This window comes from Lichenostomus cassidix, chromosome 6 (assembly GCF_008360975.1).
Source record: "Lichenostomus cassidix isolate B80296 chromosome 6, HeHo_3.0, whole genome shotgun sequence".
Lineage (NCBI taxonomy): Eukaryota > Metazoa > Chordata > Aves > Passeriformes > Meliphagidae > Lichenostomus > Lichenostomus cassidix.
The window spans coordinates 7,973,358-8,085,467 of record NC_139487.1 but is presented as its reverse complement, the minus strand read 5'-3'; the positions used below and the strand labels follow the sequence as shown (position 1 = coordinate 8,085,467).

General features: G+C 38.8%; 4 protein-coding genes and 1 long non-coding RNA gene across 11 annotated transcripts; 3 read left to right on the top strand and 2 right to left on the bottom strand.

Moving 5' to 3' along the window:
* Positions 1-3,545: 3,545 nt before the first annotated feature.
* Positions 3,546-5,502, bottom strand: LOC146435150 (uncharacterized). The gene is made up of 2 exons (XR_014853156.1): positions 5,281-5,502; positions 3,546-4,289 (listed from the first exon to the last, which is right to left on the bottom strand). It is a non-coding gene; the product is annotated as an uncharacterized LOC146435150 (long non-coding RNA).
* CASP7 (caspase 7) lies at positions 4,893-26,098 on the top strand. The gene is made up of 7 exons (XM_085064829.1): positions 4,893-5,026; positions 6,268-6,374; positions 20,719-20,867; positions 21,733-21,861; positions 22,340-22,515; positions 23,871-24,009; positions 24,505-26,098. The coding sequence occupies exons 2-7, from the start codon at positions 6,268-6,270 to the stop codon at positions 24,726-24,728; spliced, it is 924 nt and encodes a 307-aa protein (XP_084920955.1). The 5' UTR covers positions 4,893-5,026; the 3' UTR covers positions 24,729-26,098.
* Positions 26,099-26,900: 802 nt separating this feature from the next.
* PLEKHS1 (pleckstrin homology domain containing S1) lies at positions 26,901-43,908 on the top strand. Of its 3 annotated transcripts, none has more exons than XM_085064828.1 (15): positions 26,901-27,526; positions 29,080-29,221; positions 29,675-29,736; positions 29,827-29,933; positions 30,781-30,915; positions 32,117-32,192; positions 32,854-32,961; positions 33,621-33,716; positions 36,757-36,870; positions 37,855-37,970; positions 39,260-39,469; positions 39,692-39,793; positions 40,171-40,306; positions 40,970-41,059; positions 42,703-43,908. In XM_085064828.1, exons 2-14 carry the CDS (start codon positions 29,191-29,193, stop codon positions 41,036-41,038), a joined length of 1,362 nt encoding a protein of 453 aa, XP_084920954.1. In that variant the 5' UTR covers positions 26,901-27,526; positions 29,080-29,190; the 3' UTR covers positions 41,039-41,059; positions 42,703-43,908. The 3 variants fall into 3 exon arrangements, with proteins under 3 accessions (XP_084920954.1, XP_084920953.1, XP_084920952.1); XM_085064827.1 differs by having other exon boundaries at positions 26,902-27,526; positions 29,645-29,736; positions 36,760-36,870; XM_085064826.1 differs by having other exon boundaries at positions 26,903-27,526; positions 29,645-29,736.
* Positions 34,411-66,906, bottom strand: DCLRE1A (DNA cross-link repair 1A). 5 transcript variants are annotated; one of them, XR_014853155.1, is made up of 11 exons: positions 65,731-66,906; positions 62,700-64,196; positions 61,242-61,375; positions 59,997-60,115; positions 58,287-58,430; positions 57,288-57,433; positions 56,127-56,281; positions 52,305-52,446; positions 51,505-51,701; positions 38,235-46,662; positions 34,411-36,972 (listed from the first exon to the last, which is right to left on the bottom strand). XR_014853155.1 is itself a non-coding variant. In XM_085064818.1 (10 exons), the coding sequence occupies exons 1-9, from the start codon at positions 66,143-66,145 to the stop codon at positions 51,535-51,537; spliced, it is 2,919 nt and encodes a 972-aa protein (XP_084920944.1). In that variant the 5' UTR covers positions 66,146-66,906; the 3' UTR covers positions 34,411-46,662; positions 51,505-51,534. The 5 variants fall into 5 exon arrangements, 4 of the variants coding, with proteins under 4 accessions (XP_084920944.1, XP_084920945.1, XP_084920943.1 ...); XM_085064818.1 differs by having other exon boundaries at positions 34,411-46,662; XM_085064819.1 differs by lacking the exons at positions 34,411-36,972; positions 38,235-46,662 and adding an exon at positions 46,678-47,425.
* Positions 66,907-67,100: 194 nt separating this feature from the next.
* NHLRC2 (NHL repeat containing 2) lies at positions 67,101-99,676 on the top strand. Its single transcript, XM_085064821.1, has 11 exons — positions 67,101-67,486; positions 69,456-69,608; positions 73,267-73,722; positions 76,042-76,163; positions 77,337-77,466; positions 87,345-87,444; positions 87,877-88,108; positions 88,562-88,684; positions 89,754-89,963; positions 91,034-91,259; positions 92,014-99,676. Exons 1-11 carry the CDS (start codon positions 67,324-67,326, stop codon positions 92,277-92,279), a joined length of 2,181 nt encoding a protein of 726 aa, XP_084920947.1. The 5' UTR covers positions 67,101-67,323; the 3' UTR covers positions 92,280-99,676.
* The last annotated feature ends 12,434 nt before the right edge of the window (positions 99,677-112,110 follow it).

The following is a 112,110-nucleotide window of genomic DNA, read 5'->3' as shown; positions in this document are numbered from 1 at the left end:
AAATTCTACCAGCTACAAATGGTCAGGATTTAAGATTTCCACCTCACCTAATCATAGTACCTCTAGCTGCAGGGTTCCATAACCTCGGGATACAGCTAAGAGTTAGCTCAATCTGAGTAAAAGTCTACTTAGTCATCTGTGCATCTTCATCATCCTGTGCCTGCAGCAGTCCTGGGATATTACTAAGCACTTTCCCTTTCTATAAATTACAAACAATTCCATCAAAATTATTTCTGTCTAAACCTTCTGGGTATGCTTAGAGATCCTCCTATTCATCTCTCTATTGAGATATGCAGTTCTGCTTAACTTATTATTGCTACTTTTACTGAATGCTGACAATGTACTGGCACAATGTACTGTCAGCAACTGGTGTGCTGAAAATAGAGTCTCTAATCTTAAGAGCAGTGGCACAAAGTCCTGAAAACACTCAAGACCTTTCAAAGTAACTAATATCAGTATATAAACAGATGCGTTTTCATTTTTAAAAAATGTCCCAGAACACAATTTCTTGTATTACAATAACTGGTGAGTTACCTCATATTATTCTTTTGGGATCAAGAGAGATTTATGTTGACCAAGTTACATCACAATAATATTTATCCTGCTCACACCTGTGAACCAAATTAGTTTGGAAAGCTTCCAGTTCCCTTCTCACACAGCCTTGCATCTTGTCCCAGATTGCCATTCTGTTTATGCAAGTGACCTGTATTAGGGTCACAGTGGCCAGGCTGTCCCCTCCTTATTTAGCACTTGGCACACTACCAGTTGCTGCCTCTTTGTGTTCACCTTCTGCAAGAGTCACCATATTGTATATTTTCTAGACAGTCCTAATTATCTCCATGCTGTCTGAAGCCATGCTAGAGCTCTTATCTCACACTTTAGCAAGAATAAAGGTGCATGACCTGTTCCTGTCCCTGCACAGAGGGTACATTGTTTAAGACCCCCCTGAAATGAGTTTGCAGAGGTGCTGAAAGCAGGACATCCCTGAGCCACACAAAACCATAAAGACTTGGCAATTACAGACAAATAACTTATCCAGGAGTCACCTGAACACTGATCATCTGGAGAGGACTCCAGCACAGATCATCATGCAGCCCACATGCACTGTGCACCCCTAGAGCATACAGAGCTCCCTCAAAGGAATGAGACCATGTGTTCCTTCCAAGAGGCCTCTCAGACAGACAAAGCCCTTTATTTCACAGATAAATCCTACTTCATTTCAAGATATACAAAGCCTGCTTTTCTCTTTTCACAGTGACAGGTACTACCAGCTGGGCTGGAAGTCAGCAAATGCATTTTCCAAGTTGTCCTGTTTCTCCCAAGTTACAGCATGTTCAAGAGGAGAACTACTGTAAGCCACAACATCCTCTACAGCTTCTCTCTTTCCCAGCCATGCTACTTCACTCACATCCATTGTGCACAAATTCTTCTGGAGTCTCTTAAAGATTTCCCTATTTCTGAAGCCCCCCAAAACTGTCCTGTTGCATGGCCTATTCTTCACCACCCTGGATTAAAGCTGAGTTGCTAGCAGAAAAGGGAGTTTATTGCAAAATAAACATTGGAAGGTCTCATTACAAAGTACATGCTGCATTTTGATCATGCAAGGAATTAAATCACAAAACCAGTGTAAGTTTGTTATCTTGATAAATCTTAGCAAGACATTTTCTCTTCAGTTAAAAGCTCATTGTGGCTTTTTTCCTCCTTCAGTAAGGCCTCATAAAGGCTTTTTGATATCAATGAAAATCTTAAAAGGCTTTACTTAACAGTTGAACCTTAATCAATGTGGTTTAAAAGTACTGTGGTTACACGTGAAGTACAAGGAGACAGTACCTTGAAAGTGCAAATTAGTAGGAAGAAACATTGTTACCTCTCCAGCCTCCTCAAATTCATTGAATTAAATATGCATAAAACTTGGAGCACATCTGCATCCTCCATCTGACTGTAAAAAAAAATCACTATTAGTTACACAAAGTAACCTCTTAAGAGGCATTCAAGTTAAGGTCACCTCCTCTGTCACTCCTGAACTGTGGCTGTGCCCTTCCAACCACATGGAGAGCAGGAAGTCAGACACCATAAATTACAGCAACCCTATCTTCCCTCTGTTTGTAAAAAAAACCCCAGAGGTGCTGGTTCACTACACAAACTGGAAGTGTTATCCACTGTTAAAAGCTGCCTGTAAAATTTCAGGCACTAGACCAGCCTCATTATAACCTTATCTGAACCCTGTGGTTAATTAGTTACCTGAGCTCAGGGCCTTTTGCCTCATACAGTCTCTCCATGCTAATCAAATTTAGCAGAGTAGCAAATCCAGCTTACAAAAATATTGAAAGAAAGCTGGAGATGATTTATCAACACCAAAATCTCCCAAGACTTGAATAAAAATCTCTAAGGAACCGCCTTCCAAACTTGTACAGTGGCTTTTTACATTTTTGCTGTTTTGGAAACCAACCAACAACTGTTTGCATTTCATAACTGAAAGGATTTATGCTTGCACTTTCCCCTTGTTGCCACTCTCAGGAAAACCTGAGAGTGTAGCGATTTTGCAAATGCTTCTAACAGAGCAAGATAAAGTAAGAGAGAAACTGAAAAAAGAACCAAGAGGGTAAGAAGATATCACTGTTACAGAGGAGAGAAAGAAGTGGTGAGGATGTGCTACAATTTAAGCTAAAAGCTTGAATAAAAGTGTGAAAAGCATGCACAGCATAGCCCACGTGACCACCAGTGTCCAAATATGCCCATTTGTTGTGTATCATAACATAAATAGGACCCAAGTTTAAAGCTCATAACATATGGCATGTGCAACAGATCATCTCTGCCTGATTACAGAGAAATCCCACCAAAACACATGCACCAACCAGACTGAGATGCTTTATTCTGAAATTCCATAAAATTGTGGTGTGCCAAATCACACTGCACTGTCCCCACTGCGTATCAGAACCATTCATCCTTTCTTGCAAAATATATAAAAATCTAACAATGTCATTAAGGAGAGAACACCTTGTGAGTCACTCAAATCATCCATCCTAAAAGTACCCCCACACCAGCCTCACAGGTCTCACGAAACCCCATCCTTGTTTTCATAGGTGTTGTGCAGAACAGAGCACACAGTTATTATTCCAGACAGATGCAATTCAATTGCCTCAAGCCCTCTAGTTTGTACCTGCCATCTACCTTCCAATTTCCCAAAGGCACACCCCATTGTCATCCTGCAGCTGCTTACAGAGGTTAAACACTTATTTTCCCCAATGCAAATATCTAGTCAAATGCCTCATTTTTAATGTTTTTAAGGACTAGTGTGAGTCTCCATGGCAAAGGAAAGGAATGGTAATGCTATAGGTATCACATTGCTGGCTCTTCCCCCTGCCCAGTAATGCATACAGCCAGCTGTGTCATATTCTATGAGATTATTTTTCCTTCCTGACCCTTCCCTAAGTAGCAATCACTCCATGCCCTGAAACAAGATACTTCCTTCTAGTATCTTTCTAATTGTTACTTTACTCCATACTGAAAAAAGCAAGGTTTTCTGGAAAAAAAAGTCTAGCACCTTATATTGCAATAAAATTAAAATGTATTTAAGAAAGGTATTGCAGTACACTGAGAAATCAAACTTTCGCTTTGTGAATGCCAGCAACCAATGTGCAAAAAAAACAGAAATAGAAGTTTCTTCAACAGTTTGAGTCAAAAATTCCCCATAACCAATTCCAGGAGTAAACTGTTGAAAATTGGCAAGCATTATCAGACCACTTTTTTGATAGCAATACAATGACCCTTAGAACAAAGCCATTTCTAGATCTTCTAATTTGGCTGTGGGGGCCAGATAGTAATGGATAAACATTTTCATCAAGATACAGAAGCAAGTAATTTCTGGATTTTCTGGGTAACATACATGCACGTCATCAGAAAAGCATATTTGGATGTTCTGAATTTCAGGTGCCACTGCCAGTCATTTCTGGTGATTACAGTGTCTCCTCTCCTCTCCTCTCCTCTCCTCTCCTCTCCTCTCCTCTCCTCTCCTCACATCCACTACAATCTATACATTTCCAGTGTCTCTGCTGTCCATGGTGCTCCATTATGGATTTGGAAGACTTGCTGTCTTCTTGAAAAGAAGCGGCTAACAGATGGCACGAGAGGAACCATGGGATCCTGTCAGTTTGATTTCCAGGAGAAAACTTTGGCTATGCATCCAACCAGGAGCTACAGGCACAATCCCAGGAAGCAGGCAGGGGTCCCAGCAGCAGCGCGCAGACACACGGCAAGAGCTCCTCCATCACATCGAGCCGCTGACCTGCCTGGAAGCAAAAGGCTGTTTGTTACCATGCCTGTGTTTTGCGCCAATTATGAGGCAGTTACACTGAAAAATGTCCCTTTGATGTGAATCTCTTCAGGTAGTGAATGTTAAACACCACGCACCGCTGGGTAGGTGTGTGATTTTGCAGGATCGGAGCCTGCATCCAGGAGTAATTAGCAAGACTGCGCCAATCTTCAGTCCGTGTGCTGGACTGCTGGGCCTGATGCTACGGCTACACAGTGGGGTATCGTAATTAGCAGAGATGCAACACGCGGAATAATTGGGAGGATAAGGAAATGCCACTGAAGTTTATATAAGGGGAAAAATTTCCTTAGATCTAGACAATCTCGTGCCACCATGAAACTTTAGGCTCTTCTTTGGCGGGGGTGTGACGGAGCGCAGCTATTAAAAAGTGGTAATTTCGGTTTGGCTGTGATGTGGCCGTCATTACCCGGGGAGCGGGGAGGGCCGGGGGGCTGCAGCCGAGACCCTATGGCTGGGAGGCGAACGGGGACAGAGATGGGGACGGGGACAGGGACAAGGGTCAGGGCTGGGGATGGGGATGGGGATGGGGCTGGGCATGGGCACGGGGATGGCGTTGGTGATGAGGATGGGGACGCGCCAGGGGAGCCCGCCTCGGCCCGGCCCCGCCCCGGGGCACCGCCCGCCGCTTTCGCGTTAAGTTTCGCTTTAAGTTAAGTTTCGCTTTGGCTCCCGCCCCGCCGGACCAGCTCCAAGGCAAGCCCCGGGCCCTTCCCAGCCCTTCTCCTGCTGCTTGCCCCCCTCTCCCGTTCCCGTTCCCGTTCCCGGCCCCGCTTCCCGCCCCTCAGGATGCGCATTCCCCGCCGCGATCGCTTCCCCGGCTGCCCCGCGCTGTCCAGGCCCTGCCGGCCCGCGGCCTGCGAGCTCTGCTTCCTGCTTGCTGCTTGTTTGCCAAAGCCGAGGCTGGACCCAGCTTTGGAGCTGTTGCTGTTCTCAGGGAGTTCCCAAACCTCAACCAGAGCCCGTTTCCCCGGCCAGGTGGTGCAGCCATGGAGCCACTGGTGGCTCCTGAGCTGCTGCTGCCAGGTCTCCGGGGTGGTTTTCGATGTAAACGCGTGCTCTTGCGGGTAAATGGATGATAAGAGCAAATTTAATCGGCCTGTCCATGGGGAAGGGGCGGGAGTCACTGCTGATTTCCTGATGGAAATCTGGAGCCGGGGACAAGATGTTTTATTGCAGTGGAGGTCCTGCATTTGCCCTGCGCTTCTCCCCCGTGCTGAGCCATGCAGATCGCTGTGCTATCAGACTCCTTTCTTGTAGTTCCCCGACGGCTCAATGATCTAGATTAAATTAAAACCACCCAGAGAAGATACACAGGGCTTTTTCGCTTACACACATTTGACTGTGTATATGAAAATGAAAACACAGGAACTCTCCAGGTGTTTTAGTACTAGGTAGGATTGCAGATACATATAGTTGCCTTTGCTTTCATCCCAATATGCTTCTTTCAGGACCATGAAAAATTTTCTGGGAATTACTCATGGGATGTGGCAACACACTCAGGCACATGGTGTGATTCTCAGGACTACCCTGAGCAGGGCCAGGAGTTGGACTTTGATTATCCTAGTGGGTCCCTCCCAACTCAGAATAGTCTTTGATTCAGTTTTATGATTCTATTCTGTAATTCTGTGATCATTAACCGTAAAATTATTTTTCGTTTTACTCTAGTCTGGATTTTTGAGAGTGGTATGAGACAATTTCCTTTGGGTAACTGCCACAAGATAATAGAGATGACTGAACTTGTGTAATGCCATGTCAATTCAGGACCAGAAATCTGTAGCCACTCTTTCTTGAGGAACTATTATGCAATAAAACTGACTAAAAACTTCACATATGTCTTCTATAAACCACACCATAAACAGTCTGGTTTATAGAATTATTTCTAAACTGTGAGCTGTCACTGAGGAAAGCTTACATTCTTGTGCTTTTATTGGTAGATGTCGGAGGATCAGCATCTTTCTGCTGGAGAGGGAAGTGATGAAGATGGCTGTGATGCAGTGGATGCAAGGCCAGACAGAAGGAGCAGGTTCTCACTTTTTAGGACGTAAGTTACTACTTGCACTCCTGTTCTTCTTCTTGTATCAGCTGCCATGCTACTCTTTTAAGCATAGAATCATAAAAAGGCTTGATTTGATGTTCAGTTTACTATGTCTACAATGTTACAGATTGTCTGGATAGAAAGGTGGTTTATGCTGTACGAATTTAATGTATCTGCTCTGTACCTTAAAGCATTTCTTTATAGTATCTTCCTACAGGGGAACCTATAATATCTCCCATAAGTTTTATTTGGCAGCTAAGAGACCACAAAGTTCATTTAGCATCAATTACAGTCCCACATCTTAAACACTGACCTTTGGTGGATATGGGAATTGACTATGCCATTAATTATCTATTTTACTGCACTCAGCTCAGCTAATCTCCAGCATCACTGGAATCCCCTGCTGACTATCTTAAGTTAGTTTAAAGCCTGGATGTGCCATCTAGGTTGTAGCACAAAGAAGCCTCACCAAGTCTAGAGACGTAACCCCTTACAGAATACATTAAAAGCCTTTCATTTTAATGCATAGTAGTCTCACTGAAGCATAAGCTTACTGTCATTACATCAGTAGGAAGCCAGAACTATTTACTGCTTGTCTGTACTCCTGAAAACACTGGATAAATGTGACTGGAAATGCAAAAGATGAAAAATGAACATGCAAAGTTATAAATACTGTTGAGAATCAGCAAGTGGATACTTCACATTGGATTTATGGAGCTTTTGTAAGAGGTATTTAATACAAAGGCTAATGCATTTACAGAGAGGTTTTGGGGTTTTTTTACTATTGGACATTCACATTGAAGTGAACAGTGCAATTCAGAGAAAGTACATGGCTAATATACTTTTAATTTTTGCTGTTTAGTCTATGAGTTTAATAGGGGTAACAAATTTGCAAGGGAAGGGAAGATACTTTAGTCTTAGAAGATTTTTGATGTGTTGTTAAGCAAATTACTGTACTTTCTCTGTCTCATTTTATCATTCCTCAAATACGTTTAATGATGTGAATGTGTATTATTAATTTTAACAAATAGACAAATGTAACATTTGTCTCTAAATCTTGTCAAATATTTTTCAAAGGTGTCTTTTCAACTTTATAAAATGTGTGTTTTCATATTTGATTTGGTCTTCTTTATAGGAGGTGATGTGCTAATACTGTTATTAAGTTATGCAACTCAAAGTTAATAATTTCTGAAGAAAAGGCAATAATCAGCATTTCTATGACTTTTTTCTATAAGAAATTTTTCAAATAATTTGTCTATTCATCACTTTGAGGCATTCATCTTTTGGGAACTCCTTGAAGATGCAATTTGCAAGATTTTTCTTCAGAAGTAAAAAATTACTCAGATTAAATATGAGGTAATTGAGAAAATTCAACTTCAGTTTTGTAGAAAAAAAACATATTTGAGAAATCTAAAAGAGTTTCTTGAAGAAAATGGCGATTGCTTAAAGAGGAATAAGGTGCTTGGCAATTAAGGTCTTAAAAAAACAAGCATGGAGACAAGGTCTTTGTCTTAAAGAAACTAAGTCTTTGGCCTGAAGGAAGATGGGAGACAAATGTGAGAGGATAAAGGAGGATGGGATATGGTCAAAAATTATGATTGTAATGACAGAGAAAGTGAAATGATCATTCTTTGTGCCTCAAAGAAAATCTAGGAGACGTCCAATGAAAAGTTCCTGCAGTAGGTTTAAAACAAGTGTTAAGATGTAATTTTAACATAGCGCAGAATGTCACTGTGGAGCTTAAAGCCAGGGGACATGAGGATGTCAAGATTTTACATAAGTTAAGAAGAGTATTTAGATGTACGTGTGAAAGAAAGGTCCAGTGGGAATATTGATGTTAAGAACTTCGGTGCAGTTGTTCCTAAGTCAGGTCTCTGTGAGAATATATTCTGTATCCACTTTATTTTCTTCAGACTCAGTTCTGGTCAGTACCAGATACCAGGTTAGATGTACTTTTACTTGAACCACCATGACTCTGTTTCCTGTTTGCCAAAGTTTCATTTTGGCAATCCGAACTAATATCTCTGAAAGAAGAAGCCTAAAGCTTTAGAGTGACTACAGTTCTATTGTCCCTGTTTTTTTGGTTATATCAACCCAGTCTTTACCATCGATGGAGTACTTGTAGTGAAGTTCTTCTCTGTTGCTTAAATATGTAAGTTCAATAGGAAAACAAGTAACTCGTGATGTTAAATAAGCACATTAATTCTAATTTGAGAGAACAGAGCGGTGAAAAGCTAAATCCAAAGCTGTGCAGAAAGATCAGCTGTTTCCAGTAGGGTTCCATTTGCCACTCTCTGGCTGTGACTGGAGATTTATCTTGTAAGAGCATAACTAGAAGTAAATCAAAGTCTTACTCACTCCAGTATATTTCTCTCTGAGAAGTCTGTAAGGCTGCTTTGCCAAGGTTGCCACAAGGCTCAGAACAAACCAGGATGGGCAGATTCTTCTGAGGGCTCAGCAGTTGTGGGGAATTATCTTCTATGTATTTTCTTCTCTTTGGAAAAGTGCTAATGCTTAGTTAATGTTGGTGAGGAAAAACGGTAGGGTGGGAAAAAGAGTTGGAAGAAGTTTTGGATTAAATCTGCCAGCAGTGTTTGGCTCCGGGTTTTTCTAAGCCACTAGATGGCAGGAGGGTATTAATTTTGTGTACTGCAAAAAGGACAAAAACCGGGTCGTGTTGCAGTTGAGCAAAAAGTTATGTTTCAGAAAGCAAAAAGACCAGGATACAGTCGGGCAATGCAGTGCATAACGAAAGTTTAAAACATAGTTAAAGGAAGATTAAACTAAATATTTCAATTGTGTATTTTTTTTTTAATACTTGGCCACTAATAAAATTTTTCCCATATAAATTTTTCTTTTCTATGCTGTGTGTGCTCCTTTTACACTTTCAAGGCTTTAAATATAGCCTTGCTTCTCCACAGGATGATTTAATATCTTCATTTGGTATCTTTTGTATTTTATTGTGAACCTCCATTAGGGAGATTGATAGCAGCAAACACATTTTAGCTTCCAGGAAAGCTAATGTGACATGAAATGGAATAAAATTGCAGTTCCACTGTGTTAAATAGAGCTAAGATTTCTCTAAATCCTAATTAAAGTTGTTTGTTTGTTTTTTAAAGCTGCATACAAAAATTCCTAAGGCTTGCACTTGCACTGTCAAAAATCCTGACTGCTCATGGGCTTCAGTGAAGAAACATAATGCAGAAGAGGGTGATTGTTAGTAGTATCTAGGTACCAGTTTTATCCTAATTTAATTGTATGGAACCATTTGTCTTCTGGTTACTTTTATCTGCTCCAGCCCTACTGTCTAGTTTTACTGTCAATATTCCCCTTCTCTCTGGAAACAGAAAGCACAGTTTAAATATATGTTTAACAATTCTTACAAATACTTAGTTACAGTTGAAGGTATGTGATTCTCTAGTGCTCTTAAGACAGGCACATGAAATAAATTTTAAGAAAATTCCACTGAGGAATTTGAGGCTTTGTGGGGTACACAAGCATATAGTAACCAAGAGTATTTCAGCTAAGACTGCAAAACCAAAATATCTGTAAGATATTTATTTCTGTCAAGTCAAACCACTATAAAGTTTGAGATTTTCAATTAATTTGAAGGTTTCCTGGAAATGCCAGTGTGCATCTCACCTTCTGTAGTTCAATGGTTGTGATAGTTACATTGTTAATATACCTACCAGGTTTGTAAATTAGTATTTAGATGAAAAAGATTCATGGATCTATACCTTTCCTTATCATGTGTATAGTGTTTATTTGGGTTACAGGACATCAAAGTGGGGAAGTACAGATGTTACCAAAAGTTGTCTATTTCAGCTTCATGACCCTTGTCTCAGTATGGCCATATTCCTCAAAATAAATATCCTTCTCCTTCAAAGAATAAATGTTCATTTCTGAGATTCATCCTCAGCTGAACCTCAAGTTTGGAGTTGCAACAGGTGTGGAAAGTTGTCTTTGTTTCAGCTCTGTTTTTCTGTTGTTCCTCTGTCTTTTGGGGAGAGGTGGAATTTTCCACCACTTTTTCATCCACTTTTCACAGCATCACATTCATTCTGAGTTGGAAGGGACCCACAAGGATCATCGAGTTCAGCTCATAACTAGCCTGTATGGGGATTACCAACAGCTTATTTTTATATTGATTTGTGAAAGAAGCTGATTTTCAGGTAGAACTTTTTATTAATAATAGCTTCACAGTGATGCAGATGCATATGTTTTCCAGAGTTGTCCATTCTGTTACTGGTTTTTCAGTATCAGAATATTACAGGCCTTTCAAAGTAAATATTGCTAAGAAAAGTATCTCTTTTATCCCTATCTAGACTAAAAATAGCAAGCTACTTTAAAGCAAATAACAGCTGATGAATCATTATCTGAAGTTATGCTCTGGTCTGCAACTCACATGTCTGAGCTGACCTCTTGTTTCAGCTTCATGTTTCCTTTATGTCTCTAAGGAAGTCACTGTGTGCCTTAGTCTGTCCTGTAAATGGGTGATGATCTTTCCTTTTACTGTCACAGCTCCAAAATCTATCACAATATAATTTTAATTTTGTTTGGAGTTTGTTTGTTCTGCGTAGCACAAGGTAAATATCAATTGTTTATGTTCGCACCAAAGTGCCAAACAAAATTTCAGAAGTAATCTATAGTCTGGTAAAGTTCCTACAAAGTCAATAAATAGATTGCAACATGGAACAAAAGGGATATTTCATTTTTGTTACTCTTTTTGAAGTCAGAGGGGAGGATTTTGGGGTTTTTTTGTGTTTTTGTTAAAGCAATTTTTGTTAGATCTGGAACTCAACTTCTGGAGAACACTGCAGGAGTATTTAACAATGAGTGGAAACTGTCAGTGTTTGTACTTTCCCTTGGATGCTTACTGGATTTACCACGTAGGAAAAGCCCAAGTATCTTGAAATAGTGTCTAGTCTGTATTACAAGAACTCCTTAATTCACAGTCAATATTTGTTTCCAGTCTCCTTAGAGACTTTATATTATAAAGCACAGCAAACACTGGGTTATTTGCAGCAATCACAGTCAAGCATCCTAATTACTTTTTAGTGTAGTAGTTTATTTCCTTCATTACTGCAAACTCTGGGCTGTATCATACAGAATTTGGAGCACAGCTATTATGTATTGTCATGCTTAAGCTTTCAAAGCAATCCAAACAAATTTAAGCCGAATTTAGAGTAAACCAAAACTGTTTGAGATTAAATATCTAGGAAATAGTTCTGTTAATTAAAATACAGAGAGGTTTTGTAAACTCTGCATGCTAATTTGCATTATTTTGCTAGAAGCATTCATTGTGTAAATAATGGTGATAATGGTGGATCAGGTTTTGACAAGGAGGAAGGACGTATCACAAAGGGAAGTCTGCTGTCCCACCTCCATCTCAAAATCCATTTTCCTGTACTCTTCTATAGGAGCAGGGACAGAATGGGAGCGTGTTTTCCCTGTGTCAGCAAAGGTAGATCAGGCCTGCATGACCTCAGCTCGCAGGGTGATGGCTCTGGGGGTTTGAATAGCCCCAGAGAAAAGTCCAGCGTGACCCACTGCTGACACAGGCGAACACTGGGGCCTGAACACACAGAGCCTCCTGTTTCTCTCTGCAATGTAACCCTGAGCATGGTGGGCTCCTAGCTTTAGCACAGAAGATCAGACTTGCTCCTGAGGACAAGCTGAAGCTGTTTTCAGATGCAGTGTGGAGTACCATTTGATGATGAGCCAAGGTACTGTAGAATGTTATTCACCTCCTTCATTCTCTGCCACCTGTTTGGAAAAATCATGAGTTTATACTCTAAAACAGTTTACTTTCAATGGTTCTTGCAAGCTAATTGTGGCTCCACTGGCATTTTGCAATTGCTAATCCTTGCCAGAGTGTTCTCTGAGAATTAGTGTTTGGAGGGCTTGCTGTATTTTGAGTCGTTTTCCAAGCAATCCATATGTACCTGTTAATTTATCTTAGTACCTATAAAAGGTAAGAGAAACTTCATCTTTTTTTTGCATATAATTGTCTGTTGCCTATGTACATTATACTACCTAGGGTATGATAATGCAAGATTTCAGTTTCCAGAGCCCCCATGGAAGGTATGGATGTACAGGTTTTCTAGAAATGAGCAGAAAGCCTTTCAGCAAGCAAAATTGTTTATTTGTAAAAATTTACCTTTTGAATGTTATTTGGCTATTATGTTGCATACAATATTGTGAGGCCTGCATGGCAGATATCATGCAGCTGATTGGAAAGCTGAATCTCAAAGTGATGATTGAGAGTTTAGAACTCTGTTTTGCAGGCATTACACCACAAAATTGTCATGTGGGTTGTAAGTGATCCTTAAAATATTAAGTGTACAAAGGCTAGAACACTGCTACCTGTTTCTTTTTTGTTTGGTTGTTTGTTGTTTGTTTGGGTTTTTTGTTTTGGTTTGGTTTGGTTTTTTTGCTTCTGTGGGTTTTTAACTGTTGTGAAACATGGACAGTATTAGGCATAAGTCTGTTTTGAAATTTTTTATCATAAGGGCTTAGTCTTAATGCACTTGGTCTGCTTCATTTGTATATAATAAATTAAATCACAGTCATGGTTTTGACTTGAATTAGTTAAGGCCATCACTAACACATCATTGAAAGGAAAACATATTTAGGTGTAACTATCTGAACTCCGAAAGACATTTACAAAGTATGCCAGAAGTTGTAGTCTGAGGCTTGTTTTTCCAAACAGCTCAACTCCTTCATTACACAGTGAGTTTTCAGTTGTCTTGGATGGAGTTTCTAATTTTTCCAGGTTCATAGAGAAGATTCTCTCTCCTAATTGGAGATGGATCTGAAACTGAAATGGAAGATAAAAGCTACAAGAGTAGCTCAGGTTCTGAAAGATGTCTTATGATGTAGTCTTTAAAATGTATTTAGTTTAAATTGACATTAAATAGTTATATACAGGCATTAGTAGTTTTTTCTCTTCTGGGAAGCTAATGTGCAGTAATCAAAGATAGGAATTTGTTTCTGGACTGAGATCCATTGTAAACCTCCCAAGTGGACAGTAAGGATTCCTTTGTTTCGTGCATTTTCTTTCCAGGAGACATCTGTCAGTAAGCTAACCCACACACTCTGGACATAAGCATTGCACAGATGTACAAAATAGCGAATTTTAAAATTATTCTCTACTTTTGTGGACAGAGTCACAGAATCATGGAGTGGGTCATGTTGGAAGGGACCACAGTGGCTCATCTGGTCCAACCTCCCTGCTCCAGCAGGGTCATCACAGAGCACATGGCACAGGATTGCCACGGAGATTGGCTCAGTTGGTTAGAGGATGGGGCATCAGTTTCTGCACTACCATGCCCCTGGAAAGAAGCCATATGATCTGCAATTACTTTATGAAATAAGTTTGTTTAGGCTTTATTTTGTAATGGAAAAACTACAGCCAAGAGATACGGAGTAACTCCACCAAAGTTATTCAACAGCAGAAGCAAAATTCATTTTGGTTTGTTTAATACCTTTCATCAAGTTAATTGGGCAAAGCATAGCTAGCATATGGTCTTAATAAATATATTTTTTCTGTGTTGTACTCTTGGATGTGATATTAGAAAACTTAGGGAAATGCCAGGATTTCTTTAAATAAATTGAAGAGTTTTATTTTGCAGATTTTCTGTGAAATCTGTATCAGCACTGCTACATATATCATAACAAGAACAAAAGTATGATTTTCGTATGATACTGGTTTTTTGGGTGAATGAACTCAGTCCTATCTTGGAAAGAATTTTTTAATGATAGGCTTAGGTCCTTCCCACCTCTAGTATAATCTTGATAAGTTCAAGGAAATAAGCTCACTGTTTACCTAACTCCTTTCTTTCGAGACTGCTTCAGCAATATTTTCTGTTCAAAATTACTGTTTACAATTATTTGAAGGGCCTGGGACAGGGGTTTCCAAAGGAACAAGAGGTACTGTCACGGTAGCTTCCTAATTTCAGGTTCATTCAAGGAAAAGGCTTTGCCTCTGTTGACTTTTAAACTGTCTCTGTTTAGTCAGCTGATAGTCTGATTCCAAAAAACCCTCAAGAACTAACTGGCAGTTCAAAAAGAAACTGAAGGCTAATTAATTCTGTGGCCCTGTAATTGAGAACATTTGGAGTCATTATTTTACTGCCTGAGCAGTCCTGTTGCTCCCAGGAGGAAAGGGGAGTGTGTTCATCAGGGGCTGTGGTGTTCCAGGAAGTACATTGGCCGTTTCCCTTTATTCCACCCATTCCCAAAAAATTACTTTTAAAGTTTAGGCATTTCAGCAGACCAATATATAAATATTCAAGGGCAGAACTGACTTTACATGTCATTGACAAGTATGCACTTCAGACTTCAGTATTATCAGTGTGGCACATTTCACTGTCATTTTAAATTTCTTCAATAGATGAACAAGGATCATGAGAGGGAACAGAAATCTAGGACCCCTGGGTTTTGTGTGTGTGATATTGTGTTGTTTATGTTTGCTATTCTAAATTGCAGCTGTCGGTTTTCACGCCTTTTGTGTAAGGCATCTGCTTGCCGTGGTAAGCAATATAAGTTAAATAATGTTTAGATGCTTTTTGGGGAACTTTTAAGTGCAGTTTTGTAGGACCACTTTTCTTCTCTCTGCTAAATGAAGACTTTCTATTATTGTTGGAAAATATCCTGGCTTTAACATTAGACTTTTTTGCAGTTTTCTTTTGACATCTAGGTGGAATATGTTTTAAAATAATCTACGGACTGCTTATTTTGTTGGTGCTCATCTATCAAAGTCAGCAGTTGTTTGCTAATATTTGCTAATAGGGAAATTGAAAGTATGCAATGCTTACTTGAACTTCCTCCTATGCAATTAGTATTGCCTCTTTTTTCTCAGGAGACTTCTGTTTCAACTGTTAAAGTTTTTTTTAGTTTCTCTATTGGCACATAATTTGCAAGCCTGAGTATGCACCTTCAAATGCACTGTAATGCAGTTTTAATATTTGGTCTAGACCTTGTGGTTAAGTCTTCATCCCATATAATTTATGCTTTCTGATTTTTAACAGTAAGGGAATATTCATTTTTATAAAAGACAATTCAAGTAGCGACATATTCTTCCTGTCCAGGAGTGTTGCTGCTCTGCCAACCTGATGCAATATTAATGGAAAAAAGGCAACAGGATTATCAATTATTTGCATGAAGCTCTAAATCTGTGTGACACTACTGAAACAGATCTGACAAAAAACAAAGAGTCTGGCTTGGAGAACTTCAGATCTAAAAAGCTCTAGTCAGGTTTAACAAATGTCTTTTGCTTGTTATTGCCAATAGGTTTCAAGATTAAAAAAATTCCAAAGTGGGGAGAGTATACAGTAATTAGAGGTGTACTAAATGCACTGAAATTAGACTGGATAAAAGTATTAAAGCTGGATAAAAATATTAAAAATATTAAAGCTGGTAGTTTGAAGAAAAGGTTGTGCAGAAGTAAGAGGTATTAATGCATAATCATCAGAAAGCATCAGACACAAGAATTACGGAGACCACATCAAAGCACTAATTATTGAGGCTAAGATAGAAACATAGAAAAAAAAAATTGAACATTGTTTTGTCTAATTTATAAATTCAGTTTCCTGTTCAATTTTTTTGGAAGAATAACTCTGAATTGGTCTCCAGCACACTCATTTTTACTACGCATAGCTTTGTGATGCCTTGTGAATTCAATCACAGTCTTTGCATTTTCATTGTGTTCTGTCGATCCTTTTGCTATCTTTTTAAATAAATAAGTCAACTCCAGGATTTTTCCCCAGGAGAGCAAACAGCACTTGTGATGTGCAGTAGTCACAAACAATTTATACTGTGCATGCAACAAGGGAAGGAGTGGGGTTTTTTAGACAGAAAGAGCAACACAGAGCCACAGAAACTGCATAAAAATAAATCAGTGATGTGGGCTACGTAAGTTTCTTTAGAAGCCTTAGAACTAATGCATTGTCCCATGCACTTACTCCACAATATTGTAACTAAATGGGGAACTTATTCAAATGAAGCCTGTAAAGAGGTCCTCAAATGTAAAAGTCCCAAGGGAAACATCTCAGTTGTTTGTAATAGAATAAAGAGCATTGCAGTTTTAAGACTCCTTGCATCCCACAGCAATTAAGTGCATGAAAATTCTGATGAGTATTGATAGATTACCTGAGAATATTTGTGCTGTGGACTTGCTTGCTCCCTTAAATTGAATGGTATCAGAATTGTAAAATTCTTTTTTAATCTGCTTACATTTTTCAGTACAGCAACAAAAGGCCCTACCTTTCCTGGGAGAAAAGGGGACTATAGCTTGTTTTTAAAACCTGGATATCTCTCTGTAATGCCATTTTTAGACTTCATTTTTAACAACTCTCCCTGGAAAAGAACAGTCACTTAAATAGCCAGGCAAAGGATTAGATTAATTTTAGATGAATAAAGACAACACTTAAGGAAGCCTTAGTCCTGCACATGGATTCTTAATATGTTGGTATGCCATACAAATATATGGTAGCAAAAGGAATTGAGGAAGGTGCCAGTAGGAAGGAAGGCAAAGGAGAGAAAATCTCAGCTGCTGAGAGCCACTGCTTTATTTTTTCTAAATAATCTTTAGGTATAGTTAAATGTTGCCAGTGATATTTTTATCCTTCAATCTTGAATCATATTGAAGCAATAATTTACTCAAAGTATAAAAGAAGATTTATTGTGATAAGTAGCAGTCCTTCAGATGATCAAGTTCACAACTCATGCAAGTGATCTATCTCCATTGAATCTGACAGAATTTTAGCCACTCATGCTGATGAAAAAATGTACTATTACTATTTAAAAGTTCAGTAACAAAATGATAAATGGCATGGATAGCTTTAGTTTTTAATTTGAAAAGTGAGAAGTTGATAATAATTTCCACAGGGTTGATACAGACTGAGTCTAGACATGATGAAATCACATTCCCAAATATGCTGTTGTCAAGCCTGAGGTCTGGATTTAGAGATACAATGAGGGTGAAAATGTGCAAAGTATATGAGAGTGCCAGAGTGGAGTTTCGGTTTTGCTCAACTCTTGGCCAAATGGAGAGAACATGAAATATGTGACAGCACTACTGGGAAGAATATTTCTGTGTAAGGGAAGGATCAGTGACCACTAATGGAGTGAGGAGTAATGGCACAGTTGTAATTAAGACTTGAAGAATGAGTAAACAGTCATGTAATTCAACTTTCTATTTAGTCCAAGCAAGTCTGAATTCCAGAAGAGGGAAATTAAAGACCCTAGATGTCAGAGAAGCAGAGTGAAATAAAGCAGAGGGCACATAGTTCAAAATATTTTATAACAGCATATAACTAACCTGTAGAAACCCTTCTGGAAAGTAGAGTGATTAGAAAGCTTAGTAAGATCAGCAGTAAACATTTATATTAACAGGTATTTAGTTCAAGGTTTAGAAAACAAAGATTTAGGCTTTCAACCATAAGCCAGCCTGACACTGATAGGGCGTTTCCATTAAAGACTGATTATTACATATTTATAACTTTATTAGTTATCATTACAAGGTCTGATTTAGCTTGTTGAAGCTGCAGAGTTGGACATTATGCTGTCAGTTTAGTCCAGTCAGGCAATTCCCATATTGTGCTATGTTGGCACAGGAACCAGAATCTTCAAAAAAGAATTTCTGTCCGGACTGCAGGCCCAGGCTAAGTATAATCCACAACCTTTGCTTCCTTATTCATTCAATTTGGACTGATGCCAACAGATTTCTGGAACTTTTTATTGTCTGCCAGTAAAGAAGTGATAGGCGTAACTATGCTGTGTTTTTTTAGTGTCTCATTAAACCTGTTCAGCTTGGGAGGAATCATTAGAATAAAACCATTGTATCCTCTGTAAAGGAATGGGGAAATGTGCTGCCAAGGCTCATCTGTGATATTTGCCATTGACTGGCATAGAGCTGCTTTTGAGAATTCCAGTGGCAGGAATTACATCCCTTAAACTCACGAGTCTTTCTGCATGAATGAGTGCAAACTGTTGAACTTGGGAATGAAGTGGTTTCAGAGAAGTCTCATGGCCATGTTGTTGTGCCACTTAACCCCTGCTGCTATTTTCAGTGAGGCTTTTTGTGGGGAAATGTGGCTGCCTGATTTCTGGGCTAGAGTTAAATCACTGCCAGCATTTTAGGAGAGCAGACAGTGCAAACATGATATTGCTCAAATGGGTCATCCTGAGTGTTCACAGCTGTTCATGGGTTGGACATAAGCAGAAATGTGTGCACAAACCCCTTGAAAATATCCTATTGTCTGTTGGTAATATAGCTGTTTCAGGAAATCACTGAAGCCAGATAAATCTGTAGAAACTTGAATCTGTGGGCTGAGGAAATGCCTCTTCATGGACCTGAGTGGTTCTTTGTTGTTCTGAAATTTCTTTTTCTCTCTTTGGCAAAGAGCTTTCTGGTGATGGAGGACCAGTGGGGATTTTAGGTTTTAAACAAGGATCCAAGATCTCTTTGAAAGTCAAATGTAATATTAACATCACACAGCTCTGAATAATTCTGAATAAAAATGGCTAAAATATTTTCTAGAGGCAAAGCATATTTAATTATTGCTTCCAGAGCCCTCAAGAAGCATATGCAAGAAGAATACCAATACTTGCAATTTGTCAGAAAAAAAAAACCAACTGTGTTTCCAGAGTATCAGACAAAATCCTCGAGTAGATGTGATTCAATATCTTGTTTTTCTGGTCTCTAGGGAAGTCTAAAAGAGGGCATGGTATTCAGGTGGTCACATGTAAAAAGAGTATCATGAAAGCCTGCCAGGTGCAGCTGTTTACTTTGGCCCTTTATAATAGAGCATGAAAACTCTCAAAGATAAGAAGAAGCTGTTTTAAAATTGAATTGCAGTAGCATTTATACATGATGACTCATTTAAAGAAGGTTTATTATAATTTCCAATTACTCTTGTCCTTTAGTAATAAAAAAGAGGACACTTAAAGCTAAAAGACAACCATTGTTAAATCAGGCAGGTAAGAAAATAGATTTCCTAAACAACATTTAATCAATTCATAGCAATCTCATGTCTGAAGGCTATTATTGAAGCAAATAGCTAAATAATTCTTTAGGAAGATGTCAGAATGAGAATAGTGAAAGTACTTAAATTAATTGAGATAATAGGCAAAACCTAATTTTGTTATAACCAAAGTGTATTATACAGTTCTTTGTGATGTGAAGGTAGCTTATGTTTTCCTCTCACACATCAGCAATAAATACCATTGGAAGGTGGAGGCTGGAACAAATAAGAGAGGTGTGAGTAGCTTCTTCTGCCCTTTCCTGATTATTGCTTCCAGCTGGGCTGCCTCCAAAGCTTGTTCATAATTCTGAGATTGAATGAGACTCTATAGGCTCTCCCTGGCTTCAGTTCTGCTTCAGAAAATTCTTACCAACACCTGAAGCCACCTGCTTGGACCAAAAGTCCACCTGTAAAAGCAAGTGCTGCTGAGTTCCTCATGCTTACACATCAGGTGTGCATGCTGACTGTAACTGATTTGGTGTTAATACTTCATTTAGATTAAATCTGTGAGTTATGTCTGTGATATCTCTTTGCATTTCTTTCTAATCCAGTCGGCAACTCCTGCACATAGTAAAAAGATGAGTACACAGTCATATAACCAGAGAATATTTATTAATGTAAATGTTAATAAAATTTTATTAGCATTATGATGATTAAAATAATTATCATTAATATAATGGTTTGGGTTGTTTTTTCTTAGGTTTTATTTGAAGTGAAGTTCAGGTATGAATGATTACATTTAAATGTGCTTAGGCTTTTGCATAGGATCAGACTGCTGTTTGACTGACCAAATTAACATGACTTGTTCACAACTATAACCTTTATCAGTAGAAACTAGCTACTGCTTAGTCTAAATCTTCCCAGAATTTAGGGATAATGGTGATTCAGGAAACAAATCTCATCACACAATTGGGTAAACTTCATATCTCATGTTCCTGGAATAGTTATTAAGGGAAATCTGTCTGTTCTTTCATTAATTACTTACAGTAAAAGTGAAATACGTCCAGAATCAGTTTGCAAAAGGTTACTGCCAGCCTGACTTCATTTAGGCCATTTGTTTTATCTCTGGGTCAGGATCTGTGTGTCCTACTGTTGGCTGCAGTTCACTCCACAGTTATTTTACCTCATCAGAATCCAACCGCACTCAATAATCACTTCATGGAAATCACAAGATCTTTATGCCTCAATCCAAAATGTGAAGGAAGAAAACAAACATGAGAGAAGGAAAAACGTTGGGCAGGGCTACACGGATGGTTGGAATCGCGATAAATAGGCCGTGCATGTGACTGGTCACTAACAATAATTTCATTTGGTTCACCTAGAAAAAAGAAGAATGGAGAAGAAGAACAGCCAAAGCCCTCTCTCAGTAATCAATACCGAATTGTTACACCCACATTCCAGTATAATATGGATTACAAGAAAGTTGGCAAATGTATTATTATAAACAACAAAAATTTTGAAGACAAAACAGGTAATGTTCTTCCTTTGATGATACACATTACAGACCATAGAATTTTTATACTTTCTTTAATGAATACGCATTTTATTTTTAGGAATGGAATTTTAATGAATGTTCTCATGCTTTTTGATAAATAGTTGTTCCTAAAACTTTTCCTGTTCTCTAGTACTTAAGTTAGAACGGCTCTTTTCCACATCTTTTCAGTATGTGTGTCAAAGACCATGTCTCCTTGCTGTACCAACTTCAAACTAAACCTTTGTTCCTGAGTTTAAAACCACGTTGTTAAAATTTGAACTTTGGCATCTGCAACCCATGTTATAAATTCTCTGTCCCTGAGCCACAGCTATGAGCTACAAAAGCTAATAGCTGTAGCTGTGCTCAGTTCACACTCCTGCATTTGACTTTTCAGACCACATACAGTTTCAAAGCAGACACATACTTGTGTTATAATCAACTTTTTAGGATTTTTTCCCATACACTTGGCAAACACATTAAGTTGTTTTCCCCAAAGATTGTGTATCAGTTCCTTTTACTGGGTATAATAGGGACACTTTTCAACAGGTTTGCCATAGGGTGCTTTGTGCCTGTTTGCACTGCACAACCAAAAGGAGATGAATCATCCTTAGAGGTCCTATGTTGAAAGGTGCTGGAGGCATGCCAGCATTTTTCAGGGTAAGATCCGTGTTAACACTGAACATTGCATTATTTTTAAAATCTCAGAATTTGTTCTCAGTGCTGCTAGAGGATTGTTTTAAAAACATGCCTCCGAGACATTGTTCAAGTTTATCAATTACAACTTTCAAAATTTACCTTTGAACACGTGAATCATTTTGAGTTGTGTAATGTGCAGTCAGCCACGTTCTTTGTTTCCTGGCAGGAATGGGCACACGCAATGGCACCGATAAAGATGCTGGAGATCTCGCCAAGAGTTTTAAAAACTTAGGGTTTGAGGTTCATACATACAATGACCGAAGCCGTGATGATATGGAGAAATTACTGAAGCAAGGTAAAAGTTTGGAATCATACAATAATTTAGAATGGAACAGACCTCTGGAAGTCACTGAATTTGCTCTCTGCTCAAATCAGGTTAAAGTAGAGCAGATTGCTTAGGCCCTACACATACAGTTTTCTGTATGGAAGGATTTGGTTTCTGAATGGACTGGGCTTAATTCCCCACCTCATCCCCCAGCCTCAATTCAGAAATGCTCAGTGTTCTTGTGAAGCACTTTTCCTCTGTATTAGGTGGAGAGCCTGTCATATTAGATAAGGAGTTCAGCCTGTTGATTCCAGTGGGCTGAACTCAGGGTCAAGTGAAGGATTCATCCACATACTCAAGGTACTCATCACATTGTAAAAAGTGATCTACTCCTCCTTATGCCTGGCAGTAGAGGCCCAGTGTATATGTAGCCTCAGAAAAATGTGTTTGCTAAATATAATTTCCATTTTAAATGTTACTTCCTTCTGACTAAGTATTTCCCTTGTAGCTGCCGAGGAGAACCACAGTGATGCAGCTTGTTTTGCCTGCATTCTCCTGAGCCACGGGGAAGAAGGACTCATCTATGGCACAGATGGACCCATGGCTATCAAGAGTCTGACTGCACTGTTCAGAGGAGACAAGTGTAAAAGCCTTATAGGCAAACCCAAACTGTTTTTCATTCAGGTAATAGCCCTAAGGTAAATACAGTATCCTACTGCTGCAGTGGGGAAAACATGCTCTGTTGGTTGTCTGCTCTAGAGAAAATGTGTAGTTTGACTTACTGAATGTTGCTGGAGGTTTACTGAAAAACTGCATTGAGAGAATTTGTCTAAAGGTAAAATATTTGTTTTTAAAAGATAATTTATATACAAGATTCACAGATGTTAAGAATATTATAACTAATTTTGTCCATGGATTCTTTGGTAATATATGAACTTCAGAGCTAAAGATAAACTCCCTTTTGTGCAGACAGAGCCAAGGACAGTACATGATTTTCAGTAGGAATAATATTATCCAGGTCTCTTTGAATTAAGGCTGCCTCTACAAATTATTGCATCCTGCTAAAACAAACATTTTCCTTTTCCTCAGTAGCCCAAAAATTCATATTGCATTTTTAAATTAGCATATAATTAATTGCATATTAGTTAAACTTTTAAAGACAGCTGATACAAATGGTATTAACTGTCATACCATGGTTCTGAATTCTCTTTTGTACATAATACATAGTATTATTTACATATGAGCGTTGCAGCAGATGTGGTTTTCCCTAGGCTGTCCCATCAATTAATCCTCATCCTCAAAGTGAAAAACTCTGTCTGTTTTAGACTTCAAACTACTAAAGTGATGCTTCTTCTAATTATACTTTTGAAATGGCTACTTCATAGACTTTAAAATTTTCTTAATAAAGACAACCAGCCCTGTTATATAAGCCAGTCAGACTTGTTCTTTTGCAAGAGCTGTCAGTCAAAGCTACTGATCAAGGGCTGAAAATTACCCACCCAGATTGTTGTCCCAGTGTGCCCTTTAGCTACACCCATGATTGAAAGAAAATTAAGAATCAAAGAGATACATGGAAAAATATTAAAAATGCAATATACTTTTAATAGGTGGTCAAACACTAGAACAGGTTGCCCACACTGTAGAGTCTCTACCTGTGGAGTCCACTGTAAAGAAATTGTCCAGAAGTCACGCTGCACAAAGCTTTATGGAATAATTGAGGGTTGAGAATGACTCTAGACTAATAAAATTAAGCATGGTTAGAATAAACTAACTCTGATATGGCACCTGTTGACAAAAAACTGAGATGCACAACCTCAATACCTTTACCTCTCTTTACTTACAGGATGTATATTTTAAAAAGGGTAAGCTAGTAACTTTACCACTGAACAATTAGATATCCCCCAGAATTGCATCTCTGCTTCTAATGCATGCAAATTACTGGTTAGAATTGATCCATTAAAAATGTTGGTGAATACTGATTGTTATAGTACTTCGTTTTTCCTTACTGGACAAATTCTATTTATCTTCTCTGCTTTCAGGCCTGCAGAGGCTCTGAATTTGATGAAGGTATACAAACTGACTCTGGACCTGCCAATGACTCTCTGGAAACAGATGCCAACCCGAGATACAAAATCCCAGTAGAAGCAGATTTTCTGTTTGCATATTCCACAGTGCCAGGTAAAGAAAAGGAGATCGGGGTGGGGCTAGAAGCCTGAAAACTCACCGTCCATATTGACTGGACTGTAGTTGGACCTTCATGGATGATATATTGTACATTGGGTATCCACACATTCTACACTGGCTGTTAAGGAAAATGGAGATTACAGACAGCAAAGGCAGTAGTATTTTTTGGGAATCCTGCCCTTCCATGTCTCAGGATACTGAGTATGTGATGAAGGCAGGAAGAGGAACACTTACAGCACAAAATTTACGCTCAGAGGTGAAACTGGTGAAATATTACTTCTTGCAGTTTCCCAAATGCCAAAATGTAGAATAGTACTTGAATAATGTGCAGTGTGGAGAGTTAATACACATTATTCTCAACCCTAATGAGGTAGGATGTGACTTAAGAGTTAAGCCTTCTGTGTGTGCACTGTTAATCTTTGCCCAGAATCTTTCACACAAAAGAGCAAAATTAACCCCACATACTTTCTTCCTTGTCTCTCCTGTCAGGTTATTACTCCTGGAGAAATCCTGGAAGAGGCTCCTGGTTTGTGCAGTCCTTGTGCTCTGTGCTAAATGAGCATGGAAAGCAGCTGGAAATCATGCAGATCCTCACAAGAGTCAACTATGTGGTGGCAACCAATTTCGAGTCCCAGTCTGACGATCCGCGCTTCAGCGAGAAGAAGCAGATTCCCTGTGTGGTCTCCATGCTCACTAAGGAACTTTACTTCTGAAAGTGTAATGCAGCCAGTGGTGAGAGGTCAGGCTATGGTTTTGGGTGGAGATGTGATTAGAAACAGGAGTAACATATTTTTAACAACAGAAATGTGATAACACTTGATTTTTATATTGTATAAGCTGGGGTATCTGATGGATGGACAATACCCAATGTTTTAAGGAAGTAAATGCTGTGGGCCAGCCTGACAGCTATTACTAATTATTGTATCTTGGTTTCCTTTAGTGTGGCTGTCATGATTTATGGCTACTGAAGGTGTTATGAGTCAGCTACCTGACCCGTAAAGGTTTTTTCACAGAAAGCAGATTGTAAATGAAGAATAAAACCAAAAAATCTTGAAACTCCTTCTCTTTTACTGCTAGCTCATGGAACCATAACCTCCTTGGAAGTTTACAAAAACCATCATATTATGGCTATGTCCTGTGATAAAACAGTTTGTAGCTATTTGAAAGGGTGTTTCTCAGTCTGATATATTCATTTCCTTTTAATGAGCATTATTAATGAAGGCTAATGGTTGCTCTGTGCTTAGTCTGAAAGTCAGTTTACTTAATCATCATTCTAGCATAAGATGAATGTATAAAAAAATCAGTATTTTTAGATTATTTACCTGAACAGTATGGAAATGTAACAAATAGGACAATCAAAATTAAAATCTTTGTAAAAGATTGGCAAATTTTACTTGGATGATACCATATTAAAGTGCTATTATAAAGGTATTTTGCGTTGCAAATGACAATTGACGGATAGAACAACCTGAAACAGTGGTATTCCAGTTCTTTTGCTTGCAGAAATAAAAATGTGTGCTTGTTGATTCAGAACTTTTGAACCATCAGAAAATTAATGACAAGGCCTTATTATAAAACAATAAAATTTCATGTTGGAAAGATAGAATTACATGTTCCAGTAACAAATGTATGTTTAGATTTAACTTCTATTTATGAGGAATTTTGCCAAAACTGGAAATGCTTACTTGAATCAGAAACCAGAAGTGCCTTCTTAGTTACTGTATAGTCTTGATTTTGTGTTTTAGAGTTATGTTGGTGATGTTTATATTTCTACTTTTTATATTCACTTTAGTTGTAGCTAGCTCAATAAAGGGAGTTTAATGATTTGGTTAAACTGATGAAGGATTAGTTGTTCACCCTTTTCCCAGTTAATGTATTCCATACTCTTTTGCAATCTTCTAAGAAAATAAGAGAATGCTATGAAAGCCAAGTTACCAAATTGTTAAGTTTATTTTCTTACAAATACTGTGACATAGTGAAACATATATTTTTTTCATAAGTCAAATTTACAGTTGTTTGAATTAAATAAATGGTTGTTTTATGGACATATTGAACATGACATCAATAAAGACCTTTTTTTTTTAAATTTCCTTTGTATATCTGCATGGTTGTCACTCCATCTGGTGAAGTAAAAACCAACCAAAATATATCCCTTTCTATTTAAAGAATGCAGTTGGTCTCTGGTATGTTTTCAAGAGCAGATTTACAGTGTCTGTGGAAAGGTAGATTAGAAAAGTAATTTGGCATTGGGTGACTTGGGTTGGACGGGCCATGTCCTCTCTTGGAGTAAACCAAAGTTAATGGAAGTATTTGATTGGAAATATCCTTCTCTACCAGTGCTTAATCTTGCCCTTTATACAGTAAATTGTACAGTGGTCTAGCAGTGCATATGGAAGTGTTCTTCCTATTGCTTCTGCCAAAATAGCTCCATCTTAAATTGTTTTCTGGCATTAAGGATATTCCTGGTTTACCATAAGAAATGTATCCAGTCAACATTTCAGTATTTGTTACTTCTCTGGAAGCTTTTTCATGTCTTTTTTAGTTCATTAGTGTTTATTATAGTGTCTCCACTAGATGAGCATTACTTTAGATCGTGTCCAAAGAACATTAATATTATTTAAGAAGAAAATTTCATACTGACAAACATCACCCCTGACTGGTGATACTTGCATGGCTGAGAGCTGTGCCAGCCCATGAGCCTGAAGGAGCCCACTCAGAATGAGACCCTTGCCCTTGAGCAGAGCCAGGCTGCTGAGTAGTGATTTGAAAGCTGCAGGGTGTTTTAGCTCTTTCCCCTGATCAAATTTATTGCTATTTTCTATCAGAAAGCAATTCTCGTACCATTTGCAGGATTAGCCAGCTGGTTTAGTGTGTAGAACCACTGTCATTAATGATACATTGTGTGTTTCTGGAGAGAAGCCCAAAAATTCACTTATAGCCAAGACAGACCCTGAAATTACCTTGTCATGACATAGGCAGCTTAGGAAATCCTGCTTCACCAATTTTACTGGTGAAATTTTACTGAAAACAGTTTTACTGTTTAAATCTGAAATTGGCTTCACTTTATGGTACTTGTATGATTTTTTAGGGTTCTTTATGTTGCTTTTTCTTCCAGTCATGGGTGGATATTATGCCTTAAAAACAGCTTGGGAGATGAAGGGACTGTTGAAAAAGTTAAACCAACAAAAGCACACAGTCTCCAGGCTTTTTCTCTGTATAGGAGACATTTATCACTGTCTCAAATGTGCATATTTTTCATTGCTTCTAAGTGAATATTAATCTTCTGGATTTCCCCTTTCCAGAGCAGTCTTCAGTTTTCTTCCCATACAGAAATAGGCATTTCCTTGTGGGTCATATTTCAGGGTGTTTGTTTTTATCTGTGGACTATAAGAAGGCAGTCATTGCAGGGCAGGGCACATCATGTTTTGCTGCAGGAGGCAATACAGGGAATCTGGATTTACTTGAAGGTGTATTTCTCTGAAACCTTCTTCACCATGAAGACATTTTGCTGGTAAGTATTAACATAGTTTGTTTTCCTTATCTTGGAAATTTTTTATAATAGCTTACATCTTAATAATTTGGGGCATTTTATTTGCATTTTGACTGAAGTGTCTCATTGCATTTCAAAATGTTTGAAGCAATCAAATCCCTTAATGCCAGGCATGTGAAAATCTGAGGGGCTATAATCATGGAATTGACATTGTTTTGAATTAGACATAACCTATTTATAATGTTGCTTTCTGTTGAAAAGACAATTAAATGTAACAATTAAAAACTTCTTCTCAAAAGGCAGAGTGAGATAGCACAACTAATCTCACAGGTATTTGTCTTCTCACGTGGAAATCTTGACTTTTACTGACATCCAGAAGAGACTTTTATCCTGTCATAGGCTCTTGGAACATTGTTTTGTATTAATTGCATTGTTTGCCAGCTGAGGTGACTCTGTCAGTCACATTGAACAGAATAATGCATTGCCTTTCATTGCAACCCCAGGCATGTGCCCCTACTATTGACTTCGTGTGCAGTCATTTTTAGTTTTGGAAATTGCTTTTTTGTCCTTTTATTTTTCTGGTAGGCAACAGATGAAAACTCCAGAAGCAAATTTTATAACAGTATTTGTGTAACAAGTCTTTATCCCCAAAAGGCAAAAATTGCAAAGGTTTCCCTAAAAAAACCCTCCCAAAAATACAGACAGAAATGTTGTGCAGAGACCTCCAATGGACCTAAGTTTGCAGTGGGTCTTTCCCATTTATGGCCTGGAACAGGAGGAATGAAAGTCTTCAGCTTTAGTTGTGTCTCAGGGATAAAATTCCATATGTAACCCACCCCATTCCTGACCACCTCACTCCTGGCTTTACCACGTTTACTTTTGGCACCATGGAGTAAATCACTGAAGAAACAGAAACATAGGAAAGTCCTTAAATTTCCTATTCTAGCCAGGGTGCTCAGCAAAGAACCAGAGAACAGCACTTGTAATCCTTCAGATTTTCCCTTTCAGGAGAGGCTCTGTGGCTTCAGGTGGCACAAGTGGGTCTGTGTAACCTCCTTGTAGATAACAAACAACTTCCAGCGAAGATGTGGCAATGAGAGTTTTGAGGTAAGGGAAAGGGAAACTTCAGAAAAGGCATTGTATTAAGAATACTACAGACTTGTAAGTTATTTAAACTGCCATAGTATTATAACTGTATTTTTTATATATATTTTGTACTGTTTAGGCCAAGCTGTTCCTATTTTATACAGGACTGATCATGCTGGCAAAGCAATGTCAGAAACATATATGGATGCAGTATTCCTAGGTTACAGGTGTTGTGATTAGTGCAGAAGAAAAGGCAAAATGAAGTTCTCTTGGCAGCTCTCACCACTTCTCAGCAAATCATCTTTTTGGCCACAAAAATTTATAATATCTGTTAGTTTTATGATTGTATTATAACATGTTAAATATAGCATATAATGTATAATAATTATTTATAAATATATTTAAATTATTACTAACTGTGGTAATTTTATGTAGTTTAATCCTCAGTATGAGAATTAAGACTTGTAAGATTTTTGTTGTTTTCTCAGCACCAACTGTGTGTGCAGTGAAATGCTGCTCAGCTGCAGGCAGAGTGAAAGGAATTAACTTCAAAGTTGATTTTTGCTCTCCTTGCCCTCTGGGTGGAAGAAACAATCAGGATGGCTTCTACAAGTAAAAGAAATTCTGCAGGTAGAAAATTTCTTTTACCAACATTTGTCAGCAGTAAAGTTGTAAGATGACCTATCCTTAGATGATTGAATGCCGCCTACGAATTTCATTAGAGGTGCATTTCAGATCACTAATTATGAAGATAAATAAGACCAGATCCCAAAAGTTAAATAAGAACGGTTAAATAAGACAGCAGCTCTTGATATCTTCTGAGCCCCTACATTTTCACTACCATTAGTTTACAGTTGGGGCCAGTTGTCAGCATTACCATCAGGGAAGCAGTGCCTGGCTCAGTATTTTATAGCCTTGATTTGTGTTTGTTTTATGGCCATTTAAGCACAGAAACACAGTTCTCAGCAACAATTTCCAGTTCAAGCAGGTCTTTTTTAAGCAATTAATTGGCAGCAAGTTAAGTAACGGAGCTGTTCATTTCTCTTTGATTAGAGAGAATTCAAAATACATTTTGCCCTGAAGGTGGAGTCTGCAAGCATGGGTTCCTCATCAAATCACCACCTCTTCAACTTTTCAGCTCCCAGGTAACTAGCACAGATTAATCATATTTCAGCAATCCCTCATATCTGCTATCCTGAATTTTAATGAGAGACAAATTGCTTTCTCTTTGGCAGAATTCCTGGAAAAGGCGTCTTTTTGTCCTGTCCAAATCCAGCAAGGGGAATTACATCCTGAAGTACCTAAAAGGCCAACATGTGAAAGGCTCCATAGCTGTTGATCAGTATGTAACTCAAATGCATCATCTTTTTTGTTTCAAGTCATATATCAGCCCTCTTCAATGGCCACTGATTGCACAGGTAGTTGATCCTGATTGAGGTTCTTGATTCAAACCCAGCAAAGTCCAGAAAAGGGTCCCTTTGGCTTTTGTAGGCTTTGGGTGCAGCTGTGATATTTGTAGAAGTGAAATCCTGAATTTTACTGAATCCAGGCATGGAGATCACTCACCCCATTGCTGTTGTCCTTCTTCCATTAAAAGCATTTGCATTGTGAATCTTTCAAAATTATTGCAGCTTGCTCTGTGGTATGTGGTTATATTATTACCATAATTATTGTTGTTATTATTTTTATTAATTTAGCTTCTTGGAAGTTAATGGGTGTAGTGCTTCAAGTGCTTCAAGTATCCATTAAGAGTACTTCTGTTCCTCTTCCCCTCCATTAAAACACTATTAATATACAATTAGTTTCAAATCAAATCTATTGTTTTATAATGGTTAAAAAACTTCTGCAAGAAATTTTTCTTACTATCATTTCTTGTCAAGATCCTGTATTAAACCAACAGCCTCTTTTTCCAGAAATGAGCATCCATAGTCAGGACATTTTGTAAATATTAATTTTAATTTTTTGCCTGGTGGTTATCTTCATTGAAAGACCATCTCTTTTGAATGCCTGCATTTATTTTCTTGGGCACTTTTTTCTGTGGAAAAATGTTTAACTTTTCCCTTGCAGATCTCACCATATTGTGTTGTGCTTAGAGTAAAATATGGCCATACACACATATATGTGTGTTTGTGTATTTGTATGTAACTGTGTAGAGTTCTATATGATGTTTCATATGGTTATCTCCACAGAATCATAAGTATTGAAGTTGGCATAAGTAATGCTGAAATTATGGAAACGGTGAGGAAGATGTTTAAATGCCTTCCCGAGCAGGTGATGTCCATCAGCACTGGGAACAGATGTTATTACCTCATTGGGAGCAGCAGGTAGGCACAGCTAGATGTGCAAAAGCAGTGTGAGAGCAGTGTGAATGTAGCACCAAATTCCTGCCCCAAGGCACTGTCCTGCTCCTTCACAGCCACTCTCTGCCCTTCTGAGCCTCAGCTACTGATGGCACAGCTCTGGGATGAGGTGATTCATGGCTGATCCAATAACAAATAGTTATTTTCTATGTCATTTCCTGTCCCCCCTCATGGCTGGTTAATTTTTTGCTGGCTCAGGCAGGTGAGCTCACCTTCCCTGCAGCCACACTGTCACAGCATCCAACATGGGAAAGCAATGGGAGCACAGGGCTGGGAGTGGGGATGGCAGTGGCAGCACCTCAGCATGGCAGTGCCATTCCAAACTGTGCTGGTTGGGGGACAAGGAAGAGCAGAGACCTAGCCTTCTCACCCAGCACCTCCTGGGAGTTAGAAAAGCTTCTGCTCCTTCTGGATAAACCACAGGGAACAATATTGCCTGAAAAGTAGGTTATTAATCAAGGGAAGCAGATTGAAGGCGAAAGTTCTCCTGAAGGAAAACAGATCCCAGAAGGACTGACTGGGGCCCTCGTTGCAGCAGGGTGGTGTGGTCCCTGCTTTTGCAGGATGCAGCTGAGTCCTCAGCAGAGGCAGAAACTATTTCTGTAGAGGTGATCAGCCCAAGCTCAGTCAGGTGAGGGAGGATGTTTGTCACAGTGCTCTGTGCTGCTGGTTCCCAGCATCTCCTGTTTGGTTTCCCAGCCACGAGCTTGTCAGAGGATTTTTGGCCCTTTTGCAGAAGAGCAGCTGATGTGTGAAATTCTGATAAGCACCGAAGAAAAACACATACCTGAGTGTTACTTGAGCGTGCCACCCAACGCCTTCCCCAGGGCGCGGCTCTCAGACCTCACTCAGTGGGAAACATTCCAAAATTAATCCAGCTAAATCCACAGCAAGCATGAAAAACAGATTCAACCATCCTTTCACGGCATGTTTCTCATCCTGATGGCCCAAATGCATTCCCAAGCCTTGTTTTCTCTCTAAAGTCAAACTCTGCCATCTGGCTATGACCTACCGAGCACTCCTTCCTGAAAGGAATGTGCAGAGTTTTCCTGTTGATCTCAGGAATTGTTATTTTGGGGCCCATAAGAAGAACTGGATAGGCAAATGGGTTGCCCTTGTGTGTTACCTGTCAGTAATTTTTTGTTCCTGGTGTTCCAACCTACAGGCAGGAAACAGAGGACTGGGTCACTGTGATATCTTCGGTCTGCAGGGAGGACAAAAGAGGAGGATGCTGCCCTCAGGTGACATGTTACTATACTTGATTTCAGAAAAAAAAGATGTTTCTATTTTCCTTAGAAAACTGTGCAAAGAAATTTTCCCAATTTTTGCCTTGCAAGTTGACTCTGACCTTGGTTATTCAGAAATTCATTTTCATATAAATCCTGTAGCCTGGCTTTATGCATTAAGCAGCCATTGCAGTCTGTCTGCACTGAGATTGATTTTACACTGAAGGAATCTCTTTGAAGAGTAAACCATATGGAAATGAGGAGATGATTGATATTATGCTGCAGTGAACTACACCTTTGATGCATCAGAATGAAAACTAATGTGTGATACTTAGCGGGTGCATTTTGGTTATATTTCCTTGTTGTTTTACATCAATCTGTCAATGTTATGAACCAGCTGGAAGCCCTGGCAGCTCAAGCTCAGGCTCAAGTTTCTGCACCTTGTCAGCCAGCCAGGCCCACCAGTTTAGACTCAGCACTAAGTTCTCACATCCCTGCAGCTTCCAGTTAGCTCAAAGTGCAAGCAGGGCAAACTTATATCTGCCTGAAAAACGCCATGTAGACAATGCCTCTGAGCCATTAGAAGTAAAATTTGCTCTAGTGGGATGTGTTGGTATATTTTAGCCCACGCCCAACAGGTGCCTTTTTTCTTAGACTGCTCTTCCCTTATTTCCAGAACCAAGATCTTCCAAATCCAGAAGTCAGAAGCCGCCCTTCCTCTTTGCCACTGTTCTTGAATCCTGTAGATATGACCAGTTCTACAGAAAGGCAAAGCTACCAGAAGGTAAATAGATTAACCATCCCTAATAACAAGTCTGTGCTTAGGCATGACTGTGAAATTTGCATAGTTGCTTTCTTCCATCAAAAGTTGTTCAGAACTTCTGCAGTGGGTACCTGGGTGGTCTATTCTGGTGGGGTTCTTGAGTGGGATCTGGATGGTAACATCACAGAGTTCTCACAAGGGAAATACTTTTGAGGAAAGCCTGCATGTGAGTAAAGGCAGTGAGACAATATTCACTGGTTGTCTCAACTGACTGGCAAATGTTAGTGGACATCAAGTTAACTCCCAAAGATTTGCTTTGACATGCCTTGGCATAGGCATGTGATGATTGTTTTGGCAGCTGCTAGCCACATTCCTCCTGATTTGTGATTGTGCTTTTCTTTATCTCTCTCTTTTGAGGCTGTAAAGCTTAGAGAGGAGTTCAGGTCCAATTCCTCTGTGCAGACTTTACCCTCAATATTTAAATAGAAAGGAGGGAAAGCATTGCAGCTGTCCCACAGCAATTGCAATCTAGCTATCAGGGTGAAATAGCAGCCAAGGAATTGCTGTGTTTCTGTAGTCACAAAGCTGTGTACAAATGGCCCAGTGTATGCAGCTGAGTGTGGGTGAAGCACCTCCAGTGTATCTTTATGAGGAGTCAACTTTTTTCCCTTTATACACAGGAGAATGGTTCCTCAGAAGACAAGAACAGGCCTTATTCAGACCCTGGCCCTCCTCAGGCTCAGTGTGACTCACCAAGAGGAGTTTTTCCAAGCCTGGTGAGCAGAACCAATCAAACAGCTCTTGCCTTGTTCTGTCTGCAGAAGTGACTACTGGCTTTTATCTCACCTGGGTATCTGTCATCTGTAGATTATCTAGCATTATTCCCAGCACACTGAGCTGCTTTCCACTATGAAAGTTTCCTAAATATTTAGTCTGTTTTCTTGTTTACCACTGAAAATAATCTTCTAAAAGCTTGCTTGAAATACTTGTGTTTGTTTGGGATTTTTGGAGTCAGATCCTCAGAGTTTTTGTGCAGCAACTGCAAGCTATGGCAGCTCTCACACCCCTGTGAAGAAAACTCTGCAGTTGCACTGATTGAGAATTTTTCCCTCCCAGCACATTTCTCAGCTCTGCCACAGTTGTTCCTAAATGGTTTATTTCTTCAGCCTTTGCCAGTAGCAATCGAGTCAATGTGACTGAATTACAGAACAAGGGCTTGTTAAATTGAGGCAGATCTCAGAACTGACCTTCTGTCAGTATTAATATGTCTTCAAGTAATTTCACTTCCATATCTAGCAGGAGTGATTTGGAAAGATAAAAAGATGAATGTTATCATGTATTACTGGTTAAGTGTTCTGACCTGTGTTCCCTGAACCAGTGCCTGCAGCAGTTTTCCTCTGCTGTGGATTTCTGCCTTTGCAGCAGAGTCAAGAGGACAGAAGGCACAACCAAGGCTCTACCACACCACTCTGCAGCTTAAACCCATTTTTATTGACAGTTTATGCACTGAACTACGGCCTGGAGTGTCTGAGACACAGGGCAAAGGGTCTGTTCTGCTATCACAGCTAACAGGGTGGTAAATCATATGCTGCAATCACCATCCTTGTATATAGACTGGCAGCAAGTATGAGATAATACAGCTAAATTTAGTGGAAAGAAGTGAACAGTTGAAACTACATTGCAATGCCATGGGCAGTCAGCATAGCTCAGCTGATGCACAGTACTTTATTCAGTTGTGAGTCTGAGCTCTGAAATGCACTGAGTTAACCCTTGGTCTGATTTTAACCAGTCGTGCTCTGGGTGTATGTCAAGAATCTCTTTGTGTCTCTTCCTTATGCATACCTCTTCTGTCTTACTCATTAATTCTTCTCATACTTATGATGCCTCAGAGAGCAGGTATTATATGCAGCTGTTCAAGCTAGGACAGACTGACCATTACAGTTAAAAGATAAGGGGTTTGGATTTTAGCTTTTTAGCCTGAAGCAGAGAGAATAGCACAAAGCTCATATTTCTGTTATGGCGTGTGTGAAAATAAATAACCTTGCTGTATGGAGAACAAGAAACAACATTGTTTGTTCATTCGATAAAAATACTTCTCTTGCCTCATAAGTTTAACATCTGCTAACATCTCCAGACCTATTCTCTGCTCAGTGACATCTAGAAAACTGACTTCCTCATTAATCCTTTGTATTTACTTCCTTTTAGCAGTGTGACTCCCCATTTCAAGTGTCTGATGTGTTTTTCTTTTTATCAGTGGTTCCCTCATCCAAGCCCAGATCTTGAAAACTCTTAGCTGAGTAGTTATCAGTCATGTAAACAGGATTCTCCATGTCAGTGAGTCTAGTCATGCTGGTAGGGACCCTGGAGAGATCTGGGGACCTGGCTCCTTTTCAACCCACATTTTGGAGCTGCCAAAACTCATCTGACTCAGCAATTCAGTATCAGCTGTTTTTATACACAGCTTTCAATATCTGAAATACATCAGAACGAGGAGCCCTGACTTGCCTCACCCTGTGCTGTGCATTGCTGTACTGCAGGCACCAAGGCAGCCTTGTTGGGATCTGTTGCACACCTGATTTTTGAAAGAGAGGTTCCCCTCTCTAAGGGCAACACATAACTTGCCTTAATGAGCTTCTAAGTATCAATGACTCAGTTGTTCTCCAGGTATCATTTCTATCTTGTGCTACAGCCAATTTTCTCTGCAGTCCACTTTCTCTCCAGTGTAAATCCCTATTATGGTTCAACAGAGACTTGAGGTTTGTCCTGACTCCCATTGCAAGAGTTGATTTTAATGCCATTTATACCAACAAGAAAAAAACCACATTGGTAATCCTTAATTCATATTCATTGCCAGTTTCTTCTTGTTACATGTAAGAAAGTAATTAGTTTAATTTACTTTACCTTGAAAAGAGTAATATATTCATGGCATATTTAGCAATTATTAAAATGATCACCATGGAAACCAAGGATGTAAGTGTAGAGATAAAAAACAGTTGCATCACAAACATGGCACAGAGAATTGAACTAGGAGGCAGCTAAATACTAATTACCATACTCTTCACTGTAGTGAAGTCAACAAGGAGACATAAAAATAAACAATTTGTCTTTGCAACTTGAAAAGGTAAACTTGGTGGAGGGATTAATTTCTCCTTGACTTGCCAAATTGCCTCAGACTTGATGTTTCAGGTATTTATGAAGGCAGAATATCACTTAGGACATGAAGGTTTCTATGTCAGATCTCCAGTCTTCTGGAGTATCTTTTTGTTTACAGAGAAGTAGGAGATAATAAATTTGTCATTAGTCAGGGAAATCCCAAATTCATTCTTTACTTGATAGCAGTTAAAAGCTGCTTGAAAAAGACAAATATATCCCAACTCGCTCCTAGATTTCCTGTAAATTTTCTTCCTAATGTAAGGACTTCAGAACAAAATGCAAATAGAAAATCTTTTCCACGCAAGTGACCCTAAATTCATGCTGATTCATGCACAAAATGTTTAAAACACGTTATTTTTAAACAAAATAACAGGGTGTGATCATGCAACAGCCTGGTTACCACTAATCCATCTATGAGAAGTACCAATACCAGTGGCTGGTTTTGTCTGTGTACATTGAATTCCAAAAATACAGGCAGGAGCACAGATATAGAAATCTTGTTTCTAAAATAGGCTGGCTCTGACTATATCTCACTTCAAGGAGAAACATATCTTCCCATGTTTTTTGTGAATATTTTCTGTTTCTGTTACTTCTCCCTGTAAATGGAAAAATACATGTTAATCTGTATAACTGAGCCTGTTAAATACAAACCCATTCTTTCAGCAGGATAAAATTCTGGGAAGAAGTAAGGAAAATCTGCTGTCATCAGATACAGAGGAAAACATCAAAGAGGATGAAGAAGATTATTACCAAACTCCCAGCAGTGTTTTAGCAAAGGTACTTTATCAGTTGTGAGTTCTGCTGGTCTGTTAAGAGCTCCAAGGACACAGGAGACATTTAATGAGCCAAAGAGGAACTGGTAGGAGGAACCACTTGTACCTTGCAAAAGGAATGCATAGATAAAGCAATAGGGAATAGAGCTTTCATTTATACAAGAAAAAAATACACTAGACTCATTCAAATGAACTTTCTGGTGCAAAGTGGCATTTTGACAAAAACATTGCTGATTTTGTTGAAATTCCCCAAATTGACTGTTTCATTGTAAATGGCTTTTGCCTATTGTGTAATAGGATAGGGTTGGGGGTTTTTTTCTGAAAGTGAAAACTTCATTTAGAGAATGTAACAGTACATTAGTTTTATATATTTTGAAATGTAATTCTGTTGAAGCACCAGTAAGCTGCATAAAAGCAGAACTTTTAAAACACTGCAGTGCATTTTGATATCTGCATTTCACTGTGAAATAAGGAAGTAGGGGAAATTATACTGGTAATTTTGTATAAATTTTGACACCTAATTTGGGAGGCTAATTTCTCTATGCTTCCCATGAAATTAGTGGTCAGGAGAGGATAAGTGGTCAGTTTTCTGCAGAAATCACAAACTGTACATCTTACTGAATAACATTAACAGTGTGAATTGGTCATATAATCTAAGTGCTCTAAGTTAAGCACACCCAAAGAACAAGTCTCCCTTTTCAGCCTGCTTAAATTAAAAGGCAACAATTTTTTTGTAGTAGTACTTTAGAATATAGCTGTTCATGTCCTGGTCTGACAGTGCCAGTAATTCCAGCATTAACTTGCATGTTTCAAGCATCTTTCTAGCTCTCAGTTTCTGGGAATTGACTGATTTGAGGAAAGCCAGGCTATATTAGCCAATGTGTTTAAACAGCATGAGCACTGAACAAAACAATGAAATTAAAGGAAGGTTTCTTCTTTGGGCAGAGCAATGACATTAATGTCTGGTATTGCCATGTATTTCTGACAGTGCACAACTGAAGTATCAGAGCCTGACCCTACAGCTGAGCCTGATGTCCCTGTGCAAGAGAAGCCAGTGCAGAACAACCCAGTAAAGGAGAACATTTATATGTCAATGAAATCACTGTAAGTAACAACTTCTTTAAGGTTTTGCAAATTAGAAGTGACATAGCAATAGCGATAGAGCTGACATCTCTGGTATTTGCATAACAAGATCTAGAGGCTTCATCTTGTTTCAATGAGTCCTTGCTGGGTCTTGGTTCACAAAGTTCAGCACTCATAGGAACACTGGAGTCAAATGCAAACTCATCAACATGAAATTTAAGCTCACATTACAGACTCCTGCACTTAGGCTCTGACTGTAGGATGTAGCATTTTTTGTTGACTCACACTTTCTCCAGGTTTTCGTGACACAAGAGCTCACCACTTCACTGAGTCACTGCAGCCAAACTCCAGCAACCTTTCAGACAGGTGTTCTCCAAAGCAGGCAGCATTATCTAGAGGTTAAAAGAGGAACACAGAGATGGGGCATTAGCTCCCAACTTTTTCATTAAGAAGTTGTGTGAGTTAGGTCATGTCTTGCCTTTCATTTTCCCATCTAAAGAATGGCTCTGTTGCTGTGAATTTTGAAGGTACAGTGTTTGCCACATCACAAAGAGAGACCCAAACTTTGTGTCACTGTTGTAGGACCACAAGGAAGGTTTACAACCTCCACAATATAGCACTGAATACTGAAGGGAATTGTGCCTGCAGGGTAAAGCTCCTCCTGAGCCACAGGAGTGCTCAGGAGCTGTTGGCTGTGGCCTGACACCTACAGACAGTCAGATTTTAGGCAACTGGAAATGCAGACCCACTATCCAGTCTATCCCAATAAATTAATTCAAGCTCGTCTGTGCCTTTGGGACCCCCTGGAGGGAATTACTGTAAAAACCTCACAGGGTTATGCCATCTGAGTTAAAATATACCAAGAGCAGCTTTTGCTACTACCCCCAGTCTTGTTTGGGGCATGATGGGGAGTCAGCTTCAGGCATTGTAAGGCTTATCAAATAAAACTAAAATGAGTTCAAGTGCTTCTGAGTTATCACATCTCCCAGGGGACAGCTTTACATCCTTGCAGAACCCAGTACAGCCAAAGCCAACAATCTGTACTCAGTTTCTTTGTCAAGGCATGCTGTTAGCTGGAATGTTTTCAGGCTTAATAAATAGTTTTTACGTACTGAAAATATTTATTTTGAGATTTATGATCCATTTTTAGAAGGGCTGTTTATTTTACTTAGCTTTTATTTTGTCCACTGGATATTCTACAAGAACTTGTTATTCTTTGCTTTACTGATGGCTGCTTGATTCAGCTTCAAACACAGCAAGAGTGCCTGGAATTGTCAAACCCTTAATTTTTTATCATCATTCCTCTTCAGTAAGCTGCTGGATGAGAGGTGCCAGCTCACGTGCAGACATGCTGGGCTCCCATCTCCTCCCAAATGCCAGAACAACAGTGCATGTCCAAGAGACTTGGAAGCAAACAGAGATATAAAATTCCCAGAAAGCAGCACCAGCCTGCAGCCAACCTTCCAGAGAAGGCAAGACTCATTACCCCTCTCAGTGGTTCAGTTGTCTATACTGCTCAGGTAAGTGTCCTCTCCATTTGGTTGCAAAGACAGATGTGTTCATGAGTTTCAGCTTGCCAAGCCTGGCAGCATTCCAGAGGCATTTGGATGGTGCTTTTAGTCACAACATTTAGTTTTAGGGAGTCTGCAATGAGCAGGGAGTTGGACTCGATAATCTTTATGGGTCCCTTCCAATTTGAACTGTTCTGTGATTCTGTGGTTTCCGATATTTTTCTCTCACAGTCAAGTTACAGATGAGATGCAGCTGCAGAAACTGGATATTTTCATACCCCTGGCTGATATTAAAAATTACCTAAAACTTACTGAAGCAGCAGGACGAATATGGTAAGTCTGGACATCTTGTGGCAGTGCCTGTGGGATGGGAATAAGCAGCAGACAGAGAAGTGTACAACTGTAGACACCCATGTGCAGTTTTGGCAGCGAGAACAGGGCAGGGGCAGTGCATGTTGGTTCTTCAGTGATTCCTTCTGCTCTCTCCAATTCTTTGTGTACTTGAGTTTCTATTTCAACTGCTGTTGTAAAGGGCTCTACAGAATCCAGCATGGTTTGTAATAATTAGCAAAGGTTTCAGCCAGAATCAGATAAAGTCATTGGAGGTGTGTGTCATTTCCAGAGGGCAGCCCATAAATGCAATCCTGTCCAGGCACTGCAGTGACTGGATATCCTGCATGTTTCCTTTATTGTCTGCCCTCCCCACACAGTGTTTCACAGTGGACTGGTCCTCACAGACTGGGCTGTTTGTTTCACCACGGAGACCATGTGGTGGCTGTGAATGATCTGCAGCCCCAGGGCGTGGAGGAGGCTTACCTCTTCATCAGCAGGTCTGCAAGAAAGGAGGTAAGCTTGACTAACCTGAAGGTGGAAGTCAAATGAGAAAGCAATTTCCTTTTTGCATTTCAAGAGGCTCAATTCAAACCATTTCACTCTGGTCTAAGTTTGGCATGAATAACTCCAGCACCAAACAGCTCCTCAGCATCATTCTGATGTGGCATCTTGTATTGTTGGGCCATGTGGGGAATGCAAGGTCAGCACTGCATATGAGTAGCGAATTTTGGGAAATAAACAATTGCCTCTGGTAGATGTCTTGTTGCTTGTAGTGGCTTTGGGTATTGAGGGCAGAGCCCTGGACTTCTACCTCCTACTGCTTATCAAGTGCTATGCATCTCCTTGTGTGCTCCTGTGTTTTTTTAAGAAAGTAGGACATTTCTAAGATGTTCTTTAACCCCACTGTGATCTACCACATGTGTTTCTGAACTCATATTTCAGTATCCAGGTTCATGACCCATATCCAAGCACATTCATACTTGAATTTTGCAGAGAAGGTTGAGGTCATGAGATGCTGTTGCCATCTAAAGAAAGAAAAGCCAGTCTCAGCAAGGAAAAAAATACTCTTCTCCCTTAATGGGGAATTTTTATTTAGCTGGTTCAAATGCGAGTCAGATAGTTGCACAAATGTTGATCAGATATAACAAGCTATAAAAATGTCCTTTTCTTTTTAAGGTGAAACTTACTGTATGTAGGATTCCACATTCAGATATCTTCCATGCTAAAGGCTGCTCATGTTCCTGAAAAAAAGACCTCAATGATTAAGTAAGTGCCAAAACTCAAGGGAAAAAATCAGGGGAGAGAAGGTGATATATGGTGTATAGAGATAATCATCTTGTTGAGCTGCCAGACATCTTTTGTTGCTGAAGTACAAAGAATGGAGAATGTGGATTTCATTTAATGTCCTAATAACTTATTTTGTGGCATGAATGGCATGTATTTGGCTTATATTTCATGTTGGCATGTATTTCTGTTACACGGAAAAAAATGAGGGTCAGATAATTTATGTGACCTTCACGCTGTGTATACTTTGCATTTCAGCAGAAAAACTGGTTCATGCCTCTGCTCACCCCTTTACACTGAGTTACACTGATTTATCCTGAACTCCTAATCAGTTAGGGGTGTGCAAACAAGCAGCATTAGGAATAAAGCCATGTTTTCCCTGGATTCCCCTTAGCTACAGAAAGGCACGAGAGAGCTGAGAGCTGCAGTGTTGGAGGGAAGGCTGGTAGATAAAATGTGTAGTAACTCAGTGGGGCCTCCTTTTGTATTATGCCCCTCTTATGTTACAGCCACAAAAATACATCCAAGGGATGACAGGGAGAATAGCTGCTTGGAGAAATGGAATGTGTCTGGAGCACCTCTGGCTTCACTGACATCCAAAATAAGCTCTAAGTGAAAAAGGAATTAATGGATTTAGGGGAGAGAAGGGCTGGCCTGCTCTGTGAAAGTGTTCCTGCTAAAGACAGCTGGGAAAACAACAGAGAGAAATGATGTATCTGAAGGCATGTGCTCTCATCCCAGTGCAGACAGAATTCACTGTTTCTCACAGAGAACATTTTGATGTTACCAGGGATATCACTGGTGCAGCAGCATTTCCAGAGCAAGTCTTATTTGTTTCCCAAACAAAGATATTTCCTGTAAATATTTATTTGTAGATATGCCTTCTTTCCATTGCTACCATAGAAACATGACGAATTTTCAGCTAACATCACACCAAAAGAAAATTGATATGGGGCTGCCTTCAGTGGATGCCAAAAGGCAGTTTTGTCCTGTCCTAGAGTGACCTCTGTTGCTTACAGAACCTTGGTGTGACATGGCAGAACACAACCTGTGCTCTGTGTGAACATGAACAATTTGTGTGGGGATTTTTTACACACACATATTGCTGTAAAGTAGATAATGTCAATATACAATGACACAGCAACAAACAGAATCACAGGGTTTGAGTACTGTTAATTTAATCTTGCCAAATACAACCAAAATAACTACTGGGTTTAGCAGGCACAGGATTATTGATATTAAGAGATTTGTATAAGCTTTGATTAAGGTGGATTTGGCTCAAAGGAGATATTTGTCCAGCTTCCAAATGAGTTAGACCAAGTCAGCTACTATGGTAAGGAACTACACTCACTTACTCGAGTAGTAAATTTAACAAATGTGCTGAACTTTAAAAAAAAATTATTATAAAATTTTATTCAGCTGAAGATGAAAACAGCATCAAGTAACTCAAAACACGCAAACATAAATATGTATATAATCTATTCAGACTCAGCTCCTGTTCAAAAGATTAATTTCCAGGCTGACTGTTTCCACAGCCTGTCTCTTCTGCTTTTGAGATAAGAGTGTTTGGGACATGCTTGTTTCTCAAGGTGGGAAAGGATCACATTTTGATATTTCTCTTTCAGTGGTGTTCAAAGCCCTGTTTGTGCTGAATTCTGCATAAACACAGAGGGAACTCCCTGTTCTGGAACTACAAAGGCTGAAAAGGGAAGAAAAGACATTCCTTGGGAGCTCTTCTCCAAAGCTGCTATGGGAATCCTTTGCTCTGCACTGCTTCTTTGAGCACAGCAAATCCATTTCTGCCTAAGGAGCCCCTGAGGGATGGGATGGCTTCTTCCAGCCCTGGAACTGTGTCAGTCTGCTAGGACAGTCCTCATAGCCTGAATCCTAAAATCACAGACCATCTAGTTCACGAATATCTACTGAGGATGTTGTCCTCAGCCTTTTCTGGCCAAGGTTTGCCTTAGCTCTTCGTCTGAACTTTAGAAAAGTTCAAACCTTCCTGTGTTGTTCCAAGACTCATCTCCCTGTAAAATTAGGACGTTTTCTTCTAATATTTATCCTAGACAACTTTTTCATAAAATTAACATGATTTTTTATTGCCCTGTTTTGAGTGGGCATGGGGAACATTTGGATTTCCACTGTCTCCAGAGAAATCATCATTGTGAAAGGTGTTTTTTTCTCCCTGTCCCCCCTTCCCTTTTTCTTAGACCAAACATCCTGCATTCTGCCATAATTTTTTCAAACAGCTCCTGAAAATGGTCATGTGACACTGAACTGTGAGACAAATGCCTTGTGTTTCCAATTACGGATGAATAAAGGAAGTGAGAAATTGAAATTCAAAGAATTTCATCAACACAAAATCCAAAGCCATGGAGCAATTTCCTAGAGCTTCATAGAGAAACATTTCCAAAAAGAGGTGAAGAGGATCCCATGTGGTGGTGGGAGAAGATCCACCTCCATGGAACCTGCTGCTGAAGCAGATGTTGAGCACTGCATGCTGCACTTCTCAGCCATGGAAGAATGTTACTTTTGGACAAAAGTAGGATTTGGTTACATATATCATGTACAGAATAACTCCAGAATCTTTTAGAAAACTGGGGGATTACTTCTGTGCTTCAGTAAACAGTTAATGATGTGTTACTCCATAATTGATCATTATGTCAGTTTGCACAATGCTAAATGCAGATAATTAATGTCACATATTGGCTGATTCATAACACTTACAGAGATACAATATGGAAATTACATTGGTACAGTAAATTCTGGTAGAGTGTGCGAAGTTGTCTGCCCACATATGATTAATAAATATGTTAACACTTTTTAACAAATTGTATGCTGCAAAACACCTCATTTTCTCCTAACATGACCCCTCCTTGTCCTGCACAGATTACCTGTAACTTCACAGTAATCTGCAGCTGAGTCACAAAACAGCCCTTTTTAAAAAAGCTACACTTAAATAAAGATTTAGGTTGTGTCCCTGTTTTTTAAATTTAGTCTGTTAATTTGTGGCACATTCCTATGCTGCACTCACTCATTAGCAGCTGTTAATATTTCCCCCTGACTTCCCAAACACGAATCATAATCTTTCTACCACTCTAGCAGGAAGATGGCAATTTCCCAGGAGAAAAGCAAGTCCTGGAAGAGAGAGAAAATAATGGTGAGGGAAGTCTCCATATTGGTGTGAGGTCATTGAAGTTAAGAAAAATAAAAAGCTCATTGAAGAGAAAGCACAAACCAGACCACACAACCTCCACACTTCCTCTCAAAGGCAACACTCCTGAGAACTCAGTTTGGAGTCATAAACTGATTAAGAGAGCACAAAACCTGCAGGAGAAGGAGTCCAGCCAGGAAAAATTATGTGTGCACTGTCCACCCTGAACTGAGCCAGGGACAAGCTCTATGTTATTCAGTTATTGGAGTCTCTCCAATCTGGGGGATTAGAGGGGTATCTAAATAAATACCTATATATTGAACAGGGATATCTAAATAACAGCCAGACATGCTTCAGCGTGGGTGGAATTTCTGCAGAGGGATTCAAAGAGAAGCAAATGCAATAAAGAAGAATGTTGTCAGCCTTCACACTGGGGAGAGAGCAGATCCGTGGTGAGCTGGGGACACCAGGTGCTTAATCTGTGTTTTGCCCCACATTTTCTGGTGAGCTCAGACACTTTCGGGTCTGTGGAGCTGGCAAAGTAATCTGAGATGCTCTAAGGGCTTTTTTGGTGTGTTTCCCAGGGATGAAAGCTTGTTCCATGTATGTGCCTCAGTGTACCGAGCCACTTCCTTCCTTCAGGCTCCCAGCAAGCCACTGCGAGGAACTTGGAGCATGCCAGCCAGTTCCTAGAAATGCCACTGGAGTTTTAAATGTTCCTTTTGGCCCCTAACCACCTTCTAATTTATTGTACCCCTTAAAGAAGTGGAGAGGCCAGACAAGGTTGATACAGATCTTTCATTCAGGAAAACCACCTTAAATGAAACTGCACCTCCACCACGAGGCTCCTCAGTGACCAGGAGCCCTTTGCTTGCTGCTGAGACCTCCTTGGTGACTCCATCTTGCAGCAGGACTGGACTTGCCACAGCAAGAACCATGTTCAGTTTTCCATCCTGGGATGCCTGGGTCGATCTGTGCCTGAGAATTTGTTCCTTTTATAACCCAGCAGTGGAAGGTGAAGTTAAACAGTTGGTGGGAGCACTAAAACCAAGGCTATCAGTGATGCTAATCTTCTTTTAAGATGTTGGATGTTTGTGATGTTCATCAGTGGGGTCATCACTGAGCTACATCTTTTTTTTATTTCCTGCCTCTGTAAGTTTTCCCAAGGAATCTGTTTCTGTCTGTGCCTATAAAACACAGCATAAAGCCATGGTTTATGCCTCAAGGCTGTTGGAAGCATACTACCTCCATCAGTGATAAGGTTTGCACAATTTTTTTAACCAGGAGAAGCCAATGTTTTTGAGTACTTGCTCCTCAGCTACCCCTACTGATCTTTCACATATTCTACACCAGGACACATTTTGCTAAAATAACCTCATTAATATGTTAAATGTCCTCAAACTAACTAAATGCCCTACGGGAATTCCGGCCTTCTGTCCTCCAATTTGCCCCTCTTCTATTTTATTCAATGTCCAAAGTCATTCTTCACAGATGTCATTTTGCTTCCAAGCAATTGCCCTTGTGCTCCAGTCTCTAAGAATAAAAGTGAATTCTGGCAGTGTAACATTTCTGAGAAATCCCCAGTAGTGGAAAAGTAGCTGGGGGGGGAGAACAGAGAGGAAGGAAAACTCAGTCATGAGGAACAACTATAAACAGCAAGAGGGACTATGAGTAGGGAAAAAAATAAGTCAAAGATGGTAAAACAGGAGTTCTCTGCTGTATGTTTTTGTTATATTTGGTGATTTAAAAAAAAAAAGTAATTTACAAGTCTACTTCAGGTTATTTCCTAGCATCAGACAAGTAGCAGTAAGTAGCACCTGCTCTTCAAGGTCAGCTAAAACACTGAAATAACTCAGAATAAATATGTGTCCAGTCTCTCTGGCACCTGTATGAAACATCCCCTGCACTGAGGTCTTCACACCCTACTGGAAATGTTCATGGTGGCCCTGAGGGCACCAATAGTCCACAACAGCCCTGCCATGGCCCACTGCCCCCCAGGGCTGTCAGTCCCTGCCCCAGGCATTCTGTGGGAGTCAACCTCCCCTGCCTGTTGGCCCCACAGACACTCTCCCTGCAGAAGAGCTGCAAGGAATGAGCTGGGCTGTGAGTGACCATGAAAGTGTTAGAGGAAAAACAGGCTCCTGCTGTGCTGCAGAGCTCAGTTCCTCAGATGGTCGCTGGGTAGCAGCACAAGGAACAGAATTTCAGCTTTACCTCCCTCGTTCAGGCAACAGATGTGACCAAGAGCAGGGCAGAGAGCCAAGCAAATAACAAGGCCTCGGTAACAAGAGAAATCCAGCCTGCCTTTCTTGACTGAAGAAGCCCTGCTGAGATAAATGCTCCAATCCATCTCTTCTCTGAAACAGGAGCTGAAAAGTGGGTCAGATCCTGCTGCTGGCAGTGCTGCATTTGGGGAGGTCTCTGCTAGGAGCTGAAAAATGAAAAAATCAACTTTGGTCAGGAAAATCAAGTTTGTTTCTCACAACAGAGTTCACTGAAATCATGGTCTCTGCAGGGAGGATGCTGGTGGACAGACAGGAGGGGTGGGAGGCAGAGGGAGGGAGCTCATTCTGAACCCCACAGCCAGCCCTGGCCTTGCTGAACTCGGCTCCAAAGTCACCATTGTTGGCATTTGTGTCCTCATGTCACCTTTTCCTCGGGTGCACTGCTGGTGTCTTTTTCCCTGAGGGGGTGAATATTTTTCCTCTTCCATCCTTAACAAGCAACTCAATGTACAGAAAGAAAGGTGAATAAAGTTGAACTCAAATGCCAAACAGGAAAGCTTTGCGTTTTTTAAAACTGTTTGGTTTATGTAAGATCTTATTGGAAACTGGCACAAACAAGTACCTATCTGCTCTGCGATACCAGAGCAGATGTGGCAGAGTGGAAAAGCCTCTTCCCTGCCAAAGTATTTGCTGGAGATTTGATAACAAGGTGCCATTGTACAACAGTGGGTAAAGGTCCAGAGTAGAAAGAAAGAGAAGAGGCCTCCAGGCAGTTCAGGGCTCTGCCTTTGTGGGCTGCAGCTCTTCCACCAAACCTACTGCCTGCAGACAGCAGGTAGAGCTGGTCAGATTCAGTGGGAAGGCAGCAGTCAGCTCTCCCGTGCTGTTTTTCTTCTCTGCAAACAGTGACAGACTGTCTTGTCCCTTCATTTCTGTTAGAGGGCTGAAGGCTCCGAGGTTTTCTCTGCACTGCTGGGGAAAACATTAAATTCAGCACTCCAAATGCACATTTATAATCTGAGCCAAGATGTGAAACTTGAGTACAAGACAAGAACTTCAAATTTTAATAATGCTATTGACAAGCTTTCAATATTTCCTGTGAATTTCATTCATCCCTGTCATATTTCCCACAAAATACTAATCCTGTGTGTTCAACAAATATTAATGCTGAATGTTTTGTAAACATAGTTGATTTGGAATGGTGGCTATTGAATAAAATTTCAAATTGCATCATTTCACTATAAATCCTAAACACATAAAGCTGTGCCCCACCCTCAAAAGTGATGCTCTTACTTGTTTTGGTTCTGAAATGAGAAGCAGCTGTTTTTCTGTAGCTAAGGGAGGATGGGAAAGCCTGGGCTGCATTCTCATGTTCTCAAAACTCACCTGCTGCTTTTTATCCCCTACCAAAGAAAACTCACCAAAAATTATTCAGACACAGAAAACACATCAAGGCAATAACTACATCTTTACCCTGACATGGAAACAAGTCTCCCACAGCCCCCCCTAAACAGTTTTCAAATTCAAAATACAGTTTCAGTTAAAATCAATCCCTAATTGCATGAAGGATGTATCTGAAGTCGCACTATCTTAAAAAGCAAATGAACTTAAATGGCAATTTATCTTGATAGCCTTTACTAAGCTGATATGAGCAGACAGGTTTGATCAAATAAAAAAAATGCTTTAACCATGCCAATGGCATCTCAAATCCTTTCTCCAGCCCAAGTTGCTATCAATGGTTATTTCACATAGAAGTTTAAAGGGATACTGGCACCTTGAAGTTCACTTAAGCTGCCCATATGCTTTTATTCTGCAATGCTTTACACATGCCTCCCCAGTGGTGGCCATGGGCTGTGGGTACTTTCATTTATCACAGCCAGCCTGAAACCCAGTGCCTGAGTCAGCACAGCCAGGAGCTGCTCTCCTCATCTCCCCTCTCCCCTCCTGCCACCCTTTTCCAACAGAGTTGCTTTTAGCTCATTTATCTGCCTATTGGGGTGATATGTAATCAGAGCAGCAGTCCTGATGGGAAATACAAAGTGATTCTTTAGAGGGGTTGGCTTTGAAAGCTGCTCTGGGCGCCGATCAAGCGAGTGTTATAGCTGCCCCTTTCATTTGCTTTGCCTTCTGCTCTGAGCCTGTCAGCACCACACAGACTGGAAGAGCCTCTGGGATGTTCACAGGCCCATTGTGCTCTAGTGAAATCTGCTAGTATTTGTGTCAGTACAGGACAGCCATTTGATGTCTGTAAGGACACAGACTGACTCCTCCACCCCAGCCTACAGGGACTCTGGTCTGGTGTTTCTATAGCACCACAGAGATCAAAAGTCTCCATCCACAGACTGTGAAAAGGTGGCACCTTAGCTATAGTCAGAATCTGCTCTCAAACTAAGTAATGAATGCTTCCACTCATGTATCTGTAATGTCAGCACTGCCCAAAGACTGGAAAAAAAAAAAAAAAAAAAAAATCACTTATTCATTAGGAAAAGTAGAGCCAGACTCTTAAGTCCTAATTAATGACACCTATATAGTAACACTGAAATTGGGTTTAACCCAGGTCTGCACTCCCCAAAGGACTTCAACTGCTGAGATCAGAGAGATGGCCCTTGGAACCACCAAGACAAGGGAAAAAGTCCTGTCACATATCTTCCCACAAAATTATTGTTAGTTATATTTAGTTTTCCACATCTGCTTGTATGTCCTCCTAAGGAATCTGATCCTGTTATTAATCTTCTTCCTTTACAATAAAGAGAACAAACATAGTTTATTCCTGAGTTTGGATTCTGAAAATACTTTTTCCCACAGAAAAGAGGCCAAGTAACAGAGTAACATGGAGATCCCCTAACATGGAGACAGATGAAATGCTGCAGAATTCATCTGCACACAAAAACCAGCTGGTGGAAGTGCAAATACAAACCAGAAAGAGAGAGGAATGAAAGCAGCCAGTGGAATACCTACAGCAGAGCAGGCAACTGGAAACAGACCCCAGCACTAAAGCCCTTCTGCTTTGCTGACTGAAACGAGCCCATCACCATCTGCTCCACATCAGGGCAGGATTAACTGGGTCAGTCCAGCAGATGCCAGCATCAGTGTCTTCCAAGGTACACCATTTTTTGGTTAGTTTCAGAAATAAGTTTGCTTTTAAAAGAAAAAAGACCCAACCTTCATTCTGGGTAAGAGGGTAGAAACTGATAGCAGGAGGTAAAGAGCCATGGAGAGGTAACAGATGCCTCACACTCATCAGGCTGCACTGAAAGTTGAATTATTTGGGTTCTGTGTTACCAACAGCACAAACTGAGGTAACTGCAAACCAGGAACAGCACACTCATTCTCTGTAGGAACAGTCATTCTTGAAAACACAACTATGAAAGGCAAGAAGATGTCCAAGTTGTGACTAAGATTTGACTTTGGGGTGCTTATTCCAGCTTTTCATACTTGGTATAAAAATTAGTCAGGAGAAAGACCCTGTAGGCCAAAAACCCATGCATAATTCCTAAATGATTCAACTGCTAAAAGCAATTGCCTGCCAAATAGGATCCCCAAATTTGCTGTGATTTGTACAAGGCATTAATTCAGGGTTGGTATTTATAAAAGCCATAAACGAGACTTCTTCATTCACCTCCAAAGGAGTGGAATCCTAGGAATAAGCACTCCAGTCCAAGACAGTTACCAGCTCTTGTGACAGCCAGCTAGCACTGTGCATGACATAAAACAAAAACTACAGCTTCCTTTAACGGCTTAATTTAAACTGAAGCACTTAACAATGCCATATGTCAGTGAAATACTGATTCACAATTCTTTCAGTACAAAGACTTTTTTCCATCAGTTTCTCACAGTTACTTCTCTCATAAGACAGAATTAAAACAAGTGACTTCACATTACAGAGCTCGTCACTCAGAGACAAGGATCTGTTTATGCTTACACTGCTCATTAAAAGAATGTTTTTACAACATAAAATGACATTGAAGATTGTCAGACAAGCTACTCTGAGGGGTTGGGGGATGATTCTTTACATGCAATTCAATCCTGGAAGTTTGGAACAGTTTTTATTTTAGTGATTAAAATTTTACTAGTGTGCCTGCATGCACCCACATACCTCAGTACCATAAACAGCAGGCAAACACAGAAGCAGCAGCACTGGATAATCTGGTAGGATTAAGAGCAAAAAATGCAAAGTGAAATTTACCTTTCTGCTGCCAGTACTGGCATTTGCCTGTGTTGTTTTTCAGAATTCAAGTGACAAACCTGTTTATAAACACCCCTGCAAACCCCAGTGGGGTTACATCGTGAGGAACCACTTCTGTGCTTTTGACCATGTGCTGAGAACTAGAACTACCAGGATGCAAGAGCAACCACAGACAAGCAACATACACAGCACATTCAGCAAGGATATTGCAGACAGGTTGCCCAGGTTAGCAGCTCTGGCACTGAATGGAAATGCACTTTGCTCAGAAATAACACAGAAGCACAACATATACTCTTTATTTAAAAAAAGATAACTAAAAAAAGCAGAAAATCTTGAGCAGATTGTAGGTAGAAATGTCTTTTGTAAACAATTCTCTGAAGTACATATGCTTGCAGGAGCCCAGGTCAATCCTTTCTCACAAGGTTTTTTTTTTTTTTTTTACAAGATTTAAATCACAATAGTCAGTTCTGCCTCATGAATTGAGCTTCTCTGAAGCCCAAGTTGACAGCATGTGACATAAGCTTAGTATTGTCTCATTTATTACAATAACTTATTTTCAGAAATTATTACCCTGGAGTCTGTTTAATCCCCAGCATTACAAATCTGAGTATCTCCACAAACTGAGGAAAATTAAGAATGGGGAAAAAGGTGTAAGATAAAAATAACCTGAAATATGAACTCGTAAAAATGGTAAGTTATGGGGGCAAAAAATAGCAGATACACAAGAAAGCAAGGTGCCTTTTTTTCTTTTCCCAAATTTATCTTTCCACAGAGAATGGCAGTTTAGTCCTCCCTAAGGAAAGCTCCATGGAAAAAGGAGATAAATAAAACTCACAGGAACTCAATTCCCACTTCAGCCTACCTCCTTCGATATACACATTCTTCTTTACATTTATTTATGCCTATTGCCCTCAGTCATCCATTCTCTGAAATGCATTTCCATCAAGCTTCTGTCTCTCCAGTCACCAACATTTACAGTGGGGATGATTTTCCGTGGCTTCAACCACTGAACAAAACGCTTCATCTCCAGGTAACTGCTGTGCTCACTGTAAGGAATCCCTGAAATAAAAACAAATCACAGCCATCTGTCAGTCTACTTAGCTTCTTCCAAGCCTTCCAGCTAAGAAATACTTCAAAGGTTTTTTAAATTTCTATTTGGGATCTGAAGTTTATAGCTAAGGTAAAACACCTCCCCCACCAATTTTTCTTCTAGGAAAATTACCTTGCATTAAGTGGCCAAGTCATCAGTGCAAACTAAGCAACATCAGTGACCTCGTTAAAGGAATGTTAAGGGATTTAGCTCCACCCATCAATAGGAAGACCCAGTCTCTCAGAAACATGTAAGACATGGAATGAAATATTGGCTCTCGAATTGAACTGCCACCAGCATCAGTAAGGCCAAGACTCCATCCCTGAAGTCTCTACCTGTATCTGATTAAAGCCTTTATTTGCATGAGGAGGACAAGTGCAAAATGTATGTAAAAATCTGCATTTATGGTGTTCTCGATTACTCATTTCACAGATCTCTCCTGGAGAGATCTGTTCAGTTTTTCAATGAGTTACCAGAAAAAGCAGCAGTGTCAAAAATCAGTAAGTTTCCAGAATAAAAATAGGAAATGCATCCACACAAAGCTAAATACACTGAACCTTTACCACTCATACCATATATAGTGATCTTTCCTCTTGTCTGAGGCTTGATATCCTCCAGAGAAAGGCATGAATCAGAGTAGGTCCACCCCGTAGGTTTGAAAGCCAGAACTTGATCAAAATCCTCAGAAAACTTATTCAAGTGATCTTGCAAGCCCTGTGGGAAAAAAAAAAAGCATATACTTAATCCCATTAAATACCAATTAGACTAAAGGTTGTCCATTTCAGGATGAAGAGGCTTCATACTACATTTTATTTTCATGTGCTGACATTTTTTAAGTATTATCTACCTTGAAATTATTAATGATAAATATTGACATTTGCAAAACAACTTGTCCCTTAGGATCTCAATTCCTTCATTTGAATTAAGCATATATGAACAGCTATGCATTAGAGATTAGAATACATAAGGAATAATCACACCTTCTTATAAATCTTGCTCCACAAATCACTCATTTCCTCCCCTAAACTGAAGGTCAACAGCTGAGTGGAGATAGAAGACAGTGAAAGCCAGCTTCAGTACAAAATCATCTGGTTAATTTGCAGTGCCAGAGATTCTGACACCTGCTTATGCCCAGAAGCAAGCAGAGTTAGTTAAACTACCCCCAAAAAAATTACAGCAAGCCAGTGCATAAGTTGAGTATTGCTCTGAGCACTAAACTATGTTTTACCACCTCTCCAAGACAGGAAGAAAACCACCTCTCATCTCTTCACTCTACAAAGAAAATTACCTTGAAAAATTTTCCAAGTATAAGGAATGTGCAATCCTATTCCTGGATAAAGTGAAATCCATATTGCTTCAAGTTAAAAACAGAAAATCTATTTCATGTGTCCCATATAAAATCTTAAAGGCACATTCCTAATTTGAAAGCCCTACAAGGTGACAGAACTCAAAATCATAAACTTTTTAATAGCAGGAGAGAGAGGAATACAAAATAAAGACTGATTAAAAAGGGAGGGCAGAGTGGAATAGATGGGCTGTAATAGAATATTAACCAACCTCACAGACACTTGTAAACTATAAAACAGGGCAGCAAAAAGCTGTCTGTGAAGCTGTGACATTTAACAACACCTTCAGCATGATGTCCAGTAGTCAAACACAGAATCCATCAAATCAGGTACATAAAAGAATGACAAAAATCCTACCACAGCACACATTTCATTCAGCAACAGGAATTATGGCTCACTGCTGTGACTCTGAATACACTGTGAATGTTCAGTCATCACTTGATTCAAGCTATAACTGTAGCAGTCTAATTCTCCTTCACACTTTGTTTTGGGAAGATTAACATATCATAAGGTAATTATTCACATATTTGCTCTCCCTGCTCTAATACAATCTAAATATAAGACTTCAAATGCAGTGATTATTATATTAACCAATGCTAATCTGCTTTTGAATTTTGATATAAATCAAGTGTGCAATATTCACATTAAGAATGCAATTTCAATCCTCTAAAAAAATTTGTGCATTTCAATCACAAGCACTTCTGAAAGTCTCACCTCAATGTGAGTACAAGACCTTGCTGAGTTAAACAACATGAAAGAGATTCATAGACCCACAGTGCCCAGTTCCCTGGAAATTTTCCACTGCACAGTCAAGGAGCAAAAGCCTCAATTTCTGAGTTACAAAAAATTGTTTGTTGCAAAAGAATCAGGCATGCATTTTGGAAAAGATGGCCTCTTTCCCCAAAATAAATTACTAGTGTTTACTCAAAACAAGCCCATTTTAAATGCACATTCCAATTTCTTTGTTTATTGCTTTAGCCAACACCGTTCTAAACCTGCATCCTTTTAAAATGGAAAATATATTTCACTGCTACACCAACCTCCTTCAATCACCATGACAGCCTGTTATTCAGAGTGTCACTAAAGTCAGCAATGTACACAAACAGATTCCATAAGGTAGGAAAAGATTCAAACATGATTAAATATTTAATTTACCACCAGACCTAACACCACTTAAACTCATCTGGCTTTTTCAAGAGCAGCCATTTGTCAGTATCTACAGCAATCCCTGTATTTTACTGGGGTAAAACCAAATACTGCAGTGAAGCACCACATCTCTGATTTTTTTTTAAAATATTTTCTTAACATATGTCAAATCGAAAAGTAAGATAAATAATCATATGAATTCATCTTTAAAAAGCGTTTAATGTTCTCCACATTTTACTGACAATACATTCCACCCAGGCACTCCTCTAGCTGCTGGCCTCATTGGAAGCTTGGCAGCTTGGGAATGTCCCCAGCATGCCCAGCTTACATGGACACAGCATTACTGATGATGGCATGAGACCACACTCAACAAGGTGACACCTGAGGTCACACCTGAGGTCACAGCCCCAGAACAGAGGGCCCTGCTGTCAGATCAGGACTCTCATCCACTAAATCACTGTTCCTTTCATCTTTTCTGGCCCTTTTCAGGGTTCAGGCATGGCTTTTATCACACTGTAGATTTGTCTAGAACTTCCTGATCTCAAGCTAAGACCCTGCATGACACAACTGCCTCTCTCTGGGAATTGAAGCTGTCTTTGAGGGTACAATCACACCCTGAAAGTCCAGTTATGTTAATATCCATGAATGCTGGGACAAGTGACTTAGCAACCCAGAAATCCGCAGAAGAAACTAAAATAAATTACTATTTAAGACAGCACAACACGTTTAAAATCCATGCACATTTCCATTATTCATCTTCTGCTCCTCTGTGGAAACATCATGGAACAAAGTTAAAGAATTAAGATACTAAGTTTCATCTCCCGAAGTTCCATCCAAACCATATAGCCTTTTTTATTCCTTTTTAGGTCAACTCTGACCTTGACTAGTCCTGCAGCTAAATACCATCTTGCTCTGAAGGATTTGCTTGAGATGGCACAGCAGGCCTAAAGCAAAACAAGAAAATTAATCCAAGTCTGTAAGGCATAAACAACCACTGTTTTTCTTCCAGGTTACCTTTAATCGAGAGCCTGCTGCTTTACCTTACTGTCCTTCAGTATTTTGCAGTCTATTTAGTACAGCCTAGGAATTAGTCACCTTTCCTAACTAATAAATTCTCAGAAAAGATGCTCAACAACAAAAACTCTGCATCTCAAATCTCAACAAATGTGAATTTGAATCAGATTAAATATTGTTTTAAATAATGTGCATTTAAAATCAAATTAGAGTAAATAACATTTTAAGATTAATTGGTTTATGTGGTTTTGCTACAAATATTAGAGAAGATTGAGTTTGGAAAAACTAAAGCATGTGTATATATGAGGTGTCCCACTGTTCACACAATGTATGTATTGGTTTATGTGCAAGCTTCCACTGATTTTCAAGTAACCTTATCTCCAGTGTAAATCATCTGCACAGAGAGGGAATATTCTTTTAGAAGATTAAAATATGGCTATAAATACATTGGAAATCAGACACTTGACTGGTAGTTAGTCATGTTCACAGGCTGCTTCAAAACAGAGGCTCACAGGCAAAAAGTCCTTTTAGTCTTCCTGCACTGGACCAGGTAAAAGTCAGGCTGGAAACAGGGACTCCATGTCCCAACATATTAATTGCTAATAGGACAGATCAGGCAGTCATTACAGAAATCTACTTCAAAAAGGCCTGCAAAGAGCAGTTCTTTGAACAAGCCTCACCTTATCTTGTACAAGGCACCACATCATGTTTGGAGAAGTTATTAATGTTTAATTGCATTTCATTTTCAATGTATTGCTACATGTCAAAGCTCCACTAAATAAATATGATCCGACAAGAGGTTAAAAAGCACCAAATACAGCACTGGTGGGGAGGAGCCGGGAGAACTTTAGTAGCAGGGTAATCAACAGAGTCCATTTTCTAACTTACCTTAAAATTAATTTGCATCATGGGAAGAACATGAAGCAAAGTACCCTTCCAGTCCACACTGATGAGGGAATTAACAGCTGCTGACTCCAAGCACTGCAGTGTTTTGTACTTGTCACGGGACATACTTGCTTTTGAGCCCAGAACTTCAGCAATTGCTTCAGGATTCATTAGGAAGAAATCAGATAAAGAAAATTGTAAGAGGAGTTCTTTTTTTTTTGGCTTGTTTTAGAGCTAGTCCAGATTAATGTACTAGAAAATTTTTACTATTAGAAAAAAAAAAACCAAAAAAACAAAGCATATTCAACAGGATATAGTGTTCCATACTCTAAAATCAAGAGGTGAAACCTGAAATGGCCTTCAAAAACCTCTGTCCCCTACATTTTAGCAGTAGAATTTTGTATGACAAATAGGAAGAGAAGGAAGAGTACCTTGATAAGTTCTAAGTCACATTTCTTTGGTAAAATGTTACTGAGGTTAACTGGTATTTATGCCAAAGATGCCAGAAATGTGCAGTTTTTGGAGGATGTTACAAACAGCCACTGTTAAAGACAGACTAAATTTCAGTGAGAGTAAATCCTGTACTGATGACCTTAAATATACACAAAAGCACAAATGGTTCACAGCTGCCTGAAGTATACATTTGGGCAATCATGTTGGTTCCTGGTGCTGTAACTGAGTGAAGCATAGCACACAAGATCTTCATTTAGTCAGAAGAGATATATAATATAAATCTGTAAGGAAAATCTCAAAATAGAAGTGTAAGAATAACATCCCTTTGCTGCTTCTTGACAACATGAAATTATTAACAACAAAAATGTCATAAAGACCTCATTTACTTATTTTTTTAATTGCCCTTAGCAATTTTCTCACCACAATCAATTAAATAGGTCCATGCAGTTAGTATCCAAACTGGCCACCTCTATATTCAGTGGAGGGGGGGAGGTTATAAACATTGCAGAACACTATTTCTTTCAGAAAGTTAAAACTTTTTGTTTAGAAAACTACAAAAATGGTAGTAGGATTATTTAATAAATTTAATTTCCTTACACAACATCTGAGCATTCAGACTAAATAGCCTTTTATATCTTCAAGAAAGCCATCTTGTAACACTAAATTAGATATTAATTTAGTTATTTAATCCAGTACACTTCTTTTACGTACCTAAGAAAACCTTTTCTTTTCCAATGGAGTAAGTGCCACAGACAACTAGAGTTCGTGGGTTTAAAGTCACTGTCTCAAAAGCAATGTTGACAGCAAACTGGATAACCTCTTGTTGTGAAGGAAAAGTGTACTCAGGGCTACAGTATCTGGGGCATGGAAACAAAATATACCACTTTGTTACAAAAGATAAAAGACAGCTGAAATTACCAAGAAGGCCATAAAAACTGCATGTACACAGTAAGTAAAAAAGACATTATTCTTCTATGTAATTTCAGTCTTTTAGAAGCACTGAGGTGCCCAGATGAAATAGTTGCAACAAAAATTACATTGAGCACATTGGTGTTTTCTCTACAACTATTCACCCTCTGACAATGAATTCTACATTTTCTTCTTCATAAATACCAAATGCTTTCAAGCTAGATATTTCTATCACGTCCTAATTATATTCTTATGTCTATTTTTTGTCATACACACAAACCATAATATAAAGCATTACTCATTCCCAGAAACATATGGAACAGAAAAAAAAGTCTGCAGCTGGGCATTAGTCATCATTCACAAAAAAACAATTTTATATACATGAGTCAGAGAAAGGTCTAATGAAAACCCCAAAACTCATTCAACCACTTGGCATTCCTTCACCTTTGAATTCCTCCACCCCTCTTTTCATAAGAGAGTTGAACCCCTAGAAAACTAGTGTTCCAAAAACCTCTTGACACCCAGAATTTAATACCACTTATAAATAATATGGTGATCTGAGCAAATACTTCAGCATCTTTTCCACCACTCATTTCAATCCCTCATGTAACCAGTGAACAAGCTACACATACATGGACTTTTAATAAATATCTGCTTTTATTCAACACTAAACAGAGCTAACAAGTGTTATCACAGTAATGTCATTTATACTTACATTTATTTGGTTCATACAAATTGTTATACTAAACTGAAAAGAGTAAGAGTAAACTGAGAAAAGAATTCAATTTCAAGACAACTTACGTGGTATCAAGGTAAAGGGTGTGGATTTGCTGACCCATCAGAGCAGGGTAGCGCTCCATGGAAGGGTCTGCCCTGAAGTCCCCTGTGTGCAGAATAACAGTCCCACTTGGTAGGTAGAAAAGGACCATTGCTGCACCTGGACAACTGAAACAAACCAGCAAAAAACATACACATTTTGTCAAAAACACACAAAATTATGTCAATTCTATATACTGATAAACTGCCTTAAGAGACACACCACCCTTTAGTAGCAGGAAGGTGTGCAGAACAGCATTTTAATCATAGCTACTATGCAGACTAGTTTAGATGGAAATGCCTGATTGTTAAAGGAATTCTGCAGCTAATCCTATGGTGATACACAAGCTTGAGCTCTCACCTGAGATGGAATGAAGAAACAAAAAACCCACATCAACACTACAGCAATCAAGCATTTACTGCTTTTTTTGGCATGCCCCACCTCGTAGGGCATCCCAAAAGAAGAACAAAGAAGCTGCCTCAGTTGCAATCTCTGAGGTTCTATCACTTGGTTCAAAGGGGAAACAGCACACCAAAGAGAAGCAGCATTGTTGCTCAGGAGAAACAGAATTGTATTACTGCAGATTCATCTTCCTTCCTGCAGGACTTACTGGTGCATTTTCTTTTAAATTCTATTTGCAGATTTTAAATGTTATCCTCCATCCACAATTCCCTAGTTATAAATACAACTCCCTTACTGGTGACAGTGAATCCATCATGCCTTCTGCAGTTGCTTGCCAAAGCTTTCTGAAGGGCAAGAGCTCAGACTGGAAACCCTGAGTGGGACTATTTTAGATATCAGTTATCTGCAAAGGGTAAGTGAAATCTCAAAAAAGGGAAAACTGGCATGAATCAAAGCTAAAATGACAGAATCAGTGAACTCTTCAAGAAGCTGAACTTTGCACCTTGAGGTATGTATGGCTTTTAAATTGCAGCAGAGAATCAGAGAGACAAACAGGAAAAATAAGAAGTGTATAAATTACATAAGCAACAAGGCTTCCTTCATGTCTAGAGAGGGTTCTCAGAGGACTTCATGGAGTCTTATCTCTCCAAATATAAACTAATCCTACACTAAGTAATATTCAAACCAGCTGTGACACAGTTCGGCATTCCAATATATTTACTGCAGGGAAGGACTCTTCCCCTAGCCATGGCCAAGTAAGATACCAAGAGGCAGAGCAGCAAGAGCACAGGGCTGGAAGTCAGGTGCTACTGAACTTTAAATCCAGCATTACCACATAGTGCCAGTGTAACAGACAAAAACCTCACCCTAAATCACTGAATCCAGTAGAAGTCTTGTCCAGATTTCAATAGCATCTTTAAAGTTCACTTGTCAAAATGTTGGCTAGGTTAGGTCTCTCACAGGATCCAAAGTATCACATTTTTCTTTAGCCCAGGATTTCCCTATCATCAGTTGAAGTTACAGAAACCTAGTGTATCTAATAATCAAATCTACTATGTTCCCAACTAGACACCAAAAACCTGGAAGTGTCCAGACCACTAGAAAAATCATTCAACCTCTCAACAAGCATAAAAATTATGGAGCTACACATGGCTAACACAATATACTCTGAACAAAATTTAACTAAAATTCAAAAAAGTCTGTTTTACTTTTGAAGATAACTCTTCAAGATACTTATTTCAAAATCTAACCACTTGCCAGAAATTTTCCACAAGAAATGCAGTGATACCTACTGATTGGCATCGAGCAACAGCACTTTGATCCCATTGACTACACATTCTGTGTCCATTGGCAGCACGTGGACATACTGCTCCTGCACTCGGAGTTTGCTCTTCACCAGATTGCCAGTTATCTGGAACACAAAAAGGATTTAAAATAGGAACAAAATCTAAAAGAAGTATTTGTTTATTTGAGAAAGAAAAACTCCCAAAGCCAGACAGTCTGGCTGGTCCTGGGCACCATCAAGCCTTTCAGTAGCATTTTAGTTCTCAAAAAGCAAACTAAGAAAAGCTGTTTTAAGAAAGCAAACTTTTAAAATCCTGTCAACAGGCTATGGATTGGAATCAGAGAGGAGGCAAACAAGGGGGAAGAACATCTGTTACAGACTATGAAGTCAGGAAGAGGAGGTGGATAAATCCTTCTTTAAACAAGTAAAGAAGTTTCCAGGTAACAGACACCTGGATCTTATCATGATGGACTGCAGCCATCCCAACACCTACCAGAAAGGTAACACAGGATCCAAGCATTCCAGGAAACTTCCAGAATGAACCATAAATAGTTTTTTTTATGCAAGCTCTAGATGTGTTGATTAAGGGTGCCCTTACCCTGCTACAAGTACAGAAGAGCTGACTGGACATATGACAGCTAATGGCAGTCATGGCCATTTGGCAGCCTGGGCATACATGACCAGGATAAAACAAGTCCCCTTGCTTAAGGTGGAGAAGAGATGGCTTATGCAGAGTCTATTTCAGATTTCTATCCATCGAATAGTTACAGAGAAGATGGAGCCAGATTCTTCATGATGCACACAAAAAAAACCAAGCTACAAACTAAAGCTGATAAAAGGGAAATTTCAAATATTAGGGGGAAAAAACCTGAGTGGGTAAGTACTGCAACAGGTTGTGAAGAGACATAGTAAAATCTGACCTGTTGTCAAAATTTGACTGACAAAAGACTCTCTGCAGTCTGAGCTAACTTTGAAGTTAGGCCCACATTGTGCAGGAGATCAGTCTATGTGACCCCTAAAGATCCTTTTTAAACCTGATTTTTTTCATGGTATCTATACAGGGAAGTTTCACTAATACTCTTGATCAGTCAAATCAGGGTAAGGATTTCTCACAAGCAAAATGCACATTCTCCTGTATTTATCCACTGACCAAAAAACAGAACCACTGATCTTCTATTTACTTCTATCACTACAAAAGTGATTACAGCTGCTTATGGACTTGCTAATATCTAGCAGTCCCGAAAAGCCTTACCTTATTACAGTAGATTGGGAACCTGAAGTTTTTTGTTAGTCCACTATAGTGATCAGAGTGAAAATGAGTGAGGAAATAAGCTGTACAGCCTTCAATTTCTCCATACTGGAAGGCATCAACTGCAAAACCAGTTCCTACAGCAAAAAGGGAGGAGAAGCCAGTCAGGAAACATGCAAACTTCAGAACCAGTTTCTAATTAAATGTTGGTTTTGTTTTCTTTCTGTCTTTCTTCCTCAGTTTAAAGGTATTACTTACTCTGCATTAAGCTGAAGGAGCCATTTTAAGATTGACATGTTTTGTGTATCAGTCACCAGTTGCAAAGACATTTTCACTTATTAAAATAAAAATTTCATGAAGTGTTCACACAAAAATACTTTCAAAGACCCCCAAATATGTTGTTCAGCAGCCATCCTACACAGATGGCAACTAGTTGAGCAAATAAGACACACTTACTTGCATTCAACCGATACTTTTGAAAGTGCACATAGATTGAAATCTTACAGTAATATCTTAGCACAAAATAAAACAGGTAACTGCAGCTTAACAGAATTACATTTTGCAACCAAACTGGAATTCTTCAATTATTCTAAATTTAATATTCCTCTTAAAGCATGCAATAATTCTTAAGCAAGCAATCTGAGGTCTTCAAATATGTCTGCCGAGATGAAACGTGACTGATTTGCCATCGTATGCTTTCAGTGTTTGTATAAAGATGTTGCATAAAGACAGCTGTATAGAAGACAAACTTTTCTCTGCAAATACTTCTTTTAAATGCAAGGATGCTGATAAAGGGTCCTTTTCCATTATACTTTCTTAAAACCACTAAATAGTGCACAGAATTAATTCAGCTGGCGGCACTCAAATATTTTTCATTTTATGTTACACAAATTTCCCAGATCTTCTAGGAGAATTGGAAATAGTTCCACTTACTTGAGGCTAGAACTTCAAGCCAAAAAAAACATAGCAGTCTGATCTAAGTAAAAATCCCTAACCGAAAAATCCTCAAGTGTTTGAGTGGCACCAGACTCAAAACTAACATTAGTGGTGTGAGCATGTGCAGCCTAAGTTGCTGAATCACCACCCTTTAATTTATCTAATTGCTTGAGGAGATCCTGTGAAATTCTTGGCTGTTTCATAAACTAAACTCTTCTGCTAGGTTTTCTTTGTTTTCGTAGTTAAAATCAATCATACTCCCAATATTATTGAATTTCAAATGCAAAATTAAGCTCAATTCTTTTAACTGAGTGTTAAGGAAATGATTGCTATTGACAGCCCTATTCTCAGGCACAGCTGAAGCAATGCAAAAAATTAAATCCAGGATTAGGAGTGTATATTAACCAGGGATATATTAAAAATAATTTAACAAAGTAGTTATCAAGAGTAAAAATACTGAAGCCTAAAAACACAACACTCCAGCCAAAATCAATTAACCTCTACAAAAAACAAGTTGCCTCTCACCTGGTATTTTCTTGTAGAAAGGGCATTGTTTTTTTCTTGGTTCTTCACCTTTAGAAGGTAATTCTTTAAATCTTTTTCTCCACCTTCGTTGGCGACCAGAAGGCACATCTCCAATGGTTCCATTTTTACTTGAACTTTCTGTAACTGCTTCTACATCTTCCACAGACCCCTCAGCTTTCCTTTTTTGCTGTCTGGGCCTCTTTCCATTAGGAGATACTGAACTTGCTATCTGCTTTTTCTCACTCAAACTTGTCTCTCCTTTGCTTTCTTCCTTTGCTTTGGGTTTTAACCCAAAGAAAACACCAATGTCCATTTGTTTGAGTTCTTTGGCAGGACTGGATTTGGTGTTCTTAGTTGCCAGGGAAAGAGATGGCACTGATTTAGAAGAGATGGGGCTAGGAAAGCTCACAGCAGCTTTACTAAGACTTCCTTTTTTCTCAGCTGCTGTCTGCAAACTCTCCTGCTGAGCTGTTTTTTCAATTGCACTGGAAGTAATTTTATCTGTATTAGTTAAAATGTTACTTGGCTCCCTCAAAACATTTTGTGTCAGAAGAGAGCCAGCATCTTTTCTGTCTAGCAGAGATGATGTCTGAGTAAAACTCACATATGTGGAATCCAGAGCACAAGTACCAGCATCTTCTGATTCTGTGGTTCCTGCTTTGGCAGGACAGGAAATCAATTCAGGCTGTTCAACCTCCTTGCAACTAGAAGAAAAAGAGAATCCACTGGCTACCATGTCTTGGTGAGGATCTAGATGTTTCACTGTCTTTACTTCCTCACAGAGGTTTTTTCTAATTATGAAATTTCCTGTTTCCCTATTCTCATACTGAGGCTTCCTCTGTAAGATAAGTCCATCAAATGTTTTAAACAACACAGAATTAGTGTCTTCTTCTTCCAAGTTCTGCACTTTGAATAATTTATTCTGTGAGACTTTTACTTTCTCCTCCTCTTCCTCAGTTTCCTCTTCACTTTCCTCAAATGTACTCAGCGGAGAGTAAGAAATTTCACAGTCATTGAAGTCCACTTTTGACTGTAGCAGACTTGGCTGACTTGTACCTTTCTGCATACACAGATCTTTTCCTGTTTCACTTTCTTGAGAGGATGCAAAATCAAAAAATTCAAATTTACAACTATTTTCTGTGGTCTGTGGAAGCTGAAGTGTCTGTTGAGGTTTCTGAGCACCTGCAAAAAAGGAAGCACTTTCACTGATTATATTTAGAGACTTCGTTTGTGGTGAATTCTGTACCATTGATGCACACTCATCATTTGGGACATATTTTATATCTTTAGATGGTTTTTCATCCTGTGAGGTTTCCTCTGCATGATCTGGAGAACAGCTGGGCTTTACAGCAGTAGAACATGTCACCTTCAACTCCACAGTGTTTCCTGAAGGGTTTACAAGATATTCTCCTGCCCTGTTTGCTGCGAGTAGAAAATGACTGTAGCGCTTGTAGTGGGATGGAATGGTGGAGCTGCACAGTAAACCATCAGGACACTCTGTGGAAAGAATTAAACACAGGTGTAATGTTAATATCATTGCAGGTATAGTTGACATAGTCAAAATCACACGTGGCACAACATTTAGGAGCTTTTTCTTTTCAATGCAGCTACTGGAGGACAGAAGGCACCAGTAAAAATTAATTTGCAAGCTGCCAAGGCCTTCTGCTCTGAGCTGAGAAATGAGAAGCTTCCAGCCTAAAACCAAACAGCTGCTGCTCATACAGCACTGTGCCTGAATTACACAGCCCATTAACAAGAATACTTGACCCTGTTTCAATGCTGTGCTCATGTAATCTAATGGCTTCTGGTATAGAATTGTCTCACAGTCAAGCAACAAGCTCAGAGAATTAGCACCAGAAACAGCTAGTACACTTCAAATACAAATAATAAACAAATAAACCAAATCTCAATTCTGAATCAACCTGAAAATCCATTTAAAACTGTCTACTATTACACATTAAGAAGGAAAAAACCCAAGGACTGTGTATTTACTTTCATGAAGAAAACATTCAGAAACTAAATCCATAGCTCTTCTCTAAGACTATTTCAAGGACAGCTTGCTAGTCTAACTTTTCAGGCTTTTAAAGCGAATGCATAAATCAGTCATAAAGATTTTCACCTGTTAATTATGGGAGTGAGATGGAAATTAGGTGTTAATACACCTGCCTTAAATTAAAAAGCACTGCCAAAATCAGCATAAAAGGACTTACATTTCATTATTCCAAAGAAGGAACTTCAAAGAAAGTTACAAAAATATAAAAAGGAGAGTGGCTGCATTACCTAAAGAAGCCTTTATTCAAATTTCCTGACTGTATGCTTTCTGTTTTACAAAAGTTATGAGGTGTATTAAGGATATAAGTTGGATACCTGAATTTGTTCAGATATGGTATTTCCCCATGAAACTAGAATTTGGAATGTGTCAGTTTTATTCCTCTAGTACAGAACTCAAAACAAAACTGTTGTCCTATGATACAGGAATGCTAATGTCTATTATTACATAAAATTTCTAAGCCATAGTAGCCCACAAGTTAACATTTCAAGTAATTTTGCATATTTCAGCTTTCAAATGTCCAGAGACAACTGGACAAATCACATAGCAACATTGATATAGGATAATAAAATCTATATCTAAGGAGAAAGAAACTTGATGTCCAAAGTAGCACTTTTGTGCCTGAAGATTCTTTTCCAACACTGACTTAGTAATTATAACAGGTTTCATTATTTTAAATATGCACCTTCAGTTTGTTCAATGAAATACTAAAACTTGATAAACAACCATGAAACTTTCTCAGAGTTTAGAGATTAGATTCTGAAATGAGATTTTCGTGACAGATTTCTATGTTCTTCACAAAGAAGCAATGATTACATACAAAAACAGTACTGATCAGTAACAACGTAATTAAATATTATAAAAATCATACGAACTATCATTTCAGATTTTGAGCTGACTATAAAAAACAAGGTTTACAGCAACATTTTGTGAGAAGTCTGTAACTTTTCTCTGCAGGCTTTTTTCTTACTTTATTCATACCTTTTTCACTAGGTCCTGGAGTTTCCAAACATTCATAGACGTGCCATTGAGGTGTCTGGACCAAAAGCAAAGAGAAAGGCATCTGGCAGCTGGGACAGTGTCCATCGTGAACGGGCTTTGCATGTTGTGAGCCCTGCTCCACCGGGCTACTCACGCTTTCCTGGGAGTGCACACTGCTGTCATCTCTACATTGATCCACATCCTGATCTGGCCGTGAGCTCGGCTTGATTTTCTGAGGTGTATCAGTTTTTTCTACGGATTTCTTTTTCCTATTTCTCTTTCTTTTTGGCCTGCCCTTGCCATCACTTACTTCCTGCACAGGGGTAGAGATGCTTTGTGAATTACTCTGATGCTTTTGCTTCCTAATGGATTTGTACTCCCAAATGTCCTCTTCCAATAAAGCATCTTCAGACATGTCAACAAATTAAATATTCCCCTTTCTTTTAAGCAACAATCCACACACCTGACTTTCCTCCCGCTAATATATTCCCTCTTCCCTCCACTCTTCAATCTCTGAAGAAAAGCTCCAGAAGCCCATGTTAAAAAAGCAACACTGGGCCACAAACCAAGCAAGTGATGGGACAGGAGCATGGCGGATCCTATCCCAAAAACAATTCAATGAGCGTCTCTTTGCAGATTTGCAGCTTCTGCTGTCACACATGGCCCGAGTCTGCAAAGCCTTCCAGGGTGAGCCATTTCATTCAGTAAGCACCACCCGGCCCCGGGGGGGGCAGGAAGATTTTAAAGATTCCTGAGAGAGCAGGAAGATTTTAAAACAAAACGAGGAAGAATTCAGCAACGGGATCGTTTCCGGGATGTCCTGGGATGCTCCTCCGGAGTGTACCCCCGGAGTGTCCTGTGATGCTCCACCGGAGAGTCCCGGTGCTGCTTCCCACTGTGTCTCAGCGTCTCCGAGGGTCCGGGATGTTCCCTGGGATGTCGCGGTGCCCCGAGTGTCCGGGATGTTCCCTGGGATGTCGCGGTGCCCCGAGTGTCCGGGATGCTCCGTGGGATGTCGCGGTGCCCCGAGTGTCCCGGATGCTCCGTGGGATGTCGCGGTGTCCCCAAATGTCCCAGATCTCTCTGGGATGTCCCAGTCCCGCCGGTTCCGCGGGTGGCGCGCAGCTCCTCCTCAGCCGTTCCCCGCCTCGCCGCGCATTCGCTTCCGCAGTTTCGTCAGCGCAGCTGTTGCTCAACTTCTCCGCTTCTTCGATAGTATCACTCCCCCACCCCCCAGAAAATAGCACCGTTTAAATTATTGGCGTCTGGTTTAGACTTTGTCCCTGTGCTGCTCAATTTTTATATCCTACAAACACTAAAGCAGCCAGGCTGGAAAGACGGGCTGTGCTGAATCTGCTGCGCGGGAATCTCCGCCGTGGGCTCCCTCCGGGAATGTGCTGCTGTGGATACCAAGGCTACGTAAAAACAGGGAATAAGTATGGGGGTTGCGCTTTAAGACAGACGAGTTAGTGCATGTCTGTGCTTTGTGCTTAATTTTGTTTCTCAACCGCGGCTGTCCGCCCTGGCGCGGCGGGCGGTGCCGAATGTGCGGCGGTGAAGCGGCAGGCCGGTAAACAGCGCCCGGCTGAGGCGATGGCGGCGGGCGGGCTGGCGGGGCTGCTGCCCGCCCAGACACAGCTCGAGTACGCGCTGCTCGACGCCGACACTGCCCAGGAGAAGGAGAACCTGGTCTACCAGTACCTGAAGAAAATGGACAGCCGCGAGCGGGACCTGACGGTGCCCGAGCTCGGCGGAGGTGGGTGGCGCGGCCCGGGCGGGCCGGGGGTCTCCCGGGAGAGGCGGTGCAGCCCCGGCTCGCCCCGTGTGGGGTTTGCCGGGCGGTGCCGCTGCCTGCGAGGGCCGGGCAGGGCTGGCCCCGTGAGCCGCTGTTCAAATGGCACTTGTAGCTTCAGGAAATGTCACTCCTGGAAGCACCAAGAGCGAAGGGCAAGGGGAAAAAAACCCTTTAAACATGCTGTCCCCGGTACTGGCTGCAAAACCACGTTCTGTAAAGCTTTTCTTCTAAATCCGTTCCCATCTGTAGCGTGTACCGATATCTATTGCCTCTGGTCATAGTGAGAACTTTACTAACTCTCCCTGAGTTCCCTTGGTTTCCCGGAGCATCCCTTAGGATGTTCCCCAGCTCTCTCCCCATGATTTACCCGCGCTTGTCAATTTCCATGTCCTGGTAATACAAACTGTGCTGCAGATGTCATTCATCCTCCTTCGCTGGTTTGCCCCTTTCACACGTTTCTATCCCTCTCCTTGTGCTAAGGGGGAAATCAAAGGTTAAGTAAGCCTTGTAGAATCCTTGTAGGGTCCTTTTCGCTTTTGAGAGGCTCTCTGCAGCTGTGGGAGCTCACATCATACTGCGAGACAGAGAGCTCAGGAGGTGAATTTCAGGGTTAAAATCACACAAATCATGGGAATGAATTACGACTCTTTAACCAGAGGAGCAAAGGGAATGCTCTCTCTTGTCTGAATATCGACCCCTGAATTGAATTTTAGCTTTTGCCATTAATATTGTTTCAGTGTTCTGTCGAGGCTTATTTTCTCCTCCAGAAAGAGCTCAAATATGTAGCTAATATGTGTGAAAGGTATTTTAATTCTAGTGAGAAGGGAGAAATGCTGTAAAACATATAAACTATCCTCTCGTTTTGAAAAGTGAGCAGCAAAGCCTTTATACTGTGGAAATAATGCATATACTTTATACATTATTCTCATTATTATCACCAAAGCTAATTGGGTATACATCCATTTGTGTTTATAAATATATGGAGGTAGAGTGCAGTCTTCCTCTTAGTGAAACAGAAAACAAGCCTCCTGCTGACTTGATTAGGAATAACTTCTGGGGCAGTAAGATCTTGCTGAAGCTGTCAGAGTGGAAGTTTTGAGGATTTTTAGATTAGTCAACCTACATATTTTGAAAAAAGGCCTTCAAAAATTTAGTTCAGCTTTGTGTTGTCTCACAACTCTCTTTCCCCACTATGTTTTTTAGAAATTTTAAGACTTAATAACTGCAGACCACATTTTAGGATATTTATTCCGTATCTTGATACCAGGTTCTAGTGGGATCAGAGGACTATCAGTTAGCAATGACGAAAGAATGTTTTCATGTCTCATGTCAAGTTGTTAAAATAAATGACCAGGAGTATTGTTGTGTATATCTGAGAAAGTTATATTTATTCCCATGTAGCAGAATTAAATTTTACTTGTCATTTCAAACTTTGAAAATCAAGATCAAAGCTATAAGTGCAAAAAATATTTCTGTGATCTCTGAAATCAGTTCTTTACAAAAGTATTGGAAAAAATCATTAAGAGTTGAACACTTTCTAACTTTTAGTAGCCTTTATGTGAATTTTAAATAATTGATTGTTACCCAAATGACATTGTTGGGTCTTGAATGATGTAGATCACGTTTTAAAATGTATAAAATTTGTTCTGAGTCTTGGATGTTCTTTCAATTAAAAGGTGTCTATTTAAAGATATAAACTATACTTCAGTATTACAGTGAATCTCGCTAATAATATTTATTTTCATTTACTAATTATGAAGAATTGTGGAACATAAAGATGAGTTGGATAAATACAAGTCTCTCTGTTTGCTTTTCTGCCTGCATAGGAAGGGATGTCAAACTCTTTTTTAAAGTACCAGGAGCACTGTGTGTTGTTGGTGCCTTTCCCTACCCTTCCCCTAACTGGCTATCACCGTTCTCTGAATTCCAGATCTACAATGGTTAAACACTGCAGGTCCTATTTCTCTTCACAAAGACCTTTGTGGAAAAGTTGTGGTGTTGGATTTCTTCACTTACTGCTGCATCAATTGCTTGCACCTGCTGCCTGACCTCCACGCCTTAGAGCATCAGTTCTCTGATAAAGGTAAAAGTGCTTTGGCTGCCTTGGAATAGAATTTCCTGGCGCTGTTGCAGACGGAGTAGCTGAGTCACTTTGTTGCAATTACTAAACTGCTGGCAGTATTTCAGGGGTGTCTAAAAATGTCTTCTAATCTTTTCAGTAGCCTAAAAAAGGTGTCTGTATACTTCCATCACATTTTTTAATGGAGTTAAATAAAGTATATGTTGTGTCTGTGTAGGTAGATAAACAGGATATGTGATTAAAGCCCAAATCTGATATCTCTATAAATAAGGCAACTGTTAAAAAGCTGCTCAAGAATGTGAGATACAGGCTCAAAGTTAATGTAAGTAGGTAACTCTCTACACTTGGCTGAGTAACCAGCTCTGAGAAGAATATAGTAAAGGTGGTAGAATGGATATAGACAGGTGGTAGAACGAGATATAGATTACATTTTTTCCCCATTGGAACTGAAATAACAAAATAGGTAAGATGCAGATTTTTTTTGGTATTGGCATCATGTTGTATACCATTTATAGCCCTGTGTTCCAGAGAGGGAGTTATGGTCTTTAAAGTCACATCTCAAATGAGTTCTGTCTCTCACTCCAGCTGAATAAAAATGCAGGGTAATTTCTGTTTAGAATGCAGTGTCTTGTCATCATGATGGCTTGTCAGAGATAAGCTGTAGTCTTATACAGAGTGTGTCAGCTACTCACTTATCAGGGATATTTTAATAGACTGAACAGTGAGATGAAGAACAGTGTTACTTTCAGTCCTAAAAGTATTGTATTTACTACAATAAATATGTACTGTTATTTACTACAATATATGTGTAGTAAATAACATTGTAATGTTTGTCTGATTCTCCTTTACTGTTTCTGATTGGTTCTAATTTTGGCAGTGTTTATTTTCATATGTTACCTATTTCACTAGAGAAAGAAATTGCAGTATCTTTGATATTTACATAGTGCTTTAGATAGGTTTATGTAGCACTTCACAGAAGATTCAAACTAATTTTTCTACCTTGCAAAACTTAGATGTTTGCTTAGGAGAAATTTGAGATGCAGTGTAATGTTTCAGATATTAGGAACTTTGTCTAATAAGGAAAAACCTTCATGGCATTTTTTTTGGGAGCAAGTCAGTTTTAAGTGGAAAGTGATTAGCAAATGATAAGTGGACTGTTGAGGATATCAAGCATGTTGGGAAGAAGGTCTGGATTGAGATTTGGAAGGTTATATTGTTCATAAAATGAATAATACTTTTAAATGATAACTATTTTATAGTATACTGTGATCGTGTTAATATAGCTGTCATATCCTTAATCTGTTTTTTAAGGCTAAGCTGTTAAATCAACTCATAACAAAATACTCATTTAAACAACCTCTCCACACAAGCTTTCTCTTAAAAGTGCTTGACCATCTCTATACTGGTGTAGAAGAGGCTGAAACACTCTGAGGTAAAGGTCCACTTGGAGACATATTTTGCCTTTGACTTGTGTTAAACTTCCTGTCACAGGAGTTACTACTTGAGGAAAGTACTTTGCTGATGGGTGATAAGTGATTTTTGTATTTGAACTACCCCTGTAAGTTCTCTTTGGGTTTGAGCTATCCTGTTCCTGCAGGAGCTGGAGTGAGAAAAAAGATGCTTGGAGTGATAGTGGAGGTAAAAGGAAAGAAGAACAGGTGTATCAAACATTAATCTTGAATTTAATCCATTAGTAATTAGAGGATAGCAGTTGGATTCAGGAAGAGATTAAGGTGCTTGATGGTTCAAACAAAAAGAAAAATACACTGGGGTTTTTTTCACTATAGCTCTCCCTTTTGGTTCTTTTCTGCTGTTTTCATATTTTGATTGTCAGTCCTTTCAGGATTATTTAGTAATTTTTTGCTGTGCTAACTGTGTAAATGTTAATATTACAGTAATGTGTGTAAATATATCAAGCCAGTAAGGGTTGTGGGTTTTTAAGCCCTAGAAAAATACTTCAGTACAGGGTCTTTTATCAGTGTGCATCTTCTTCACCTGAGGCAAACGAGATTTACTAATCAGCAGGAGAAAGAGGACAGGAGAGTTGCTGACTTGAGAAACTCGAGAAAGATAAAAGTTGGAAGAACAAAACATCTTACTTGAGCAAAGCACCTATCTGATAATGCATTTGGATCTTTAATCTCTTGTTTGAATACTTGATATATTGCCTATTTTTTCTTAGTAATAAGAACAAACCTCAGTATTAATATAATTGATTGTCCATTGTGTACGTACATACTCTGTATGTACATACTCTGACTTTTTTTTTTAATGTGGTTCAAATAGCATCTTACATGGAGCAAGTTGAAACTTCAACACTGTGATCACCAGACAGGAGAAGTTTAAACACAGGAGGCTGTAATGTTAGGGTGATCTTAAATCATTATATATATCATAGTACATGTGCCATAGTTCTATTGTCTGGAACTTCAGGAGATCTGTTTCAAAATGAAGACTGCTTTCCATAGGATTGAATGTCACTCAGCATCTTTATCTGATATGTTCTCACTGCTATCTTCAGTGGTGCTATTTCTGTATTTCAAGTGGCATTCAGAAAGTTATTTTAAACCCCAGTGCATATTCAGTTCATGTTATCAGCAGTCCAGAAATTACTTCTATAAGAGGAAGTACTTTTTAATATTCAGAAATAGCTTGGCATAGATCCAGTGTTGTGCTCTGCTGTAATCCTTCAAAGTGTTTTAAATGGAGTGCATATTGTTATTTCTCAGCATAGAATCCATTATTTCCACAGGAGTTTTCTTCATGAGGGGATGTTGTACCTTACTTGTGCTGCTCAGGTGTACACTGTAGGATTGTCTTTCCAGCTTTAATGATGTTTTTGAAGGAAAAATATAAGTGCTGGTGCTGATCCATTTGAAGTTAAAATATTTGACCTGCTGCTTGGATTTCAGCAGTTAATGGTAGAGCAACTTCAGCTGTCTGATATTGCAACATTCTGCTCTAACAGATTTAATAAGATTGTATATGTTTTAGTGACTTTGCAAGTTTTTAATTGTGAGATATTTATACTCAAGCCTGCCTTGTTTGTAACAGGTGTTATTTGTCATTTTTTCATAGTTTTCAGTGCCACAATTTTTTTTTGAAATATAGAATACTGTATTGATTTCAGAGGCCTGTGCATTATATCTTTTACTGTTTCTCTAGAGGTAGATATTTCCAGGTAATTCTGGAATTCCACACTTTCGTGTTATTTTTGTGGCTTCTAGTTAACTGTGAAAAAGATTTTTCTAAAACACTATAATGTGTATAGGAATCAGAAGGAAAAGAGATGTCCTAAGTGTCTTAAAAAACCCTGAAGTATCAGTTGGACACCTACAGCTTACCCATAGTTATTTTGAAAGTATTTTCTAGCTTAATATATAGAGGCTCAGGAATTAAGAACAGTAAATTAAGTACATGTCAACCAGCTGGGGAAGTAATGGTCTTAAAGTCTGGTAATTTTAGTGAAGTGTTATTTCTGAGTTTCTGTATTTTCTATACATAGTTATCTTTATCCCTACTGAGATGTAATTGCTTTCTGTTTGTTCAGATCCTCTCTCATTCTGGGAAGCAGTCAGTCGCATCATGAAATACTGTGGTTCATTTTTCCTTTTTTTTCATTCAAATATGTTTCAATGCGCAACTTAATTTTTCTTTGCAGATGGTCTTGTTATTGTTGGTGTCCATTCAGCAAAATTCCCAAATGAAAAAGTTCTGGACAACATTAAAAGTGCCGTTCTGAGATACAATATTGTCCACCCTGTAGTAAATGATGCAGAGGCAACACTGTGGCATGAACTAGAAGTGTCCTGCTGGCCTACACTGGTCATTCTTGGGCCTCGTGGAAATATGCTGTTTTCTCTTGTTGGAGAGGGACACAGAGAGAAATTGTTTTTATTTACTTCTATAACACTGAAATTCTACAAAGAAAGAGGACAAATCAAAGATAACAGCATTGGAATAAAGCTATACAGAGACTCCCTTCCACCTTCTCCCCTGCTGTTTCCCGGCAAAGTGACTGTAGATGATTCAGGAGAAAGGTTGGTCATAGCAGACACTGGACATCACAGGATTTTGGTTACACGTAAAAATGGACAAATTCTACACACAATTGGAGGTAAGGATATGTCCTTATGTAAGTTTATTATAAGTATGTTTGCTGGGCTGATTCTTTTCTTAGGGGACCAGGCAGTTTGTAAGCATTGCCAGAATTTTGTTTTATACTAAAATTGCTTTTACTTGATTTTGGGGGATATGGTATAAGCCCATCAGTGGGAGACTGTTAATGCAATTGTTGGAGATGCCTGATTGTTTTTCATTGCTTCATTGACTGACATTCATGTTTTCATATGATGTCCAATATGAATTACAAAAATGCATTTTGTATTCCTCTGAAGGAGTTGCAAATGGTTTTAGATATAAAGGATGTACATCCACATCAAGCAGCAAGGTAAAGACAAGAGACTGTAATGACCTCCTTTCCAATAGAAGAAGTGAATGTTGAATTGTTGTGGTGATGTTGTATGGGGAGGTTTTTGGTGTGTATTTTTTGTTTGGTTGTTGAATTTTTTTAAATGGAAGAGTATTCCTGTGTAGGGTCTCCTCTGGTTTCAAAAGCAGGGGAGAATTATTAAGAGCAGTGACTTTCCAGTAAGTACACAGAACCTAAAAATGCAGTTGTACATGTAAAAGGACCTGTGTTCTCATCAAAACTGAGATGATAATGCATAAACAAGTTATAAAAATAGTGAAAGTACTTTAAATTTAGTCACATTTATTATATTAGTGACATTTCAACTTTAGAAAACTAACATCCATAATTGCTTTTGTGAAATAACAATCTGCTTTACAATGCAAGTGAAGACAATTTTTATACTATATTCTTTATTGTTTCGTAAATTAAACAATCAGCCTTGTTCTTTTTTTTTAAGTCTGTTAAAATGGTCAAAATTACGTCTTAGTGCACCAAGTACATAACTGTTAGGAAAACCATAATAGACATATTTAGGAAGTAGTTGAATCCCCACATTATTGAAAATAATGGTTTGTTTGTGTCTGAGAATCAGTACCTGTGTGCTGATGTGTCCTATATTACTTAGTCTGGAATTGACTAATGCCTACCCCAGGGCAGGATCCTACAAACCTCATAAAAATACCAGTGACTCTGCTGTTTAAAGAAAGGAATTAAAATTCTCTTGCTATTTGAAGGAACAGTGTGTTGGCTATACAGGCTATTTATCCAAGTTTGCCTGATTTATCATTAAGGTATTAGTCTAAATACCCTTCTCCTGTAGGGTGTACAAACAGAATTTCTTATGACGAAAGTGAGAGAATTTGGTTTCTTCTTGGTATGTGAGATGAAGTCTCTGCCTACAAGCTAGCCTTTAGTGTTCTGGGATAGTCATTAAACAGGAATTCAGAAGGAGTGTCCTAAGCTCTGAACTGCTACCCTCCTTCCTGTGGCACTGCATACTATTCCCTTCCCCGAGGATGTAAACCCTCACACTTATAAGGGGAACTACTGGAGTCTGACACACCAGTACTTCAGTCCTTTGTGTCTGATAAGGTCTAAATTGATTTCTGACAGCAGGTTGTAAAAGTTTGTGTATTTCAGTGACTCAGTTAAATGATTCAGTGGGCAGAAAATAATGTAATGAAGTTGATAATGCAGTAATAAATGTGGGCATGCACAAAGGTTGGAATTGTTATTTGCATCATAAATCATGATGCACACATAACTCATACCTAAATGTCTTCTGCCGACACATTCTGCTAATGCGCTTTAAATGCTACCTCCTCTGAAATACAGTGCTTACCTTCACATGGTTATATTTCTTTCCATTTCCTGACTATTCTATGAAGAAGACTGTCACCCCATCATTCTTACTGTTCTTTTGGGTAATTAGTTCCCTATCATCTTTTTCTTAATTAGTTTTCTCAGTAAGAAAATGTTGTTAGTCAAATATTAGTTTAATTTGTGATTCACCAAAATCTAAAACAGTGAAATGGAGTTGAGCTTTAGAATTTTTTTTCCTGCTGGCTTGCTTAGATGCAGTCAAGAATTTAAAAAAACCTGGAGATTTCACTTTTGTCTTCCATTGTTGCTGTTGTCCTTTAGTGCAATTTAGAACCCAGTTAAGATCCCTCTAGAACCATTTAGAACCCTATTAAGATTTCTCTTTAAAATAGGAGCTTAAAGAAGCAGAGAACTTGTGCAGAATGAGTTCAGAACTTAATAGCACCAGGCTATTTTAATTACATAGCACAGTGACTAAAATGAGACTACACCAAATGGTAATAATGTAAACAGTACAAGGTGCTGTGAAAGCAGTTCTTAGAGTATGTGATTCTGCTACAGGTTTAAATGTATGCACTTTATTTTTAAGGTGACTTTTTTTCTAAAATTACTTTTGAGTTTGTTGTGTTTTTTTTATAGGTCCAAACAGTGGAAGGAGAGATGGAGGATTTTCAGAGGCAGCTTTCAACTCACCACAAGGGATCGCTATAAAAAATAATGTTATTTATGTAGCTGATACAGAAAATCACCTAATTAGAAAGGTAAATTTTCCATAAGGAAATTCAAAGTTTAATCTCTTATACTGTATTCTACTTACACAGGTGAAAATTTACACCACATGAATTATACTCTGACTAGCATCAGAAAGGAAATTTGGTTCACTATCTTGTAAATAAATACTGCTGTGCAAGGTTTTTTTAAGGGCTACATATACTTTTGTACTTCCTTTCAAAAGGAGATGAGATGGGCTACTTGTGGCATAACAGTGTTTTGGTTTTGTTTTGGTTTTTTTTCCTGGTCACTCTTACTTTCCTGTTACAAGAAACATCTATTCTTAGTACTGGAAGCAAAGACTGGTTTTGTTTCACTTCCAGCAGTATCAGATTGTTATCTAAAGTTATTGTACTGCTGTGGTGCAGTGAATATCCAAACTTCCGTCTGCTGTTTGGGTCTCTCAAATACAGGTAACTGCCCTAATATCAGAATTGGCTGCATGTGTATTCTTTTTGATTAAAGACTTGCAAAGTTTTAGCCTGCAGGAATTGGATTTTACATTAGGCTAGGTCGAATTTAGGATAATCAGAACTTAAGTGTGGCGATGCAATATAATATTGCCTTATTCTGTATGTAAAATATTCCCTTTTTTCATCATCATGATAGATGCATGGGAGGTGTTAGAAATCACCTAGAAAATAAGCAAAAGGGTAAGGAAAAAAAAGAGTTTTAGGTTGCAGAAATAAAATAAAAACGTATTTTGTGCTCTAGAGCATGAAACAAACTGCAAAAATAATTTGCTTTGTACAGATTATTTTAGATGGAGATGGAAAATATTGTTATCATATCTGAGGTTTGATGTCATATAAATTCCTATATAAATTTAAATAAAACATCCACATCCACTGTTCATCTTTGTATTTATCCAGAAATTTGTGATGCTTTCTTTTACAGCTGTTGAGCAAATGTTGACAGAACAGTGTTAATTTTTGTTTTCATGCAACAGGCATGGTTTTCATGCTGCCTGTTCCTCCCCCCCCATAGCCCCACACTCCCTGCCTATCAACAAGCATTGTGGTAAAATTAATTATTTTCTTACGTAAACAAATGCCTGATATTTGTTAGGATTCCTCTGGTTTTGATAGCTATCTCAAATTATCTGTAACTTCGGTCAAGTTAATTTCATACATCCATTTAATGTGTCATTTTGCTTCACATAGATTGACCTGGAGTTGCAGGTGGTGACCACTGTAGCAGGCATTGGGATACAAGGTGTTGATAAGGAAGGTGGAGCAAAAGGAGAAGAACAGCCTATCAGCTCTCCCTGGGATGTGGTCTTTGGAAATTCAAGTACTGTATCAATTGAGCTTCAACATCTCATATTTACACATGCATGACTGTTTGCTAAATGTTTTCCTGATTTGATATTAATCTGAGATGGAAAAAGATTTAGTGTAAAACTGAGTCTGAAAAACAGTAGTTTCAATTGCAAATGGTAACTACAGTTCTGCTTTGGATCTGAAATATTATTTGATGGAAGAAAAGTTCTTTTGTATCAAGTTATGTAGTTACTTAACTACATATCCAAACACAGAAGGACATCATGATTGCTTTGTTAGGCCAGTGCTATAAGCCAGGATCACTTAAGAAGCAGGTATATTTTACAGGAAGGGAGCATTGTCTACAAGTTCCTTTCCTTGACTATACAGACATGTCTGACCACTTGTAAATATTTGAGTTTCGGAAATAAAAATAATTTTACTTGGGGACCTCTGTTTATTCCTGTTTAGGTGACATAAAATCATTAGATCGAGATCACGATAGAGAGAGTCAGTCAGATAGGAGAGGAATACCTCAGCACAAGCCTTGCAAGCATCAGGAGGTAAAATAAATCTTTGCATAACAGGATGCAAGAATCAGCTTTTGAGCACTTAAGTACCTTTCTTTCCTGATTCACTTAACACACACCTGAGCCTGGCATTTCATAACTGCCATGTTTTCAGCTGTTGCTGACTGTGAGTTGAAACACAATTTAATCATGTTTCCATTTCAATGACATTTAGAAGTTGCAGATGCCAGTTTGTTAGCAGTGGCAGAACAATGCTTTGATGTGGCATAAAACCCTTAGGTTGGTATTTCAGACATGAAAGTGTGTTTTCCAATATTGGGATTTCTTTAATCTGCAGATGAGCGAGGTGGAGAAGTAGCATGATTTACCTCTAATATCTCAAAGTTGGAGGGGCTTTGCAAGTTTAGCAAATTACATTTTATTGACATAGAAGCATTCATTAAAATCTTGTGTCAGTTATGAGGGAGGAAAACACATTCAAGTGTAAGGGAGCATAGAATCACAGAATGGTTTGTGTTGGAGGGAACTTTAAAGACCATTTCTCCAGCCCTCCTGCCATGGGCAGGGACATCTTCCACTAGACCAGATTGCTCAAAACCTCATCCAGCCTGGTCTTGAACAATTCCAGGGATGAGGCATGGACAACTTTTCTGGGCAACCTGTGCCAGTTCCTCACCATCCTCACAGTCAAGAATTTCTTCCTAATACCTAATGTAAATCTGCCCTCTGTCAATTTAAAGCCATTCCCCCTTGTGCTACTAATGCATGCCTTTATCGAAAGTCCTTCTCCATTTCTCTTTTAGCCCCTCTGTGTACTGGAAGGTGCTCTGAGGTCTCCCCAGAGTCTTCTCCAAGCTGAGCAACCCCAACTCTCAGCCTGTCTCCATAGCAGAGGTTCTGCTCCAGTTCCCAGATCATCCTTGTGGCCTCCTCTGGCCTTGGTCCAGCAGGTCCATGGAGCTGATTCAGAAATGCTGATGGTGTAGAATTTTCTGGTACAAATACATTGTCAGTATAGAGAGGGTACCACCAGCAGCCTTGAGTACTTCAGTAAGCAACTGGGATACATTATTAGATTTAACACTTCTATTAACATGTACAGAAAAAAGCTCCTTTTTTTCAAAGGTCTGGTCAGCAGCTCTTACAAGCTGTGTTAAGCATATGGAATCCTACTTGGAAGAGCAAGGAGGAATACCTGTCAGAGAATCTCACTAGACGTGGGTTGCTACTAATGCAGGCTTGGGTTTTACTGAATTTTGTGCAATCTGATTTTCCTTTTGAGAACCAGGAGATTTGTGTGGCTAGATGGTGTAGTTTTCAAGAGATCTTGAACCAGAAAGCTGATCTCTGTGGGATGTTATTGTAGAGCTGTTTCACAGATCACCAAAGAGGAGACTAATAACTGATTAGGGCTTCAGAAACTTGAGCTGGTTAACAGAACTATTCAAAGTATCCTATAATTTTACTTTTAATTTTTCATTATGGTTTCTTCTGCTTCTGTCAGTAGTTAAATATATGATGATTTCTTTTAGTTTTGAGAGCTCAGCTTGTTAAATGTTAATTGATATGATAATTGTTATCAACATGAACATAGTGTTTACTGAGTTAGTCACCTGTAGAGGATTAGTCATCAGTACTGTTCAAAAGTGACTGCTGAATTTTAATAAGTATTTGCATAGAAATCAGATCTTCTGAATGCACTTTGTTCAGGTCCCTGCCCATTTTTTTCATATTCAATTAGACCCTACCAGTCAGTTGTCTGTTAAGATTGCTACAAAATGTAATATAAACTGTCAATTAAAAAGAGATTAAATCAATTCAACTTTTTTGAGAGGATAATAAACCTAATAGATAAAATGGGGGGAAATATACATTACTGTAATAGCAGTAAATTCTAAAATGCTTTAGAAAATTAACCAGAGAGAGTTGTAAAAATGGACAGTTGTATTGAGTGGAATGTTACCAGGAATCTGTCCCAGGGCATGAGGAACCAGGACTACAGTGGTCTAACAAGCATTTTTTACTGTCTTAAGCTGCACTGACTTCTTTAAGTTTGTTGCCAGACGTCAAAATAATTTGTCAGCAGTGCAGGTGAGTTTGCCAAGGTTGTATTGTTGAGTTGCAAATTCCTAAGCTGCAACTTGCTTGAGCATAGTAGGATCTTCTGTTACTCTGCAGTATAGCACAGAGTCCATTTGTGCCTCTCCGAGAGCTGTCCTACAAGTGTATACGCTGTTGTCAGCATATTAAAACTGGTGTGCCAGTGTCTGTTTAGGCATTTGGATGGGTGAGGTAATTTATGAGAGTTCCAAAAATTACTTTTATTTGCATCCACATAACAGTGTCCTATTTTTACCTATGCTTATATCTGTGCAAGTTGCAGGAGGTAATATGCACTTCAAAACCTTAGGCTTGTTATTACAAATTTTGAAAGTTTGTCTTCTTTTTTAACTGATGTGGCATATGGGAAATAACAGCATACTTTCCTATTTTCCTTATGTAGCTTAAACTGTGTGTAAGAGACATTCTTTTCAGAAGATAGACTTGCAGTTGTTTTTTTTAAATGTGGATTTTATACTTTTTAAACAAGTGATATTTCTTGGAGTTTCCTTTCAGTTTCCAAAGCCATGCTTTCCAGAACATGAAAGGGAGAAAAAGGAAGTTTAAATGTTTAAGCGGCTTATATACTAGACTAGATAGTATTAAACAGCTTATGCTGACCTTTTTCAAGGTCTCAAAGGGGAAAGATTGCCTCTTAAGATAAAGTCTTTCCCTCTATCATTGACATTTCTTGAGTTTACTCCTACATACAGTTCAGAGTATGTGTTAATCAATTGAAAGAATTCATGTTTTGTTTAAAACCATAGTATATATGTGTCTGGGAAATGGAAAATACTGAGAAAAACTTCGAGGATGTGGATAAGTTAATATTCAGAACTGATACTATGCAGCATTCTTTAAAGTATCCACATAGTATTTTCATAAGTAGGCTTTTGTTGCCCTGTTCTATGCCGATGCTGAAGTCTGAGACAGACATTAAGTGAGCATGAAGCACCATTTAAGCAAAATTTGGCACAAACGTCTCCCTTTGAGGCAGGGGAGTTAATGGAGACAGAACACATGGTAGAATTCAGACAGACAGTATTCTTCCTTGTCATATTTTTTATTTCTTTAGTTGTGGCCACTGAGCTTGTGTTTTACCCTCCTGTTAAAATTCTTGAATGAACTGCATGGATGAAATTCTGGATTTGCTGAGGTTGGTGCTGAAATTTGCATTGACATAGATTGTGTGGGAAATAGAAGGGGAGGGACAGCAGCTTAAAAATACATTACAAAATTACTGTGTGCTTTTTTAGCTTTCTCTGTTGTGCCCTTCTATTTTTGTTTAGTGGGTGTTGAAAGCAAGTGATACTTTAATGCACAGTTGATTTGAGCGTGAAATGTTCTTGATAGCTGCATTCTTGCTGGAAGGAACAGGACAATGACCTGTGCTTGGTGACATAACTGTGTTTCACATTCCAAAATCTAGTCTTAAACTGCATGATTGTAATTTATTTATAGAAACTCCCAAGTATTGACCATGCTTTCAGTAAACTTGTTGGAAATTTTACATCAATTTAAGTATTATGTAGATACAATTTAAATGAAAGTATAGTACCTTATCATACTGGTGCAATTTTTATAGCCCTTAAAAGGCAAAAGTATGTGAGATATTTTTTTTCTTCTCTGTGTTTCTGCTAGAGGTTTATTTGCTACCACTGCATTCCAGAGCAAACACTTTCTTTTTTTTCCCTGCATCAGTCATGATGATTCTTTCCTAATTAAAAAAAAAAATTACTTAAGCAGTAAGCAAGTAGCACTTCCTGCTTGAGCTCATAAAGTGTTTATGTCTGAACTGTCTGTATCTTGAAGGGATGCTTTCTCCTACATGTCACCCTTTTTCCTTCTAGTCTGATCTCATTCTGTCATTGAGGCTCTGGCCGTCACTGTCCTGTGAAAGGAATTTTCCTGGTTAATAGCTGAAAATAAAAGAGCTGCTTTTGCTATCGTCAGGCATTAATTTGGAATCGTTTTGCTGGACAAATCAAAACTTGAATTCTTCCAAAGATAAGTTGCATATGTGATATGACTGCATGATGTAGCAATGTGGATTTACTTGGAATGCAAAAGGCCTGCTCATCTCTTTAGCAGTTTCCTATGCAAAGTACAGGCTCAAAGATACCCCATTCAGCTTTGCCCTTGTACAAGTTTAGTTCCACAGAAAGTCGTGTTATGAGACATCATTGACACAAAACTGCATTGTGTGTCTTTTCTTGTTGATCTGGATCCCAAATTACTTGTAAACAACGATTTTTTTTTTTTTTTTTTAAATTCTTGGAGTTTCAAAGAAGAAGTAACTTCATTAAAGAGAGGGGTGAAGTAAAGTGATTTACAATAAGGTATTATTCCTATGTAAGAACTGTTTTAGGTGAAAAAGTCTTTTTGAGAAATAGGAAATGAAAAATTTTTAGGGTGGGACTGCAGTGAAGCAGGACCTTACCCAGACTTGCTTTGGGTTTATGAGTATTGCTGACTAGTAATATAACAAAATTTATTAATATTTCACACATTCATTATAGGAAACAGGTCAAGAAATTAGGTACTTACTTATTTTAGTATAAACATGCCTGTGACACACAAAGGCTGAAATTTTGACATAAGGATGTAATGGGAATTGTGACTCAATATTCAACAGTAATCTCACTTAATTTAATTTGACAGACTACTTTTCTAAGTTAGACTTCTCTATGTCTTTGACAAAATGCATTATGACAATGATTACTTTCTGCAGTAGAAAAAGCAACATTTGGATTAGCAGAGTTGCCATCCTAACCGTTTTCAAACTTAGAATCATTTTGAAGTCCATGACTTGAAACAGACCTCTGTAAAAAAAATTACTGTATTTGTATCTGGAGGGATGGTTCTCATTCTCTTTTTTTCACAGTCTGTAGTCTCATTCTATGAATTAAATCTATGTTCATGATAGAGAAGCTTAAACGACAAATCAGACTTCTAAAGGCTAGTTCATATATCAGATACAGTTTTTAATTCCAGATACAAAACTGCTGAAAATACACAAGTCTTAGAGAGGCTTTGTCAGGCGTGCTGGGATAGGTAGACACATTTTTTAACTGTTACCATTTGAGGCTGAAAGTGCTTTTGAATATGGAATGCAGGTGTTTGAAGTCAAGGGAGACCGTGGTGCTGAAGTACCCTCAAGTGTGTATGTTTGCTGTGCTTAATTACGAATGAGTAAAACACATAACCAGACTTAGCTCCTTCTGTAGTTACAGTGATGTATCCCAACACTAAATTATCCAAATTAGTTCTTTCATGTTTGCAAATGCTATCTCTTCTGCTTGGGATTTTTTTGAAATGTTTAGTGCCATTACAGTTAGAAGGCCTGAGTTAGAAAACTTGGGAGAGAAATAAAAAGTACTTCATTGCAGTCATAATTTTTAGCACCCTATTATCTCCCACTGTATGACACCCCCATGGTATCTATGTCCAAGGATTTGCCTTGATGAGAGGAGAGGTATTTCAACTAAGAAGGAAAATTCCAGAAGCATTTTGTTTCATAAAGGGTTGTGCTGTTTGCATGATGCAAAACTGTGTGAAAGCATGCCAGGTAGCACAGGGAAAAAAGAAGAAAACCAATTTTTAGTCATCCGAAAAGGATGATGTGTTCTTGTAAAAGCCCAGACTTCACTGATAAAGCATTCCTTTGGAGCTTTGCTATTTGTGTCTCACTGAAGAACACTGCTTCTCTGTTCTGTCAGATTTGCATTTAATTTGCTGAACTTCCACTACTGAAGAGCAGGTGAGATGTGCATTTACTGTGCATGTGCCTATTGATGAACTACAGGGTGTGTTGTGTAGCTCCTTGTGAATTTGCAGAGGATGAGTGTACCAACAGACTTCTGCCTTGGTTCTTTTTATTTCTTTAAAGATAAAATTAGTAGACAGGAATAATATTTTCAGAGTTCAGTCTATTTAGAAAATGTCAGTGGTGCCAGCCACAAAATGTAACTTTGATTCCCAGGCTTTTAATTCCCAGACTGGAAGTAAGCATGCAGTCCCAGATGGGGAAGCTGGAAGTGTGGGTAGTCCTGGGAATGGAATCCCTTCAAACAGATACTGCTGTTGACTGATGCCAAACAAAGTAATTTCTGTGCATGCAGATTGACTCACCATTAAGCAGTGTTACTGACTGTTTGAAGATGTGCCTGTGTACAGACAGGACTGTGAATTCTTAACACACAGATATAGCAGAGGCAGATTCAGGAGCTGAAGCCGTGTACAATAACTGAGGCATCATATAATGTGGAATGTTTGTGCGCTCAGAGCTGTAGTTCACTATTAGTGATTGTTTATAACACAAGTATATCCCATTTTCAAGCCATACCTCCCTTGGATACAGGCACACTGCAGATAAGAAAGCACATACCCTAATAAGGAGAAACTACACTGCATTTTTAAAACAGCTCAAGATGGGTTGGAATGTGGTGCTTAATTGAATAAATGTAAGAGAATTGCTTTGCTCTCTTATGTTGTTTTATAATAAATTCTTTAAAAAGAAATTCTTTCCATTCATGGATGATAAGGAATTATTATAATGATTCCATTACCATAATTTTAGCGTTCTGACTCTCCCTGGCCCCATTCTCCTGCAAGAACTATACAATGGTGATGTCCTCAAACTCTTCTATCATGGAAGAAAAAGTTTTTCTGCCTTTTGTTTCAGAGCATAAAACAGTAAACCATATGAGGACCACTGTGTGATAAAATACCTTAGCTATGTAGCATTGGTTTTAATTTTCTGGGTTTATATCTATTTTTTGTTAAAGTTCTGACATATTTTCCACAATTCCACAAAGAGCTTGTGGTGTTTCCATGCTTGCATCCGTGCTTTTTGTTGTAAAGGCCATCCAGCAGAAAATACTTGTGTTAAAATTTATGACAGTTATGGAGCTCTTACTTATTTTTACTGCCTTGTTCTCTAGTTGAAGAAGAGATCTTCTCTCTATCAATCTTACATTTTCAGTAAAATTTGAATTTAATATTGATACTTCTTTCTCACATTTGATGTGTGCAGAATTAGAGTAAGAAGCCTTTTCAATTTTTCTACATGCAACTGTCACAAGGGAATTTTAGTGTGGGTATTAGAGAATTGGATAGATGAACAGAAGAGATTTTTCAACAGTGCTCACTTCAAGTCTTACTCCTTCATTTAAGTGATGGATAAAGTGAATATTAAATAATTAACAAAACTTTCTGAGATCACTCAGAATTAATTGCATAGTGTAGCAAGATAAAAAAGCTCACTTTCTGAATAGACCAGTGATTTTAACAGTTTTCATTCTGGGGTACTGAGAATAGTAACATCTGAAAAGTGCAAGATATGCATAATGGATATAAAATCCTGAAGCTGAGCAGTTACTAAATAGGAAGTAGTGGAATGATTTCATAACCTCTTTCCTCAATTTAAATCCCTTAGAAACAAGTTCTAATCAAAAAGTGATCTGTTGGGGCAGGGAAGTGTTGTTCTGTTTTTTTTACTGAAGTGTTTTTGGCATTGACAGAACTTCAGTAGCATTTGTGGTAATTTATAAAATGCGTGTTTTGCAACTCATTTTGCAAACCTTTTTTGCTCAGGAAAAAGCTTTTAGGTACTTTACAAGTTTCACTTTTATTTTTGGAGCTCTGGTTTATGTAAAACCATGGAGCCATGTGGAGGTGCAGAAAAGTCACCAGGTTACTTTGATACTAGTGTTGGAAACTTGTATATTGATCCAAGAAACAGAAAAGACTGTAGATAAACGTGTTAAAATCATACCAGTACTATTCTGAAGAGAGTTCACAGTATAACAAAATTAATTCTGGAATCAGAAGGATGCTTTTTTTGCCCTCTTGTGCTGTGTAGTGCAGGAAACATGTAGAATTAGAAGAACAGCAGGATCTCAGTTAGGGGGAATGCTGGTAATTTCATTTTTTGGACTAACTTGTTAGATTTAAAATGCTCACAAGCATTTTGCATAACTGCTTTTATTTTGAAACTCAAAAATATTTTTGGGGGATGGGTGAGATTGTCCATGAGATTGTTTTCAGGAACAGCTATGAGATGCTCAATGCTTTATAAGTTCATGTGAATTAAAAGTTTCTGTAACCGGTTTGAAGGTATTTTTCTGTTAAGTGGCTAATGGTTACTCCTATACCTGATAACATTTATTTAGAAAAAAACATGTTAATGTTGTCTATGACTACATGGGACAGTGTTAGAAAGATAATAATGTCCCTATTTTAATGCAGTTTTTGAATGTCAGCTTTCTGTTCCTTAAGATTTTCAGAAAAGACTAAGATAAGTAAATTTCTTTCGCTTTTGGCTTGTTGAGAGCTTTTTCCATTGTCTTCCACAACCTGCCTTCATGAATTTTTTACTGCTGTAATGTGATACATTTAAAGCTATAGAGCACATATATGTTCTTCAATTTCCACTTGTATAATTTTCTTTGTGAAGTATTATCTGGGCAAGCTTTGTAATTTATAGATCTGGATTGCTGAATAGTAGTTTTGTACTTCAAGCTGAAAAAAAATAGATGCTTGACACATGCTTGAACCCGTCTTGATCAGAAAGTCACTGTTCCACAGATCTGCATCTTGCATTTGTGTCACCACACTTAACATTTACATAGGGAGAACAGCTTGGGAACTGGATGGTTACTGCAGGGGGAAATTAGGAAATGCCCATGTCACATTTACTGTGTGAATAAACTGCAGTTGATGTTCTCCAGAGCAAGCATCAGTTACCCTTATCTTAAAACATTATGTCCTCTGTGTATAATGTACAATGGTACTGCCATCGTTATTTCTTTCAAAACCTGCAAACAACTGCCAGTAGTTTCTTGGAATATCTAATTTTGTCAGTAGCAAAGTGAAAAACAGTCAAGATTGCATCCCCCAAAACTATGCTTAGCAAAGATAGGTATCTGTAGGCTGGTATGAGTCAAAAAATAGCAGGTGAAACAGACAAAATAGCAGAATGCTGCAAAGAGCAAATCCCACTTGAAACATTGCATTTATCAGGTAGGGATATTAAAACCACAATTTTCAAACCCCTGGGAATAAAATAGCAAGAAGAAAAGAAGAAAAATAGCAAGTTTTGGTAGATGAAAGACATTCTCTCTCTCTTGCTCTGTTTTTTGGTTGTGTTTTATGTTTTTCCCTATGGGGAAGATGACTGGGGGGGGACAGCAGGGTTGGTTTGATGGTTTCTTTGTTTTATAAAACATTTCCAAAGTGGGGTTTTTTTAATCTGGTTTTCTGTGTCCCTTTTCAAAAGTTTCAGGAACCCAGGAAGATGATGTGTTATGGATAGCAATGGCAGGCACTCATCAAATATGGGCACTGATGTTGGAAGGTGGAAAACTACCAAAGGGAAGGTAAGCAACTGTACTAAAAGAAATATGAAATTGCTGCTTGTCTTGGTAAACAGATTTCAAACCCCAAAGAGAGAGATAATCAAATTAAACTGAAAATAATTTAGTTTAAAGGCTTGTGTGCTTAAAAGTCTGGCTGCTTTTTCCCACATCTGTTAGATGAAATGAAAGATGCTACTTTTGCTATGCAGCTATGATTTGGTAAGGTACATTCATATAATTGAATGTTGCTTTTCCTTGCATTTGCTGAGTTATCTAGTAGTGAATGATGTACTGAGGTGATATAAAAGTTAGCACAAAGGCATTGAGTAATTCCTTCTGCTGCATTACAGTTGGTTTTATAACTCACAAGTGCCTGTTCTGTAGCTTCTGTTTATGCATAATGTCTGAGGTATTTCAAACTCATTATTGAAATTGGGTGCTATTTGCCTTTAGTGACTTAAAGAAAGGAGTCTGCCTTCGCTTTGCTGGGAGTGGGAATGAGGAGAACAGGAACAATGCCTACCCACACAAGGCAGGATTTGCCCAGCCCTCGGGGCTCTCCCTGGCACCTGAGGAGCCCTGGAACTGCCTGTTCGTGGCCGACAGCGAGAGCAGCACCGTGCGAACCATCTCCCTCAGGGACGGGGCGGTGAAGCACCTTGTAGGAGGAGAGAGAGACCCATTGGTAATCACTTCAAACTCCCCCACACTGCCCTACTAATATTCCTCAAGCCAGACCTGGAGGAGCTTCTTTTGGGGTGAGAGGGTAAATCAGTTTCCATGGCCATCAATTTCTTAACTTCACTGCTTGGAATGCAAATGTGTGGCAGTTGTGACGCTCAGGTTGTAGTGCAGACTGTTGCTCCTTAGATAAGAAATTATTTCACTTAATCTTAAAATAGCCAATTTGATTCAGCATTGTGTGGTCATTAAATAGCTGAATTCGTACTTATAACTTAGATGTGAGAGTTTCCATTTCTGTGGTTAGCATCCACACTTCCCAGGTTTCAATTTCCTTGTTTTGAAATGGTCTTGATTTTTTTTTTTTAATCGGTGAATTTCCATTTAATTACAATCATTGAAATTCATGTCCACAGTGAATAATAGAATGTGTTAATTAAATAAAATAATTTTTCAGAATTTGTTTGCCTTTGGTGATGTGGATGGAGCAGGCATAAATGCAAAGCTGCAGCATCCCTTAGGAGTAACATGGGACAAGAAAAGAAAGCTGCTCTATGTGGCAGATTCCTATAATCATAAGGTAAGTGCATAGTAACTTCTTGTATACAGACTTGGAAATTTTTATTACTACAGAGAATTATTTTAGTAACATACAAAGATTGTGCTTGGTTCTGTTAAGCTGAGGAAATTGATTATATGAGTTTCTTTGTGGGTTCTTTTTCTTTCTTTCCTTCCTTCCTTCCCTTATGGGTCCTTCTCTTTACCATTGTTTTTCTGTCACATTCTTCTGTGTTGATATAATGGTCCCTTGGGAAAGGTGAATTTAAAGTGCCAAGTTACAGTTCAAACTAAAGACTTCCCAAAGATGCTGAACTACAATAGAAGAGCTAGGAGGGCTTAGTCAGGATTATAGTGCAGGTTTGGTAAAACTGAAAGGACAGGAGGACTTGCTTTTCCCTTAAAAAGGAAAAGGAGAAGATTTTGGGAAGAAGTATTGGGGATTGCCTCCATGGAACTTTGAGATAAGAGATGTTTTTCTCTGTATGGTGTTCTTATGTGATGTTATATAAGCATTCATGTCTAGAAGGTTTTTAACTGTACACTGACTACATGCATTAAAAGAGAAGTAGTCTGTTTGAAGAGTAAGGTATATAACACTAAATGCTTATTGAAATTTTCCGGCAAAGTATATTTTGTTTCAGATCTTGTATAAAACTTAAACTTTTTTTCTATTACTTAAAAACAAAAAGACATCTATTTGTGGAAGAAAAATAATCTAGAAGTTAGCCTGCCAATTTTGTTATGGTCTCACTGTTTTGCAAATGTTTCTAGAAAGCCAGCAAACATTAGAAAAACAAGTCATCCAGCATACTTTTATAGCAGAGGAGTAGGTACCTTCAAAATTGTGGAAGGGAACTCTGAATGAAGACCAAAGGAAGAAGTAAAGTCTGTGAGGGAGTGGGGAGAGGGAAAGATGGGACGTGTCACTTGGTGAAGAGTGATAACACAGCATTTAGGATGCAAACCTGGTAGCTGAGGTACTCAAAAAGCACTGCTGGCTACTGGAAATGTAGGACAGAAGATAACACAGAACATCTAAATCCTGCTGGGTTTTTTCAGAGAAGCTCTTTTGTCTTTGTTTATCTTAGATTAAGGTTGTGGATCCCAAGATGAAGAACTGTGCTACTCTGGCAGGCACAGGAGAAGCAAGCAACATTGTTGGTTCCAGTTTTACAGAATCAGCTTTTAATGAACCAGGAGGTTTGTGTGTTGAAGAAAACGGCCGCCTGATGTATGTTGCAGACACAAATAATCATCAGATTAAAGTGCTGGATTTGGAAACGAAAATTCTTTCCATGGCAAGTAATACTTACTAAACAGGCTGATAGTGGTGTTTCTTGATATAAATTACTATTACAGACTTCAGCAAGTGTTACACGAATGACTGAGCTAACTTTGGGTACAGTAGCTGTATTCACAGGATCTTTTGTGATACTCAGGCAAATAAACGTTGCCTGTTAGCACAGTTACTGAAAGCCTCAGTCCTCAGAAAGACAACTTCTGCATAGAAACAGAAAGTGACAACCCTCTAGAAAAGATTAGTACAGAAATGTGAGTTATTACAATGTACAGCCCAGTTTTTCAGCATTAAAAGCATTTCATGAGCACTCTGTAAAAAAGGAAGGGAAACCAATTACCAATCCCTGTAATTAAGCTGTAAGATGATTTTGGGAGCTCCGTGACTTAAAGCGGGATATGTAGTGAGCTTTCAAGTTGTCAGATCTAAACCACTGTTGTAATTGAGGACAGCTTTATTTGATTGTAAACAAAAAAATTTGTGCTCATGTTTACCTTACAGTGCCACTATGTCTTAATGGTTTTTTCAAATATATATACATATGACATAATGGTCCTAATATCTCCTCATGTCTCTTGCATTTAATAATACACAGTCTTCATGTGTGTTTAAATTTTCGTATCATGTTACCTGTGGGTGGCTTTTCTGGAAATTCTCCTCTATTTTACTGTGCAATGTGCACAGTTAAAATCCTGAATTTTGTTACTGAAGCGTGCAGTTTACCACTGGGTTAGAAGGAAATACATTTACATTTTATTTAAAGTAAAAATGTAATCCAACTATAAAAATTTTAAATTAAGGGGTACTGTAAAGTAGTTTTGGGGTTTGTGGTTTTAGTAGTAAATACTTAATATTTTATATAGTAAATATTGCTTTCATTTGGATTAATCAGGTTTTTTCATTTTAAGAAAACATTTTGTCCTTCCCTTTTTTGTCATAGTATTGTTGCCCTCTGTCAGGCAATTTTAGGCCAATAGCCATATGTCACTTTGAAACTGTGATTGTGTTGTGAAAGCCCATTTGTTTTCAGTACTAATGAAAATAAATATTTTGTTTGATTTCTACTGATAGTTGCCTATCCTGAAGCCAGAAGCATGTGATGTTCCAGATAACCTGCCTGTGCAAAAGGATAAAATAACAAACCTTCCAAGGCTGCCTAAATCTGCACCAAATGTTCAACTTCCTTCACTAACTGTAGCTCCTGGCCAGACAATTCAGTTTTTATTAAAGTTGACTCTTCCTCCAGATTCAAAACTGAATGAAGAAGCTCCCAGTGCCTGGTTTATCACAGCAGAAGGTAAAGTCCTTGAAGGTTAAGATGAGAAGTGGATTGTATCAGCACATCCTGCAGTGCAGGGGATCTCAGTCTGATGAATCAAGATGTCCCTCCCTGTCCTGTGTTCCCATTTGACTTTGTGATGCAATAAATGATATTTAGAGTTGATGCATTTAGCAACTGGACTGCAAAGATTGAAAAAAGCCAAACACCTGGTAGACTGCTTTTTGTTTGAATTAATACATGCTGCATTATTTTGTGGTTCAATACAATGAGTTAGGTGTATTTAGTGTGCAGGTCATTTTTCAGTTTACATACTCCCAATATTCCAATAAATGGGAAACTCAGGTTTCATTCTAACAGTCAGCCTAAGCATTGCTAAATTGCACCAACCCACCTGTAAGACCAGCACTGCTGTTTGGAAATGCCATTTTTTACCTGCAGTTTAATGCATTTATGGCAGATATCTTATCTGGTGTATTAGACCTCTGATAGAAATGTATGGTAACCATTAAGAAGTTTTGTTTGTGCATATCAGAAGAAATTTTAAAACCCCTAAAGAGTGTATAGGAGAAATTGCAGTTCTATTGCATTTAAATGAGATGTGCTGTATATATACACCTATAATGCTGATGCAAAGCTATGGATCTCTCCATCTTTAAATGGCTGATAAAAAAGAAAGTCCATGTTGTCCTACAGGTAGAATTAGTGTTTTCGGTAGATTTCAGACATGGTGTTAAATACCTTAATGATAAAATCTGTTCTTCTTTTGCAGATAATACCTGGTTGCTCCAAGGACAGTGTCTGACAGGAGAGATAAAGGATGTTTCCTGTCAGGCTGTCATTCCCTTTCAGTTACCTGGGAGCTGTGTGTCAGCTGAAGCCACCCTGGCCATCAAAGCGTGCCTCTACTACTGCAGCAAAGGTAGCAGTGCCTGTATGATGGCAGGAGTGTCGTTCAGCCAGCCCTTGCAGCTCACTGGCACAAATCAAGGCAGCTCGGCTCAAGTGGAATTGATACACACCTTTGTAACCAACTAACACAAAGCCAGCTGGTTTCACAATTTATTTTGCTATCCACCGTTTCTGTGGGAGAAAATGCACATAGATCTCTTCTCTCTGATTTTTCCTGGAGCTTATGACAAAGCTAAGAAATAATATGCCTGGTAAAATGAAGTAGTTTTCCCTACAGCCTAACGGGAAAATTTACCATCACAACCTCATTTCTTTGCATTACAGTAGCAGCAATAACTTTGTAATACTGTAGACTCTGTTGCCAGTTGGGAACATACTGGATGTCTGCCAGTCTTAAGAAATGAGCAACAATTTTTACAGTCCTTTTGAAAGAGCTGGTGTTACATTGTGATGTTGCTGTAAGATCTTTGCACTGTACATACTATTAGAGTAGATAATTTTGGACTAACACTTTGAAATTCCTTTTGTGCCCTTATTACATTTTAATAGAATGTCAAAAGGAAGTTTCTTTCTCTAGTCTGTAAAAGAAGTATCTTGCTTATTTTTCTGTAATGGCACTTATGACACACATATTTTGAAAATTCATCTTAAATTAGGTGCAGCTCTAGTTTTATGCAAACTGAGTATTTTGCTTTAACTCAACATGACTGCCTTATATGAAGAGCAAAGGTTCATGGAAAATTTTCTGTGAAAGGAAGCATTCAAGTTCCTGCAGAAGAAGTTCATGCTGATTTTTATCAAAGAATGTGCCTCTCTGCAATGTGTGTGTGTATATATATATATATAACATTCACCACAAAGCCATGCTGGAGCTTTTCTGATGCATACCAATTTACATTTTATAGAAAGTGGTAGGTAATGGTTGAATATCTGCACAGCAAAAATTAAATGTCAACCATTTCAAGCAGGGTGATTCACACCCATTTTTATGATTTCTCTGCAAAGACTTGTCTGAAGGCTTCTGTCTTGCATATACATAATGTAATGAAGGATATTACACTCTTGAAGTCTGATTCAGAGTCTTTTGAAGTCACTGTTAGTCCCTGGATTTATAATAGCAGCCACTGAATCAAAATTATATATTTGATAATGGATTAATTACATTCATGTTTAGAGGTTCTGATCTTTTGCTAGAACACTGGTAACCTAATCTTTGGGTAAGATGCTTTAAAACTCTATTGCAAAATTCTGCCCTTGGTGGTTAAGCGTTTTGCAAGTAAAATTCTCTCAGTTTGCCATAGTAAGTATGGGTGGGGTGGTGGTGCAAGTTTATTACTTGAACTGGAAGAGTTTCCACCATGCTTAAGTGCTAATTGGGTTAGGCTCTGGTCATGGTGATCAGTGCTGAGATGATGATTTTTAGTTGGAAGATAGTATTTTCACACATAAAGTGCAGTAGTAAAAGAATTTTTATATGGTCTTTTCTAAAACAATTATTCCTGACACCTCTCAGTAAATCCCCACTATCAGTTTTTGTTGCTTTTTCTAACTTAAAGGCTGACTGAAATGTTGGTCATGAACCCAAGAGGCTTTTGTTTTAAGGGAACCATATGGACTGGTGTGGTTTTTCCTTCCATTGAAATGCCAGTCTGTCTGAGAGTTCTTTGTGGCACCAGAAATGGTTGTTATCTCACCTGTCAGCAAGGCAAGGGCTGAACTGTTATTTTTCTTCTGTTTGGTTTTTAAGCAACTTTTCTAATTCAGTGTTTCAGCTCCTTTGGGTAAGCCTCTCAATTTTCACATGCTGTTTTGAAGAATGAAAAGGCTTTGCTACTTTGTTCACAGATGGCAAATGCTGTTGGGAGGATGAAGATAAAGAAACTGATTTGGGCATGTATTGTTTTTTACACTTTAGCAAAACCTCAGTCTTCCATAATTTTTTGTTTGTCTGTTTACCTTTGGAAGGTAGCCAAGAAACCTCCAATCAGCTCCTAGATAGCCTGCAGATTTTCTGTTGCTCTTTGAAAAAACAAGCATTGGATTCAGAAGTTCAGAATAATGAACCAAACTCTTATCTTGAACGTGTAATTCATCAGATGAGAGAAAAAATATCTATTTTGTCCCATCATAGATTGGTTTGGGTTGGAAGGGGCCTGAGAAACCAACTAGTTCCAGCCCCTTGCCATGGGCAGGGACACCTTCCACTAGAGCAGGTTACTCATGGCTCCATCCAGCCTGATTTTGAGCACTTCCAGAGATGGGACATCCACAGCTTCTCTGGGCAACCTGTGCCAGTGCCTCACCATCCTCACAGGGAAGAATTTCTTCCTAATATCTAATCTAATTCTACCTTCTTTTGCTTTGAAACAATTCTCTTGGTTCTATCCCTAGATGCTCTTGTCAAAAGTCTCCGTCCAGCTCTCTTGTAGCTCCTTAAGGTACTGGAAGGTGCTGTAAGGTCTTCCCAGTCTTCTCCAGACTGAAAAACCCCAACTCAAATTTTCAGGTAGAATCACATTATATTTTTCTATTTCAATTGGATCAGGTCATCAAATTCTGCCTGTATTCCAATATTAAAAACAAGAAACCAAAAAAATCAAAAATAAGTTTTGTTTTTGAGACTTAATTAATGTATTGCTGTGGGGGAAAGACTGTATTCCTCACTTTATTTATAGTGTATAATGTTTAATTACAATATTGTAGTTATATTTTCTATCTGAATGTTCTCTCCTTGCTCAGTCTGTGTATTCACTGTGATTGGCCTTTAATCATATAGTCTAACACTACATTTTGTTTGTCCAGTTGATAAGGATGCACATTGCCTGAGTCACTCCTTCTGTTTCACTTGTAGTGTACAGGTATTTGAATGTTCTGGTATTATAAAAGCACAGATCTTTTTAGAGCTTATGATATTTAGGGATACTATTTCCATTCCTTCCTCCAGGGTTTACAAGGTGCTCTTACAGTAAAGCAACAAGTGCCATAAATTTCACCAGACAGGCAAAGAGGATAGCATGTACAAGCTACAAAAATTTCTTTAAGTACCAGAAAACATATTCCAAATATGATGCAGAAAAATAGGAAATGTTACTATCTGTCTAAATACTGAAAAATTGGATATATTAATGACTGCTACCTCTTTATATGGGAACTTAGTATTTTAGTGTTTCCTGATATAAAAATTCTAAGCAGATTGGAATGGCTCAGCAGTACCAGATTTGTATCTTACAGTAAAAATATGTAATTCAAGGCCTTTTCCAAACATGACTTTCTACTGACTTTAACAGGTTTTGCATCAGACCTTAATGAAGCATTAAATGACTTTAGCAAGTCTCTAAAGAGTATTGGTTGTGGTTGATTTGTATAATGGAAACAAGTTCAGTGGCGTTTTAAGTTTTTAGTTGTAGTGTTTGCATTTCTGAGATGGCTTTTGGTTTTGAATGGATGTATTAATAGTTCTATGAGATGTTTTTAGTAATTTTATTTAATTGCAGTGTAGTATTTTTATTAGACTAGAAAAAAGATAATGTGGTTTTGAAGAGGGAGCATAATTTGTTTTAATAGCTCTTTCATGTTGTTTGAATTCAGTAATACCTTTCTGTAGTTTGCTCCCTTCTGTTGAAGGAAGGGTAGGGATGATGACTGTGTAAACCTATTGATGGGCACATATTTTATGCACATATTCTTATTTGATATCTTCTTGTGTTAGATTCTTACATCTTCTTATTTTTGGCTTTTCTATTGGATGCAGTTCTTCACAGTTTGTGTTTGGCCTCTCATATATTGCACCTGTAGAGCATTATGTTTGTATGATGCTGTGGTAGTGTGGTACCAAGCAAGTACAGATGAGATGAGTGATACATGAGAAAGTAGTTTTTAGCATCAGGTAAATGCCTTATCTGCTTACCCTGAGAAAAGGTGCATATGGCCTCCAATATATTGTATATATTCTTAATGCACTGGTTTTATTTCAGTAGGAAAACATAGTAGCTGAAACCATGGGTAAAACTGTTTTGTTGAGAGAACATCAAGAAAAATATATTCCTTACCTCTTGCTCAGAGGAGGGGGATGATGAAAATGAAGAGACTTTCCTTTTTATGTAGGGGCACATCCTTTTGTTCCTTTAATTATTGACTATTTATTTTAGCAAAGGGAGAGGCATTTTTGACCACAAATTGTCGTGAATTTTTGATTCCTAACAAGGTTTTCTATGTAAATGGAAGCTTTAAATGTCTGACTTTGTAGATTTATGAGTGGTAGGTCTAGTTTGAAATGGTTTATAGTTTAGCAGACAATAGCAGAGATTTATGTACATTCTTAAGATCTGTAATTTTTTTAAATCACTGGTATTCATTAAGACTTACCTCAAAGACGCATTGAGGCTACACTCCCACAGAAGTGTGACTTTTGCAACTCAAAATTAAGTTTTCTTTGTTGTAGAATGTGTGAGATGTGCTGTGCCACATTGTGTTCTCCAGGCTGCAGTTGTGCTACCTGAGGAGAATTTTCCATGCACAGCAGGTTATCAGCCACTCCCCAGTAACTCTCACTCAAATCTGCCAGGTCACTTGCTCATATAATCAATTAATATTGCTGATTTATGTTAGCAAATATTTAGTATTTAGAATTTATCATTACAATTTTCATTGCAGTTGGATTGTCAGGGATTAGAGGATCTTCTCTGTCCCAGGCAAAGGAAGTATAAGAATGGTGACAAGCAGTTGGAGATAATTGTTGAAAATGTGAGACCTGGTTATTTTTATTTTTTAATTAAATTACAACATGTTTTTGTGTCCAACAACAGATCATTAATTTAGGAACAAAATTTCTAATATTTTACATTCCATTATGTTCATTTAACCAAATGTGACTGCTGTCTTCCATCAGAAGCAGCTGATCTATATTTTATAGTTTTTTTTACTCTGATAGGTAAAGTCACTACTCTCATTTAGGATTAGGATTCATTCCTGTTCAGGATTCAGCACACTTATGACTGAGTTTCCAAGTTTATCTTAGTTTCTTTGTCATACTGTTATGGGGGATTTTGGTTAAGTTTTTGGGTCTGTCCTTTCCTTCTGTAGTTTCCACAATGAAACACAGCCCATACCTTGTTACCGTGGACAGATTCAAGTAGGAAGGGTAATTCCCTCCACCAGTTCCTTGCCTCTCCTCTGCTTCAGGGATGGGGATGTAAAGAGCAATTTTAGATAGCATTAGAATATGATGATGTCCTCAGGTCAGCTTCATCAAGCTTTGCACTGATGCAGCTACTGTCAGAATTTTTACCTTTACCTCTGGCCCTGTCCAGTGAGGTCCTGAAGTTGTTTCTAGGTGTCCCATCAAACTTGAGTAGCCTGTGCAGGGATTCTGATGGCTCTTGGTTTCAGGAAACTTTGATTATAGAAGTTAAATCCTTTAGCTGCTATAGGTTAAATATTTTAGCTATTATGTAATTTGCTGTCTTGTTGCAGGTTGTTTAATTATTGTCAGGTAATGCACTCCTGCTGCAGATGAGAAGCTGGAAGCCTTTGGTGTGAGTTGAGGAATGTTTGTGTAGCTATAATTAAATATTTCTTAGTTTACCTCTTTGGTGGTCCATTGCTTTCAAGCATACCAGAGAACTCTGTCCAATTGCAGGCTCTAGGGCTAAGCAAAAGAATTACAAGTATTTTTTAAGTCTTGCCTAGTTCCTTTGAAACACTGACAATTTTGAGCTAAAGAAATCCCCTTTGAAGAAAACCTGTTCATACATCTGCCTTAACTTAATGCTCTGTACTCAACATGCCTCAGAAGAGCGATATTCCACACTGTATTCTTTCCCATTTTGACTAAGGATTGAGAAATCCAACCCATCTGGCCACTGTCAGACTTCATAGAAGGCAGTGATTCCCAATTTGATTTTACTTTTTTTTTTTTTTTTTTAATAAGAGCCTATTTTCCAAGCTTTTGATTAAACTTAAATACTGGCTTTGAACCATATGTTCAAGGAATCTATCCTGAGAGTTGCCTGAATATGTTTTCCAGATTTTGAAAATGGATTTATAGTAAAGCAGAGAAGCAAATTGCTAAATGTTTTTTATATTGAATATTTAACTTCAGAAGTGTCCAATTTCACTTTTAAAATAGAATTAGAATAACTAAAATGTTGTCCTCTCTGTCATTACCATTGATGTACCATTAATCATTGTATCATTAAGACCTGTAATGGATTGATGTGATTTGTAAGAAAATCAATAAAGAAAAAGAAGGTAGTTGTTAAACAGTGACTGGGTGAAATCCAGGTGCTCCAAGGTTAATGGCAAATATCTTTAGGGCCAGGAGTTTGGCCCAATGTGACAGAAATTATGTGTTTTTATTACATCATGATGGCTGAAGTTAAAAATCAGTGCCTTTTGTAACAATACTTGAAAGTGTTTTCTTTACAGGAGTACTGGAGTACTGATTGATGTAAGGTATTTGACCTTCATGGTTTGCAAGCTTCAGAGGGATTTAATACTACTAATTCTGAAACTGTGAAGAGTTTTCCTTTTCTGTCATGTTATTGAATAAATTTGAAATTAAGGTGCTTATTTGTCAAACTTTATTTTCTTACAGAATATTTCAAAATGCGATTGTTTCTCCATCTTGTGAACTTACTTCTGAAACTATTGTTACCTCTTTCGTAGACTTCAGAACAAACGTGGCAGGGAGACTTCAAACAGCTTGCAGAAATTGTGGTTTGAGTGAGATGGAAGGCAAAACATGCACTGATCTAAAAGGGCAAAGATGACACCTCTTGGTATTTGAGGGGTGGATGGTTGGTCTTTGTTTCGGAGTTGTTTTCATCTGTTCTACAGAACAGCAAAGGTTCTTTACACAGCAGAAGGTTGTGTGTAGAGGCAGTCAGGAAGGGTCAGGTTATCTCACTGTGAAAACATGTAATTTTATTTAGGTTCTGCTGCTGGGGTATCTGAAAATCCCAGCAGTATAATGCTACTGAAGAAAGTCACATTTGAGCACTTAACACCTTAATAAATGTCTCCATTTGGTTTCAGGGGAAAGGCAGGAATTTTATTTTCTTCCTTGAGAATTTCAGTGTTTCTTTGTGGGCATTGGAATATTTTTGTCTGTTCTTTGAGATACTAAACCTTTCTTTCTCCATTATATTTGATGCAAAGCCTTTCACATATCTGAACATTTAAAAAATGTGGTTTACGTTTGTTATTACAAAATATGCGAAGAATTAAAATGAAAGCACTTCATCTACAGCTGATATAGGTCATGTAAATTCTTCACTGACAGTGTTGCCTAACAGTGTTCTTAACAATATTCACAGATGATGATCCTTTTAAAATAAAAGGTAAATGTCCTGTAATATTATGAGAACAAATAAATACACTGTAGAAGAAATGTCAGCCTTGGCTATCAAACCAACAGACAAACAGTGATTAAAGAATGTACATTTTCTCCTGTGCAGCCTCTTTCTCCTTGTAAAGCTTTTAATGGAAAAATAAACATTAAAAAATTTTATGTTTTCTTTCAAGGCTGGGTTTGTCTGTCGATTTTTGTGTGAACATAGATCTAGAAGTTATGAAACCTGTCTGCTGTGAGGGGTTGCAGCTTGAATAAAATGCTTTAATTAAGAAGTACGGTTTGTTTCCCACTCCCTTTGCCACAGGCTCTGCAGCCGTGGGTGTCAGTCAGCCCTGCAGTGACCAAAGGTCTGTAAAACAGTGTGAGTCGTGAGGACACCCCCCTCCAGAGGGCTGGGAACAACAGATCTGCTTTTATTTTCATTTCTGCACATAAGAGACTTTAGCAATGGTGCACTGCATGAGTCACTGCCTGATTTTAGCCTTCAGTTTATTGCAGAGATCCCAGAGTAAACTTAGCTGCGGGAACATATCCCTCTGCATTGAGCTCATCTTGAAGCAATGTTTGTTAGCCTGGTTAGACTGTGCCACACTTTGCAGCTTGTGGGTGCCTGTTTAATTATCCTTATGGTTGAACCATATTTTAGTGGCAGCATCTAAAAACTATAATTGTTTTATTGTAATTGTTTTACTCAGATAACAGTTGTGCAGCTTTAATCAAGAACCTGTGGGTACAGGGCACTAATTCAGGCTCTCATGTGCTCCAGTACAACTGGAGAAGGACACAAAATGCCTACAAAGACAATTCCTTATTTGTGCTGCTCATTGTGTTTTATTGATACAGTGATTTCTCATTAATGGAGGCATCATGTGACAAAAATTCTGGAATATCTACTGTAGGTTAACCCCATAAACTGTAGTGTAATTATGTTGATTTTGTGCCATTTCCCCTAGTAAAATTATTCCTCATATCTGTTAATCTATTCAAATATTTAAAACATTTATACACGCTGCTTATAAAACTTGGGTAACTTTCTTTGATTTCCATGCAGATGAAATATATACAGTTATGTGATGCAGCAGGTCTGGATTTGACAAGACACTCTAAAAAATTTGATTGCAATTTCTCTGTTTTACTGTGAAGTTCATCAAAAGCTTCAGCTGAGCTAAACTCAGCTAGTTTAGGCCAGGTCCCACAATCTCTCAGCATCTTAGTGAGCATTTGCCACAGATCACAAAGCTGAACCTTGGCTGGCTTTCAGTTGTCATCTCTAAAATGACACCTTCACCCCCAACTTCTATCTAAGTGTTCTTAAAACAGAAATCCTGTGTGAACACAGGCTGTGCATTCTATGTGCAAACAAAACTATGATGTTTTTATGTCTAATGGCATTTGTGGGACTGAGCTGGGCTGGTGCATTTTGCCAGAACCCAGGGAGGCACTGCCTGGTGCAGATTTCTCTGGTCACAAAGTCACTGCTCTAGGAAACTATTAATTAGCTTGTTTCTAAATGCAAGGGAATGGAGCCTTTCATGTTAAAAATCACTAACAGGGCCAAGATATTTTCTTGTTATTGCAAGGGATTCTGCAATCTCCTGCCAAGAGCAACTTATCTGGAGATTGGGTAAATGGGGCTTTAAATGGCTCCTCTCCCTGCCCTGTCCTTCCCATCTGAAGTAGTTTCCTGTGGCTGTTCAAATTCATGACCCTGCTGGCCTCATCTGAGTTTTATCTTTTCTGCCTGTCACCCTGGTATTTTGTGCACACAGTCCCACCAGAAACTGAAAACAATACCTGGTGGCTATTTGATGTGCCAGTGTGGGTAGCAAAGTCCCAGCCTGGCTGGAACTGAGCTTTCTGGCGTGGGTTTGTGCTCCTTTGCCTTCTGCTTTAAGCACAGAAATCAAAGCAGAGGTGAGGATTTCAGCCTTGTCGTGTAAAGGAGTAGCTTTCTGAAGTGTTGCTACAGCAGCACATACTGTTTCTTTTTTTGGAAAAGCATTAGCAAGTTATAAGCTTTGGTTAAATCTCTCCATAATTTTACTATCTCAGACATTCCCTTAAGCAGAGTATATGGGAATGCCAGTGCTCAGAGGTCCTAGCAAGAGCTCAGGCTGTAAATTGTGGATATATTTTCCAAACATTGAACAGAGCTGTAATATTAAGGAGTAATTAGATTTTAATGAAGATTTTATTTCACTAAAACCAAATACTTCGTCAGACTTACCCTTGTGCTGTATAACTTTTGAAATCCATTCACCATGGAACTGTAATGTTATTTTTGAAGCTATCATTGCAATTACTGTCCTTGAGAACTAAATAGTTGTTCTAACACCATCTGTGTTTTCTAACAAGGAAGCACATCAGGTTCAATATCTACTTTAGACAGCAGGGCTTGGGCAAGCACATGGTTTCTGTGAGTGAAGTGAACCCTGTGTCTGAGGTGACAGCACATAAACTGTGACGTGTGTTAGTCAGAGCAAAGCAGAGTCAGCACTTTAATGATGTTTTTATTGATATAATGATTTATCATTAGCAAAAACATTGATGTGTGTCAGCAGCAAGTGTAAGCAGTCATTGCATCAAGGTCTGTGCACCTTCCCTCCCCCTCCCCGTGCCCACTGACACCCTTGACTAAAGCTGTGATGTTTTCCAAGTTATCAGGGGTTGATACTGAGACACACTGATCACCAAGAATGAGAGATGTAACAATTTTTTCAGAATCTTAATACATTCAGCAAGTGGAACTATAGGAAGAAATATAAAATTGAAATGCACCAAGCAGTGCGTAGGAGCATCAATGTCTAAGTGGCAGTTAAATCCAAAGGAAACTTGCTGTGGGCTACTGAGAAATCCATCATTTAAATTTTTCTTTCCTTTATGCAGTTGAGTGAGGAAGATGGATTTAATTTGCATTTTTGCCATGCTCTTAGCAGTGGAAGTGCTATGAAGTGCTGCTGTTATCGTAGACTCAAATCAGACGTGCACGTGGCAGAACTTCTGAGACCTTATGAGGAAGATGCAGAGGGTGTAATGGAGTCTCTAGCAGACAGTGACAAAAATTTGCCTTACAAATTGGCTGCTAAGTGTAAAATGAAACATTTACTGAATCATAACTGGATTAGTTATGAATTTAAACTAGCAGGGGATTAAAATTTTTATTTACTTGAGGGTGCTGAACAGAACGATTCTCTTTACAGGAGGCTTAGATTACATGGAGGTACATGAAATAAAGAAAAAATACAGAACTTAGCCAAGAGAAGTGAAATAGGATGGATGGTATATTTTATAGAGAAGCATCTTTTTTCCAATATATAGCAAGCTTGCTGATTTTTAAAAAATACATCTTTTTAAATGTTAGTGGATGGAAGTCTCAGCAGCTTTGAGACCTGTCCCTGGTCTATGTGAGTTCATAACCTGTGATCACAAGGTTGTATGCTTTTTTTTACATTCTTGGTACAGAGTCTTTCTTGCTTTCACATACAGGGGAAGCCTGATCAGCCTGACACCTTCTAGGACTCTGCATATCTCAGCTTTTTTCTTGACAGCAGAGAGACTACCTTGCTACAGGCAGCTGACAGCAGGCATGCATCTGTTTTCCAAGAACAGCCTAGCTCAGATGAACCTGTCAGAGTGATTGTTTTCCACCTTCTCCTAACATGCAGAAAGCTTATGGAGTACCTTGTACGGTGACAAACAAAAAATTACCAGGATTTAATCCATACTCAAGCTTCTCACAGTCTCACAGGAAAGTTATATTTACAATTCAAGTGCTCCCAGGAAAGATATAATTTGCTGTTTGCAGAAAATCCCTACAAGTTAACCTAGAAAAACTGTATGTTTTAGAAGAAGTGTTTTCAGAAGTGTTTGCAGTCAAGCAAAGAAATTTCAGAAAGAGGGATCAAGTTCTTCCAAAGAAATTCTGATTGCCACCTTAGCATTACATGGATATTGTAAGCAATGATGCATCCTGCTGGGAGGTGTCCCTGCCCATGGCAGAGGGGCTGGAATGAGACAAATTTTAGGGTCTCTTCCTACCCAAGTCATTTTATGATTCTATAATCCCATACTTTCTGGTCGTTGTTGTTGGGGTTTTGTCTGGGGTTTTTTGGTTTTGTCAACAAAGGAAATCAGTGAGGAAAATCCATTAGAATTGTGTTCCAGCATAGCACTTCAATAGCATATCTCAGCATTAAAGGCTACTGAGTTCTCCTCAGTTTGAGAAGAGACTCAATTCAGTGGTAAATTTGACTACGATATAAACCATGTGAGGGCTGAACCCTTAGGTGGAATAAATTTTCCTGCTTCTAACTGGGCAGTGGAGTTTATACATTTCTCTCAAGCAGCCAATAGATGCATTTATCCCTGCATTGCTGAGCTCCTGTCATTAATCTCTGCTGAGTTTTTTCTTAATGACCATCACATGATCCTTTTCACTCTCCATTCATCTCTATAATTAGTTCTCTCAAAGCTTGCAGCCCAGTAACTACCTGCTTGTAGCTCCTTTCTCTCAAAACAAAAGCACTTTACTTTCTCTTGTATTCGAAAAAAATTACTCCTACCCTGTACATCCCTTTCCCTTTTCTTTTTACTCCCATGAGATGTGTTATTAGCAAGAGGTTCTGCTTCCTCTGTTTCACCTCTACAGCACATCCCACTAATGTGGCTGTCCCCATGCTGACCACTGGAATTGTTCTTGGCAAGGTTTCTAATTATCCATTGCTAACCAATCCTCTTCAGTCTTCTTGGCCTGCCAGTTGCCTTCAATGTACACAACCAGTTTTTTAGTTCTGAAATTTTCATTTTGTTTGCCTCTGTACTTCCCAACTCTCTGCATGTTTTGGACACTGCTCCTCCATCATGTCCTCGGTGAACAGTGCTCTCTTCCCCATCTCCCATTTTTGGTGGGAAATATTCCGGAGGGGCACTCTTCATTCCCTGTTCCCTTTGCACACTTTGTCTCTGGATGGTACAAAATTCCTCAGCCACCTGTGCTGAGGGGTCAGAGTCCTCCCTCTCTCCTCCAGAATAGTCTCCTTGTACTAAAGAAGTCTCACCATTTATCTTCCTTCCTTCCTTCCTGAAAACTCCTAATCCTCCATGTTACTCACATGCTGCACCTTCACATAATTAACTGTGCCTCTCAGCCTGGTCATTTCCTATTTGTGAGATTCTATTAATTTTCAATATATCGACTCCACCCTCTGGGGTTTTTTTAATCTTTCTGCACCATTATCCACTATTATTCTTGCAACTATTGCACAGCTAAGCTCTGAGGCTTCCCTTAATTTTGCAAAAGGATTTCCTCATCAACACTGGCAAAGCCTTTCTTACAACAGTGATATGTCATCAATTTTAGGCTCTCCTGGACTAAGATCTCTCACTCCTACACCAACAATGTCTCACAGTTTGCTGCCAGACTGTGGCTGTTGGCTGTGCTGTGCCATCTCTTGCCTGGTGTTGTCCATCAGCTCTAAGGTCTCAGTGTAAACTCTCCATGGACATGGGAATTTCTTCTCCCCCTGTGTTTACACAGCACCCAATGCCATGGAGTTTTTCCTGAGAACTGTGGTAATCTAAATGGTAATAACAGTTGGTATGACAGTTTTATTTCCCTGGCAGTGCTTAATCTTAGCAAAACAGCTTTTAAAATTGATTTGGGAGCCAGAAGAATAAAAAAGATGATTTGTACAAAATTTGAATTTCTGCTTCTATGATTCCAATGTCTTGATTTTGCCTACTTGTTTGTAGGCAACTCTCCCATTGCTTGTCCTGCTGAAGCTTTAGTGATGTGTAAGAAAATAAATTTAAAAAAAAAAACTTTCCTGAACTGGAGGAATTATGTCCTTAGTCCAGGAATTCCAGAAGGGCACAGGGAGTTCAGCTGAGCTGGATGTCTGTCCAGGTTCAAACCCTAAAGGTTCCAAAGATTTTATCATGCTTTTTATAGGGATGTTTAATCACATACTGAAAAAATGTTGAAGTTGGCTAGAGATGCATCTGCCTTCATGATATTTCTTGGCTTTTTTTTCTCCTCTAGTGGATGAGGAGACGATTGATTGAAACAGATAAAAACCACAGGAGCGTGGCTTGTAGAGTTTGATCCTGCACTGTGACCTCTGACTTCCACCAAAATACGCAGATCCTACATGTGAGGGAAGGGATGTGCCTTCCCATGGTGGGCTGCTGCAAAGGGCACATTTGCAGAGTTTCTAGGAGGTGAATTTGTGGCTGTATTTAATTCCCAATGAACTACAGTCCACAGCTTTGGAAAAGCCACCAGGTTGTCCCCTGCACTGCTGTTATCATTTTGTAGAGATCTGAGTGACTGATCAATGCTCTTTCTTAACACATACCTGACCTTTTGGCACTGAGCATCTGCAAGATCATGAACAATTTCCTGAGTTCAACTCGAAGGATTAGGAATGGGCCTCCTCAGCCACAGACCTTCTCTTCTGTATAAGTTGTTCTTTCCATACTTCTCCACACTCAGCATCAGAGGCATTTTCTCACCGTTCCCATAACCTTGGCTGCATGTGCTCCTGCTGCTCCCACAGAGTGGTACAGGATGGAGTGGAAGTTCTCAGCTCCCTCTGGCAGTTTGGACCATGGGTTTGTTCTAAGAAAAGGCAGCAGTCAAAGCCCTGTTAGCACCACTCAGAGGGCAGTGTTCCATGGGAATCCTGTCTCAGCAGAGAAGGAAGATGTGGTGACTTCTCCTTGCTGCTGTCACTGCTGCAGTTCATGGAATAAATTATGATTTCACTTTCAGTATTGCAGAGCTGCAGCCCAGGCAAGAGCAAATGAAGGCATTTATAACTGAGAGCAGAATTCTGCCAGGTTTGGTGTCTCCTGGCCAGTGAGAGGAGGTGGAAAGCCTTGCCCTGAGCTGGAGCTGTGTGATCCCTCCGTGTCAGGGAGGAACCATGGAGCATTGCAGCTGCAGTGTAACCACCCAGACAGATGGATGGTCAGGAACCCTTTCTTGGGGGAAGCTCTGCAACCATACATAAACCTTCTGGCCTGGTCTGGTTTATTTTTACCTTTAATCCTGAAGAATTCCTGTCTGATATTCTAACCTTGTTTTCTGATGTTTTATTAGAACTAACTTGCAAAGTTTCTTTCCAGTATGTGTGGAATCCTGAGCTCAGCTCTTCACTAAAAGCCGCCTTTTTAACTCTTTCACCCCTTCCCCTAGTTGATTTTTCAATTAAAGTAATAGAGTATCTAAGGAAAATATTGGAAGGAACAGTGTGCTCTTTTTCTTTTTGGAGAGGCTTGAAGTGTAAAGCACCTAATACATGACATTAACTTGAAAAATAAGCATTTAAGACCCATAAAATTCAGCAATAAAAATTAAGATATTACCTTAGGATCTTAATTTTTTTCCCTAACTTTGGTTTATTTATTTTACACTCTGAAGAGAGTCACACGTAGGTCTTCCAAGACTGAAAAAGATCTCTGTAGCTAATGCAATTAATATTCTAGTCAAGAATGTAAGGCTGCATAACCAAAGCTGTCATAAAACACAAGAGAGTCCAAGTCAGGTCTTGTCCTTTATGGCAGTGGGAGATGAGTATACTCAGTTCTCTGTGATTATATATCAGTTTCCTGACCCTCTCAACCATAAATAAGCACTGTCCTTGTTGGCACTGGCTGACTAATATATTACTTTCTAGTGTACTTGTCTTTCCCTTGCCCCAGAATATCTATATTCTTTCTTGGATGCCCATTATAGAAGTTTTAAAAATCCTGCACTTCCTTATTTAAAACCTTTGACTGCAGATCACCCCCTCTCCAAGAGAACTGACAGCCTGTTATAAGCAGGTCCATATGATGACAGATATGTGATTATATTTAAATAGCCCTGTCTTAAAGAACATTTCCTAGATGTTTTTTCATTTTCCTTAGCCTGATATTTAAAAGGCTGCACTGCATTTTCTGTTTTGTTAATGAAAACCTTCTACAGTGTGAAAAAGGAATTAAAAGGCCTGAATTAAGTATGTGGGTACCATTTATCCTACAAAATAAACATGTAAAACATGGAAAAAAGAAAATCTATGAGGTGTCTATGAGAGCTTCTCATCATGGCAAAAAATGTTCCAGTGTGCTCAAAGAACAGATGAATTTGGATCTCACTTCCAAAGAAAGGCTCCTGTTGCTAATCTCTGTGTCCTGCTGTTTGAACTCATCAGCTTCAGAGATGATAAGAGTATGTTGTTATGCAAACTATCAAAGTTTATTTACACAGCTTCTTAAAACAGATTCTTTCAGTGGTATGGCCAGGTGGTTAATGCTGATTGTCAGATTTTTTATGCATGCCAGCTTGGTAGTACACATCCTCCATCCTGTAAGCAAGATACTGTCTGCTGTACAATGCTCTGTCATCCTAAATCTCAGGGGTTAACACACTCTCATCTTTAATCTCCTGCAATCCTTCTTTTCCTTTGATTTTAAAATCTATGAACATTTTCACAGAGCAAATCCTCAATAAACACATTAAAAAAAAAAATCAAATAACCTAAGCAGCTTTAAGTTCAAAATTAAATTATATATCAAGCAGGAATCTGGCAATGCAGTGCTAGTCTACCATAAAATCTTTCATCTGTGCAAACCCTGTGAGCACTTTAGTGCTCCCAGATTGTCAGGTGAGCTCTCTGTTCGAAATATTTTGAAGTGGCTTAAGCACTTAAGCACTCAATTCTGGGATTCCCAACTTAATGTTTCCTCAAAGGATCCAATTTACAAAGGATGGCTGTTCATCTTCTACTATCTATAAACTGAAGCAACAATTTGACTGCAAACCTGGGCATTGCCAGGTCTTCTATATTTCAAAAAGCTTTGCTTCTGCATGCAATGTAAATCACTGAATAAAACATGTGAGGGAAAATGGGAAATGGAGATACCACCTTATACCCAAAGGAAATACTGAAGATTTATTGTCAGTGATTTTCTTAAGTCTGCTTAGGCAGCTGGGACAACATTTTCCAGAATGGATATAGCTGTGGTTTTTCACATCCATAGTTCAGCAGTTTGTGGAGGATTTTGAAGAGCTCAGACTCCAACTTAAGGGCACTGACAGTAATGAAGTATCTCCCAGTGAGCACCAAACTTCCAGGGGCTGCTGGAAATCACCATTCCAGTGAGGATCTTGGTGTCACCTGCCCCTCACTGAAGTGCTGAATGTGACAGTGAGCCCTGAGGTGTGTGTTGAGAACATCTCTGAATCAGTGGCACAGAGATCAAGTTTTAACTGGAGCCCTCAGCACACTGGGGCAGCATTTTGAAAAAAATAAATAAAAATCCTTATCCCTTAGGTCAAGTTACAGCAACTTAAAGACATCAGTTGGACATTTTGTGGCTTGTGTCACCAGCAGGGCTATCTGAGCAAAAGCCACAGTAATTGAGGTTACTTTGTGTTTGCTGTGGACTAGAAAACCACAGCTTCAAGGAGCAGGAATAACAAAGTCACCTGAATGGAATTTGAAATTCTAGACACCTTGAAATCCAAAAATTATTTTCACTTCACTGTCTCTTTTGGTGTTACTTCCCCTAGCAATGACAAGACCCTCAAAAACTGTGTATTGCTTCCCAGTGAAAGTTTGACATTTGCTACTTTTCTTCTTCAGCAAGTGACACCAATAAAATTATACAGCAGACAAAAAGAAACCCAATAAATACTCCAGCTATGAAAGGCTTATATTGAAACTGTGGGAAAATATATTCTGGGCATGACATTCAGGAATTTATTAAATCACCACATTTGCAATTCCTGAGTGAAAGGAATTGCAAGAGAGTGTGCAGCAGATATGCAACAATATCCATGAACAGTAAACCCAAAACTTCTGAATGTGTGTGTGGCATTTGGGAGGAGAGTAACACTCGCAGAATACAAGAATCTTTCGAGTTGGAAGGGATAATATTGTGAGATTCATTCATACAGATATCATGCTCACTCAGCTTGCATCTAACAAAACTCTGCTTTTTCAGAAACCAGAACTTTTTTTTGTCCAGAAGGTTCCCAAGTAGGGAGTAAACAAGCATTGTCCACTTCATACCTATTTAATTCCTATTTACTGGTAGTGTCAGTCTAGCTCAGTGGTCATGCAGCCAACCTCCAGGAATATGTCATCATAGCTAACTGGCATTAGGCTGACTGCAAAAAGGAGAAATACTGGGGAAATTGGGATAGGGAAATGCCTTTTATCAGTCCTTTCAGGACTGAGCTAAAGCATAGTGCTGAAAAGAAAATAACAGACATTTTTATGCAGTATATTTCATCCCCAGATTTGGTTAATCTTGAGGAGCTGCTGCCACAACTGGAGCAGTTCTATGGATGAGAGGAGACTGTGGCTCTCTATCCCAAACCAGAAAGAATGTGCAGAAAGCAAAGGTAGACAAATTAGATCCAGCCAGGGTTTTCATTACTTTATTTATGTTGGGAAGGTGAAAGACAGAGCAGACTTTCTAGACTATTTTGGTAACTGGAATGATTTAAAAACGTGGCTAGGCAACAGTGTGTACAGACCTGAGGCTGTTCTGCCAGCTCATCTAAGTCATCATCTTCAGCATCATTTGCTGTTTGGTTACTAGAAATCCTTGGGGCTGAGTGCTCCAGCCATGCTGCAGCATTCCAAAACATTCCAGCTGGGTTTTTCCGTTTATCATTTGAGGACAGATTGCCCACAGAGAATACAATCAGAGGAGCAACTTCATCTGCCTTTGTGCTCTGCTTTGAGAGTTGGATGCAATGGCCAACCTACAGCTGCAGAGAGGAGCCACTGGAGCTGCAAGATCCTGCAGCTCATTATGGCTCTGGCATGCCATTGGAAGCTGAAAATCTTGGCTACTGTGACACAGAATGAGCAGCAGAGAGGCAAGAACCTGAGCTCCTGATTTCCATTTCAGACACACTGCACAGTGGGGGAAACATTTCTAATCTACTGCAAAATGGGACAGGAAATTTTTGTCCATCTGTCAGATGTCTCTCTTACTGTTGGGATCTGGAAATTGGGGTGTGACACCAATAATTGCAAACGTGAGGTGAACTTTCAAGGTAAACTTTCAATAGGGTTTAGACAAGGCTTTGTGGAAGGGAATTTGCTATTCTTAACAAGTATTTATGTTTACATAGCACCCCTCTTCCTCTGAGAGGTTAATTAAGGGCTATGCAAATCCAGATCAGCATATTAATGAGCCACCTTATCATATGGAAAAACACAAACCTATGGCTCATCGTACAGGGACATGACACATAACAACTATGTGTTGCTCACTGCCATATTATCACCTGGAAATAAAGGTAAAGCACCTGTCTTAGATGGAATCTGAAGATAATACCCCTATTTTTAGGGCTTTTTCTGCAACCAAATCTGGACATGGTGTTTAGATTCCTCTGGGCATGGCACTGGGGGTGCAGGTAATTTGGTTGCTCTCCAAGGCCAGAATTACAGAGGACCTGGGTCACAGTCTGAATTTCACCCTGAAGCACAAGTCCTCATTTCAGTGCTCTCCAAAGTCCTCTTTGAGCTTTTAAATCTTTGCCCTGAGAAGATATTTTCTTGAGGAGATACATGGTTTAATAACCCGTTTAAAAATAATAAGGGAGAGAGAAAATTGAGAACCCAAGTTGTGCACAGTAAGGTCAAATACTCAGTTCCTTCTCCAAATTGAGCTCATCACACTTGGAAAACTCAGGACATAGCTGTATTGGTCCAGCTTTCCTTTAAAGCATTTTAACCTGATGTCCAAAACAAAGCAGTAAATTAGATGAACCAGTCAGCTGAAATTCAATGTCTTTAGCTGAATCTTGGCATGTAGCTTTGCCAGGTCAGTTATAGATTTTTTTTTATGACTATTTGGCTTTTTATTTCTACCTCTGCCTTTTTTTTTAACCTTCTCTTTCTTTTCTTCCTGAAAATATACTTTCCATTACAACAAGCACAGGAAACACTACCTTGCTAACTTCTCTAATGTAGCCATTTTATTTAAATACTATAGACACTAGAGACAATTTCTATTAAACTTACAGTTTTTTTTTCTTTCTATCATTGGAACATGGCTTTAAATGCAAAGTATTTTGTTTCTGAGGCGTATGGAAATGAGTGTAATGTGGAAATTCACTTTGCTCAAATGAAAAACAAAACAAAGATACAAAAGAATATGATCCTGATCAATGCAGGCACATCTACTTCATTTCCATGGTTGAGTTCTGTAATTCTGGCACCAGTGAAATCAGTTTTTCTCCAGTCACATCTTACTTCAAACACTGAATAATATTTACCAGTGCACATTTTAGGAGTAATTTCACATCAAAGTTAATAGTGCATCATTTGGAATTACCAAGGAAATTTTTATACAGATGGTTTGTTCTTTTTCCTTTTTCACTTGGACCCTGTGGTGATGATACCAGCACTTTAAAAACCTCTATGTGATGTTTGCTCATAATATTTGGAATATTACATCTTCACTTTATTTGTGGGTCATTACCACCTTGAGAGGAATGGCATGGCAAAAGGCAGCTTGAATTTTCACTCTGTTCTCCATCCTCAGCTGGCTTGAGAGCAATGCTGACTATCAGGGATGGTCAAAGCTGTTTAGAAA

Bases quoted from the DNA above. Each gene is read 5' to 3' on its own strand.
- CASP7 (XM_085064829.1), top strand. From the start codon at position 6,268: ATGTCGGAGGATCAGCATCTTTCTGCTGGAGAGGGAAGTGATGAAGAT. The intron at 20,868-21,732 runs GTAATGTTCTTC...GTTTCCTGGCAG, and splicing joins AAATTTTGAAGACAAAACAG to GAATGGGCACACGCAATGGC. The intron at 24,010-24,504 runs GTAAAGAAAAGG...CTCTCCTGTCAG, and splicing joins TGCATATTCCACAGTGCCAG to GTTATTACTCCTGGAGAAAT.
- PLEKHS1 (XM_085064826.1), top strand. From the start codon at position 29,191: ATGGCTTCTACAAGTAAAAGAAATTCTGCAG. The intron at 29,737-29,826 runs GTAACTAGCACA...TCTCTTTGGCAG, and splicing joins TTCAACTTTTCAGCTCCCAG to AATTCCTGGAAAAGGCGTCT. The intron at 29,934-30,780 runs GTATGTAACTCA...TTATCTCCACAG, and splicing joins GGCTCCATAGCTGTTGATCA to AATCATAAGTATTGAAGTTG.
- DCLRE1A (XM_085064818.1), bottom strand. From the start codon at position 66,145: ATGTCTGAAGATGCTTTATTGGAAGAGGACATTTGGGAGTACAAATCC. The intron at 61,376-62,699 runs GTGAGAGGCAAC...TTTTTGCTGTAG, and splicing joins TTTCTACAAGAAAATACCAG to GAACTGGTTTTGCAGTTGAT. The intron at 58,431-59,996 runs GTAGGTATCACT...GGTTTGTTTCAG, and splicing joins CTGTTGCTCGATGCCAATCA to TTGTCCAGGTGCAGCAATGG.
- NHLRC2 (XM_085064821.1), top strand. From the start codon at position 67,324: ATGGCGGCGGGCGGGCTGGCGGGGCTGCTGCCCGCCCAGACACAGCTC. The intron at 87,445-87,876 runs GTAAGCAACTGT...ATTTGCCTTTAG, and splicing joins GGAAAACTACCAAAGGGAAG to TGACTTAAAGAAAGGAGTCT. The intron at 88,685-89,753 runs GTAAGTGCATAG...TGTTTATCTTAG, and splicing joins CAGATTCCTATAATCATAAG to ATTAAGGTTGTGGATCCCAA.